The following is a 124,647-nucleotide window of genomic DNA, read 5'->3' as shown; positions in this document are numbered from 1 at the left end:
GCATCTGTAAAGGTTGGTGAGAGTTGTAACAGACATGCCAAATTTCCTTAGTCTTCTGAGAAAGTAGCGGCATTGATGGGCTTTTTCTACTGTAGCATCGGCTGGAGGAAGCCAAGACAGGTTGATGATCCAGATGCCTAGAAACCTGAAGCTCTTGACCATTTCTGCTTCATCCCCATATTCTCCACTACGCTTCCTGAAGTCAATGACTATTTCCTTCAATTTTGATTTGATTTATTATTGTCACATATATTAGCATAGAGTGAAAAGTATTGTTTCTTGCGTGCTATGCAGACAAAACATATCGTTCATAGAGAAGGAACCAATAGAGTGCAGAATGTAGTGTTACAGTCAATGCTAGGGTGTAAAGAAGGATCAACTTAATGCAAGGTAAGTCCATTCAAAAGTCTAATGGCAGCAGGGAAGAAGCTGTTCTTCAGTCAGTTAGTACGTGATTCACCGCACATTAATAAATCTCAGAGGCTGTTCCAGTCCGAACCACCATTATTTCAACGCATACCACAAAAACAGATTATTGATTTAAAAAAGGATAATTGAAATAGGAAAGGTGTTGTCAGGCTCATGGCGGAGTTGTATTTAACTCTCAGCTGTTTATAGTAACACGGGCAAACTGCTGGTAATAGTCAAGACACAGGCTGCTGATTCATAAGAACATAAGAACATAAGAAATAGGAGCAGGAGTAGGCCATCTGGCCCTTCGAGCCTGCCCCGCCATTCAATAAGATCATGGCTGATCTGTCGTGGCTCAGTTCCACTTTCCCGCCCTCTCCCCATAACCCTTAATCCCCTCTCTTATCAAAAATCCATCAACCCGATTCTCACCCTTGTTCTTTAATGAATGTGAAAGGAATGTAGGAACTATATTCATTTTGATCTTTATACTGAGATACCGATATTTCAGCTTTTAGTCCTGAACTTGGACCTTCTAAAATAAAACTTGAGTTAACCCTTGTAAGTATCCCAACTGCAGTTATACATACTCAATTACATAGAACTTGCCACTTATCTTTATATCATTGGGATGTACCTACATTAAAACCTTTGGGGTATTGATAAAATACATAAAAGACCTTTATTAGAACATGATTCATAGTCAATGATCAATTTTCTAGATCTTTTTCTTACAATTTTTATACAATTAATACAACAAAATGTTGGAAACACAGACTAACGTCAGCCTCTTGTCATGATATATGATCTATGTCACAATACTCAAAAAATACATAATGGACAGCAAATCACTGTGATGCCTTGGTCATGAAACCCCCATCAATTTAGGTGGAGAGTGCTGTATATGAAAGTTGGCTGCCATTGTACCATTAGTTTCATAGTGACTACACTTCAAAAATATTCCATGGACAGTCATGTGCTCTGGAGTAATGTGATGTGGTCAAAGCACAGATTAAAAACACATTAAATATATATATATTCTTTAATACAAGTGCAGACAGTGAATGATGGCATATGTTTTAGTAATGGGATATCACAGACAAGTCACGACCTAATATTTTAAAAACCAAAGTCTCCCGTAAGTCATTAGTGATTAGAGGTGCAATCCTGGCCAATTTGCCCCTCCCTTCTTCAAGGTCAGCCAGTTCAATAATAGGGTCTCAAATCTCATTCCAGTTAGATCAGCACACCAACAAAACTGCAAAGCAGCCAGAATGAAAAATGTCAGTTTACACAATCTAGTTTTATAAATAATTACATTACAAGCTTTGAACCACTTTTTTTGGAGAAGAATCCGACTGTTTGGTGATGACTAAGGTCTGGATTTTTGCAACAATGGAGCGAGGCATCTGCCTATAGAAATCACCAGCTGTCTCCACTTGTATATAATTTTGGTGACCCAGATGTGGGAAATATGATATGCACAGGTTTGACATTTGTGAATTCCTTTGAAGAGGTAGCTATGGTCCTGGGTCACTTCTAGGGGAGGTCAGGCTCCCTTTGGGATTGTTAAAAATAGGTACAAATGTGCGTAAAAGCACATTAAATGTCCATTGGAATTCAAAAAGTGTCAATTTTACCTGATAAAGGCAAATGTGAAGCTGTAAAGGCATTTAAAAAAGTTTCTGAAAAACTTTGGAGTTTTGAGATTATGCACTTGAATGAAATGTCTGTGTCTACAAGGATGTGGTTGAAGGAATGTAATTACAATGAATGGATTTTTACAAATTGTGAATGATTTAAAAAAAAATTAAAGTTTGCAATAGACACTAAGAACTTTATTTGATTTCAGCCCTGGGTTCTGAGGTCTGTTGACGCTGAATATTTTATGTATTGGCATGGTAGGTGTAAGGGCAAATGATAATGGACGGGAGGGCATGTGATAATTGGCATATTTGGTATGAAAGACATGGTGGTGAGTAGAGGGGCATAGATAAGCATGAACCATTGAAAAGTTATGATGCAGGTAGAGGCCATTCAGCCCACTTAAGTCTGTGTCAGCCAATAATGAGACACGAAAGAAACTAGCCGCTCATTTTATTTCCAGTTTCCAATACCTGGTCTGTGGCCTTGCAAGTTCCAACACTTCAGATCCAGGTACCTTTAATATGAGCTGAGTGTTCCAGCCTCAACTACTAACTTAGGGAATGAATTCGACACAACACCCTCTGGGTGAAAATGTTTTTTAACACCCCCTCTAATCCTTCTATCAATCGCCTTAAATCTGTGCCCTCTGGTAAATGACCTCTCAGCTATGGGAAAGAAGTATTTCCCGTCTACCTTATCCAGCCCCCATTTGTTCCAAGGAAAATAACTGTGGCCTATCCAATTTCTCCGCTTGACTGCAAGTCCTGGCAACGTGACAGGCAATGAAGGAGTAAAGGGACATAGGTTGGCATAGAGGGTATAAAGGAACATAGGAGGTAGGTTGAGGGCACATTGTGTGATAGGGAGTGTGCAAGGTGGTGAGGGTTTTGGCAATACAACACTAGAGCCTTCTGCCTCTGCACATGGCAGATTCCGCACTTGTACCAGGGTACATGGCAGGCCTGACATCCAGAGAATCCCAACACCCTGGAACAAAGATTCCAATTACCAGAGCACTTTCTCCTGGGTTGAGTTAGCAAAATCGGGAAATGTCCCAACTCTCCATTCCCGATCTGGGAATGAAAGACCAGGCCTCAGCATTATACGAGGAAACAGTATTCGCTCATGTAGCTCTTCAAGACTTCTCCCCAGTTCTGTTAGATCATGACTGACCGTGTATCTCAGCCTCATTAACTTACCGTGGTTTCTTATCCATTAATACTCTAATTGAACAAAAATCAATCAATATCAGTTTTGAAATTTTGACCCCCAGTCTCAACAGCTTTATTTTTGTGGGGGCGGGGGGGGGGGGGGGGGGGGGATGCGGGAGAGGGCGCATTCCATTTTCCCCAACCAGATTGATTCTGGAAATGAAAAGGCTGGCATATGTGGAGCAATTAAAATGTTTGGGCTTATACTCACTGAAGTTCAGAAGGATGAGAGGAGATCTGTCTGACCGAGGTATATAAAATTGTAAGAGGAATTAATGATGTAAATGTAGACCTAATGTTTCCCCTTATGGGGCAATCTAGAACAAGAGGTCACAGGTTTAGTTTGAGAGGCGGTAGATTTAAAACTGAGACAAGGAGGAACTGCTTCTCAGAGGGTGGCAAATTTGTGGAACTCACTGCTCCATAGCGCGGTGGAGTCTGAATCATTAAATAGCTTCAAGAAGGCGATAGACATATGTCTAATATAAAAGGATAAAGGGATATGGGGAACATATGGGAGGTGGATTTAAGACCAGGGAGGGATCAGCCATGACCTGATTGAATGGTGGAATAGGCTCAAAGGGCTGAATTTACCTGCTTCTGCTCCTAGTTCCAAAGTTCTCAACCTCACACATGAAGCAATGCTTTCCTACATTGCTCTTGTGCAGCCTTGCTCTCATTTTAAGGTTATGCTCCCTTGTTCTGGACTCCATCATTGGAAGAAATAGATTCCAACTACCCTATCAAGTTCTGAACACCTGGTCACTGAAGCCTTACTGTTGGAAAAAAAATTGCTTTTTATTATTTGAACTTTATTTTCCCTGTGGTTCATCTGGACTAAACTCCCCACTGAAAACATGCCGAAACGTCTGCTTGAAAAGGACAAACTTAAGTAGATGGAACAAAGCCAGATCTTACCAGAGCTGAGTGACTAGATAGAAGTCACTGACACTAAAGCCAGCATAATCAGAGATTTCAAAATTCTCAATAAAGTGTTCATAAGGTTTGTTTATAGTGTTACTGGACCTGGCCTGAAGCAGTCCATGTATATGTAGATAACATTTTCAAATGTTAAATCCTTTTCCAGATGGCCCAAGAACACCAGTGCGCTTTTCAAAAATAGAAAGCACATTGAGTTTGTCAAAGGGATACTGCTGCAGGAAATGCAACATTACCCAGACTATCTGGACTTGGTTATTAATGATATTCTTGCCAAACTAAATATTCTGCTTAACATCAATAAACTTTTCCTGAAAAACCATAACAACATAAAACTGAGGACATGGCCACTTAGCACTCAAGTACCTTTTCCTTTACAACATTTTTGTAAAGCTGGGAATGGGGAACTTTCCATTTTGGGTACCCAGCATCAGTGTCGAGTGTTCCAATCAGTTGCAAGACAGTTCCCCTCTACCTTACCAATCATATATCACTTCCCCAACATCAATAACATAACTTCACTCCTTCAGCACAAGATTATTTTTTCCATTTATTAGGGGGTGGCACAGTGGTTAGCACTGCTGCCCCACAGCGTCAAGGACCTGGATTCCAATTCCTAGCTTGGAGTCACTGTTTATGTGGAGTTTGCACATTCTCCCCATGTCTGCATGGGTTTCCTTTGGGTAGTCTGGTTTCCTCCTGCAGTCCAAAGATGTGTGTATTAGGTGAATTGGTCATTCTAAATTGCCCCTTTACATCAGACAGACTAGCTAGAGTAAATACTACTTCAATCATTCTGTGATTTGAAATTGATAGTCACAGCTGAATGAAATATAATCAATTATTGCCATTGTTTTCAGGCAGCACATTATGGTAATGGTTGTTATTGCCATCTGCTGCATTTCTAGACCCACCATTTGTTTCTTTATCTGTTCTAAACCCCACCCCCTTTTTGCCTTGCATCATTGTCTGACATTTAATCTGTTACATCCTAGACAGAGCTTTCCTTTTGTTCTCTTCTTCCCCTGCCTCAGCACATGCTGAAAAACTGGTAACGCTCTCTAACCTTTTCCAGTTGTGATGAAAGTTCATTGCTTTAACATGAGCTGGCATGGACTCAATGGGTCAAATGGCCTCCTTCTGAGCTGCAATGACTCTGTGGCCTGAACTGTTGTGGTTTCTCTCTGCATGGACACTAAACATTTCTAGCATTTTTCTTAACTTACAGATTTACACAATGATCGAAAGTCCTCTAGAAATTGAACTCTAATGATCCAAAGTTGTTTCATGAGGTACCTTTCACTGGCAGAAAAGAAAATGTCTGTCTTCAAAATTTTCCTTAATATATTTTAACTGAAGAAGAGTCCTGTGTGAAGTCTACCAAGGAAAACAACATGCTATATTTTAGAAAAACTGCATACAAAATGTTTTTTTAAAAGAAGGGCCTAGTTTAATAATTCATTTTTAACAATGGAATGTAGACTAGTACACATTTGATCCAACTATAGCACTCCCATTCAGTAACTCCCAATTGGACAATCAAATATTCAGGAAAGTCTGTAGTACAGGAATAAAATGTCACAGCCACTGAAGCAGCAGAGATCTTTCAAGTTTTTTCCCCTGGAATTTGGTTTTGAATTGTTGCTGAATGCAGAGAGGCTAGTTTGACAAAGCAGTGACAAAAGAACAGAGTCGGCACACACCCAAATGGCTGAACTCTTATTATTCCCTCTCAGATACTCAACACTTTTGTGAAGTACATTTCAGATGACTGTGGACATCTGGCACCAAGATTTTAAAAAGAAGCTCTTGCATTAATTGCTGTAATCAGGAATTGTTCTGCACATAATTGATGCTGCACTTAGTACTGTGATCTGTAAGGAGAACATTAAAGGTACTGCGGAAAATAAAGATTCACTGGAATGACACAAGTATCAGAAAAGGACGAACAACTACAACTCTCTTCTCTAGAAGAGCGGAGGCTATAAGAAGTGACCTAACGGAGGTCTCTAAAATGATGAAAGTGTCTAATAGGGTCAATGTAGAGAAGACAATTCTACTCGCAAAAAGACCAAAACCAGGGGCAATTAAGGTAACATAGCCATCAATAAAAATTTAATGGGGAATTCAGAAGAAACTTCTTTATCCAGAGAGTGGTGATCATTTGGAACATTCTACCACAGGAATAGCTAATACAAAGAACATAGCTGCATTTAATGGAAAACTGGATAAACACCTGTCTAGGTCACCAGGGTACTTTTTAAAATTAAAAATGGGGACTGCAGTACATGAGTCTCAGCTGTGGCTCAGTTGGCAGCACCCCTGCCTCTGAGCCAGAAGGTCATGTGTTCAAGTCCTGCTCCAGAAACAACAGCAGAAAAATCTAGGCTGTCACTCCAGCTAACCATAGTATTGATGCGTGTGGTACAATGGTAAAGATGTTGTATGTTCAGATCATGTGATGGACACAATCCCATTGCACTATTTTGGAGCAGACGAGGGGTATTATTAATATTTGAATTGATATTTATCCCACAAATTAATATTTATCCCACAATCAACATTGTTACAAAAGATCCCGATTATCTGGCCATTGTCACATTACTTGTATTCACTGGAATGACACAAGTATCAGGAAAGGATGAACAGACTACAACTCTCTTCTCTAGAAAAGCGAAGGCTAAGGGGTGACCTAACGGAGGTATCTAAAATGATGAAAGTGTTTAATTGGGTCAATGTAGAGAAGATGTTTCTACTTGCAAAAAGACCAAGTTGCAAAACATTTCTTGTGCACAAATTGGTTGTTGCATTTCCTACATCTCAACAATGACTACACTTCAAAAAGTACTTTGGAACATCCTGACAGTAAACGATGCAATACAAATGTAAGTTTTTTCTTTGAGGTATACAAGATGATAAAAGGTATGGATAAAGTAGACGTGGAGCGGATGGTTTCGCTGGTGGGGCATTCTAGGATTAAAGGTCATAGCCTTAGGATAAAGGCTAGCAAATTTAAAGCAGAGTTGAGGAGAAACTACTTCTCCCAAAGGGTTGTGAACCTGTGAAATTTGCTACCCCAAAGTGTGGTGGATGCTGGGACAGTCAATAAGTTTAAGGAGGCATTAAGACAGATTTTTAATTGGTAATGGATTGAAAGGATATGGGGAGAAGGCAGGAAAATGGGGGTGAGGAGCAAATCAGCCATGATCAAATGACGGAGCGGTCTTGATGATCCGAATGGCCTAATTCTGCTCCTACATCTTATGAATTTATGAAGGAAGTAGATAAAATAGAAGCAGGGAGGTTGTTTCCACTGGCGGGTGAAACTAGAACTGGGAACATAGCCTCAAAACAAAGGGGAGCAGATTTAGGACCGAATTGAGGAGGAACTCCTTTAGCCAAAGGGTTGTGAATCTGTGGAATTTCCTGCCCAGTGAAGCTGTTGAGGCTTCTTCATTGAATGTTTTTAAAGCAAAGATAGATACATTTTTAACAGTAAAGGAATTAGGAGTGAGTGGGTGGGTAAGTAGAGCTGAGTCCACAAAAAGATCAGCCATGATGTTACTGAATGGCAGAACTGGAAATGAGAAAATGGCTGAGACATTGAACAGGTATTTTGTGTCGGTCTTCACAGTGGAAGGTACAAATAACATGCCAAAAATTAATGACAGGAAGGCTATGACAGGTGAGAACTTAGAAACTATCATTATCATGAAAGAGGTAGTGTTGGGCAAGTTAATGGGGCTAAAGGTAGACAAGTCTCCTGGTCCTAATGGAATGCAACCCAGGTTACTAAGAGAGATAATGGGAGAAATAGCAAATGCACTAGTGATAATTTACCAAAATTTGCTGGATTCTGGGTGGTTTCCGCAGATTGGAAAACAGCAAAAGTGACGCCACTGTTTAAAAAAGGAGGTAGACAAAAGGCAGTTAACTATAGGCCGGTTACTTAACTTCTGTAGTAGGGAAAATGCTTGAATCTATCGTCAAGGAAGAAATAACGAGACATCTGGATATAAATTGTTCCATTGGTAAGACGCAGCATGGGTTCATGAAGGGCAGGTCATGTTTGACTAATTTGATGGAATTCTTTGAGAACATTACATGTGCAGTGGACAATAGGGAATCTGTGGATGTGGTGTATCTGGATTTCCAGAAGGCATTTGACAAGGTGCCGCACTAAAGACTGCTACATAAGATAAAGGTGCACAGCATTACGGGTAATGTATTAGTATGGGTAGAGGATTGGTTAACTAATAGGAAGCAAAGAGTGGGGGTAAATGGGTGTTTTTCTGCTGGGCGATCAGTGACTAGTGGTGTGCCTCAGGGATCAGAGTTGGGACCGCAATTGTTTACGATTTACATAGATGATTTGGAGTTGGGGACCAAGTGTAGTGTGTCAAAATTCGGCGATGACGCTAAGATAGGTGGAAGAGCAAAGTGTGCAGAGGACACTGAAAGTCTGCAAAGGGATACAGATAGTCTAAGTGAGTGGGCGAGGGTCTGGCAGATGGAGTACAATGCTGGTAAATGTGAGGTCATCCATTTTGGTAGGAATAACAGCAAAATGGACTACTATTTAAATGGTAAAAAATTGCAGCATGCTGCTGTGCAGAGACCTGGGTGTTCTTGTGCAGGAATCTCAAGGAGTGGTTTGCAGGTGCAGCAAGTAATTAAGAACGCAAATGGAATTTTGTCTTTCGTTGCTAGAGGGATGGAGTTTAAAAACAGTAAGGTTATGTTGCAGCTGTATAAGGTACTGGTGAGGCCACACCTGGGGTACTGTGTACAGTTTTGGTCTCTTTACTTGAGAAAGGATATACTGGCACTGGAGGGGATGCAGAGGAGATTCACTAGATTGATTCCAGAGTTGAGAGGGTTGGCTTATGAGGATAGACTGAGCAGACTAGGGCTATATTCATTAGAATTCTGAAGAATGAGGGGAAATCTTATAGAAACATATAAGGTTATGAAGGGAATAGATAAGGCAGAAGCAGGGAAGTTGTTTCTACTGGTGGGTGAAACTAGAACTAGGGGGCATAGCCTCAAAATAAGAGGAAGCAGATTTAGGACAGAATTGAAGAGAAATTTCTTCACACAAAGGGTTGTGAATCTGTGGAATTCCCTGCCCAGTGAAGCAGTTGAGGCTACAACATTGAATGTTTTCAAGGCAAGGATAGACAAATTTTTGAAAGGTAAAGGAATTAAGGGTTATGGTGAGTGGGCGGTAAGTGGAGCTGAGTCCACAAAAAGGTCAGCCATGATCTTATTGAATGGCAGAGCAGGCTCGAGGGGCCAGATGGCCTACTCCTGCTCCTAGTTCTTATCTCCCTTTCATGCCCCAGCTACACTTGACTTCCGTCATTTGGTTTCAGTCTGAGAGACATTTTCAGGTGGTTATCTCAGCATATGTAGGTAAAGTTCAAACTCTCCCTACAACGATTCAGCATCAGTTTCTCCCCAGTGTGAACAGCTGAGACTACTTTCTGCATTAAAAAGTCGTGCCACTATTTTGCCACATGTTTTGCTCAGTATAAGTTTACAATATTACAGCGTTTAACTTATGTTATATATACTATTAAAATATATTCCAGCATAGTGTTTCCAGCCAATTCGGAACACGAAATGCAAGTCCAATGTGCAACATGTGAAAAGCAACTGGTAGAATTTTGCTCTACAAACAAGATCTATAAAAATTTCAGATCCTAGATGGGGTTGGCCTACCCCTAGAAATCACACTGTCAGCTTGAAAAAGAAACATTTATGAAAAATATGCAGACTGGATGTTGCCAGGACTCAAGGGACTGAGTTATAGGGAGAGATTGGACAGGCTAAGACATTTTTCTTTGGAGTGTACGAGACTGAGGGGTGATCTTATAGAGGTGTATAAGATCACGAGGCATGGGATAGGGTGAATATGAGCTGGGGAATTGAGAACTAGAGGGCATAGGTTTAAGTTAAGGGGCAAAAGAATTAATGGGAACCTGAGGAGCAACTTTTTTTTAAACACAGAGGGCGGTATGTATGTGGAATGAGCTGCTGGAGGAAGTCGTTGAGGGACATTGATAACATTTAAAAGGCGTTGGATACATACATGGATTGGAAAAGTTTAGACGGATATGAGCCAAATGGTGTTAGCTTAGATGGGCCTTTTGGTCAACACGAACTAGTTTGGGTCGAAGAGCCTGTCTCTATGCTGTAGATTCTATGGTCAGGTAATCCTAACAGGAATGAGCAATAATTTGAGGCGGAGTCAACCTGAGGGGATTTTGCATTTTTCCCAGCAACTGGCCTTAGAGTTGCTTTAGCTGATAGCTGAAAGCAGAGCTCAGGGAGTCATGAGACACGCAGGCAGAAAGGAAGAAATCAGATATCCCCTGAAACATTAATTCTGGATCATTAAAGCAGCTGCCCTAAAAGACCTGATTCCAGCCTTGTTATAATTTAATCGATAAAATAGGATTTAAGATATCACATCCTCAAAACTTTCAAGACTGCTATTTACATTGTTGGTGGTTGAGTTGTTAGACACTAGTTCTGCCAAAAATAAATCCAAATCAGTTCCTACTTTTAATTCAACACCATTATTATAAATGCAGCTTCCATGAGGAAATGAGCCAAAGTCAGGAGCTTCTGCAAATCTGGTGAACTGCAGGAGATATTTTCAAGAATACCAATAAAGGGAGGAAAAAACATTTACTCAAGATTACTCAGAAAAAAACAACTCACCTTTCTGAAAGTAAGCAAAGCCGTTACAACTATCATATGGTTAGCTGTAACCTTCTCACTCCAGGATTCCTCTTTATTTAATTGGTGAGTCATTTCTCCTCTTGCGGGTGAACTGGGTGAGTCACACTAAACCTTCAGAAATTCATTAGTATTCTGGCAAATTTACAATGCGTCGCTTGTTAAGTGTTTGAAACAGGATTTAGGAAACTCCCGGTCCCACCCCTCCATTTTCCCGATACGTTCTAACATCAAAATGTAGAAATTAGGAAAAATGGTAAATTTATTCATGATTTAAAAGCAAATACACTCATTGCACATCTGGATGTTTAATACCAGAAAATAAAACTTCACATGAGCACCACCCGTTCATTCACATATAGCCTATATTAAAAATGTGGCACCTTATGTCACATCATTTTGAACTACTTAAAAATTTGCCATGTTCTTCTCCTCTTGGTAGTAGCAGCTCTCCACCTATTTTTGGACCCTTCTTCTCCTGCAGACAAAAAGAGAGAATCGGAAATATCAGCAACTGTATAACCAGTGAGCAGACAGTAAATCTATTTAAGCATCTCTGCAGCAATTTGATACATCATTGGGGCAGCACAGTGGTTAACACTGCTGCCTCACAGCGCTAGAGACCTGGATTTGATTCCTGGCTTGGGTTACTGTCTGTGTGGAGCTTGCACGTTCTCCCCCGTGTCTACATGGGTTTCCTCCGGGTGCTCCAGTTTCCTCTCACAATCCAAAAATGGTGGATAAATGGAAATAGTGGGTTAAGTGGATTGGCGTGGAACAACCAAGGAAGCCCTGCAACCAAGGTGAGTGGGGAGGCCTCATTGGGGCCACTCAGGCAGACCCCAGCAAGATGGCTTGGTGTGGAGGGCACCAGAACATCTTCTCACAGGGGCACAGGAACCCTGAACAGGAGGCCCCAATTCATTTGCAGGCCTGCTAGGGTACACCTGGTGACCTTCTACATGGTAAGCCTCTTTCCCCTCACCGCTGGCAGAACACTGGTGGCAAAATGTGGCTCTTTTTTGGCCGATTAAGCACCTCATTCAACTGGGCTGGGAAGGTTTCCCCACCCATCTTAACCTGATTAAATGCCTCTATCCTGTCTTAGAATCATGGAATCCCTACTGTGCAGAAGGAAGCCATTTGGCCCATCAAGTCTGCACTGACCACAATCCCACCCAGCCCCTATCCCCGTTAACCCACAGATTTACCCTGGTAGGCCCCCTGGCACTAAGTGGCAATTTAGCATGGCCAATCAACCTGACCTGCACATCTTTGGATTGTGGGAGGAAACTCATGCAGACACGGGAGAATGTGCAAACTCCACACAGACAGTCAGCCAAAGCTGGGATCAAACTTGGGTCCCTGGCACTGTGAGGCAGCAGTGTTAACCATTGTGCCACCTTGTCACCCATAAGCAAACGTTTTCTCAAAAGTCAACCCGGAGTTTGAAATTAACAGCTTTGCAGTGTCCCTCTCAGCCCATGAACAAATGAACAGGAATTTTGGTTACAATGCTTTTTGAGCTAGATATAAGATATTTTTGCACAGGATTTCATGGGTTTTCCTTCCCTGCTGAAGATAAATTATCATTTTGCAACACAGGTAGATCCCCATCAAAGCGTGAAATACACTCTACAAGCAGAGTTAAGTGAAAAATACACACACCTGGAGCTTCATATGGGTCAGATTTCAAAAAAGAGAGACTTGTGCTCAGGAATACTAAGTTAATAGATAGAGATTGGAGACCTGGTGGTTGCTTCTGGACAAACAAATGGTTTAAGATTCCAGACACTATTCATGAAACCGCCTACCACTGGACATTCCCTCAGAATTTCCTACCAAAGGCATATCAGTCCTGAATAAACTGTGTAATGGACTTTGAAAGACCAGCACTTGTAAATAAACAACTATAACCAGGTTTCAAAACCTGATGTCATACCAAACCACAAATGGGTCACAGATTTTTCCACTGGAGGAAAAAGACTAATGTCCCCAGCAGGACATGGTGCACAGAAAATTATGTCCAGTAACGTCTACTGGGAAGTGCAATCTTTTCTTCTGTCAGACTTATCTGTCTGTTTCACTTATAACTGTTTGTATACTATTAAATCATTATCAAATGAGTAGCTTGGCACCTCTCACTCTGCAGAATGGTATTTGTTAAAGATTACATGAAGTGAAGTCAATTTGCACAAATGAATATTGGTCTTCACTTCCAAAACTCAGCATCACTTCTGTATCCTGTGAGTCTCAGCTGATTAACTTATTTTGTTACCACAGCACTGAGACTTTGTAACTTATGACAGTTCCTTTAAATGTAAATCCAACAGGTTAGGTAGATTGGCCATGGAAAATTGCCCCTTCGTGTCAGGGGGACTAACAGCATAGGTATGTGGAGTTACGGGATTGGGTCTGGGTGGGATTAACCATAGAAACCCTACAGTGCAGAAGGAGGCCATTCAATCTATCAAGTCTGCACCGATCACAATCCCACCCCAGGCCCTATCCCCATATCCCTACATATTAACCTGCTAATCCCTCTAATCTCAGGACACTAAGGGGCAATTTTAGCATGGCTAATCACCTAACTCACACACCTTTGGACTGTGGGAGGAAAGCCACCCGGACACGAGAAGAATGTATGAACGCCACACATGGATCGTGCAGACTCGATGGGCCAAATGGTCTCCTTCTGCATTGTCGGGATTCTATGATCCAAATTAAGTTCATTCAACTCGCTGCTTGAACCTTGGGAACAATGTCAGATCAAATGTAGCTAATATTACCCAACTTGGATCTCAACTGGTACTTGACACCAGGAAAGAGGTTTGGTCGCTTAGCCTGTTTTTGTCCGTCACTTATTAGTGGCCAAAATTAGACTTCACCTTCCCCCGCCCTCCAACCTGCTCCCTCCAGTTCTGCAACAAATATATAAACCTATCTAAAATCATATGCAAAATCAAATTTTATTCCTTTCTTTTAAATGCTTAGCTCCATTTAACACCTGACAGAAAAAAACTCGCTGCCTTTATTCAAACGCTATAATTAAGAAAGTCCACCAACTTTCTCTGGAGGCTAAGAAAATTTGGCATGTTTATTACGACTCTCACCATTTTTAACAGATGTACCACAGAAAGCAACCTTTCCAGATGTATCACAGCTCTTGCACTGACCAAGACCACAAGAAACCAGCCTCCCATCCATTGACTTTGTCTACACTTCCCACTGCCTCAGAAAAGCAGCCAGCATAATCAAGGATCCAACAGACCCCGGGCATACTCTCTTCCACCTTCTTCCATTTGGAAAGTAGTACAAAAATCTGAAGTCACATACCAACCAACTCAAGAATAGCTTCTTCCCTGCTGCCATCATACTTTGAATGGACCTACCTTATATTAAGCTAATCTTTTTCTACACTCTAGCTGTGACTGTAACACTACATTCTGCACCCTATCCTTTCCTTCTCCCCTATGTACACTACGAATGGTATGTTTTGTTGGTATAGCACACAAGAGACAAGACTTTTCACTGTATCCCAATACATGTAACAGTAATAAAAAAGTTAAAAAGTTTATTAGTCACAAGTAAGGTTTACACTAACACCGCAATGAAGTTACTGTGAAATTCCCCTAGTCGCCACAGCCCAGCACCTAACCAGGTCTTTCAGAATGTGGGAGGAAACTGGAGCACTGGAGAAAAGCCACGCAGACATGGGGAGAACATGCACACTTCACACAGACTGTGACCCAAAGAAATCAAACCCAGGTCCCTGGCGCTGTGAAGTAGCAGGGCTAATCATTGTGCTACCGTGCCGACCAATAATAAATCAAATCTAATCACAAAAAAGAAATTTGCTTTGAAAATAATTGCTCAGAATTTGCTTTAATTTGATCTGCAAAGGATGAATTATCTACTCCATTGTTATACTAGTAACAGTTCAGTTGATACAGTAGGTGTAACATATATAACTCAATCCCCAGCAGCAAGCTATTCAGAACACAAAACCTTAGATGAACCCACCTTCAACATTCCATCTCGCTCCCACTTAAACAGGCCACAGTTGCTGGAAAGAAACAGAAGAGATTATAATTTAGTTAGTCTGGTAAATCATCATTTCCTCGGTCACTCCAATGGTTTGAAATACATTAATTCTTGCAATTCAAAACGAAGATCTGAGTTCTCAGAATCCCATCAAGTTATTACAATATCGTGACCAGTTCAGATGAAGATGCAAAAACAGAGATCAACATCATTTCGAAAGAAACCCACTTGTGCTTAAGAGCATAGAATGTTGTGTGTGACTATTGAGATTAACAGACTGTGGTGGCATTTATTCATGACATTTAAATAAATACCAAACCTGACATTGCGCGTGTAGTACAAGTGCATTAATGTCTCCTGTGGCCTGCTACTCATTACTGCAGTCTGGAAACGGTGGTAAAAACCAAAATAAAACTCTGACACAGCACAAAGTGTTTACCTAGTCTTTTTGAAATCACAAATTGGAAAAAGGCAGATGACCGTTGACAAGTCAAGCTCTTTATTCTCCTGCAACATTTACTATCAATTTCTGCCTCTATTTGCTGAAACCATTAACTCCCTGTGAAAGCGTTGTTCTGTAGGAACTGCTTAACCCCAAATATACCCCACTGTGTCCACTCCTCCTGGGTTAGGCGAAATGAGTCAGATCTTATCTACATACCCATATACGGGACTCCCAGCATCCGGATGGCTGTAAACCATTACCTGTCCCCCACTCCTTAATTCAAGATCATTCTGGCCTATAGATCTTAGGAGGAGCTCCGAATACTAAGTTAATAATTAAAGCTTGAATAAGTGTTTGGCCTAAAGGAGTCCAAGTTGAGAGGCCAAAAGAAACAGGTTTCGCCCCAGCGTTGAAATCAAGAAAACAGTGGAACTATTTATGCTGCCAAAGTTTTGATATCTTGATCTGGAAAATCTTTCATTTAATAATTATTTTTACATGACTTTTCTTTCTCAATGATTTCCCGCTGTTACCAATCATGAGGATGAACCCCCCTCCTCCTCATGTCATTCATTTGCAGCTATGTTACAATTCAAACTGTGGTACCTCTTAAAAATAAAGATATTGTAATGGACTGCCTTTAAATGAGTCAGCTGCACACTAACGATAAACATTTGACCAGCAGCTAGAAACTGGTAATCAGAATTTTGATTTTTCCAAATTCAGTACTGTTGCCAGAGAGGAATATAACATATTGGTTTCTAATGTACTAAATATTGTACCAGTATGTTCACTCCATTTTACTTCAGAATCAGGTTGAGCTTTAACTCAAGTTTTAGGCTTGTATTTACATTATAATTCATTCTCTTTGGAACATCTGGATACAGATGGAGCCTCAGCTGAATACAAGATAATAGTTAGACCTCAGCTGGAGTACTGGATACAGTTCTGAGTGCCACACCATTGGAAGGATGACTGAATTGGAGAGATTGCAGAAGAGGTTTACAAGAATGGTTCCAGGGATGATAAACTTCAGTTATGAGGATAGATTGGAGAGGTTGTGACTGTTCTCCTTCGAGAGAAGGCGGCTAACAGGGGATCTGATAAAGATGTTCAAAATCACGAGGGGGCTGGACAGATAGAAAGGGAGAAACTGTTTCTGCCTGGAAAAAGATCAGCAGATTTAAAGTGATCTGCAAGAGAAGCAAATGAGATGTAAGAAAAACCTTTTTCACACAATGCATGGATTGAATCTGGAATGCACTGCCTGGAACTGTGGTGGAGACAGGTACAATCAAGGCATCCAAGAGGGCATTTGGTGATTATTTGATTAGAACAATGTGCAGGGGAAAATTATTCCTTTAAGATCATGTAAACAATATGTTACACAATTGAGGTGAAGTTGTTTCGATGAATAAATCAGCCAGCATAATTAAGGACCCCATGCATCCTGGACATTCTCTCTTCCACCTTCTGTCGGGAAAAAGATACAAATGTCTGAGGTCATGTATCAAACCAACTCAAGAACAGCTTGTTCCCTGCTGCTGTCAGACGTTTGAATGGACCTACCTTGCACTAAATTGATCTTTCTCTACTCCCTAACTATGACTGCAACATTACATTCTGCACTCTCTCCTTTCCTTCTCTATGAATGGTATGCTTTGTCTGTGTAGCATGCAAGAAACAATACTTTTCACTGTCTGTTAATACATGTGACAATAACAAATCAAACCAAATCAAAAAAATATAATGTTTACATGCAGAAAAGTATAGTTAGGAATAAGTATTGAGAAAAACCTTCTCAGTCAAAGGCTGATAAGTCTTTGGAATGATTTGAGGGGCACGTCAGAAAAGAGGCAATGAGAATGTCCAAAATGGATGTGGGGCTGGTAGAGTAAAGATACTGAAGGACTGAGTATCAGTGGGCAAATTACATTTTCTTGTTGATTGCTCTAATGTTATGATAAGTGTGCAGGGTAGCTATCAGATGTAGCATAGAAAAACTGGATTACATTTGGAGATTTTGAATATTTCAGGACAAATATTGGAATCATATTATTTTTGTTATTAATGGTATATTACGCAACTACTTGATTAAAGTTTCCATTGAACTACCTCTGGTTAGAGTGAAATGAGGCCGTGAGTCAATAGTTCCAGAATCCATTTAATCTTTTCTTGTTCCACATGCACTTACATACCTGCAGCTTTTCTTTGGTAGTCTTGTTAAAGCTATTGCTCTATTACCACATGGGCACTTAAAGAAGCGTTTGACTGCATCATGCCAATGATAATCATGATTTTCACTCACGCAAGTCTCCAGTGGCTTGAAATATGAATACCTGCACTGTAAGAAAAATGAGGAAAACATTAATTTTTTATATTTGCATAACTAACTGGAGAAGACGTTGGCCTTCACAGCTAGGGGGATTGAATATAAAAGTAGGGAGGTCTTGCTGCGGCTGTATAGAGCATTGGTGAGGCCGCAGCTGGAGTACTGTGTGCAGTTTTGGTCGCCGCACTTACGCAAGGATATTTTGGCCTTGGAGGGAGTGCAGAGGAGGTTTACTAGGCTGATACCGGAGTTGAGGGGGTTGAGCTATGAGGAGAGGCTGAATAAACTAGGCTTGTACTCGTTAGAGTTTAGAAGAATGAGGGGAGATCTCATTGAGACGTATAAGATGATGAATGGGATGGATAGGATAGAGGTGGAGAGACTCTTCCCGCTCAGAAAGGACAGTAGGACTAGGGGGCACAGCCTCAAGATAAAGGGGGGGGCGGTTTAGAACGGAGTTGAGGAGGAACTTCTTCACTCAAAGGGTGGTGAATCTCTGGAATTCTCTGCCTGTTGAGGTGGTGGAGGCTGCCTCGCTAAATATTTTTAAGACGCGGGTTGATGGGTTTTTGATAAGCGAGGGGATTAAGGGTTATGGGGAGAGGGCGGGAATGTGGAACTGAGGCACGACAGATCAGCCATGATCTTATTGAATGGCGGAGCAGGCTCGAAGGGCTAGATGGCCTACTCCTGCTCCTATTTCTTACGTTCTTACAGAATTCACTAATATAGTGATTACAGAATTCATTAATATAGTGATTACAGAATTCATTAATCGGCAGCAAGCAAACCGTCCAATTTAGTTTTGATGAGATTACATATTTTATCATGATAACATTGCCAAAATAAAATACTGAAGGAAGACTCTTCATTTAAAAGTTTATTTATTAATCACAAGGCTTACTTTAACACTGCAATGAAGTTACTGTGAAATTCCCTTAGTCGCCACAGTCTGGTGCCTGTTTAGGTCAAAGCACCTAACCAGCACATCTTTCAGACTGTGGGAGGAAACCGGAGCTCCCGAACGAAACCCACGCAGACACAGGGAGAATGTGTAAACTCCACACAGACAGTGACACAAACCAGGAATTGAACCCGGGTCCCTGGTGCTGTGAGGCAGCAGTGCTAACCGCTGTGCCACTGTGCTGCCCCCGTGTAAACAATTAGGTAATTCCTTCTCAAGGCAAGTTTGAATCAATATTCATAGAATCATGGAATCCCTACAGTATAGGAGGAGACCATTCAGCCCATTGAGCCTGCACCAACAACAATCCTAGCCAGGCCTTATCCCCGTAACCTCACGCATTTACCCTGATAATCCTCCTGACACAAAGGGGCAATTTACCATGGCCAATCCATCTAACCTGCACATCTTTGGATTGTGAGAGGAAATAGGCACACCCGAAGGAAACACATGCAGACATGGGAACAATGCGAAAACTCCACATAATCACCCAATGCCAGAATTAAATCCAGGTCCCCTGGCGCTGTGAGGCAACAGTGCTAACCACTTAGCCATCGTGCCGCCTAAATTTAAATAAAAAAAACCTGTCAATGTCAAGGCCAGTGTTTATTGCTTGACTTTATTTGCCCTGAGCTGGTGAATGCAGTCTGTGCTCTGAAGATACTCCCTTGGTGCTGCTGGGCAGGGAATTCCATCATTTTCCTTCTTGCATCTTGACACAATGTAATGGTTGATCAGGATATGTGCTGTTACATCAAACACATTGATGTGGGATAGGAGTTACTCAAATGGGTATGATGGGTTTTCTTCCTTAGCGACAAAAAAAGCCCTGCTTTTCTGACAATCTAGTAAGAAGTCTCACGACATCAGGTTAAAGTCCAACAGGTTTATTTGGTTGTAAACACCACTAGCTTTTGGAGCGCTGCTCCTTCCTTTGGAGCGGCGCTCCGCAAGCTAGTGGCATGTACTACCAAATAAACCTGTTGGACTTCAATCTGGTGTTGTGAGACTTCTTACTGTGTTTAGCCCAGTCCAACGCCGGCATCTCCACATCATTTCTAACAATCTGACAATGTTGTAGGCACTTCTGCTGAAGTCTGGATGGAATTTGAATATTTCCTGTATTATTAATCCAGTAATATAACGATGCCCCACTGAGTATGCTTGTACAAAGTAAACATATCCACTAAACAGACCATATGTTGGCATGAGCTTTTGAATTTAACCACAGTGTCATGTTCCTTCAATAATAGATTGCTCCAAACTCATTGTTTGGATTTTGCGATCAGCAGTAAAATAAGGGCAGTGCTAAAATAAAAAAGCTATCTAGAAAGATCTAGCCATCTCTGTGGCATGAATTTCCCCTTTCTCACTGTCTCAACTTAAACAAAGAAAATAACAGCACAGGAACAGGCCCTCCAAGCTTGCATCGCCATGCTGCCCAACTGAATTAAAACCCCCGACGCTTTTGGGGACCATATCCCATCGGATTCATGTATTTGTCAAGCCGTCCCTTGAAAGTCACTACTGCATCTGCTTCCACCACCTCCCATGGCAGCGAGTTCTAGGCACACGCCATTCACTGTATAAAAAACTTGCCTCATACACCTCCTTTAAACATTGCCCCTTGTACCTTAAACCTATGCCCCCTAGTAATTGACTTTTGCATCGTGGGAAAAAGCTTCTGACTATCCACTCTGTCCATGCCTCTCATAATCTTGTAGACTTCTGTCAGGTTGCCCCTCAACCTCCATCATTCCAGTGAGAACAAACCAAGTTTCTCCAAACTCTCCTCATAGCTAATGCCTTCCATAGCAAGCAACATCCTGGTAACTCTTTACTGTATCCTCTCCAAAGCCTCCATCCTTCTCCATCTCCAAACCACATCCTTCTGGTAGTGTGGCAACCAGAATTGAACACTATATTCCAAATGTGGCCTAACTAAGGTTCTATAAAGCTGCAACAGGACTTGCCAATTTTTAATCTCAATGCCCTGGCTAATCAAGGCAAGCATGCTGTCTGCCTCCTTGACTACCCTCTCCACCACCTTCTCCACCTCCATTGCCACTTTCAGTCACCTGTGTACCTGTACACCCAGATCCCTCTGCCTATCAATGCTCTTAAGGGTTCTGCCATTAGCTGTATATTTCTGAACTGTATTAGGCTTTCCAAAATGCATTATCTCACATTTGTCTGGATTAAACTCTAACTGCCATCTCTCCGCCCAAGCCTCCAACTGATCTATATCCTGCTGTATCCTCTGATGGTCCTCACAGCTATCTGCAAATCCATCAACCTTTGTGTTGTCTGCAAACTTGCTGATCAAACCAGTTACATCTTCCTCCAAATCATTTATATATATATACTACAAACAGCAAAGATCTGTGAGGAACACAGCTCTCCATTCAGAAACGCACCCTTTCACTGCTACCCTCTGTCTTCTATAACCGAGCCAGTTCTGTATCCACCTTGCCAGCTCACATCTAATCCCATGCGACTTCACCTTCTGCACCAGTCTGCCAAGAGGGACCTTGTCAAAGGCCTTACTGAAGTCCATGTAGATCAACACCCACTGCCCTACCCTCATCAATCATCTTTGTCACTTCCTCGAAAAACTCAATCAAGTTAGGGAGGCACGACCTCCCCTTCATAAAACCATGTTGCTTCTCGCTAATATGTCCACTTATTTCCAAGTGGGAGTAAATCCTGTCTCGAAGAATCCCTCTCCAATAATTTTCCTACCACTGACATAAGGCTCATGGGCCTATAACTACCTGGATTATTCTTGCTACCGTTCTTAAACAAAGGAACAACATTAGCTATTCTCCAATCCTTTGGGACCTTTCCTGCAGCCAGTGAGGATACAAAGATTTCTCTCAAGGCTCCAGCAATTTCCTCCTTTGCCTCTCTCAGTATTCTGCGGTATATCCCATCAGGCCCTGGAGACTTGTCTACCTTAATGTTTCTCAAGAATCCCAATATTTCCTCCTTTTTGGTCCCAACATGAATCAAAGTATCTACACATCCTTTCCCAGACTCATCATCCAACAAGTCCTTCTCTTTGGTGAATACTGAAGCAAAGTATTCATTTCCTCTGGCCCCATGCATAGATTCCCCTCCCTGTCCTTGAGAGGGCCAACCCTCTCCCTGGCTACTCTCCTGTTCTTTATACATGTATAAAAAGCCTTGGGATTTTCCTTAATTCTGCTGGCCAATGACTTTTCATGACCCCTTTTGAATATGGTGTCACATCCAGTGAACTTCTAAATGTCTTGCAGTAGCTATATCATCAAGCTGTGTATGCAGCCAATCACACTGAAGTATTCTCACAGACAGCAAGCCAGGAAGTAAGGATCTATGGGTCCTTCCCTTTTAGTTTTTAAATTTTACAGGTAGTGAAATAAGTGCTTGGGCGACATGCATAGTTTAAGAAGCTAAGAACCGTAAGCAAACCGTAAAGCAGCAAGTGTGAACTTATGCTGTCAAAAAACAGTTCATTCAATACCTGTACATTTCTTCAGGGATTTTATAGTGAGACAAACAGCAGTCAACTATAAATCCTCATCAATCTAATGATTCTCCACTGATTACAGTCTTCAGGGACTTCAATAGCACACCCAGTGTGGAAGAGTATAAACACCAACAGCATTATTCTCATCACCAGCATAAAATCTGGGCCGATATTTAAATATAGGCTTCTACTTCATAGAATCATAGAAAGCTTACAGTGCAGAAAGAGGCCATCTGGCCCATTGAATCTGCACTGACCACAATCCCACCCAGGCCCTACCCCTCTATCCCTACACATTTACCCACTAATCTCTCTAACCTACACATCTCAGGACACTAAGGGGCAATTTTTTTTAGCATGGCCAATCAACCTAACCCGCGCATCTTTGGACTGTGGGAGGAAACTGGAGCACCCAGAGGAAACCCACGCAAACTCGGAAAGAATGTGCAAACTCCACACAGACAGTGACCCAAGCTGGGAATCGAACTCGGGTCGCTGGAGCTGTGAAGCAGCAGTGCTAACCACTGTACTGCTGTGCTGTTCTTCATTTATCATGATCAAATGTTAGGATTCAAAAACTGGTAATACGCCCACTTGCTCACCCAGAATTCAAAGATCTTGCACAACTTTGTTTTCCTCTGAAAAACTCTGGATTTAACGTGTTATCAGATTTTTATGGCTTCAAAAATGTCTGGTTTAACATGAAAAGGCACAAAAAATGCTTTAAAAAACCCACAGGAAGTTGGAATTTCTTAATGAACACGATTTCCTAATGAAATCAGGTTTGTGACTGTAACCATCTGGAGTAAGACAACGGCTACTTTAAAACAGACATTGGGTGTTTTCAGGAAAGCTCTGGAATACTATTTCCTCAGCTCATAGCAATGTCCTTGTAAAGTCTTAAGGAATTTATCTGAACTCTATTAAGCATCATTCATTGCAATAACATGGGATTAAGTTGAACACTTTCTTTAATATATATAACATATATATACATATCTCGTATCAAAAGATTCCACAGTGATTTTAATGATTATTCCTGCACATGGAACACAGGATTTTCCTGAAACTAGTCTCTGATGATTTGACTTTCTAGAAAAATTATGAAAATTTTATGGCACACTTTTTAGGCAAGAACAGTGCAGCTTCAACAACACTACAAAAGCTCGACACCAGTCAGGGCAAAGCAGCCTGCTTGTTTGTCATTCCATCTACCACCAATATGGTGGCAGCAACAGTGTGTACCGTCCACAGGATGCACTGCAGCAACTCAACATGGCTCCTTTGATAGCAGGTTCCAAAGCTATGACTTCTACCACCTAGGGCAAAGCAGCAGACACATAGGAACACCATCACTTGCAAGCTCCCACCAAGGTACACACCATTCAGACTTGAAATATATCGCCATTCCTCCACTGGGTCAAAATCCAGGCACTTCTTCCTTACCACACTGTGGGTGTACCTACATCACATGGACTGCAGCGATTCAAGATGGCAGCTCACCACCACCTACTCAAAGGCAATTAAGGATAGGCAATATGTTCTAGTCAGCAACGCTCACATCACATGAACAAAGAGAAAACAAACTGCGCAGATGAAAATTATTTTTGTTTAATTTCAAATGCTGTAAGAAGCAGTTGCATTCCTTTCTTCTTCCATCTGTTCAAACTCCTCAATCTGCCACGGCTCCTCCAATTCTGGTCTCTTGTGCATCCCCAATTTCCTTAAATCACTCCGTTGCCCTTTCCTCCTTTATGTTGGTCCTTAAAACCTCTTTCTTTGACCATGCTTTTAGACAGCTGTGCAAGTTTGTGGCTTGAAAGTGATGCTTGCTTTGAGATTTGGCCAGCACAGAAACCCCATAATTCAATTAAATAATAGCAGCAAGATGGAAATGAACAAGAGATTGAAGGGCAGAATGAACCAACCCAGGTGAGCTTAAGACAAAGATAAAAGAGACAGAAAAAATGTTTCTGATTTCCACCTTTTATTTTACACGTACAGGGGACTGATTTAACTCAATCATTTCCTTACTACCATTTAAATTCCAAAAGATGTCATGTACCTATCTGCCTGCCCAAGCCAGGTCAGAATCTCAGGAGCTCTGACTTTGCACAAACTCTTATTAAGACTTTGTAAACAGTCCAATGCTAAGTTTGACTAAAGCAAGAAAAAGATGGTGGGCCTTCTTATTCCGCTATCTTTTCTTGTTCTACTTACATCTGGGCTTCCGAGATTTTACCAGGATCTTTATCTTTTAGTTCCTATACAGCAGGCCGCCTGTTTTCACATTCTGTGCGATTTCTTTAACATCTCCAAGGTCAACAGAGCACTTGGTCAATGAAGGTTTGAATCAGAGTTTCCCATCAAGTGACCTTTTGGTCGTTTTTGCCAGGGGATATCACAAGCAGGTTTAAAAATATAGTTCAGTCTGAGTAATATCTTTAATCTAATCAGTCAAAGTACTTTAGTTAGTTCCCTGTAATTAGCAAGAAAACTGGACATAGGGATTTCCCAGGATTCTTAAACACGTGGTTGCTGTCAGTTTATTTCTGATTACAGTCAGCACTAATAGCTTCACCATTAATCCTACTTCTGAGTCTGACCCTATGTTTTATAAAGGCTGAGAAAGCTCTATAAAGGGTCCTCTATTTGAAACTGTAGAGCTATAGATTTTAAAATCAAGCCATCTTTACATAGGTCACCTTGCGAACAACATTGATCATTATGCAGTGCCTGGATGGTTGCCTTTCACTGCAACGACTGAACTGTACACAATATTCCAAATCTGATATAATCGCAGCTGTACAGAAATAGTATGATTTCCACCAACTTGGCAGTAGAACAAAGTAGTCTCTGTTTTTTTATAAACTTCTTGCTATGTTATACAGGACACTGCCAGCAATGTTCCTTGTCACTTTCAATTTGCACTTCGAGAAAATCATTCCCCCACAGAATAAATGATCCATCTCTCAGAAATTATTAAACAAATCTGAAGTTATTGAAGAAAAAAATCGCCCATCACTGAGACTGCTGTGACAGTTAGAGATAATTTTGGAAAAAATGTTTTCTTCCTTTCTCTTAGCTCTGCACCCTGCCTGACCTGATCTTGGGGGAATTCTCCCTCAGTTGATCTGAGTTTGTGAACTCCAGCGATAAGGGAATGACTTATGAATGGACTGACCTAAGTCTTTATACAGCACACTGGGACTCAGAAATCAAGATACAGCAAGTCCTCGCTTTAAGTCACTCCACTTAACGTTATGCTGTTTTCAATTGTTTTATTCTTTAGGGCTTGTTTTTCCGGTATGCGTTGAAGGTTGAGGTGCGCATCGTCGCTGCCGTCAACAGAGCAAAGCAAGGGTGCTGTTGGGAGGTTGGTGTGCAGGAATTGCATTAGAGATTCCCAGTTCAGCCCAACTTGCTCACTGCCTCACTCCCTGACCCTCCCCTCACCTCCTTTGTGGTTTGCTTGCTTCCTCACTCCAAATGCCCAAAAGTACTAAGTATTGCTTCTCACCCAGATAAAAGAGACCCGTGAGAGACTCACTGGGGATTAAGGGAGAAACTCATATGGAACCGTACTCCATTATACATTAACTATTATGGGAAAATCTGACTTGCTTAACATCATCTGGCTCAATGTCACATTCTTAAAGAACACAATTAGGGCATTAAATGAGGAATTACTGTACCAAAAATCACAAAAAAAAATTATGTCAACAACAGCTTATATTTAAATAGCACCTAAAATGTAGTAAACCATTTGAAGGTCAGACAAAATGGGGACATAGAATCATAGAAACTCTACAGTGCAGAAAGAGGCCACCTGACCCATCAAATCTGCACCGGCCACAATCCCACCCAGGCCCCACCCCATATCCCTATATATTTACCCGCTAATCCCTCTAACCTATGCATCTCAGGACACTAAGGGGCAATTTTATCATGGCCAATCAACCTAACCCGCACATCTTTGGACTATGGGAGGAAACCAGAGCACTCGGACAAAACCCACGCAGACACGAGGAGAACATGCAAACTCCACACAGACAGCAACCCAAGCCGGGAATCAAACCCAGATCCCTAAAGCTGTGAAGCAGCAATGCTAACAACTGTGCTACCGTGCTGAAAAAACACGAGAAGTTTTTTCACCCAGGTGGTTGTGGGAGTCTGGAATGTGCTGTCTGAAAGGGCAGTAGAGGCAGAAACCCTCAGTTCATTTAAAAGGTGTCTGCATATGCATCTCATATGCCGTAACCTGCAGGGCTATGAACCAAATGCTGGAAATTGGGATTAGGCTGGGAGGCTCATTTTTTGGCCAGTGCGGACCACGATGGCCCAACGGTCTCATTTTGTACTGTCAACTGTACTGTCAACACTCTGTGTTGCTAAAAACTGACTTTGAGCTAAACAAAAAGGCACGAGGATAGGTCACCAAAAGCATGGTCAGAGACAAGTCTCAAGGGGTACATGGAAGCAAAAATTAAAATTGGAGAGATTTAGGCAATTTCAGAGCTTCATATCTAGGCAGGTGAAAGTATAGTCATCAATGATATTGCAAAGGCATGCATTAGAAGCCAGTACTGGACAAACAAACAGCATGAAAGATCTAGGTCTGGAGGAGGCTACAGAGGTAGGCTGGGGCCAGACTATGGAGGGATTTGAATACAAGGACGAAATTTTAAATTTGGTAGGCCACTAGCCAAAATTACACAGCTGGCACAACAACACTAGGTGAACGGGACTTGGTAAGGCTTGTCCTACAGACTTATGCTGAAAGTTTGTTCTTTAAATTCCAGTAGAGATTAATTCCACAAGGCAAGAAGAGGTGAGGAAAATCAAAAGAGAAACTGAAATGTCATTTAAAAAAAAATCTGCTTTAGCCTTAATATATTGTCTTCTGTAGGTTTTTGTGTCACAAATCTTAGGTGTCAGTGCTGGTGATTGCAAAGCACATGAATGAAGTAGAAATTTCTCCTGGTATAAGTACTACAGATAAGATTAAGCTCTGCAATTAGAGACGGAGCTGGGTGAATTGGCTAAAGCTGCTCGTGCACACACCTCGTAGATACCAAGCTATAGGGAAAGAGAGAGAGAGAGATGAGTCTGAATGACTTCAGAGTGAGTCAAGAGTGTTGGATAATACCTTCAGTCAGGGTAGATGGGATGACAATATCGAAGATAAGAGATTAATTTTCTTTATGAATAATGAGGGGCATATACAAGATACAGTCAGAATCTTTTCCCAAAGGTCTTAAACAAAAGGGCATAGGTTTAAGGTGAGAGGGGAGACATACAAAAGGGTCCAGAGGATAATTTTTTTAACTCAGAGGATGGGGAGTATCTGGGACGAGCTGCCAGAGGTAGTAGTAGAGACTGATATAATTTTGTCCTTTAAAAAGCATTTAGACAGATACATGGTAAGATCGGTAGAGAGAGATATGGGCCAAACGTGGGTGATTGGGATTAACTTAAAGGTTAAAAACTGGGTGGCATGGTCAAGTTGGGCTGAAGGGCCTGTTTCCATGCTGTAAACCTCTATGACTCTATTTTTCCTGTTTAAGGAAAGTCAGTTGTTTCTCATTAATCCAAAACATTGCTGCATTATTGTAAAACATGACTGTAATGGAAAGTTACATCAGGTTCTCAAAATGTCTTGTTTTTCAGAGTTGTAAAACCATAAACTCTTGAATTTATCACAAATTATTGCCACATTTAATTTGCAGCACAGGATACAAATGAGTTCTTTGATTATGAGCAGTTCAGTAGAGGATGGTTGTACACACTGGTTCACTGATCCCATAAATTCACTCACCGTTTTACAGCTCACCACTCTGCACTTCAACTCACGGATGTTTTTCATTTTTTCTTCCATTTGCTCTTTCTTCACCAGTGGTTCAAAGTATTGCTCTTGAAGCTCTGCCTCTACCTGTTGAAACATAAGACAGTTCTCAATCCTGTTACCAGATCACAGTTAGTATTTCTGAATGGAATATATACCTTTAAGCAAAATTAAAGCTAAAATACAAACATTAACAAATATTTTTCATGTATTTACAGCTTATTGGTCAGTACACACACATACATTATGTATATGCCAATGCTCATTAGAACTAGGGGACGCAGCTTAAAAATAAGGGATCTCCCATTTAAGGCGGGGATGAGAAGAAAGGTCTTCTCTCGGGGGTCATGAGTCTTTGAAACCCTCCTTCCCAGGGAGTGGTAGCATCATTGAATATTTTTAAGGTAGAGATAGGTAGATTTTTAAGATCCCTTAACAAGGGAGTCAAACTTATTGAGGGTAGGGGGAAGGTGGAGTTGAGTTCACAATCAGATCAGCTGAACTGAGGAACAGGTTCGAGGGGCAAATGGCCTACTCCTAACTCGTATGTTAAACGGGCCACAATTAGTAAAGACTAGGAAAATTCTAAGCGATTAATCATTATTGCCCTGATGTTTTAAAATTCAACTTCTCCTTTCAATTACAGAAAGAATGAACTTGTATTAACATAGCACTTTTCATGGCCAAAGGATATCCCAAAATACTTCACAGACAATAAACTTTGGAGTGATGAAGTGTTGTAATGTGGAGATTGGAGGTGGGAGTAACAGATTGGATTGGCTGACTGACAGAAAACAGAGGGTCGGGAAAAACGGGTCCTTCTCCGGCTGACGAAATGTAACTGCCAGAGTGCCGCAGCGGTCAGTCCTCGAGGACTGTTTACAATCTATATAAATGATCTGCAAGCAAGGACATTGTAACATAGCAAAATTTGCCAATGATACTAATAGGTGGTAAGCAGGCAGTGAAGAAGATACAAAGATTCTACAGGCTGCTATAAATAGGCTAGGAGAATGGGACAAAATTCGGCAGATGGAGCTTAATGTGGATAAGTGTAAGGTTATCCATTTTGGTAGAAAAAATAGAAAGGTAAATGGAAAGCAATTTCAAAATTCATCCAGGCAGAGGGATCTGAGTGTGTGTTCATGAATCACAGAAAGCAGGTATGCAGGTGCAGCATGTAATAAAAAAGGTAAACGGGATATTGGCATTTATTGCAAAGGGACTGGAGTGCAAAAGTAGAGAAATACTGTTGCAATTATATAGGGTGTTCGTGAGACCACATCTGGAGTATTGTGTCCAGCTTTGGTCTCCTTATTTGAGGAAGGATGTAGTAGCATTGAAGGCAGTTCAGAGGAGGTTCACCAGATTGATTCCGGGGTTGAAGGGGTCGATGTCTGAGGAGAGAGTAAATAGTTTGGGCTTGTAGGATGAGAGGGATCTGATACAAAATTTTAAAAGAGATTGATAATATAACTGTGGACTAAATGTTTCCTCTTATGGGGCAATCTCGAACAAAAGGTCACAGGTATAGAGGTCAGAGATCTCCAAAATTATGAGAGGCATAGACAAGATGAATAGTCAGAGGTTTTTTCCAAGGGTGGAAGTACCAATTACAAAGGGGAGAGTTTAAGGGAAGTTTTTCACATAGAACGGTGGGTGACTAGAATGCGCTGCCAGAGGTGGTGGAAGCAGGTACATTAACAACATTTAAGAGGTATCTGGATGGGGAGCTAATAGAGGGATATGGTTTGAGGAAGGGCAGAAGATTTCTTCTTTAGTTTAGTTAAGGCATCATGATCGGCACAGGCTTGGAGGGCTTAAGGGCCTGTTCCTGTGTCGTACTTTTCTTCGTTCTTTGTACAGGTTGAGAACTGATAGATTTAAAACTGGGGTGAAGAGGGATTACTTCTCACAGAGGGTAGTGAATCTGTGAAACTCACTGTCCACAGCATGATTTTGAATGGTTTCAAGAGGGAGACAAACATATTTTTAGTTTAAAAAAGGCAAAGAGGGATATAGAGGACAGGTTGGGAGGTGGATTCGAGATCAAGGAGAGATCAGCTGTGATCTGATTGAATGGTGGAGCAGGCTCGAAGAGCTGAATTTGCCTAATCTGCTTTTAATTCCTATGTTCCTATGAGATACACAGCTGCACTCTGTTGCACCACAGTCAATATTTTTTCTTTCACAGGAGGTGGGTGTTGCTTGTTAGGTCAGCATTTAATGGCCATCCCTAATTGCCCTTTAGAAGGTGGTGGTGGGCTGCCTTCTTGAAATGCTGTAGTCCACGTGGTGCAGGAACACCACACCAACTGTGCAGTTAGGAGTGGAATTCCAGAATTTTGACCCAGCAACAGTGAATGAGTAGATCCAAGTCAGGATGGTGAGTGACTTGGAGGGGAACTCACATCTGGCAGTGTTCTCACTAAGATTAAAAGATGAGGTAGCATATTTAAATTGAGGCTGTCTACCCTCTCAAGTGGGAGTAAAATATCCCATGGCGGTTATTTCGAAGGAGAGCAGACAAGTTTTCGCCAGGGGCCTGGCCAATATTTATCCCTCAACTTACATCACAAAACAATCTGGCCATTATAAGTGTTGCTTGTGGCAGTGATATTTCCTACATTACAAGTGACTACACTACAGAAAGTACTTCACAGGCTCTAAAGTACTTTGGGGTGTCCTGTGTAGAAGCTGCTACATAAATACAAGTCTCACTATCTTTGAGATGTTAGATTAGGTGCTCAAGTCTCTGGGCGCTTGATAGACCCATGACCTTATCAATCAGGAGAGGGCACTACCATTTTCAATGGACATTTAAAAAAAATTGGGACTCAGAATTGGGGATGATATATCATAGAGTCCCTACAGTGCAGAAGAAGTAATTTGGCCCACCGAGTGTGTCCTGACTATATGAGCATTCCACCTCGGCCCTTTGCCCTGCACTACCTTCGCAACTCCACACATTTCCCATGGCTCATCCACCTAACCTACACATCTTGGGGTAATTTACCATGGCCAATCCATCTAATCTGCACAATTTTGGACTGAGAGGGGAAACTGCAGCACCTGGAGGAAACCTATGCAGGCACATGGAGAATGGGCAAACTCCACAGACAGGCCAGAATTGAACCCGGGTCCCTGGAGCTGTGAGGCAGTGGTGCTAACACTACGGCACGCTGCTGCTCTGGCATGGATAGAGGATTGGTTAGTGTACATGAAGCAAAAGGGAACTTCTTAGTTGGCAGCCTGCAACAAGTAGAGTGCTGCAAGTTTCAGTGCTGGATCTCAACTTATTAAAAATTATTTTAATAACTTTGATGATGAGACCAAGAGTAATATACCCAAGTTTGCTAACTATATAAAGCTAGATGGGACATAAGCTGGGAGGAGAACACAGATGTAAAAACAGAAAATTCATGATAAGTCTGGCAGCATCTGTGGAGAGAGAAACAGAGTTAACATTTTGAGTTTGTATGGCTCTTCTCCAAAACCAGTTACGAAAAGAGAGGAAAGACAGCTTGAGTAGACAACAAGGTGGCAGATGGGTTATAATATGGGCAGGTGTGAGGTCATTCAAGTGTGAGGTAAGAAAGGCAGAAAATGTTTTAAAAGATGTGAAACTTCTAAAGCTAATATTCAGAGAAACCTGGGTGTACTTTTACAAGGAACACAAAATTAATGTGCAGGACTTGCAAGCAATTAGGAAGGCAAATAACATGTTGTCCTTTATTGCAAGGAGATTGGGGTACAAAAATAAGGATATCTTGCTCGAATTGTAAGGACTTTGGCGAGTGCTGGAGTCCTCTGTGCAGTTTTAGTCGCCATATTTAACGGAAGAATGGAGGTGGTATAGTGACAGTTCACTAGACTGATTCCTAGGATTGGATAGTTATCCTATGATAAGAAACCGACTAAATTGGGCCCATGCTCTCTGGAGATTAGGAGAATTTCATTGAAACATGAAAGATTCTCAAAGGACATGACAGGTTTGACATTGAGAGTCTGTTTCCCCTGGTTGGGCAATCTGGAATATGGGGAATAGCCTTCTGGCCTAAACTCTGGAATTTAACAAAGCTTTTGGTCATCTGTCCTGACATCTCCTGATTAGGCTTGCGCCAAATTTTATTTGGTAGTTCTCCCGTGTAGTAAGTAGGATTGTTGTTAAAGGCATACATAAATACAAGTTGCTGTACTTCTTTTCATCAGGAAACAGAAATTCTTTCAACCCTCAAGCAATTTCAATTGTTCTGTCACCAGGGATTTTTAAGGTGTTAATCTAAATATCACTGTGATACAGTTTATAAACATTTTGAGTAGAAGTAAGCATAATGCATCCATTGTGGTTATAACCATGGTCCTTCACACAAACTGTGTGCGAGATAATGTCAACTACACAAATTAAAAGCAATATCTTAAAATATGGCATTTACCTTTCCAAACTTGTACAAATACTACCGCTAAATTCTAAAGGGTTGATTTGAATTTTTGGATTGAGAACAGAGTGCAACACTGTTGACTGACCAACAGTAGGTGTGCATACTGGCAAAATGAGACAGGGAGGAAAAAAATTGCTCTATGCGCACATTTTATAGCCTGCAAGAAGTCTGAGTTAGGCAGTGCTTCCATGCCAGATTATAAATGTCTCGTAGCAAAAGCAAATATGATTAAGTCCCCTGGACCTGCCGAGTGGAACACAGACTGCCATTATATGATTAGTCAGTGGAGTTTCAACAGGAAAAACAGGGCCTGAATGTAAACCACAACTGGCCTTGTTCTGTACTGTGCAGTATTGCAGTTAGACAGGAGAGACAGAGACAGACTGGTCGTACTTCTTGCATTGCGCCAACATGTCTCGACCTTGCGTTCAGTATTTTCTGAAACTCTTCGGAGTCCAGGTACTCCAGCTGTGAACGGTGCTTCTTTAAAGTTGGTTCATCATTTCCTTCATCTGAGGAAACAGAATTTAAAAACAGGTTTGGGGGTTAAAAAATCTTCATGCGTAAATGTTGAATAATTTTCTGCTTTAAAGTACTGTATTATTTGTTCACCACATATACCAAAGTTTACATTATATGACCAACATACACTGAACTAGCCTGCCAATAAAACCCCCAAAGGTTTCAAGTTGATGCTGTGATGCTAGGCTGCCAAGCCCAGAGTGTCAGAGGCATGAACAGCTTTCAATTTCTCTTCAAATATCTGTCCTCTTTCCCAATGCTTTCATGATTTGCCACTAGATACACAGACTTGGGCAGATAATATTTGTGGCACCTGACCTTCCCCTCCCCATGACATTCAATTGCATTATCAACATTCTGGAGTTTACTATCAGCCAGAAACGTAACTGGATAGTCAGATAAATAGGGAGCTACAACAGCAAGTCTGCAGCAAATAACTCATCTCATTCTGCAGTGAGTAATTTACCCCTGATCCTCCCAAGTCTATCGACAATCTACAAGGTAAACAGCAGGAATGCAATGAAATACTCTTCAATTGCTTGAGCAGTGCAACTCCAACAATACTCAAGTCTGATATCACCCAAGACAAAGTAGCCTTCTTGATTGGTGCCACATCCAGCATCTTAAATACTGACCATCTCCACACCACCAGCACACAGTGGCGGTAGTGTGTACCATCTACAAGGTGCACCACAGTAACTTGCCGAAGTTCCTTTGATAGCACCTTCCAAACTGATGAGCATTTCCAACTAGAAAACTAAAGCAGGAGATGCATAAGAACACATGGAAGCCCCCCTCCAAGCCACACACAAGTCTGACTCAGACCATATCGCCGTTCCTTCACTGTCGCTAGGTCCAAGATCTGGAACTCATTTCCTAAGTGTTCTGGGTGTACTTGCAGCACATGGACTACAGCAGTTCAAGGCAGCTCAGCACCAGCTCCTCAAGCGCAATTCAGGATGAGCACTGAATGTCAGTAATCGTCACATCCGAAATACGAATAAAAATTATATCCTCGCAGCTGGAATGTTTTGATTGTTCTTTGCAGCAAGCGTCTTTTATTAAATGGGACAAAGGTTTGTGATGAAATAGACGGTTTTACTGCCTGATATTTCACTTGCCCTTATAATCTCACACTTATCTCGAACTACCTGTCTATCAGCACCTTTAACTCCCCTGCAGCAGATGCAGCTGATCTGTATTATAATCATATGATTTGGAGGCCAGTTAAATTATGCATTGTAGAAAATTTCTACAGATAAACAGCTTGGGGAAGTACTTCCAACAACACAGTAGCACAAATAATTGTGATGTGAAAACGCCATGCTGCACTTTAATAAAAGCCCAGAACTTGCTGTCGGGGGAGGTAGTGGAAGCAGATACGATAGCTTTTAAGGGGCATCTTGACAAATACATGAATAGAATGGGAATAGAAGGATATGGTCCCCAGAAGAGTAGGGGTTTTAGTTCAGTCAGACAGTATGGTCAGTGCAGGCTTGGAGGGCCGAAGGGCCTGTTCCTGTGCTGTAATTTTCTTTGCTCTTTGTTCAAATAAGGAGGATCTGAAATATTAGTGTGAAGCAAATAGGAAACCCATATTACTAGATATAATATAGATATTACTAGAGATAATATCCATCACATGTCAGGAAGATGTTCCTCTTTTCAATTCAAAAACTAAATGAGAGTTTCTTGAAGCATTAGGAGCATATCAGTAAGAAGACTCAGATAAATAGCTGAGATAGCAACTTCTGGGCTAGCAGTGAAAATATACACTAGCTTACAGTCATTAAATTGTACAAAGGTAAATATTGTTTTTTTTTAAAAACATTGCTTTAGCATATGTTCGAATGCTCAGCCCTTGTTTGGAGTAGAAGTGTGATCTTTCAATACAGCTGCCTACAAGATGATGAATGGATAACTGGGCGTAAATGGCAATTCCAGTCAGGGTACTATTCTATTCATCTGTGAATATTATACCACTGGGTTTTTAATGAAAGACAGAGCAGGCAAGAATTGTGATTAGTTGCTTTTATAAACACTTGCCTGTCGCTGCATCAGTACCTTAAGACAATAAACAAACCCTGATAATCCCTGTAACTAGCAAGATTCCAGCAGCCTCGGAGCAAGCAATTGTTATTGTGAAGACCCCGGGGCACTGGAATTAAAACTGAAACTGACCTGGTGGCAGAGATAGGAAATGGGAAAGTTCAATGACCCCTTAGTTAGAGGGAATCCTTAAGTAATATTTACTTCAGTGGTTTCTCCCTTCAGTATGAGTATAGTGGTATTGATGTGGCTCTGTATTTGAGGTTAGCAATGTTATACATGCGGCATGCCACCACAGCTTCTCACAAAACTGGTGTGGTATGGATATGGCCAATGAAAACTAGGAGTCTTATTTTCTTCACTTTCTCTCTACACCCTCCCCAGGTGCTGCATTATGTGAAAATAAAAATCTATATTTCTCTCTTACTTGTTATTATCTTTTTGTATTTCAATATTTACCACTTTCCAACTTATTTTACGATTACTCAACAGACCACGATATTTAGATGCAGATCCCTACTGTATAAAAATATAAACCTGGTTTTTAAATCTAGTTGATGTTTATTAAGATAGCAGCTAGATCTTTGGTGGTTATTTAAATCATGAGAAGAATACACGACATTATCTAGTTTACACAATCTTTTTCACTCTACGAATGTAAAGCATTCTCCACATGCGGAACAGGCAAATTTGCAATAGGTAGAATCAAGACAGTGCCAGGAATTGATATATGACATTATCCTAAATCTCTGTTATCTCCTCCAAACCCAAACCCTCTGAAATATTGGTGTTCTTCTAATTCTGGTTTCTTGTCCATTCCCAATTATAATCAAGTCACCATTGGTGGCCGTGCCTTCAGCTGCCTGGGCCCTGAGCTCTGGAATTCCCTCCCAACACCTCCCAGCCTCATTTTTCTCCTCTTAAGCCTCTTAAAAATCCATGGCTTTGACCAAGCTTTTTGTCATCTCACCCAATACCATTTGTGACTCAGTGTTATTGCCTTGTTATATAATGCTCCTTTGTAACCCTCCCTAATGTTCTGTAACAGCATCTTGGAACATTTTTCATTATGTTAAATGTGTAACATAAAAAGACATTGGTTTGTATTTTTGCAAATGATAGAGACTCTCCCTGTTGTTGACAAAACAGCCAACAAGCCTGAAAATCGAAATTCCGTATACAAACTCCATTTTCATGGGAGTGGGAAAGGGGTCAAGTTGCGTTTTGCGCATGTATTTTTCACTGAGGCAGTGGCCCACAGAATATGGTGGCTGCTTCCATTCACGTGTGAATTTGCTATAAGTGCTGAGTAGAACTGGAAGAGGCAGGTCTGAAAATTTATGGAATTTTTTTGGATAACCAGGCAAATAATCCTTTGGATATGGTCCCAGGATACCTATAGGAACATTAACTGTCCTTTTGGGGGAGGTCAGGTTCCTTTTGTGATTGTTAAAATTAGGAATGAGTGTGTGTGAAAAGTGTACAAACTCCTTGGAGTCGGTGAAACTCAGAACTGTCAAAAACTATCAAAAGTGTCAAATTGAACTGTCAAAAGTGTTAATGGTGGAATCCTGTTACAACGACCTGCATGCTTTAGTTTGCAAATGAGAGCAGCAGTTACTAATTGAGGACATCTTTTTGTGAAGATTAGCAAATTATTTTTAAGTATACAAGAACTGGTTTACATTGATGTCAACGGAAATAAAGGGGAGACTGCGGCTATACTCTGTGGTGTTCAGTATAAATCAATGTCAAGGAAAAGACTGGCTCTAGGTTTGTCCTTTACTCAAAGTATGAGAAATAACTTGTCAAGGGTGTTGGCATTTAAAGCACCTGGTCCTTGATGCTTCAAAAAAATTGTCTGGAGTGTTAAAAAAAAATGCTTGCTATTTCATTGTCTGTTGACATAAGCCTTAGGGCTACCATTACTGGATTAGCGCTGCATGATTGTTTTCACAAACATTCATTATCAGTTTTGTTGGCACCTTTAAATGGTTATGAACTCTTTGAAGTGGACGATGAAATTCAATACTTGAGGTTATAAGAGATTATGCAAACGAATGCAACATTTTTCTTATAAGGGATAATGCAGTTGTAAATGGGTTTATAATGAACGAGAGTATGCTTTTAAAACTAAGCCTGCAATAGATACTTGGAACTTTAATGTCAGCATTGGTCCTGAGGTCTTCTCATGGTGTATACTAGGTGTTGGGTGAGAAACATAGAGGGGCCAAGGGGGTGTATGAGCGGCCTGGGGAGAGTGTTGTGGGTGAGGGCTACTCTTAATTTTCTGCTTTTGCAATAACTTTGATAGAATGCCAGTGCTTGAGGCAGTCTCTTGCCTCCATCCTGCCTTTGCGACCCTTGGGGCCACTTTCGCCTGGGTCAGATTTGCAGAGCCAGGAAATGTCTTGACTCTGTGCTTCCGACCTGCTCGTGAAAATCCAGGCTGCTGTGTCCTTGTTGAGCAATGAGGCAGCTATTTACAGTGATGCAATAGTAACATTTCAGAGATTTTCAGCAGGGTTTTCCAGCCACACTTGCCGCAAAAGTAGAAAATCCCACCTGAGGTCAACAAACCTTAGCATGGTCCGCCCGCTGCCAGCTAAGATTCCCATAATGGGTGGGACGGGAAAATTCTCCCCTTTGTTTCTAAAAGCAGATACAAAATCTACAGCATGGGTTGGACGAGTTGAGATGATTCTAACATGGCCAAGTGAACCATACTAATCAGGACTTTGAATGAGTGGCAGGAACATGGATCTAACAGGCTGCAATCAACACAATAATGGTTAGGAAAAACGATTTGACAAGGATCGCAAGACAGCACTAGGGGAATAATTTATTATAGCAGGAGTTGTGAGGATACCTTTTCTTGTAATCCTAAATCAGTTTTCCCTTCTAGTTGCACTTTAATTTGCTTTAGAGTTGCAGTGTTTGCTCTGTCTCAATCTTTTTAGTACACAAGAAAGATGATAATCTGCTTGTTCAGGAACAGCTTATTGGTCCCCGATTACCAGACAATTGCTTCTTTAACTATTCTTCTCCATTGCTGTTGCTAGTTACCGATGTGTCGGAACGATACAGCTCAAAATCGCGTCTGCCTGTTGCTCACTGTAACCAATCATTCACTGGCCCATGTACTGTAGCAAGAAACTTCACAAGATCAATTCTGGGTTGGAAGAAAATCACTTTAAAATTAATGGACAACATAAACTGAATATAAATTTGGAGGAAAGGGGTCAATTTTTTCTTCCTATTTACTAGAGAGAGATGTCATATAACCAGGCTGCATATATAAAATGTCTCACAGCACTAGGTTAAAGTCCAATACGTTTATTTGGAATCACAAACTTTCGGAGTGCTGCCCCTTCCTCAGCTGACTCAACTGACAAAGGAGCCAGCTTTTCTTGCTCGTCTATAATTGTCCTTGAACTGAACGGTTTGGAGGAAATTTTAGAAGGCAGTGTAAGTGTCAACCATGTTGCTGTGGAACTGGAATCACATGTAGGCCAGAGCAGGTAAGGACGGCAGATTTCCTTTCACTAATGGACATTAGTGAACCAGATGGTTGGCACAGTGGTAGTGGTTAGCACTGCTGTCTCACAGTGCCTGGGACCCAGGTTTGACTCCCGGCTTGGGTCACTGCCCATGTGGAGTTTGTACGTTCTCCTCGTGTCTACATGGGTTTCCTCCTGGGTGCTCCAGTTTCCTCCCACAGTCCAAAGGTGTGTGGGTTAGGTGGGCTGGCCATGCTGAATTACCGCTTAGTGTCAGGGAAACTAGCTAGGGTAAACGCATCGGGTTATGGGGATAGGGCCCGGGTGGGACTGTGATTGGTGCAGACTCGATGGGCCAAATGGTCTCCTTCTGCACTGTAGGGATTCTATGAGATGGGTTTTTAAGAATAACCAAGAATAATTGTCAAAGGCATCACTAAAGCTAGCTTTATATTCCAGACTTACTCAATTGAAACTCAGCCAGCTGCTATAGTGAGAATTGAACCTGTGTCCCCTGAGTGAGATTATGATGTCATCATCACCTCCCTTTTGGGGCCCATCACACTTGTGCCAGATTTTTCTAAGACCTGTTGTATTAGTTCCACTCTTTCCCCAGGACACTGAAAATGCTTCCTTTTCAAATATACATTCAATTTCCTTTGCAAGCCAGTTCCCTCAACAACACTTGGTAATTACAAGAATGCTTTCTTGTTAAAAAAAAGCCGGTTAAAAATAAATCAGTTAAAAGTTGTGAAGTTAGAGTGAAAATCATAAATGTTGGACAATTCTCAGGAGCTCATAGAAACAAAAGAACTTTCGTGTTATATTGCTCTTCTTGAATTGGTGACTGTTTCAAAATGAAATCAACGAGTGGTTCACATCAGGATAGAGGACACCAGTCCCTGGATGTCTCTCAGCTGCAACTCACCATGTGTAGAAGAATGATTTTTCTCGATACGCTCCAGTATCTTTGCAGGCATCTCCTCCATGTCAGGAAGTTTCCTCTTCACACTGTTGGGGTCTTCCTTTGGCAGAATTGCACCTTTTTTACGTAGCTTGATAATAGCAGCCATCTGGAAAATTCCACAGATCAGAAAACATATTCCCTGCTTGTTATAGCAACTATAATGTAATTTAAAACAGGAAATTTAAAACAGGATTTGTAGGCAGCGCTCACATTGAAAGGTCAATAAACAGATAACATTGATGTAAGATAATCGAGCAAAGAATAAGAGATGGGTCAATTATTTTATCTTTTTTTTAGCTAAGTGTGTTATGCTCTGGGATGTACTGCTTGAAAGGGTGGTGTGGACAAATTCATCAGTATCTTTCAATAAGGAATTAAATATAATTTGAAAAGCAAAACTGGAGCCCAAGACAATAAGGGTGAAACTCTCCACGGGCTGGAGTCATAACCAGCTTAAAAATCATTGTGCTTGTTGGAAGTCAATTATCTCAATCTCAGGACATCTCTGCAGGAGTTCCTCAGGGGAGTGTTCTAATCATCTTCAGCTGCTTCACCTTCCATCACAAGGTCAGAAGTAGGCTTTTTTTTGCTAATGACTGCACTGTGTTTAATGCCATTCACAACTCAAAGCAGCCCATGTCCAAATGCAGCCAGACCTGGACAATACCCAGACTTGGGCTGACAAGTGGCAAATGACATTCATGCCACTCAAGTGACAGGCAATGACCATCTCCAACAAGGCTGGGTGGTTTGCATTTCACCAGCACAGAGTCGATGGGCCAAAGGGCCTTTTTCTGTGCTGTAGATCTCTATGACTCTGAGAATCTAACCATCCCCCCATGAGATTCAGTGGCATTACCAACGCTGAGCCACTCACTATCAACATCCTGGGGGTTATCACTGGCCAGAAGCTGAACTGGATAGGCCATATAAATACTATGGCTGCAAGAGCAGATCACAGACTGGGAATTCTGCGATGAGTAATTCATGTCCTTACTCCCCAAAGCTGGTCCACCATCTGCAAGGCACAAGTCAGGAATGTCTCCACTTCCTTGGATGAGACACAGCAAGATTGAAGCAGTTCAATATTCACAAGGGCAATTAGGGATGGGCAACGAAGTGTCCATGTCTTGTGAAAGAATATAAAAAGAAATCAATTAAAGAGCTATATGGCAAGAGTAGGACTAATCAGATAGTTCTTTGAAAAAGCTGACACAAGCATAGTGGACCCAATGGACCCGGAAAGGGAGACGGTAGTGCAGTGATAATCTCACTCTGGGGACATAGGTTTCAAATCCTAATACGATGTGGAGATACTGAGGTGGACAAGATGACAGGTCACACAACACCAGGTTATGATCCAATAGGTTTACTGAAATCACAAGTTTTCGGAGCACTGCTGCTTCATCAGGTGAAGTGGTCAGAACTCACTGTCATTTCACCTGATGAAGGAGCACCACTCCAAAAGCTTGTGATTTCAAATCAATCCTACCACAGCAGCCGTGGAATTTAAATTCAATTAATAAATCTGGAATATAAAGCCAGTTTCAGTCATAGTAACCATGACATCTGTCATTGATTGTTGCAAAAACCCATTTGGTTCATCTACAGAAGGAAATCAGCTGTCCTTACCTGGTCTGGCCTACATGGGACACCAGACCCACAGCAACGTGGTTGACTTCTAAATGGCCTACTCAGTTCAAGGGGTGGGGAACAAATGCTAGCGTAGCCAGCGACACCCACATCCCTTGAAAGGCTGAAGAATATTTTTAAATGGCCCCTTTCTATGTTGTATGATTCTAAACTAATTTCAAGGGCATGGATAGCGGAGAGGATAAGAGCTACTGTTGTTTGCTCAGGTGGACAATGAATCACAATCAAACGCAAACTCAGTGGCTTAAATTGAGGAATTGGTCTTCAATTTGCCTTACACATGGTTTCTTGTTCAAACGGCCTCACTTCATGTGTCATTAGCCTTTGTAGAGATTGGGGAGTGTCACTGTTAACCTCTATTTTATTCCTCTCTGTCGTCCACACTCTATCTCAAAAGAGTCACTGGAACAGGCTTCTCGACTAAATTTTTCCATCCAGGTCCAATTACATCCAGGCTGAGATCAGCTAATTTAGAACAGGGATTAAACAGAGACCCACCATAGTCTGTCTCTGTTTCAAATAACCAAATACTTCAACTGGGGAGCCTCCAATGTTTGCACATTTTAGTTTGATTCATGGTTAAAGAAAGTCAGAGGAAGTGATCTTACCATTTTGCCTGACCAGCCGATGGGTGGGGCGAGCCGGTAAGGTCGCGAGAAAGCTGAGAAATTAGATTCACACCCAATTTGTCACTTTTCACGAGCTTACTGGCACTGGATATCTGGCAAGTGAGCACAAGGTGGAGGTGTGCTCTCTTTGACCAGGAACACACGTGGAGGTGACATCAGCCAGAGGGCCAGCTATAGCTGGGTGAGGTAGCATGCGGCTATCAGGCGATTTGGGCCTCGCCTACTCCCCCTGCTGGCGGGTTCCAGGTTTGGCAAAAATTTTTGACGAAGACAGATCAGATTCAATTTTTAAGTCGCCCAAAAAAAAGCACAGGTTTCTCTTGTTTTCATGCTACTGCAGGACATAGAACTTTTTTGATAAGATTGCCCCCAGAGAAATTAGTCAGGTGAAGGAAAGAGAGAAGAGGAAGTATGGTGTGCCTTAACTTCCAGTCCACCAGTCATATGTTTACAATGATGATGGCACAAAGGAGTTGGTAATGCAAATTTATTTGAGGGAAAAATCTCCTATCAAAATAGCAAACGTAACTAATTTGATCTTTACTGCCCAAAAAACTTGCAAATTTTATTTATGTAAGTTCAACATGAGATATGCTCAGAATTTCAAATATGAGGGTTTTGTCAAATAACAGACCTTGAATTGCCAATTTATAAATGAACCTAGATTTAAGGCTACCATTTCAAATAAAAAAGTACATTTTTGAAAAGTGACTATAACAACAATTTTCAGCAACATTTGCTTATTTCAACATGACAGTACAAAGAAAATTACAGCACAGGAACAGGCCCTTCGGCCCTCCAAGCCTCCAGCAACTATGCTGCCTGACTGAACTAAAACCCCCTACGCTTCCAGGGACTATATCCCTCTATTCCCATCTTATTCATGTATTTGTCAAGACATCCCTTAAAAGTCACTACCGTATCCGCGTCCACTACCTCCCCTGGCAACGAGTTCCAGGCACCCACCACTCTGTGCAAAAAATCTGCCTCATACATCTCTTTTAAAACTTGCCCCTCACACCTTAAACCTATGCCCCCTAGTAGTTGACTCTTTCACCCTGGGAAAAAGCTTCTGACTATGCACACTGTCCATGCCTCTCACAATCCTGTAGACTATCAGGTCTCCCTTCAATCTTTGTCGCTCCGGTGAGAACAATATTAGTATATATTAGTCACGTGGTACTTCGGAATTTAAGTATTGCTGAAAAATAGAGACATGCTATTTCTTCTGCACTCATCAGGAAGATGCAAGAATACCAAATTTCAAAGGGAACAAAAGATTGCTGATTGGTTAGCAAGTCCACTCTTGGTAGAAGCATTTCTGTGGAGAATGTACCAGGCAATAATTAACTGCCAAGTTTTTATTTAAATTCAAATCTGGCATGTCAACTCTGGTCAAGACACTGCCATGGGGAATGTTAACTGTTAATGTTACATTAAATGTTAAGCAGTTAACTGTTTCCTGGTGCATTCTCCACAGGAAATCCTTTATGCGTGTTGTGTAAATTGTTGCTCCCTTTGAGATCTGATTCTCTTGTCTCTGTCTTGAGTGCAAGACAAGAAGCTTGAAGAGCATTTCTCGTTTTCTCAGCAATCTATGTGAATGCACAAGAATGGCAGAATTTACCTTTTTGGAATCTGCATTAGGAGTCAGTTTTGGTGCTAACGGTGGTGATGTATCAAAAAACAGGATATCCTCCCCTTCAGAAAAGCCTCTGCCCAGTTTAGGTGACTGTGGTGTCGCTACTAATTTTTGCTCCTTGGGAAATTCTGCTCCAATCCTGGGTGATGAGTTAGAGGACAATCCTCCAGCCCCAGATGTGTGACTGCAGCTTCCACTTGCACTCTGCATAAACCTGCAGGAAGAAGTTTTGTTATCACAGTAAAAGTTGTTATACTTCTGATAGCCAGTCGGTGAAGGAAAAATCCAAAGCCAGTTTTTACTTGGGATGGATTTATTCAGAGTGAAACATTACAGGTATACATCTTCTGACACTACTTCATATGCGCTCAAGTAATGTTCTCCACCCGTATGTACTTAACTTCAACTGATAATTAGCAAAACTAACAGCTAGCTGTGTTTGGCATAGTACAGAATTAGCCAATGCAATAATGTATTACAATCACACATAAGCAATAAAATATTACTGAAAGTAGCTGCTTTGCACCTAAAATCACTGCACTTCACCTTCACTTGCTGAAATTCTTGAATTTACCATAAATTTATCATAAAGCTTTATTTCAATTTGAATGGTTAACAACAATCTAATTAAAAAAAGACATGTATAATTTATGTTCCCAATCTGACCTCGCAACATTACCTGTTTTGTATCTCTTCTGCTCTCTTCTTACGTGATTCCAACATTTTACGTTTTTGCTGCTTTAATAGTTCAGAAGCAGATATTGACAGGATTGAAGGTCCTGGCTGTGCAATGTTATTTGATCCACCTGAAAAATCAGGCAACAATGAATGACAATTTGCTCAATGAGTCTGTACTGGTTGTTTAAAATCTTCTGAATCAGTGCAACAGTGCAAATTATCTTCTATTGGTATAAACACATTAAAGTACATATCTGGATAAAATTCAGATTTTACCATTCCAAATGTCTACTGTCTGTATCATAACTCACATCAAGACTAGTTTACCCACCAGCCCTATTTTTTGACTTACACTGTCTCCCGAATGAACAATGCTTTTATTTTAAAATCCTCATATAAGTACAGTAATTAAATGTTTTTAGGTCAGAAATTCCAGAGTGCATGTATGAAGTGCACAAAACATTGCTTTCACTGATTTATGGTGAGACTAAAAATAAAGCTATACCAAAGGAACAAGTTTGTCTGAGAATTAGACCCATCCACACACATGTATGGAAATTTGGATATAAAAAAATCAGAGCATGAAAACAGAGGAAAGTCCAGTATTTTTTTCTGCCCTTTCACAATTGGAAATTCAATGGCACTAGGAATGAAATGCAATTTTAAATAGTGTCTTTATATCATTATTTTTCTAGAGGATTATTGATAGCTGAACCTGTGAGACAAAATCAGTTTGATTAAAAGAATAGTGCAAGTGACAAGCTGACCTTTCATAGGTGCCTTGTTTAAGTGTCGCTTGAGGTTGAGAGCTCCAACTGTAGGCATTTCCATTAAATCCTTAAAATCTTCTGAACAGCCCATGAGCACCTTCCCATTTGCTAACGCTGCAATTTCACACAAAATCTATTAGCAATGGTGACAATTCAGATATATTACTTTGCATCTGGAATTTTACTAAACCTTTCATGTTCAGTTATTTTAAGATGCTAAAAAAAAAACCAATTCCCCAAACTCTTGCATGTTTTCCAATCCCAGTTTTTAAATGCCTAAACACCCCCTCCTCCCCCCAGCCCTCTAACCTACTGGCACCCTCTTCTGGACTTTGAAAATTGAGTTGATTATAAAGTATATTCTAAGCCTCAGCTTAGAATATACTTTCACTACGATTGTAATGTTGGTACAAAGCACTGCGGCTTCATTTGATGTTAGGTGCTGTAGTAGAAATGTAGCTTACATCGAGAGGTTACAGTGTCAAAGGATACTGAATCAAAGGGGAATGAAAGAAGATGGAACCCACTTTGCCCAAAGGTGATTGCAGTCTCAGTCTCATTCCTGGTTTCACCTATCATTTTATTATAATCACCTGCTTTTATTAAATTTGGATTCTGCTATTTTTGACTAGGGTGGGTCATCTGGGGCAAGGACCTTGCATAATTATTTCTCCTTCCACACCACCATCTTTCTCAATTGGCTCCAAAGAGAAAATGCTGGAAAATCTCAGTAGGTCAGTCAGTATATGTAAAGAGAAAACAGCTGACATTTCAAGCCCAAATGACCCTTTGACAAAGAGTTATCTTGGAACATCTGCTCTTTTCTCTCCTTACAGATGCTGCCAGATCTCTCTTTTGGTTTGATTACAGCATCTGCAGTAATTTGCTTTTATTTCTCAATTGATTTTGGAGAACAGGAATTGTAGATAACTCGCCCAATGTTCTTAAGGAACCTGAGCACTGATGCACAATACAAACTATGATCAGTGTATATTACATTTTTAAAAATCTGACATCGCCAGTAAACAGAATTTTTTCTGGCCAGAGTGAATTTTTGAAAAACAAACTATTTGTTCTCAATACGTAGGTGACTTTGGCCAAGCTCCATTTGCACACAGCAAGCTCTCACCAACAGCACTGGGATAATAACCAGTTAATCTTTGTTTTCGTGTGATGCTGATGGAGGGATAAATATTAGGATACTGGGGAGAATGCCCTTGCTCTTCTTCCAAATAGTACCATGGATCTTTTACGTTCATCTAAGAGGGCTGGCAAGGGCTTTGTTTAATATCTCGTCTGAAAAACAGCACCTCAATTGGTTTGTAGTAGTAGCGGGCATTGTCAATGAACTGACACACTCCTCATAATGATTATGATGATCCTATGATAGAGTTATGGGGCTTCCAGAGGACTGGCTTTGTTACGCAAAAGGAAATTTATCTTCTCTTGGACAGGAAACACATTTTGCAACTTATGCTTGTTCTCTATTTCTGGAAAATGTACATTAGGTTCCCCAGTTCCAAGGGTACTACGCTCCTTTATATTCCCTTTTTGTACCACAAAAAGCAATTCTAGCTCACATTACCGATCTTCTTCTTAGTTTCTCTAACAATATCATCTGCGCCTTTCACCACCATGTGCGTCAGGGTCGTCTGAACACTCTTGTGGGGACCTGCTGCCCGACTGTGAAACAAAAACAAAAATCAACTGTAAAATTGCCATTATTAACTTCAGAACAAAACCATAAAGAACACTTACAACCTTAAAAGGTATTTAACTCTGCACTCATTGCTAGCTATAGATTTTCTTTTCGTCATCCATTTGTCTACAGACAAACCAAAAAAAAACAATACAGTGGGAACTCTATTGGTTTCAGTTCTTTCAGCTCCAAACATTGACCAAAGATTTAATGAATTGCCAGTGACAGCTCCCAAAATGACCCAGTGGTAAATACACCGCCTGAAAAATATAGGCCAATAAGGCCAAAAGGATCTGTTTTAATTCTTGTGCCATGCTGAGATAGCTGCTCACAGCTTGAGAAGCATTTGGGATGTGACAATTAACCTCTGCATCCCTTGGCTGCAAAGAGTTTTCCCCCTTGATCACTGTTTGGCGACATTTTGTGGACAGCAATCTCACCGATGTTCAGCTAAGCAACAACGGCTTCCCGATGCTGAACAGCCTACACTCACCATCAGGGTTCACACTCTAACATGCATCACAGTCTTCAGCTCAGTAAGAAGTCTCACAACACCAGGTTTATTTGGAATCACGAGATTTTGGAGTGTTGCTCCTTTGTCAGGTAAGGGCTCACCTGAGGTCACTGACATGATTAAGTGATGGGTCTGGATAATTCACAGTCCTTCGAAATATAACTTTCTCACTTTCTAATTGAAGAAGATATTTTTAATTACAAAGAGCGAGCTGTCAGTTACTAATAATTGAAGATTTAACGGGGATTCAGTGGTTTTTGGCATACTTTCCAATTGTCTTAGGAAGTCACAAAAGCATTTCCCAGTTGTTCCTGATGTGGCTGCAACAAGATCTGGCACTTACGTAACATAGTAAACCAGTCCAACGCACTTCATTGGCACATTATCCGACTGAATTTGACACCAAACCACATTATGAGGTATTGCATGCCATTTCTTTCATTTTTTTTAGGAGAATTGGCTAGTTTAGGGCAGATAGCAATTGTGTGACTGGTTGCACCACATCTTGATGGGACAGACTTAATGCTCGTTCTTGCACATATTAGCTGTCCCAATAGCAAACTGAAAACTTTGCAGCACCACACATCAGCTGAATCTCTTAAGGTTAATGTGCAGGTTCAGGTGGCAGTTAGGAAGGCAAATGCAATGTTAGCATTCATGACAGGAGAGCTAGAATACAAGAGCAGGGATGTACTTCTGAGGCTGTAAAAGGCCTCATTTGGAATATTATGAGCAGTTTTGGGCCCCATATCTAAGGAAAGATGTGCTGGCCTTGGAAAAGTCCAGAGGAGTTTCACAAAAATGATCCCTGGAATGAAGAGCTTGTCATATGAGGAACGGTTGAGGGCTTGTTCTCGTTGGTGTTTAGAAGGATGAGGAGACTTACAGGATACTGCAAGGCCTGAATAGAGTGGACGTGGAGAAGATGCTTCCACTTGTAGGAAAAACTAGAACCAGAGGGCACAATCTCAGGCCAAAGGGATGATCCTTTAAAACAGAAATGAGGAGGAATTTCTTCAGCAGACAGTGGTGAATCTGTGGAACCGTTTGCTGCAGAAGACTGTGGAGGTCAGGTCATTGAGTGTCTTTAAGACAGAAATAGGTAGGTTCTTGATTAATAAGGTGATCAGGGGTTATGGGGAAAAGGCAGGAAAATGGGGATGAGGAAAAAAAACAGTCATGATTGAATGGGGGAACAGACCCGATGGGCCGAGTGGCCTAATTCTGCTCCTATGTCTTATGGTATCAACTTGTGTATGTAGAATAGCCCATGCTGCACTAAACATGGTTTAAGAATTTACTGAGGGGGAGATAAATTATAGCTCAAACAAATATTCCATCTAGTAATCAACAGTACTCCAAGTACTTTCTTACACTGAGGCTGCGTATGATGCTGATGACACTCCTCCATAGTGGAATCCTTGCTGGCACAACCTCTCTTTCAGACTGCCACCTTTGCCATGCAGTTTGTTTGGAGCACGGCCAGTGAAACTGGATTGCAAGTCAGCTCGCTTGGCACTAAGTTTTTTGTACTGGGCTTTGACATGGTACTCACAGTATTCACAATCCATCTGAAAGCAAAGGAAGTACATTGAAAGTTAGCATAAAAAAGTGAAGTGCAGGTTAAGCCAATCTCAATACTAGCCAACGTTCCACTTAAAGAAGTAAAGAGGAAATCTGCAACTAGAAATTGAGAAATAACATTGCTTGTTTTTCATAGAATCCCTACGGTATAGAAGGAGGTCATTCGGCCCATCGGGTCTGTACCAACCATAATTCCACGCAAGCCCTATCTCCACACATTTACCCTGGCTAGTCCCCCTGACACTAAGGAGCAATTAAGTTAGCCAATTACGTAACCTGCACATCTTTGTTCTGTGGGAGGAAACCGGAGCACCCGGAGGAAACCTACGCAGACACAGGGAGAACGTACAGACTCCACACAAACAGTGACCCAAGCTGGGAATCGAACCGGGTTCCTGGCGCTGTGAGACAGCAGTGCTAACCACTGTGCCGCCCTGTTTAAATTCCCTCAATCTAAGTCTGCTTCAAAATATGATCCTTGTTAAAATCATTAAATTTTGACAACCACTATGAAATAGCAACTTCAGCTGGCATAAGGTAGAGTCCAAAATACTTCTTCCATCCCTCATCATAGGGAACACTAATGAGTCCATTTACGTCTTACTCACTATTAACTTTCTTCCAGTAAAAGCAAATCCTTTTACCACTGTATACCAGATTTGCAAAAGCTGAACAAATTCACCCAGGAACCAAGAATAAAAACTAACATCTTTACAGATCACATGAACCAATCAAAGCTGTGAAGAATTCCACTTTCAAGGAGTATTTGAATTTGCATAGCAACTTTCAAAACCCTCAGGATATCCCAAGCTTCTGTACGGCAAATGAAAATGTTGTGAAGTAGGAAATATAGCAGCCAATTTGAATACAGAATATTTCCAGAAACAGCATGTAACAATGACCAGATAATCTGTTTTTGTGATGTTGATTGAGAGATTGAAAGTGACTGGGACACTGGTGATAAACTCCCCTGCTCTTTAAAAATAGTGCCATGGATTTTTTACACCCGCCTGATAGGGAAGGCAAGGTCTCAGTTTAATATTGTATCAAGAAGTGCTGAACTTCCAACAGTGCAGTACTTCCTCAGTGATGTATTGGAATGCCAAGTACTGGCTGTTGTACTTAAGTCCTGGAGTGTGGCTTCAATCCACAACCTTCTGACGTGGAGGTAAGAGTGCTCCCAAATGAGCTCTGTGGTGACATTTTAAACAAGGTAGTATTTCATCAAAACATACATTTGGCTCCTACAGCATCAATATAATGTGATTATCGCCAAAATCTTGCTGCTGCTCACTAGCAGGATTTTACAATTCCATTGACAACGCACTCCTGCCACGGGTTTCCCAGCGGAGGGGGTTACATTCAATGGGAAACCCCACTGACAGCAGCAGGACCATAAGATGCTGCCATCTGCGAGCAGTGTGCCACCTCCCGCTGCTGTGAAACATGCTGAGGAGAGGGAGAAAAATCCCACCCACTATGTTTTACAATAGCATACGGTAATAGGTAATTAGTGGAAATGATAAAATTCTACAAAATAGCATTTACTCCTGAATTGCTACATGCCCAGTCTTAAACCTAGCATATTCAATTGTCTTACTATCATGTGGCACACCCCTCCCTATTCGTATAATCTCCTTCAGCCTCACAACCCTGAGATATCTGTGCACATTTAACTCCAGTCTCTTGAGCATCTCAACTTTAACTGCTCCATCATTGGTCATCATGCCTTCAGTTACGTAGGTCCTAAGCTCAACAATTCTTGCCTTCAAACTTTCTCCCTCTCTTTCATCCTTTTAAGGTCCTCCTTAAATCCTACTTTCACCAAGTTTTTATTCTTCTGACCTAATATCTCCTTATGGTGGCTTGGTGTCATATTCTATTTATAACGCATTTGTGAAGTACTTTGGGTCATTTTATTACATTGAAGATACTAAAGAAATATAAATTATTGTTGTCGAGCCAAGCTCTTGTGTACACAAAGTACTGTCATTAACTGTCTGCGCTCTCAAAGACCACAAGGAATGAGATATCAACACAAGTGAAGACCCGATACCACAACACTGAAACAATAACAGTGCAATTCCAATTTATCTAGTTTCTGATCAACTTCTTTTGCACTAGATTTATTAATCCATCACCAAAATTGAGTTTTACTGTGCTGTAACCTTAAAACTTTTCATTTTCAAAATCCTGAATATAACTGTGGATTGACTAGAATAGTCTGGAGTTGAGATAAACAAGTTGTCTTGAAAATAAGAGACTGGCTTGTGCATCAACTCTGTCTCCACCATCAAGTAAATTTGCTCGATGGGACTTGGAGTTGTCTAGCTTTCTTTTTACATTTGCAAACCAAGGAAATACAAACAAACACACATTTAAAAGTTCTCAAAAATATAAAGACATTAATAAAACTCAGGGTGCAATAACACCACCGGAATTCAGATCCTCAGTCTCGCTGAATAATAATTTTGCTGCATCTTACATATGGGTCGGCAATTATGAGACTAACCAAAAACATTATTAGCATCAACAGTTCTCATTGCAGGACAGTTTGTCACAAAAAGCATAACCTCTACCTCTCTGGTTAATCTCAATTCAAACAAAGTGAGTAAACACACCAGTGGAATACTACAAATTTCCCTCCCTCCATCACATTCCTCGGTTTACAAATATAAAAACAAAACTACACAACTCCACATCCCCACCAGACAAACTTATCCGATGACAGAGACCACTTGGTCTATTTGTCTATTCAAATCAAAAGGTATTTTAGCTTATCTCAACTCCAGGTTACATGAACATTGTTAAATTCAAGGGGCAGGATTTTCCAGCCACGCTTGCCTCAAGGGCAGAAATTCCCCCCTGAGGTCAACGGACCTTTGCATGATCCGCCCCTGCCCGCTATGATTCCCATGGCGAGCAAGATGGAAAAACTCCACCCAACAGGTCTATCTAAATGAAAGACATTGATACACGGACTGTAGGAACTATTCCAAATGAAAACTGGTTGTGTATTTAGGCATTAATGTAAGTTATTGATTAATATCATTGAGCAAAAAGGGTCTAACCAAGTTTACTATCTGGGTACAGGGATCTCCATTCTTCTTTCTCGCTCGGCAGGTTCCCATGTCTAAGGCTTCACCCATGATCAGGATCTTCTGCGGGTGGTCGACAGACAGACAAATCTGCGCCAATAAACAGAGAAATGTGAAGCCACGGAAATATATTTGAGTTGCAAAAATGACCAGAACTATGGATCAATTACAATGTTGCTGAGTCTTTTGATGGCATGACCAACCAAAATTCTAGAAACTTATTGCCTGCAATTCACATCAATCCCATTGGTGGCTGGAGTAACTATCAACACTTACGTGTGCCTCTCCAACAAATATCAAAAGATAATTTATTTTTAACAAAAACTTTCCAAATGAGCTTGGATTCTTAATTAAGTGTTTAAAAATCACTTAAAGGCATCAAAACTATAGTAAAAAAGTAAAATTGTTATATATCCCTGAAGTAAGTTCTGTGCTTTTTTATTTTTTCAAGAGATATGGGCATCACTGGCCATTTATTGCCATCCCTAATTGCCCTTGAGCTGAGTTGGCTTGCTAGTCTGAGGGTATTTAAGAGTCAGCCACATTGTTGTGGATCTGTAGGCCGCATTTAGGCCAGACCAGGGAAGGCTGGCAGATTTCCTCCGCTAAAGTGAACCAGATGGATTTTAATGACAATTGACAATGGTTTCATGGCCATCATTTTAATTCCAAATTTCATTGGATTCAAATTTTACCATCTGCCATGGTGGAATTCCGACTCAGGTCTCCAGAGCATTACTCCTGGGGTGGGAGTTTTTGGCTGCATTTGCTCTGAAACTGGAAAATTCTGCCTTACGTCAACGGACCTTTCCATAGTCCATCCCTTGTTCACCACGATTCCCGTCGCTCCCTGTTCTCTGGATCATTATTCCAGCAACAATACCACTATGCCACTGCCTCACCCACCTCATCCGATCCATCCCTGGGTTTCATAGGATTCGCATTTAAGAGTCCAATGACCGTTCCTTTTTCTGTTTTCCAAAGATCTTTGTGAACATTTCCAAAGAGAAAGAGGGACAAATTCAAGTTGCTGCTCCGCAGGTCACTCAAGTGCCAGATACTGAATGTTTTACCCTGTAACGACAACACAAATCCTAATTCAACATTACTTCAAAAATATAACTTCAGATTTATTTAAGATAGTCTCATACGCACAAGAAAATTGTACAGTGGGTGGTACCAGTGATGTAGGTATTGACCTATCATCTCAGAAACTGGTGTATCTTCCAGTGTGAAATACATCTGGACAGCCTCAATTCAGTTTAAAACTTGCGCCAAATAATAATCTTCAGTGCATTAGCTGGAGAAGTTGCATTGTAAGAAACAGGAAAATTCACTTATTTTGCAAGGATGTGATTCTAAATTTGCTGTTAGGACACCCTTGTAGCTGGCAGCAGCACTAAATCTAACCTGGGAGTACTCAATGTTAAAGAAAAAAAAGATTTGCTTGACTTTCATGACCGTAGATCACCTTTTCCGAGGTAGTGAAATAGAATCTATAGAATCCCTATAGTACAGAAGGAGGGCATTTGGCCTATCGAAACTGCACTGATCACAGTCCCACCCAGGCCCTATCCCCATAACCCCATGCATTTATCCTAGCTAGTCCCTCTGACACTAAGGGGCAATTTAGGATGGCCTATCCATCTAACCAGCACATGTTGGGATTGTGGGAGGAAACCAGAGCACTGGCAGAAACCCATGCAGACATAGGAGAATGTGCAAACTCTACACAGACAGCCACCCAAGCCAGGAATTGAACCCGGGTCCCTGGCACTGTGAGGCAGCAATGTTAACCATTGTGCCACTGTACCGCCCAATACTTTAAGTATTGTGGTAATATATGAAATGTGGCAGACAATTTTGCACACAGCTAGCTCCCACAAACAGCAATGTGATAATAATCAGATTATCTGTTTCTGGCGCTGTTCACTGAGGTGAAATGCTGGACAGGACACAGCAGAGAATTCATCCTACACTTCTTCAAAATAGCAATATGCCATCTTTTACATTCATCTGAAGGCAGCTGAAAGATAGCACCTCTGTAGCCTATATTACGTGCTAAATTTCCTGTTGACAATAAATGACAAAAACAGTTTACAGATATATAAAGAAAATGAAGAGAGCTGTGGGAGAAGTGGATAATTTTAGATAGTTTGCTCAGACAAAAACAGCTGACTGGTTTTGCTCTTTGCTTTTTCAAAGTTTATTTATCAGTCACAAGTAAGGCTTACATTAACACTGCAATACAGTTGCTGCGAAATTCCTCTAGTTGCCACGCTCCAGCGCCTGTTCGGGTCAATGCACCTAACCAGCACGTCTTTCAGAACGTGGGAGGAAATCAGAGCACCCGGGGAGAATGTGCAAACTCTGCACAGACAGTGACCCAAGGCCGGAATTGAACCCGGGTCCCTAGCGCTGTGAAGTAGCAGTGCTAACCACTACGCTACCGTGTTTCTCCGGTTTGAAATGAGGAAGAGCTAGCAACTCCTGAGCAAAAAAGTTGTAAGCAAGATGTAAAGACTTTCCTAAGTTGTGGAACAACTAGTGATTATCCTGTTCCATGTTACACCAAATTGAACTATATTCTGCGCCCTCTACTTTCCTTCTCCCTATGATAGGCTGGGACTTTTTCCCCAGGAGCTTAGGAGGATGAGGAGTGATCTTATAGAGATTTATAAAATCATTAGGAACATGGATAAGGTAAATAGCCAAGGTCTTCTCCTCAGGGTAGGGGAGTCCAAAATTAGAGGGCATACGTAGAGAGGACCTGAGGGGCAACTTGCTTACACAGAGTGGTGCATATGGAATGAGCTGCCAGAGGAGGCGGTAGAGACAGGTACAATTACAAGATTTAAAAGACATTTGGAAGGTACATGGATGGAAAAAGTTTAGAGGAATATGGGCCAAACACAGGCAAATGGGACTAGTTTGGTTTAGGAAACCTGGTCAGCATGGACGAGCTGGGCCAAAGGGCCTGTTTCTGCACTGTATAGCTCTATGACTCTACTTACTCTAAGGATAACATGTTCTGTCTGTATAACATGCAAGAATCGATACTTGTTATTGTATCCTGATACGTATGACAATAATAAATTAAATCAAATAGTACATTTTAAAACCAGCAGTGGTTATTTTCCTTCACCAGTTTTCCTCTCTACATGAACTTTAACAAAAGACCAGAGGACATAGGAGCAGAATTAGGCCACTTGACCCATCAAGTCTGCTTCGCCACTCAATCATGTCTGATATTTTATCCCCATTCTCCTGCCATTTCCCCATAACCTCATATCCCCTTATTAATAAAGAACCTTTCTGTGTCTGTCTTAAAGACACTCAATGACCCGGCCTCCACAGTCTTCTGTGGCAAAGAGTTCCATAGGTTCATCATTCTCTGGTTGAAGAAATTCCTTCTCATTTCTCTTTTAAAGAACTGACTCTTTAGCCTGAGGTTGTGCACTCTGGTTCTAGTTTTTCCTACTAGTGGAAACATCCTCTCCACGTCCTCTCTATCCAGGCCTCGCAGAATCCTGTAAGTTTCAATTAGATCCCCCATCCTTCTAACCTCCAAGTACAGACCCAGAGTCCTCAACCGTTCCTCAGACAAGCTCTTCATTCCAGGAATCATTCTTGTGAACCTCCTCTGGACCCTCCAAAATGTGGAGATGCCGGCATTGGACTGGGTAAGCACATTAAGAAGTCTCACAACACCAGGTTAAAGTCCAACAGGTCTATTTGATCACACAAACTACAAGCTTTTGCAGCACTGCCCCTTCATTAGGTGAATGGGAGTTCTGTTCACAAACAGGGCATATAAAAATATACAAACTCAATTTACAAAATAATGATTTACAAAATTTACAAAAAAAATTGAATTTGTATGTCTCTATATGCCGTTTGTGAACAGAACTCCCATTCACCTAATGAAGGGGCAGCGCTCCGAAAGCTTGTGGCTTGTGCTACCAAATAAAGCTGCTGGACTTGAACCTGGAGTTCTGAGACTTCTTACTGCCCTTTCCAAGGCCAGCACATCCTTCCTTAGATACGGGGCCCAGATAGGTAGCCATCACCTAATTTTATCTTACACCAATATCACTATTGCCATTTAATCAAACCTGCCCTCTGCCCTGTCACAGGGCTTACCTTTTGTTCACTTCCTGATACCAGCCCACTCACCTTTTCTCTGGCTATACACTTGCTAAATAGCTGTTCATCTTGTAAGTAACATTAATTCTGCTTCTCCACTCTTGCTGGTTGATATGATCAGCGTTTTCAGCATTTTTGTGTTTTTTCTTGACCATTACTTATGTCAGCCTTCAGCGTGAATAGCTGCCAGCAATTGTAATGTGGGATAATTTGCAACCAAACCCAATCCTGGTTTCAAGAATAGTCCACAACGCATGCAAATCCAGCTGAATTACTGAACAATGATTAAAAGTGATAACTCCAGCTGAATATTTTCTCATACAGGGTGCTGAATCGAACTGTGTACTTGGCAGTAGTTCCAGCTGCTATCAGTGACGTATAAGATAATGAAGGGGATGGATAGGGTAGAGGTACAGAGATTCTTCCCACTCAGAAAGGACAGCAGGACTAGAGGGCACAGCCTCAAGACAAGGGGGGCGCAGTTTAGAACGGAGTTGAGAAGGAACTTCTTCACTCAAATGGCGGTGAATCTCTGGAATTCTCTGCCCGTTGAAGTGGTGGAGGCTACCTCGCTAAATATATTTAAGACACGGGTAGATAGGTTTTTGGTAGGCAAGGGAATTAAGGGTTATGGGGAGAAAGCGGGAAAGTGGAACTGAGCCACTTCACATCAGCCATGATCTTATTGAATGGCGGGGCAGGCTCGAAGGGCTAGATGGCCTACTCCTGCTCCTATTTCTTATGTTCTTATGATAGTACATGGTAATTTGAAATTTCTGTCAATAATTAAGATATGAATAGAAGAATTATGCTTAGTGAAATCAATAACATGTATGCAAATCATGAAAGCTAGAAATATCTCCAAATGTTGATTCATCTTCAGATATTGTACATACATTGTTAGAGCTCTGTGGTGTAATCTTCTTAATGACAACCGCGAATGTAACCCAGTCCGTGTCCTCTAAGTTTTCACTTGCAAGTTTTGAACGCAGCTGGGAGAGCCGGATCAGCTTTCGACCACGCATCCTTCGCTCCATCTCTGTTGATGAAACTATCGGGTTCCTGGTGGGACAGAAACATCTTGCAGTTTAACTTGACGATAATTCTCAATGGCTAGATTTCTTTAAATGAAGCACGTTAATCAAGGTTACTGTGATAATGTTAGCACTCTCTTGGGTATCAGCAATCTAAAGGCACACTCAGTCCACTCTTAACACAAATAGCGCTGGACACCATGCATCCAATGCAAGGTCTTTAATAACTCGTGCACAAGGAGAACTCTCAACAGCCAACACCGGATGACCAGAGCAGTTCCAGGATTACAGAGAAACAGCTCAGCAGTTATAGTCAATCGCAGCAAATCAGGAACAAGAGATTTTTCACGTCTTTCACTGACATACATATCCACCAATCATTGCCCTTTCTTAGCCAATAGAAAACCAATCTTTCCTTAGCGGAATATGTCCCCATGTCTTACTATTTGGTAATCATCACGGGGTAACTTGTTCTTTGTTTTTATCCTGCTGCCCTGGCCAGGAGTGCACTGTTTATGGAACAAGGTTTTATATATACTCGCTTATCCTGCGTACATCAGTGTTGGCCCTACTGAAGGCCTGACTGGAGGCCGCGTTTGGCTAATAATCATTTTCCATTACTTGACAGTTTTTTTTTATAATTATGTAACTTTGCTTTTCACAATTGTAGTAACCTAACTTCCACAATAGCCCCCAAGGGGTCCATGGGGAATCACTGATTGATCTCTGTAGGGCTCGTTGAGTCTGAATTCCCGTGATAACAGGCAGTGAGTGGCCTTCCCAGCTGGAACTTATTCCTTTTCTAAGGTAGGCCGAGGACTGGGCCTGCTGAACTGTCATCGCCGGCAGGGACTAATGTGTGTACACATGGTGGCGGTTATAAGTTTAATAAATGATGTTCTTTCCAATTGTCCTTCCTGAGTCATTACAGTTACAATAATCAAGATATTTTGACCAAAGCCTTTTGGAAATCCTTTTCTCCGTCAGTTGGAATGGCATAGAGCATAGACATCTCAGCAGCTAGCCTCAATTTTGAATTGCAATTGGTGTAATGATGGCGCATTCCTGCTACTTTACAGACTGATCCTGCTGCTATTTTCTTCCACCGTTTCAACTACATGTCAAACTAATCTATTGAATGTGAGGTGCATTGGAATGTTCTGAGGATGCAAGCTCTTTCTTCTAGTGGATAGTGCTCCATCTAGTGACTGCTTAGAGGACTAGCAAAACTAATTTAAAAGAAACAAAACCAAAAATGCAATTTAAACACACAACCTTATAGTTAGCAAAGTAAAACAGAAACTGCTGAAACCACTCAGCAGGTCAGTCAGAGCTTGTGAAGAGAACAGACACTGGCTGATTGACCGCATGTTCCAAGTATTTTTTGTTTTTGTTTCCGACATCCAGTACTTGCTGATTTTTCTTTCCATTGTTTGTTCCACCCAATACCCAAAAAGTGATTGGGTCATTCTACAAGTTTTCTACAATAGAAGTTCCATGGTGTGCATTCTAATTCAGTCTCCTCTGCAGGTTCCCAGCATCACAGCTGCTAGTCTTTAGCCAATTTCATTCGCTTCACGTGACATCAAGAAATGGCTGAAGGCACTTCATAATGCAAAAGGTATGGGCCCAGATAATATTCTGCAATAGTACTGAAGATTTGTGTTTCAGAACTCGCTGCACCCCTAGTCAAGCTGTTTCAGTACAGCTACAACACTGGCATCTACCTGTCAGTGGAAAATTACCCAGCTATGCTCTGTCCACAAAAGAGCAGGACAAATCTAACCTTGCCAATTACCACCCCATCAATTTACACTCAATGATTGGTAATGTAATGGCAGGGTCATCAACAATACTATCAAGTGGCACTTGCTTAGCAAAAACCTGTTCACTGGTGCTCAGATCCCACCAGGGCCACTCAGCTCCTGATGTCATTGAAGCCTTTGTTCAAACATGAACAAGGAGTTGAATTCCAGAGGCACCATTTGACTGAATGTGACATCAAAGAGCCAAAGCAAAATTGGAGTCAGTCAGAATCAGGAAGAAAACACTCTATTGATTGGAGTCATGCTTTTGCCAAAGGAAGATGGTTGCGGTTGTTGGAGGACAATCATCTCAGTTCCAGGACATTACTGCAGGAGCTCCTCAAGGCAGTATCCTATGCCCCAAAAAAACCTACCACATAAGTAATTAATTATGGGTGTAATAGTATTCTGGTAAAGACTTATTAGGTAAACATGATAGGAAATCCATTGTATTGAGGAATGTGATTAGATCTGTACAGGCTTGAATATGCTTGTATGATAATGTCTGTATAAAAGACAGGTGATGTGATTAGATATGAACAGACTTGAATATACTCGTATGATCTTCATAAAAGATGGCTATAACAGAACAAGTTTGAGTAGATCCTTCTGATCACTCCCAATGGCCATTGTAAACGCAAAGTGAAGCAATGTTGTGTGGATTTGCCATGATGTAGGGTGTTCTTTAAAGATTTTTTTCAACACACTCTAAAATTCTATTAGGGATGGCATAGGGGTTAGTCTCACAGCGCCAAGGACCTGGGTTCAATTTTGACCTTGGGTGAGTGTCCACGTGCAGTCTGCTCATTCTCCCCGTGTCTGCGTGCGTTTCTTCCAGATACTCCGGTTTCCTCCCACAGTCCAACGATGTGCAGGTTAGGTGGATTGGCCATGATAAATTGCCCCTTAATATTAAGGGATCAGAAGGGTAAATGTGTGGGGTTACAGAGATAGGGTCTGGGTAGGATTGTGATCTGTGCAGACCTGATGGGCCGAATGGCCTTCTTCTATATTGTAGGGATTCTATGATTAAGTACAAAAAAATGTTTTTAATAGCAAGCAAATATTTCTTTAATAAAATTCCACTGCACTTTTACCCTCAAAAGCATACAAAACAGGTAATAAAAATGCTGGGAAATGCATAAACAATCCATTTGTTTTTTGGTTACCTCAACAGATAACTAGCTAAGAGAATTATCTTTCTGCAGTAGAGAAACCCAATTGGAGAAATAACAACAGCTACTTTTGAAACAAAAGTACTACTTTTGAAACAAAACACTTTTGAAAACAAAACATAGAAATCAATTACTATACCTCAGTCTCAAGCCAGAGAATTTATCCACGGCTATGTTAGAATTTGTAGTCCCCGATGTTCCTGGCCTTTCACGGTCTCCTGCCGTTGCAGGAGGTTTCTGATGTATGGTATTAGGTTTGTTGCTGGTTTTCAGAGGTTCAAGTAGTTGTCTACTTCCAGGTTGTGTGTGGGTGGGACTCTTTCTCTCTGTAACTAAGTAAAAATATTCACAAAAACTTAATCATATTGGTCTCTTGCAATTAAACTGATAAAAACTGTCAACAAATTATGTAATTTTTGAAGTGGATTGCTTCAATTTCAAAAGTTCAGTGTTCCCTCCACAATATTATATTTCATCTTGGAGTTCCCCATTAACCAGTTCATGCATTCTTCTCTCCTCGAGAGGTCCTTTATCTAACATCATCAAGGAAGTCTCTCTCCCTCTCTCCTCCTACCAAAATAAAGCATGTCTCTCTTTCTCTGTTTCCTACAGGGTCTAGCTTTCTCTGCTTCTTTCTCCACCTTTGAGAGGATAGTTTTCTCTCTCCAACCTGCCCTGTCCCCAAAAGCAATAAATATTTTTTGATCTCTATGTCACAGGCTACAGCTTAGCTGAAAGATACGCCCAGATTTTCTAGGGGTTGGGCCCATCAATGGAACAAGGTCTTTAACTACATTATCTGACTGTACTTAAATGACGTATTACAATCTTTTGTTGGATAATCCCAAGTATTATACTCGCATTGCATGAAAATCTGCACAACACATGAATTCGGGCAGGATTATATGGCCTCGCTCGAGCAAGACAGAAAATTCCTGCCAGAGGTCAACAAACATTTCTACTGTCTGCTCCTTGCTCGCTCTGATTCTGTGGGCGGTAGAATTCCTGTGCAAATGTTAAATCTATAGCCATCTATCTATACCGTAGTAAGTATTACATATACCATTTCAAAATTCATATAATCCCAAACTGAACAGATATCTGCCAAGACCTGAATGGTAAGCTACTGAAATGTAAGAGGAAATATTAACTTCTCTAGAATAACTAAAAAGATTAAAAAGGAATAGAAGAGAAAGAACATGCTATGGGGTTACACAGGTATTAGAAATTACCCAGCCTTCCTGTTTGTTGATGTTAATCATCGTAAATGGTTTATCAGATATCTAATATGTGTCCAAGTAGTTCTAAAATGACACATAATTTGCCAATTAATAATAAGAGCAAAAAGTTATTTCTACCCTCAACTAGATAGCAAATTTTGAATAGTTAAATTAGTAACTATTTTGCATTCCAAAAAGATGTATACCACCTGTATTTTGTTCCTTAAAGATAGTTAACAATATTCCATGAGGGACCATAGGTACTTCTCTTTACCGGACAGAGATAAGTGGCTATATAGCTAGGGAAACCACTGCACATCAAGCCTTGAGCAAGGCAGGTCTCCATGAACTACCAATCGGTTGATGTTATTCTGGTCCACACTCTAGCCAATTGACTTAACCAAAACCCTGTCCTTGAAAACAATACAAAAATAATGAACCAAAAATAATTCACTTTGTAAAATTTCCAGAGCCAAGTAAGTGCCCAGGTACCTCTTTGGCCATTTTTACTTTGATGTTATTCCAACTCAGTTTGAGTTGTTGAGCCAGAAGCTAACCTTGATGTTTAACTATATGCAGCAGGGTCTGGTGGACCAGTCTGGCTTTTTCACACATTCATAAATAAATACATTTTTAATAAGCAAAAAGCATTGGATCAATTACCCGCTTTTGGATTTGCAGATTGCTGGGACTTGCAGGTCTTGGTTTTCAGTGGTCCAGTTTTAGGAATGGGAGAAGGCAGACAGAGAGCTTCCTGGAAAGACGGACTTTCCTTTATATTTTGTGAAGTATGTGTAGCTCTACCTGTTGAAAAAATAACAGTTAAAAATCTTAACACTGAGGAAATAAAATATGTCTAGTACTGGAACTGAGATGCTTATTTAGAACTAAAAAAGGCATAAAATAAAAAGTAAAACTGCTTCCTTTCAATTTTAAATATTGTTCAACTGTTAATATTTAGGCCACTTCATTTGTTAGTTATATTTAAATTGTATTATTAAGTAAAGTTTGTTTTACGCAAAAAGATCTTTAATTTTTCAATGGAATCGTCCCTGGAAGGAAGTACCCTTTCCTCACATTTATGCCAAAAAAGAAAAACTGTGGGGTCTAGTCTAACTTCTAAATGCAAATTGAGGTTCTAGTCCAGGACCCTAACAATATTGATATGATGAATTAATTCAGTGATAATTCTTGCTGTTGCATCAACTGGTTCAGATATGAACTGAAACTCCTGCACCATCTAAGCGAACAGGTCTAAGTCCAATTTCAGAAGAATGTTGCTTTTGTTGCAACCTTTAAGTCACTGTATAAATTATGCATGAACTTTATAACGACATCATGAGGGCTAGAGAATTGATTTTCTAAATGTCAAACAATAGAAGGTGACTATGCAAAACAGGCTCAAGATCAAATCAGACCAGTAAGTTTTGTTGGTAGCCACGTAATCCCACATGAAGATTTGCACTCTTCCTATCATGAGTCTATTTACAATCAAGTGGTGCAATGCGGCACATTCTGGCATATAATTTCCAACCTTCAACTTAAAAATAATGCAACACGTTACCAAAAAGGCACATCTCAAAAGATACTACAGCAAAATTAAACCGCATCTATGGGGCAAATACCAACTTCCAAGAGCTGGATTCTGGACAGCTCCTTTGGAATAAAGATACATCAGGCATTTAGAACCTGAAACATTTCAGCACTAGTTCATTCATGAGTCCAGCTTCCTTTGTAGCGACCACTCCTAAATCACAGCGAGTTACCTCAGCATGTACACATATTGATCCATACCTGGTAATTTCAGATTGTTTTCAGGTGAGCTTTTCCCAGAATGGACGATGGATTTTGGGCCATCTGCAACCTTTGCCAACTGCCTCTGTAACTTTTCCATCTGCTTCTTCATTTGCTCCAGTTCCACTTTGGAGGGAAAAAATATACAAGGATGCGTAAGGAGCTTTCAAGTCTCCAAGCACATAAATTTTAAATAGCACTTGGTCTGCAAAGTTGTTTGCATTTATGGATTCATCTTCTCTTGTCTGCTCAAGGCAAAGCAATTCCCATAAAGAAAGGCAGAAGTTCTTCTAACCAATAGAAACGCTTTCCCATGCCAATTCCTTACTGGTATCAGAAAATAAATGTAACTTCATAAATCTTACACACAATGCAGGCTTGAAATAACTCATGTAATGTTAGATATTTCTTTGCACATATTCAAGTTTTCACAAAGTGCATTTTTGCTCCTGCTGCTTGTTCCCTCATGGCATATTCCACAGGTTCAGCATGTGCACATTTCCACATCAATATCCAAAACATTCAATGTGTAAGCAGAAAGTTCACTAGTCTTTTTTCACATAAATAAATTGGTGTACACTATATAGGGCAGCACAGTGGTCAGCACTGCTGCATCATAGCGCCAGGGACCTGGGTTCAACTCCGGCCTCACTGTGTGTTTGCACATTCTCCTGGTGTCTGCATGGGTTTCCTCCCACAGTCCAAAGATGTGCAGGTCAGGTTGACTGACCATGCTAAATTGACCCTAATGTCAGGGGGACTAGCAGGATAAATACATGGGATTACGGGAAAAGAACCTGGGTGGGATTATCATTGCTGCACACACGATGGGCCAAATGGCCTCCTTCTGCACTGTAAGAATTCTATTTTATATTCCACAGGTTCTGCAGATGCATATTTCTTTCACAGCAATCTCCAAAACATTTAGTGTATAAACAAAAAATTCATTTAAGAAATAAATCGGTGTGTTCTATTATTTTTAGCAGGTTACAAAATATTGCTCAATTTCAAGTGTGACAGATAAATAAAATATTTATCTCTCAGTCAACATCAGATTATCTGGTCATTATCACACTGCTGTTTGTTGACCTTGTTGGGCACAAATTGGCTGTTGTGTTTTCTACATTGCAACAGTGACTACATTTCAAAAGCATTGACCTTGGATGACTTGAAGTTGAGAAATGTGCTACAGAAATGGAAGTTTTTAGGAATTCTCCAAATTATCAATCGCAACCAACAGGTCATAGAATCATAGAATTCTTCCAGTACCAAATCTGCACCGACAACAATCCCACCCAGGCCCTATTCCCGCAACACCATGCATTTATCCTAGCTAGTCCCCCTGACACTAAGGGGCAATTTAGCGTGGTTAATCAACATAACCCACACACTTCGAGTCACTGTCTGTGGGGGGTCTGCATGTTCTCCCCATGTCTGTATGGGTTTCCTTCAGGTGCTCCGGTTTCCTCCCACAGAACAAAGATGTGCAGGTTAGGTAGATTGGCCATGCTAAATTGCCCCTAAGTGTCAGGGGGATCTAGCTATGGTAAATCCATGGGGTTATAGGGATAGGGCCTGGGGGGGGACTGTGGTCAGTGCTGACTCGATGGACCAAATGTAAGATTCTATGGAATGTTGCAAGCTCAACAATCACTCTTTTCAAAACCTATGGTTAAAGGCAAGGTCAGCAAAGAAGCAGTTTCTGTATGAACCACGTGCAGGCAAAACATAAAAACCGCTGACTGGTGATGAAGTTATCAAGTAGGTTATGACAGTTGCTGCTGATCCCTTGTTCAAAGACTTCATTTGATTTGATTTATTATTGTCACATGTATTAATATACAGTGAAAAGTATTGTTTCTGGCACACTTTACAGATAAAGCACACCTACATAGAGAAGGAAATGAGAGTGCAGAATGAGTTTAAAAGAGTTAGAGTGACGTTTTAGAACAAGATAAAAGATAGAATTAGAAGGTATGCTGGTCACAGCTTGTAAGAAGTCGCCACGCTCTGGTACCATCTTAGAAATCCCAATGACAACCATCAAGAGCTGCTTGGCGTTTTAACAGTCGCCAGAAAGGTGGAATGGTTGTCTGAAGGTATGGTGAGATTTATGCATGAATACATTTTTTGCGGGGGGGGGGTGGTTTTTAGTAAAGACAATTTTTTAAGAGTAGATCTTATGTTGCATTTTAAAGCTAAAAATGATTTTGTGCTTAAAAGGGTTGGAAACCACTGCCTTAAACAGTCTCCGGCACTATGTGTGGACACTTTGTTCCCAATATACACTCTTGTCTCTGTGTCAGTTCCTCTATCTAACCACCTAATATCAGTAGGCATTGCCCATTTGCCTACGTGATGATCAACAGCCTGACATTATGTGGAATTATTAGCTTGTCAGTGGACTAATGACGACCAACCAGTAGAGAAAGTGCTCGTATTTTGCTAATTTTTCAGCTTATGGAGTCCATTCAAATGCCTTTTCTCAGCAGCAGTATCTGACTCAGTAATGCAGTCATCTCCGTGATAAACTGTAGATGGAAAACAGATGCAGCAGCGCATTAATTATGAAATACCTTCTAAATCAACTTTGGATTTTTCTGGCTTCTTCTGATCAGAAACAATCTGCGGCTGATCAGGTTTCTGACCACTTGCTTTGCTCTCCTCCTCTTCTTCCTCCATCAAGTCATCCACATCCCCAAAGAGAGCACTGATTTCCGTCGCCTGGACATCATTGTCTTCATCTCCATCAAACAGCTTATCCCATTCATCATCCTCGCTAAGTGATCTCCGCTCCACACTGTGATCGCCCTGAGAATATGCCGATGTCGCCAGAATGTCTTCCACTTCATTCTCATCCAAAAGAGATGCCAGTAGATCCATGTCCTCAGTACCTGCCATGAAGAAACATATTACGTGAATCAGGGTTCATTCTAGTCTCTGGCTTTAAAAACAACCCTTTTTAAGGGTGGCACAGTGGTTAGCAGTGCTGCCTCACAGCTCTAGGGACCTGGGTTCAATTCCCGGCTTGGGTCACTGTGTGGAGTTTGCACGTTCGCTCAGTGTTTGTGTGGCATTTCCTCCAGGCGCTCCGGTTTCCTCCCACAGTCCAAAATGTGCAGGTTAGGTGGACTGGTTACGTCCTTAGTGTCAGGGGCACTGGCTAGGCTAAATGTATGAGGTTACAGGGATAGGGACTGGGTGGGATTGTGGTCAGTGCAGAATCAATGGGCTGAATGGCCTCCTTCTACACTGTATAATTCTATAAATTCTATGATATTTGTTAGTGAGGTTTTAGGAATGCACTTTATTTTAAAGGAACACAAAATCATTGCAATGCTAGAATACAATAAACTGAGATGCTCTTACCTTCCATGGTATAAGAATATGATGATCAAGGTTTCAGAAAATGGTGTCACACTGAAAATTAAAATAAGATTGTTTCATTAACAATTAAAACAAGTTACACTGAACAAACCAGACTATTCTATAGCCACAACTCGCACATGGAGAGGGATATTTTGTGCATCTGTACACTCAGTACAGAAATTGTCCTCAGTGCAAACACTGGTCTGATGAGTGGGTGAAGGGGGTTCACCCCAGACTCAGCTGAGTGAGAGCAGGGTTTAAAGCACTAACCTGCCCAGCCTGTGTGTGTGTTTTCTCTCTGGGGGTTTGGGTGATTTCATCATGTTCAATATCCTGATTCAGGGATTGTAGAACCTGAGACCCCCTCCCTCAGACACTCTCTCTCCCCTCCCCCCCTCAGACAGAGCCCCCCTCCCCCAGACAGACTCTCTCCCCTCCCCCCCACTCCCCCAGACTCTCTCCCCCACCCACCCCCAGACTCTCTATCCCTAACCCCCCCAGACTCTCTCTCCCCCACCCACCCCCAGACTCTCTCTCCCCCACCCACCCCCAGACTCTCTCTCCCTAACCCCCCCAGACTCTCTCTCTCCCCCCCAGACAGACAGACTCCCCTCCCTCAGACATCAATCGCTTCCCTCTCTCCTCACTATTCCCTCCCTCTCTCTCTCTCGGTATATTTCATTATTTCTAGACATATTTCTCTATTTATACATTATATATATTTAACTCTCTATATTTATATAATTTATATCTCTAATTCTCTATGTTATTTATATTTCTCTCTCTCCGGGTTCTTCCGGGATATTTAACTGTTATATTATTTCTCTCCCAGCCCGCTCCCTCTCTCTATATTAACTATATATTTCTCTCTCTCTCTCCCCCGGGTATATTAGATTATATCCCCCCCCCCCGCCTCTCTCGGTATTTATTATTTTTTCTCTCACCGGATTCTGGCTTTTTCTGAGTTTTGGCGCCAAAGGTTCGGGACCAACGTCACCAATGACGCAATCACGCTGCTCTCCGTAACCCCGCCTACTGGGAGAGTGGATCACCCAGATTGGATCACACTGGGGTGGATCACCCAGAGTGGATCAGATCGAGTAGATCACCAGTGTGAATCACTCGGAGTCAATCACACTGGGATGGATCACCCAGATCGGATCACACTGGGGTGGATCACCCAGAGTGGATCAGACCGAGTAGATCACCAGTGTGAATCACTCGGAGTCAATCACACCGGGATGGATCACCCAGATCGGATCACACTGGGGTGGATCACCCAGAGTGGATCAGACCGAGTAGATCACCAGTGTGAATCACTCGGAGTCAATCACACTGGGATGGATCACCCAGATTGGTTCACACTGGGGTTGTGAGCAATAGGTAAAGATGCTGTTAACACATGCATCTGTAGAGCATAGAGAAATAGCTTAAAGTTAAATAGATTGGGTATAGTCAGGCACATTGATAACCCACTTTATGGAAACAACTGTGAGTTTAGTCACAAACATAGGACATAAGGTTCGATGCTGCTAACACAGCAATAATTAGGGATAATAAAAAGACTGCCTGTAATGTAGAGATAACATCAGAGATGTGATGTGCAGTGAAGCATACACCACATCCTGCAGGAATGTAAGAGGCCAAGTTACAAAAAGCAAATGGTCTGCAAGATGTGTTGTTTTTACAACTAGGCATAGAAGGGGGAAAAGGTCACTGAGATGGTTGGGACAGCAGTGATTAAGTTGGCAAAGGATTGATTACCGCCAATCTGAACTGGACATGTAACAGTGTTGGATAAGATGGATGAGTTTGCTAATGCACTCTTGTGATAACAGGAGACCTGGTTAGATGGAGAGTAGAGGGGATGGGAACTTGGGGCACCTTGAGCCAATAGGGGAATGACAACACATAGATGGGACAGGGACCACCAATTAGGGGAGAACAACACATTGCAAAGCCATTACAATGCTTGTAAAAAAAGTATAAAATGTGCTGCAAATCTGTGCAAGGTGTGCCTATTTTGTTGGACACCCGGTCTTGCAAGAACGTCAAATAAAATCTTGCTCCTTCAGAACTTGACTTGACTAAATTGTTTAACTGTGAGCTGTGTTTCTCACAGGGTGGATCACGCTGGAATGGATCACTTGGAGTGAATGAATCACCCCAGCGTGCGTCTCAAGAGAGTGGATCACATTGGACCACACAGCTCACTGATCACAGAGTGGATTGCACTAGGTCAGATAGTGGATCACATTTGATCGCCAACAGTTGGTCATGTTGCTTCATTGAGATTGGATCACATTGGATCGTCAAGACGGAATCTAATTGGATCACTGAGAGGGTGTCACGTTGGATCACATAGTGGACCACATTGGAGCCTCGGCCACGATTCTCCCAATTGCTGAATTTGCGGGAAAACTGGTGTAAATCACAATTGCTTTTTCAGTGGGAATTCAGACTGGAATCTCCCACACTCCGTGAGATGCAGAGCTCACAATTGGGAAAGCTCGGGGAGATGGAGCCTATTCATGCAGGAGTCCGAGAGTTCCAGAACTCTGCGCACGCTCAGTGGCCCTCAGCAGACTGCAGTTTGCTGGTCAGCTCAATCACTGGCCAGCCCAGGATCCCCACAGTGCGACCCCTTCAACTCCCCCCACAACCTAATTACAGATCCCCCATCCATTCACAGGCCAGCCCCCACCCCTCCCTGAAGCAGACCACCACCCCCCCCACCAGTCTGACCAACCCTCATGCAGAATGGCAGCAGGACCCCCACCCCCACTGATCACCCACTAGGCCCTTTGGCACTGTCCCTGGGCATAGGCACTTTGCCCCTTGGGCAGTGCTGGGGGCACAGGCTGGCATTGCTAGGCTGCCCATGGCCAGGGGGCACAACCCCAATGCCATCCAAACCCGTGGTGGGCCCTGATTGCCCCCCCCTTCACTCCAGCAGGATCATCTCGCTAGTTCCCTGAAAGTGGGGGGGGGGAGGGAAGCTAGACTGAACCCCGCTGGAGTGAAATACCCCTGGTAGGGTGGGAGGTGTGAGTGGGCCCAAAAAATTCAGTCTCACGCCTGCTAATAGCATTTAAATTGTATGTTAAACATTATTTAAATATTAGCCCCCACCTCCCAGCCGATTACTGGTGATGTGCAGACACTGCCGGAAATCTGGGCCTGGGAAGTGTAACCACAGCGTGGATACTTAAAGGATCCCATGAATCAGCAACACGCGATTCTCCTGGGAGAATGTCCCCCCTTCCCCAAATCTGGATCATGTACAGCTAATCATATTTTTACATAGAGTTGATCACACACAATCAGAGTGGATCACACTAAATATTAAAATGTGGGGGATATTGGATCACATATACTGGATCACATTTGATCTAAAGGGTGCATCCTATTGGACAATCTTGAATCAGAGTTTGATATGTGGGATCATAGAGTGGATCACATACGCTTGTATAAAGTGGAACACAGTTGATCACATTTGCTTTGATAGGGAGTGGATCACATTAGAGAACAAAGGTGACCTCATTTTTAGAGCAACGATAACACATGATCACATTGGATCACAAAGAGTCGATCGGATCATAGAGTTGAATGAATCATCATACTGGTCAGTCAATTACATTGAATCATGAATGAAGGATCAGACTGGAACACAGTCTGTCACAGTGGATCACATAAGGTGGGTGGCAGACAGTTGATCGCAGTATTACAGGAGGTGCATCATATTAGATACACAAGTGGATGACATTGGATTTGCACCATGTCAATCACATCAGAACACACAGTGCCTCATACATAATGGATCATGCTAAATCACAGGAAGTGGATTACTGTGGAATCATAGGTAGGCCACATCCTACCATGGTAGGATTTGAACCATCTCTCCACAACATTAGCTTTCATCTCCAGTTTACTAGTCTGGTGACATTATCACTATGCCACCACCTCCTCCTGCTAAACCTGAGAGCCTATCAGCTGCTGGATGGGCACTTCATAATCATAACCTCAAGAACGCAGGCTCTGGAAAAGAACATTCCATTGCACAAAAGTTCTTGTGGATAATCAAGTTTCTGTTGTATGTTAGTATATAGAATGAACAAGCATGGGTCAAAGTTATGGAGTGTTCTAACACTCCATAACTCTGGACAATTGGAACAGAACTTGCTGAGAAATGGAAAATTATTCAAAAATGTGGGAGGAGAGATGATGAGTGGGATTTAGAAGTTCAGGAACACAATGGTGTCAGAGAAAGAATGATGGTTTACAGCACAGAAAAGGCTCTTCAGTCCATTATGTCTGCACCAGTCAAGGACCAACTACCTATTCAAATCCTATTTTCCAACACTTGGACCACAGCCTGTAGGCCTTGGCATCCCAAGTGCATATCTGAATATTTCTTAGATATTATGAGGGTCTCTGCCTCTACGGCTCCTTCAGGCAGAGTTTCAGACTCCCGCCTCTGGATGAAAAAGTCTTTCCTCACACACCCTCTAATCCTCCTGCCCCTTCCCTTAAATCTACATCTCTTGGTCACTGATCCCTCCACCAGGGTCAAAAGCTTTTTTTTCATCGATACCCCTCATAATTTGATACATCTCAATCACGTCCCCCCTCAATCTCCTCTGCTCCAAGAAAGACAGTCCCAGTCTATCCAATCTCTCTTCGTAACAAATTCTTCAGACCAGGCAATATCCTGTTCCATCTACTCTGCACCCTTTCCAGTATTATCATATTCAGAATTGCAGACAATACTCTAAGGCCAATACACCTCATTTTCTCTCCCCCCTTTTTAAAAATCTCATTTGTGTATGCCCCGCATCACAATTTCTTGGGCCATCTGTTCAAATAGTCAGTGAAGCTTTACATTTGAACTGTATGAAGATAATGTTTTTTTAAATTGGTATGGGAGTTGCATGTTGTATAAATCCATGCTCATCGCAATTTTCTTTAAAAATGTTTCATAAAATTAGTCAAGTATGCTAAATTTTTTTTTAAATCCTTAGTAACAGTGCCTGACTGGATCATGCTTTCCAAATGCTTCATAAACATTTAAAAAAAAATGCTCTCCCTACTCTAATGGCTGACTGCAGTAGTATAGATGGAGAGATGCCGGCGTTGACTGGGGTAAACACAGTAAGAAACCTCACAACACCAGGTTTAAGTCCAACCAGTTTATTTGGTAGTAATCCCACAAACTTTCGGAAACGGTGTTCCTTCTTCAGGTGTGTGGAAGGTTCTGTGTGGAACCTTCGTCAGGTGTGTGGAACTTTCCACACACCTGACGAAGGAATACTGTTTCCGAAAGCTTGTGGGATTACTATCAAATAAATTGGTTGGACTTAAACCTGGTGTTATGAGACTTCTTACTGTGCAGTAGTATAAGAAGAGTACCTTTGTACAGTTTCCATCAATCTTCCTGGGTGACAGGATAGCTACTAGAAAATCACCCGTATGCATCTGGGAACCATTTCTATCATTGATCATGCTTGTATAATATATTGGAAAACACATTTATAATATTTATAAATAAAGCACACCACAATTTAAAGTCAAAATAAGTATTTATTTCAATTCTCAAACAATACTTCAACACATACCATTATGTTTTGCATTTATTAGCAGATTTTAACAAAGTAAATAAAGTGCCTAATTTATCATGTTGCATTTTATTAATGATTTTCAGTAGCTTAATACAATACCTGAATTAGCCAAAGGATGTTAGCTTTACTAAAATTTAATTTCTGCAAACAAAAAAATCCTCATATCACATTTTATCAGCTATAGTCTTTAAAACAAGCATTAACTTTGTACAACTGCCAATTGCAATTTTCAGAAATATTATTTTGGAGTTTTCTTTCTATATGATGCACTATATTAAAGCCGCTCCTTTCCCCCCTCAACACTGCTCTAAAAATAGCCACATTGGGGAAGCCCTGCAGCTGCCACAGGCTGACCCCTGCTCCGATCGTTCCTTCCTTCCTCTCTTTGTCAAGAATCTTTGCTCAGCTTTAACTGTGCTTAGATGTTCGAGAAAGAAAACTCAAAAAGCATGGAATTTGCTGGTACAAACTCTCACCCTATTCTTGTGTAATTTGACATCTCTTGGTGTCCATTTCTGCCTTTTGTTGGTGCCTGAAGTGACTGCCTTCCCCCAATAAAGATGGTTAACAACACCCTTAATTTAACTGCAAATAATTCCAGAAGAGGATAATGGTTTTTAGCTGCACCCGACAGAACATTTGCTAACACCATCCTTCAGACAAGTTCCTTCTTCAATCAGTGTCATTTTTCACATCAGCTATATTTATGGAGAATTTTGAGCTGTGGGGTTGGTTAACTGGAATCTGGATTACAAACGCCTAAATTAATTTTGACCGTAGACAATCCAACATGCTTTCCTGAGAGGAATACTTATCGCTTCATGGTGCCCTAAACTTGTGCCCAGAAATGACAGTCAGCAATATAACTCAGCACAACTCTCAAATGACTGAGATGGTAAGTATTTCAATTGTTAAATTTAGACAAATTAATGTTTCAAATGGGTTTTAAGTAGAATATTTAGCCTTTTTCTTTGGCAAGGATATTAGTCCATCCCTGTAGTCAGGAAACATCTGTACAGACACATTCAAGCCCCTTGACTAATTAAAGTTTACTTATTAATCACAAGTAGGCTTACATTAACACTGCAACGTAGTTAATGCAAAATTCTCCTGGATTGAACCTCAATACAGCAATATTGTCAGATTAAGTATACTTTGTCATAATGAACAAATCTGAGGTTTGGGGGTGTACAATTTTGAGTTCAAATCAGAATCTTCTCTCTGCATAACCTATTCTTACCACAATTATTTTACATATTAACCTAAAGTACTTGTGAAAAATGCAATACACTTATCTAATCAGTAAAGACTAACGAACCTGCAGGAAAATATGGCTTTGTAACGTGCAATTTCTGAGAAGCTATTGTTGAACAAGTTATATCCTTCGGTGTATTTTCCTTAGAATTAAGTTCCTAAAGATTAATGAGCACCAGCACATTCACCTAAGCAAATGATAAAGTACTATTTTCAAAATTCCAAGTTGGAAACTTAATTCAATAAAAATAATCAGCTCTTTCTCTTCCATCTCCAATAAGGCAAAGGTAAATCCAATATGTTTGCATAGCGATAGGAATCACATAAATGGTTTTATATATCATATGCTTATATGATGCAATCCATGACATGTATCTGTAGTGTATCAATGTCAGGCAAGACAGTACCACACTTTGGACATGCATGTTCTGGCAGAACCCCTTGATGCTCCCAACTAAGGTTCTCAGGTCCTGTAAGCAGAATCACTAAATGTTAAGGCATCAGATTATATGTTACACATATGACAACACATCATACTTCATACATCTTTTAAGTGTCAGTGGTTAATATGCACAGTATCAATATCACAGAATTCTTCCAAATTCTACAAATCAGGAACTTCTTAGGATTAAAAACAGAATGGCTATTTGCAGCCTCATCCATAAAACCCCGAAACGTTATCAACCCCCCCAAAAGTGACTGAAGGAGAAACTTTTATAGCCTTAGTCGTATCTGAGAATTGTTGAGCCATAGAAATTGTGATTTCTATGATTTTTTTTCTATGATTCAAAAAAATCTATAAATAAAATATCTAACCATCAAAATTCTTCCTTTGGTATAGGTACATGAAGTAAATACTCAAAAACCTCATCATTTGTAATTTTCCAATAATGTTAACATTTTAAATATTGACATTTTACCCTCCACAGCAATGTGATCTGAATGTTTGCAAAATTGCACATCAAAATTGTTGTTGACTAGACTTTTCCCTCAAACATGTCATTGATAGTATTTCACAGAATAAGCTGTGGCACACAGGTTTATTTAACTAAAAGTACCGAAAACACATCTTTCAATTTGACTTTACTACTTCCAATTTTTCCAAAAGGGTAGCCTTTTCATGCCTCTTTGAAAACTATTAGCTATATCCTCTTGCCTTTGATGATTCCATCTGCAGTCCAATCAGCCTCCTTGGTCTCACTGTTTCCACCATCTTCTGCATTTCTGAAGCTGCCTCCAAGAATCCCAATTTTCTGTTTGATGCCCAGTTTGTTTACTGCTTGACTTTTCACCTCTCTTGAAAGCCAATAATCACTACTATTTTAAGTATCTTGGGGCAGGCAGATTACTGAGTATGAAATCTGATTAACATCCAAATAAATTAAAATACAGTGGAATATTATTTGAATCTGTATCGTATAAGTTTCTCCAAGTCACTCCAAGAAACCGCCTTCCCAATTCCTGACTTTTATCTTCATTTTTTACTACTTTTAAGTGTAATGTCAAGTATAAACTTTAATATTATTCCCTGCACGCCCAAATCAAGATAATGAATATACATCAGAAAGAACACTGGTCCTATTATTGAATCCTGAGGGTCAGCTCTGTAAATTTTCCTGCAGTCTGATAAACAACTGTTTGCCAATACTCTGCTTTGTGATTGTGCCATTTTTGTATCCCCACTGCCACTGCCTCTTCATTCCAATGGTTTCGACTTTGCTAGCAAGTCAGTTAAGTGCCACTTTGTTAAACTCCTTGTGTAAGTTCGAAAAAGCACAACCTCTGAAGAACTCAATCAAGTTAGTCAAACATAAATTGCCTTTAAAAATTCCATGCTGGCTGCTGGTCAGTTAATTTCATCACTAAAAGGTGTCTCATCACTGACCTGGCCTGCAGGTACTGAGTTAATCCCTCTTATGAACAGTGGAATAACTTGTCCAATCCGTTGGTCCTCAGGCATCGTTTCCAGATCCAAAAAGGATTGGAAAGATTGTGGACATGACCTCTGCTATCTCCATCCTTAGGTCACTCAGCAAACTAGGAAGCATGCCATCCAGGCCAGCAACCTTTCTATTTTGAGCACTGTTGATCTTCAAGTACCTCCTCTTTAGCTACTGAAAGGCGAAACAGGAGGACGTCATGGGATTTTCAAACAGTGACCAAGGAAACATCTTGGATAACGCCTCTAATAAGAGTTGACCAGCCCGGGCTCTAACTACAGTCTGAAGGCCCCCAGTCATATGGCAAAAGCCATTATCCTTGTGACTGCTGACATGTAAAGAACATTTCCATGATTAGGTTTGTGGTGCACTAGGACTTGATGAAGCCAGTGCGCTCCTCTATAACTTGATTTGAAGAGCGCAGACCAATCATTCCATCCAGGATCATACATCTACGATGTATTTTATACTGTGTAATTACTTTGAGCTAGTAAAACATTTCGTTATCTGACTTACTATGATATCAAAGACAACAGAATGTTAAAACATAGTGACAAGTACATAGTTCCTTTATAATAGTAACATTGCAGCTTATTTTAGTTAAAATCAGCTTTTACCTCGTGCCGCATGCTGCTGTAATGCTGCGCTATCCTCAGCCAGACTGCCATGGCGACGCTGCAGCTCAATCAAAGACTGCCTGTAAATTCAACGAAACATCTTTGAAGTTCGGCCAATGTTACAAGTGACATAAAGACCATTAGATAGCTTTTAAAATTTATATCTGAAATAGCATGTCCTCTTAAACTACAAGTTCCTGTAACTTTTTTTCATAATTTAAGATGACGTTTCAAACGTTGATTTAAAAAAATTATATTCAAAACTTCAAATCTTGAATTGGTATAACAAAATTAGAACAATTTAAAATAACTGCTATGTTTAGTGGTTAAATTTGGTTAGATGAAACTTGCGGTCTACAATTTTAACTTTTTTTAAACTTAGATCTTGCTGATGAATCTTGAACTGAAAAGGAGCGTTTAAAGCCAGACACATATATGTTATAAGATAGAATAGAATCATAGAATCTCTAGTGTGTAGAAGGAGACCATTTGGCCCATTCAGCCTCCACAATCGCACCCAGAATATGTAACCCCACATACTTACCCTGCTAATCCCGACAACAGGGTCAATTTATCATGGCCAATCAACCTAACCCGCACATTTCTGGACTGAGAAAGGAAATTGGAGCACCCAGAGGAAACCCACACAGACACGGGGAGAAAGTGCACACTCCATGCTGCCCCAAAGTTTATTTCAATTATTGTCACAAGTCGGGAGCAGCATGGTAGTATAGTGATTAGCACTGCTGCCTCACAGTGCCAGGACCGACTCTGGGTGCTCCAGTTTCCTCCCACTTCTGAAAGACGTGCTGGTGTTAACCAAGTGTCCCTAAATTAGGCGTCCCTCAATCTGGTTATAATTTTCTAAATTTGCACACCTTTATGGTGGAGTCCAATAGGCGTAGACAAAGGTCATAGGTAGAAGAGGGCACTCACTGAATGTTAAAATGGCGGCATGGGCTTGTTGGGCCGAAGAGCCTGTTTCCTGTGCTGTGTTGTTCTTTGTTTAGGTGCACTGGCCATGCTAAATTCTCCCTCAGTGTACCCAAACAGGTGCTGGAGTGTGGCTCCACACTCCACTGACCTAATTGTGGAGGGGAATTTCACAGTAACTTCTTTGCAGTGTTAATGTAAGCCTTACTTGTCACTAAGTAGGCTTACATTCCTGTGAAAATCCCCTAGTGTTTGGGACCACTAAGGGAAAATTTAGCACGGCCAAAGCACCTTACCAGCACGTCTTTCAGACTGTGGTAGGAAACCAGAGTACCTGGAGGAAACCCACATGGACATGGGGAGAACGTGCAGACTCCACACAGACAGTGACCCATGCCGACAATCAAACATGGGTCCCTGGCGCTGAGGCAGCAGTGCTAACCACTTTGCCACTGAGGAGCTGTTGGAAAGTTTTATGTTCCCCATTTGTTAATGGAAGCTCTTTCATGTCTTCAGCATGGATAAATACTTTTGATTTGTTCTTCAACATTGGTTTCTATGAAGTTACAAGTATGAGCAAACAGAATTCTAACAAGTTAGCATCTGAAATTAATTATTTATAAAGATGCAATTAGGTCGGTGGTTCTCAAACTTTTTCATCCGCAGACCACTTAGTGAGGTAAAACAACCCACAGATCACCTACTGGTCCTACTCCACCCACTTTCACTGGTCACCGTAAAATAAAACCCATCAGAACTAAAGTAACTTATGGAAATGATACTTTGCAGCTTTTCTGCCACTAAAAGTACATGCATTAAATTATTGATTCATGCCAGAAACAAAAGTGTAGACATTTTTAAATTATAAAATAATCATAAGAGAACGTTTATTTGAAACATTCTAACACGTTATAAAATCATCACAATCACCTTCTGAGAAATGAATGATTAACATTTATGTCATTTAAACAAAATCAACAATACCATAAATCTTGCACACAAGCTACATAGTTGTTGCTTGCACCTCTGTGGTGCGCATGGGAGCTGGTCTGGATGTGTGATATCACATGACAGGTGGAGACCAGGGTTCTGCCCGTTGTCTTGTTTGGCCTCAGCTGTGACGCTGTGCGTTGGTGATTTGTATTTTGGACTGTCTTGTAGACTGCCTGGAGACCCTCACCAACCCACATGGAGAATCACTTATTTGGATCATCCATTGATTACAAATAGTCAGAAAGTCTGGCCAACAGGGAATGTGGAAGTAACATGCTATATGAACTCTGTCCAAGACCTACATTAAAGGTAAAATCTTCTCTGGTTGTGACACTGAAAAGTTCACATTTTAGATGATTTCTAGAGATAACAAACCAATGAGCAACAGATCAACATGATCTTGATCAATTTTCAAGAGGACGTTGAGGGGCAAATTTAGCTCCTAAATAATTAAAAGCAGAGTTATGTGTAACAGAAGGGAGGGGTCAACAAGAAGAGCACAGTCAGGGAAGGATAATCGAGGCACAGAAAATGTAATGAATGGGTTTTTCTGTCCGCACTCACCCCAAGACCAGAAAATCCCACCCAAGGGCAATGGTCCTTTACATGGATTGTATCACACCAGCGATGATTCCTGTGGTGGGTGGCATGGTAAAAGTCTGCCCAATGGGTGTGGATAAAAAGTAAGGCAACCATCAAGGCGAGTCCTGGGGAATTATCCCATTCATTACTGAATCTAATCATTCAAGTCACACTTCTCTTGTCTTTTGTTCCCAATTATTCTCGCTTGCGGATGGGGTATTGTGGTATTTGCCAGAAACAATTTTTAACTTTGGTATGTTGGTTTCACAACAGTACTGGGATTATTTCTAAATTAAACTGAAATTTAGAAAGGTGCTTCGATTACAAGATGCAACAAGTCAAGATAGTGGCTCACCACTACCTCCTCAAAGGCAATTAGGGATGGGCAATAAAGACTGGCCTGCTCAGTGACACCCACATCCCATAGATGAAACAAACTAAAAGGAGCAAACCCACAATCTGCTTTTGACTCACGCTTCTTTAGAACATGCCGCTAATTACCTGCTAAGTGCATCCAGTTCTTCCTTCATTTTGGTGTTTTCTTTCACTACCAAGTCCAACTTTTCAGCCAGCGACTCCCTCTCAGCATGAATCGCCTCTCGAGCTGCTCTTTCAGCATGGAAATCCGCACTATAAACCTCAGCCTACAAGAAAATTACATTAACATCAATACTTACATTGCGAACAGCAATTATTGTCAACTACCACAAAGAGTTTGTAACCAACTGGTACTTAAATCTAAAGCTGCATTATCTAGTTTTATAAAAATAATTTCCGAATTATTTCTTACAAGACGAAAGTTAGGTAATAAGTTATCAAATTACAATCCTGAATGATCTTAAGATGTGATGCTTGAATTTTTTGCCTCAATAATAAAGGATTTCCTAGTTCGTCCCTCTAAAAATGCTAATCTTGAATATTAATGATCCTCTCTGGTGTTTTGCTTCAGTCACATAGCTTTAACTCTGGCTTATTTACAAAAATTAGCAAAATGAGTAAACAATGCTTGTACACTTATGTGGCGGCAGTTACAGGTGGCACTGTAGCACAGTGGTTAGCACTGCTGCTTCACAGCACCAGGGACCCGAGTTCTATTCCCAACTTGGGTCACTTTGTATGTGGAGTCTGCACAGTCTCCCTGTGTCTGCATGGTTTTCCTCCAGGTGCTCTGGTTTCTTTCCACATTCTGAAAGGCGGGCTGATGAGGCGCATTGACCCGAACAGGTGCCAGACTGTGGCAACTAGAGGGATTTCACAGTAACTTCATTGCCGTGTTAATGTAAGCCTTTCTTGTGACTAATAAATAAACTTTAAACTTCACTCTGAAGAGTTGAACATTTGTCATGTGCAGAATTTCTCCTTTTTTTGAACTGAAGTTAGTATTCACTGTTGATATCTAACCTCAATTGACATGAAGCACTGAAGGGCTGAACATGAGAAACAATATTGTCTGATTAACTGTTTCTAATGATCAAGCTCTGGACAGAGTTACATAGGCAATGCTCTCCTTTCTTTCAAATATTTGGACTATTATCTATTTAACAACAGCACATTTTCTTCTTTATAAACAGCATATACCTTTTCTATCCAAACTCGCTACCGTTTCAATAACTTCACTTTGTTAGTGTCTGCTGTTTTCTTTTAAGGTACACTCAGAGGTGGGATTTCCTGCACAAATCACTTCAATGGAGGCAGCCCATCAGTGGCGGGATCTTCTGGTCCTATCATTGTCAACAGGGCTGCCTGTTGAACACATCCCTCGCTGCCAGAAACCTGCAACAGAGGAGCACCATTGGCAGGACTGGAAAATCCCATTGGCATGAACAGCCAGAAAATTCCGGTCAGATGTTTACTTTCCTTTGAAACAGAACACTACCTTACGTGTACACAACACTGGTATGCATCTGTTGATATTCCAACTCAAAAGGAAGTTACAGAATACAACACTGCAGTAAGTACAAACCTGTAATTTGTACATTAACTGTATATTCCATGAATCTATTGGCTTGAGGGGTTGTAACATGGTTTCAATTATTATCGCAATACAAAATCGTGTGACATTCCCAATAAGAAAACTACAGCAACAGTTTGACCCTGGATAATGGTTCATTGCCAGATATTTTGCATTCAAGGCTACATTTTGTTTATTGAGAGCAAGAATTTATTTGGAGGGCAGAGCAGGTCTTTGGCACCAAGCACAAAGGAATTATTTTTATTTGTTCAAGACGTGAACATCACTGGTAAGGCCAGCATTTACTCCTAATTGCCTTTGGGAAGGTGATGGTGAGCTGTCTTCTTGAACCGCTGCAGTCCATGTTGTGCAGGTACACTCTCAGTGATGTTAGGAAGGGAGTTTCAGAATTTTGATCCAGTGACTGCAAAGGAACGGTGGTATACTTCCAAGTCAGAATTGAGAGAGACTCGGACAGGAACTTTTAAGTGGTAGTGCACCAATGAATCTGCTGCCCTTATTCTTCAAGATGGTAGAGACCACAGGTTTGGAAGCTGATGTTGAAGAACCTTGTTGCTGCAGTGCATCTTATAGATGGTACATACTGCTGCCACTGTACATTGATGGCAAAGGGAGTGAATGTTTAAGGTGGTGGATGGGGTGCTACTCAAATGGGCTGCTTTGCCCTGGGGAGGCACCAATCAGACACCCGGCTTGTGGACAGACTTGGGAAGTTAGAAGGCGAGTTACTTGCTGCAGAATTTTCAGCTTCTGATCTGCTCTTATGTGAACATATGAAATTAGGTGAAGTAGGCCACTTGGCCCCTCGAGCCTGCTTTTTCATTTAATAAGATCATGGCTGATCTGCTTGTAACTTCAACCCCACAATCCTGCCTACCCCATAACCATTCACCTCCTTGTAAATCACAAATCTACCAAGCTCTGCCTTAAACATATTCAATACTCTGCTTCCACTGCCTTCTGAGGAAGAGTTCCAGAAACACTCAACCCTCAACAGGAAAAAATTCATCTCATCCCTGTCTTAAATGAGCGACCGCCTATTTTTAAAAAGGGAAACCTACGTCAAGATCCTCCAAGAGGAAACATCCTCTTCACACCCAGTCCATCAATATCTCTCAGGATTGTAAAGGTTTTGATCAAGTTGCATCTCATTCTTCTAAACTCTAGTGGATACAGACCTAACAACTTCAACCTTTCTTTATTAATCAGCCCTCCTATTCCTGGTATTAGCTTAGTAAACCTAACCTCAGCATTCGTGCGGGTGATTGAGTGTAATCAATGATAATGATCAATGGTAACCCCCAGGATATCGATGATAGGGGATTCAGCGATGGCAATGCTGTTTGAATATCAATCTGGTGCAGCACCAGAAGAATCCTGACTGTTTCTAATGCAAGCAGAAGATCACTTTACCTGAGCTCGGAACACAGCCACAGTTTCTATTTCTTCTTCCTGTTTTATAATTGTCTGCTTCATTGCATCAATCTTCTGCTGCTTTTCCACCAGTGCTTTCTCAGCCATTTCTAACTGACTGGAGATGTCAATTAAATCAGCATTGTGCACATTCTGAATAAAGAAAGCAAGACAAAAATAATACACAACACCAAAGCAGATTTCTGGTAATAACTGATTTAAACCTTCAAAGCAATTCAATCAGTTAATAACAAACTAAAATTGGGAGCAAAAATTGAAACTGCTTTCCCTCATCCATTACTAAATAAGGTTAACTGCTACAACAGTTCATCACTTTTAATGACCTTTAGTTTATCCCACCTCTTTAGACTCCCCTTTTAGTAATCCCTCATTCAGCTGGTAAGGAAGTGAGCCGCTCCTGGATTGCGGGCGACACCGAATAAGGACAAAATGCAAATTGTATTTTAATTAACTAGCCAAGATCAGAAACAAACACAAAGTGGTTTAACAAAACATTCTGCAGAGGCAAAAGTTACCATCACGTACATCCTAATTGCAGGTTTGAAAAAACTAACCTGTGATTTCAGTTCAGCTGTTTGCTGGTCAATAGTCCTGGTCAATTCAGCAATTGCTTGCTGATTTGCTTCCATTGTTTTTTTAGCCACATCCAGCTCCACAGTAAGTTCACTGATTTTCTCCATCTGTTTGTTCTGTCAAATTAACATGTCACAATGAAATTCAAATTCAACAAATTTATTGCTACAGCATGATCTTGTCTTTTTTTGTGGAAATGTTAATAATACATTTTTTAAAAAAATCCACAACACCATTCACAAACTACTTCCTTCTGTTTAACTTCTGGAATTGCAATCTTGCAGGATGTTTGTAGAAAATGACCTTGTATTGAATATCAATCTTCAGCTAAAGATTGTTTAAATCTTTTTATAATTATGCTCTCCTATGTGTCCACATCATAAGACACCCTGTCGCCACATTGTTATCTCCTATTTATGAGATGACTACATAGGAAGAATTATCATCTATTTCTAACCTTGCACAAAGTGTAGGAGGCATATGTGCTGGAGACAATGAAATTGATTGATGAATGGCTCAAAACTGGCTCAAGATTTTGCAAGAACTGATAACACAGAGAAACAGACATCAGGATGATATGTATTCTTGGAGTGAGGGTGGACAACTCAGGTGGCAGCACAGTCAGTCAAGTCTGATCACCGCAAGGCCATGTCAGTGTAAGGTTGTAACAAAACATGTTGCTAAGAATGTTTTAACTGTTGTTTATGTAGTTTACTAATGCTTTTATACATTTGGAAAAAAATCTTTGATACAAAGTAGAAGATATAGATGGAATGGTCAAATGGGCAGATAAACGGCAGATGGAATTTAACCCTAAAAGTGAGAGGTGACAACATTTTGGAAGGAGTAATTTGCAGAGGAGATTCACCAGATGCTACCTGCTTTCTTCAAGTTATGGACAGAGACTGGGTAGGCTTGGGTTGTTTTTGTTGGAGGAGAGAAGATGGGGAAGGCAACCTGATCGAAGTGTACGAGATTACGAGGGACATGGACAGAGTGGATAAGGAGCAGCCATTCCCCTTAATTTCAGGTCAGTCATGAGGGGACATTGGTTTAAGGTGAGGGGCAGGAGGCTGAGGGAGGAAGTGAGGTAAAGCTTTTTTGCCCAGAGGCTGGTGATTGTCTAGAATGGACTGCCTGGGAGGGTGGTAGAGACCGCTTGCCTCACATCCTTTAACAAGTGCCTGGATGAGTACTTTGCACGTCATAACATTCAGGGCTATGGGCAGATGGAATTAGATGGGAGTTCAGGTGTTTTTAATGCGTCGGTGTGGACTTCATGGGCTAAAGGGCCTCTTCTGCACTGTATGATTTTAAGATACTCAACTATAAACAGTTACTTACATAACCACTGAAGGGAGCAAACAAACTCAACTAAGAGTGATTTGCTAAAATTCAAAATGAAACATTGGGAAGGAAGGAGGGTGAAGTCTGTCCACATCAACAGGCTTGCTGTGAATTGGCAGCTGATTTTTTACCAAACACTATTTTCTTGGTCTTGAAGCTCACAGAGTTACTTTTGGAGATTTGCTTTCCTCACTGTTACTTTCATTTGGTTTGAAACTGTTGTGAAATATTGGCTGCCAATTCGCTGAGGCCATTTCCCACTGCTAATATAGTCCAATTTTAGCCCTTTGATCTCCCACACTGTATTTTGTACAAGGTTGTAGACATCATGGCAAAAAGCAGTGCAAAATCAAACTTTGCTCTTCAAATATGGGTTAAATAACCCACAACACTTTTGAGGTTGTACGTCATTTAAATCTCTTCAAACTGAATTACAGTCAGAAGATAGTCAGATTATTACTATGCTCCTATGGTTCTCAGGCTTTAGATACAGCTCACAAATCTATCTCCTTAATCCCAGCATATTTTTTAATCCCTTATCTTGAGTGCAGTCAGATCAACATTATGGGCATATTGATTTGTTCACGTATAATTCACTGGCCAAAGAACACATTTTCAGGAGTGAAAAATATAACTAAACCCCTGCCTGATTTGGAACGAATGGAAAAATAGATATCAGTTCCACTCCATTGCACAGAAGTAGTAATTATGAAGAGGAGCTTTAAGCGGCAGCTTACAACATAACTGACACTAACTGGCAGTGTTGCTTAAAATCCAACTAAAACACTGACTCTATTAAAGGGAAACGCCTGAAACAACTAGCTGGATCTTACTGGAACACAAGCAGCTGAATGCGGCACACCCTCTTATCTGCATCATTTACACTGCCCATGCTCTTAAACTTTTGAGTTGTAACTTGCTGCGAGTGAGAGTTCATTAACGGTATGAAGAGGGCAACAGGGCACTTGGCAACTTAATGAATGGTGGCACCAACAAGCAGGGCTTTTTTTTAACAAATGGAATTTCAGGATTGAGAGAAACTGAGTCATCTGTGAGGATGGTGAATCAGAGAGGGTAAAACCTGGTACAGAAAGAGGGTAAAAAATGGAGAGAGGAGAGAAAAAAATGCACAATTTGACTTTTAAAATCTCCAAGAACAGCTTAACATCTGAACAATTGAAATTCCAGTTTATTGTTTTCAATTTCTGGGCCAGGATGATCAATTTGACACTGTGTTCACAATTTTATTAGGCCATCAAAAAGGTACTTAAGCTGATAATTATCAACAGGGCAAGATATTGGACAATGAATGTGCAAAACCAGCAAATTCTTAAGAAGAAAGTGTGAGCTGCCAATTGTGCAAAGCAAACAATGGAGCAGGGTAAATGGACCAGCAACGTATGGAGATTTCCAACACACATTGCACTTCTATATCCACTGAATTTGTTGGCCAATCTGCATTAAAACTGCATGCATTGCTCATACACAGTTATTTATCCAGCAGGGTCTGGCTCATTATTTTGTCTATTCATTTTAGAGGTGCTGTGTTTGATACACTGTGTTTTCAGCATTTTTTGATTTATAATTTTTTGTACCTTTCAGTAGTTAAGAGTTAACTCAGATTTATATAGTTCGCTCCAACAAAATATACGCAACGACACGTGCTGTCCTATGGTACACACACTATATTGTTCTTGTCCCATTTTGTTTGATAATGCAGACAGACACACTAATAACAAGCGATAGTATCTATGGAACATTATCGCCAGGTAATCATGCTGGTGCCATTTAGACTGGCATGATTCTGGGTTGTCATAACCTTCATGGTTGAGCAATCAAAGTGAGATCGTTGAAGGTCTACTACACAATCTCTTTTTTTTGGCATTTGGAATGCAACTTAAAACAATGCACTATTCAATAAGTCAGAGCTTAACATACTGCAAGCTCAGCAAGTGTGCCGTTAATTCAACAACCCATCAGAAAGCAGTATTATCTGCACCATACTTCAGCAGCTAGATTACCAGATACTACTGAGTAAAGCAAATGAGAAAATAACCTTTCAGACGTAAAAAGTGCTAATTTAGTACTGGACACATATTAACCATTGGTTAGCATTTCTGTAATTGCCAAGTTAGAACAGGAATGATGCACATCATTTTTTGCTTTATATAGCAGAGTTCTGGGGAATAAATAACCCTCAAACAAAACTGACTTCTATTCAAGGACTAACCAGTATTCATTAAAAATTAGCAACCCACCATCATCCTATGGAATAGATGACTTCAAGCATCAAATATTACACCACAACAAATCTATACAATGGGCTTGATTGCATACATCTAGATGAAAATTTCCATTTAAAATAAAACACAGAATTTATTGATGTGACATGTTTATGGTTCTAAACAGGGAACCATATTTTTCATTTGTGGGATATAGGCATTGCTGGCTGGCCAACTTCTATTGCCCATTCCTAGCTTCCCAAGGGTAGCTGACAGTCAACCACATTGCTGTGGCTCTAGAGTCACAGGTAGGCTAAACCAGTAAGGATGACAGATTTCCTTTCCTACCGATTATAATTAATGAGCAAACAAATCAAGGACTGAAATATAACATGACAGCATTGGCTTATCTACAATACCGAAGTCTCATTGTCTTCACTGGTCACTGCCAACTGCATTCAAAGAACCCATACCTTACACCACAACGTGATGCTCACTCCTTTGAAATCAATGTGCTGGAAAAATCCAGCAGGTTGGGCAGCACGTGAAGAGAGAAATCCCATTAACGTTTTGGGTCCCGTACAATTTCTTCAGACCCAGGAACTTTGGGTTACACAGAGTCATACTGGACTCAAAATGTTAACTACTCATTCTCCACAAATGCTGCCAGACCGGCTGAGATTTTCCAGCACTTTGATCTTATTTCAGATCTCCAGCATCCACAGTATTTTGTGTTTACTTTAGTGAGAAAGAAAACAAGACAGATGTTTCTATGGACTTACTCCAGTGCAAGTCAAAACCCCCAGCAATTTGTATACAGCCTTTGTATTGACTGCAAAGGGAAACAAGATCAATGGCTATTAATTAGTGATGATGAATGTTATGCAGTTGAGGCCAAAACATTGTCTACTTTCAACACGGATTTAATTTGATTTATTGTCACATGTATTAGTATGCAGTGAAAAGTACTGTTTCTTGCGTGCTGTACAAACAAATCATACTGCTCATAGAGAAGGAAAGGAGAGGGTGCAGAATGTAGTGTTACAGTCATAACTAGGGTGTAGAAAAAGATCAATTTAACAAAAAAACATAAGAAATAGGAGGAGTAGGTCATCTAACCCTTCGAGCCCACTCCGCCATTCAATAAGATCATGGCCGATCTGAAGTGGCTCAGTTCCACTCTCCCGCTTTCTCCCCATAACCCTTAATTCCCTTGTCTGTCAAAAACCTATCTACCCATGACTTTAATATATTTAGCGAGGTAGCCTCCACCACTTCAACGGGCAGAGAATTCCAGAGATTCACCACCCTTTGAGTGAAGAAGTTCCTCCTCAACTCTGAAGGTAGGTCATAAGGTAGGTCCATTCAAAAATCTGATGGCAACAGCAAAGATGATGTTCTTGAGTCAGCTGGTACATGTCCTCAGACCTTTGTATCTTCTACCTGTTATATACAGCTCTTGGGGAAAAGTGGGAACAGGCTACTGAATTGGATGACCAGGCATGATCATAATGAATAGTGGAGCAGGCTCAAGGGGCCAAAAAGCTGATTCCTGCTCTTATTTTCTACGTTTATATATAGCTGTCCTTAAGAGTTCAGTTGACAAATGTTCGAGATTGAAATTTTTAGCAGCAGTTTCCTTACACACTTTCTCCCAGTGTCAACAACATGATGCCTACACCTGAGAAAATGAGACTGACACTTCTCTCCCAGACTATGGCTATGATTCCTTCCCAGGTTATGCATTTCCCAATTCAGTGTAGTCAGTGCTGTTCATAGCCAGCAACAGAAACATACATTCAAGGGCATCTGGACAGGAGCCCCCTCCACTCACCCAATCTCTAAATGTCCTTTTTTCTGTGGAGATGCAAAGTGAAGATCAGAAACTTGAGCAGATTTGGTGAAAACAAAGTGTATGCCAATATTTTGAGACATCATGCATTGTTGTTCCCATACACCACCTAAAATGGAGTTTCATGCTACACTATTTTACCCATACTACTGTTGACCTGAACAGACTTAAGACTGATGCTAAGTGCAAAAAAATTCAAAATTGCTATTTAGAACTGACGAGCATAAATCATATGATTAAAAGTATATCAGACCAAAGACATTTCACCACTACTTTGCAGAGCATTGGAACAGGAAAACTATGAAAGGTCATAAGCAACACAAGTTAGTTTCCATGTTGAATCAATTATATAACATCAAATTAATCTAAATCATAGAATCCCTACAGTGCAGAAGAGACCAAGGAGTCTGCATCGACACTCTGACAGAGTAACTTACCCAGGCCCTCACTCCCACTCTATTCCTGTAACCCCACACATTTATCATGGCTAATCCAACTGACCTACACATTTTGGGACACTAAAGGGGCAATTTAACATGGCCAACCCACCTAACTTGCACATCTTTGAATTGTGGAAGGAAACCGGGGCACCCAGAGGAAACTCACACAGACATGGGGAGAACGTGAAAACGCCACATGGACAGACAGTTACCCAAGGCTGGAATTGAATCCAGGTCCCTGGAGCTGTGAGGCAGTAGTGCTAACCTCTTTGATTAGATTTCAGCACTACTAAGCAATCTCACAGTTTATACAGGAATTTCAACAGGAGACATGTAGACTGGCAACACATTCTGGGAAGATGCATTCATGTCATGACTTAAAAATTAGATGTTTCCAGCCTATGTACAGTTGCAAATTTGTCTGAGTGAAAGTTGTGGAAAACAGGAAGATAAAAATACTGATTTAAAAAAATGCACAGCACTAAATATTCTCCCAACTCATATTCTCCAAACAATGAACATACCTCTTTAACATTCATTTCTTCCTTAATCTTCGTAAGATTACTGTACTCTTGAAACAAATGATCATAGGCTGCTTGGATCTGCGTGAGCTTTCTTCTGTTTAGAAAGATTCAAAACAAGGAATTATTAAACACTGCATAATTTAGTTAGTTATATTTTTACTGTTTAAACATCTGTTCTAATTAATTAAAAAAAATTGAAAGGGAACAAACTTAGAAAATAATCTATAATATCCTGCTCTCTCACCTTGTTGCTTCCCTTTGATTTGTTATATCTCCTTTCACATGATCCCTTCTCCCCACTAGTCTACCACCCTAGGGGTGGCATGGTGGCACAATGGTTAGCACTGCTGCCTCACAGCGTCAGGGACCCAGGTTCAATTCCCAACTTGGGTGACTCTGTGGAGTTTGCACGTCCTCCCGTTGTCTGCATGGGTTTCCTCCCACAGTCCGAAGATGTGCAGGTTAGGTTGATTAGCCACGATAGATTACCAGTTACTGTCAGGGGGTTAGCAAGGTAAATAAGTGGGATTATAGGGATGGAGTCTGGGCAGCATTGTGATTGCTACAGACTCGATGGGCCAAATGGCTTCTTTTTGCACTGTATGGATTCTATGATTCTAGTTAAAGGATTCGTCAGAACACTGGTCCAAGCATGGTTCAGTGAAACCCATCCCAACTGTACAATTTCCAGTTTCCACAGTACTGATGCCAGTGCCCATTATTATAAACCATTTCCCTAACATGAGTCTTTGAGCCACGCATTCATCTTATTTACCCTGTGGCAATTTGCTCATGACTCAGAAAATGATTCTGAGATTATTACCTTTAAGGTAATGCTTTTTAATTTAAAAAGTAGAACCTCTGAGTCCTATCTATGTTGTTGGCACCCATATAGTCCCTCCTCCTGCAAGTTCTTCTCCAGTGTACAGCAGATGACTTGAACCATGCCATTGGGCAGGCAACACAGAATTCAGGACTCACGCTCTCAGCTTCGCCCTCACTTTACTGTCTTGTACTATCACTACATTCCTATTTACTCCCTCAACTTCAATGGCTTCCTGTACCATAGTGTCATGGCCAGTTCACTCATTCATCTTGCAGCCCACTCTCATCCACATAAGCTGCAAACCTGTTGGACAATTGCAAGGGTTGAGGCTCCTTTATTTCTACCTTCTCCGTCACCTTACCTGCGTCACTTACAGTCACACCCTCCTGTATCTGATTGCTGATGACATCAGACAGCCTTATCCATTGGGTGTCACTGAACTCAAGGGGATTTAGACAGGCTAAGAGAGTGGCATGAACATGCTAGTTGGACTATAATGTGGAAAAAACATGAAGTTATCCATTTTGGTAGGAAAAACAGAAACATATAACATCTCTTAAATGGTGAGAGATTAGGACATTTTGATGTCCAGAGGGACCTGGATGTCCTTATTGATGAGTCACTGAAAGCTAATGTGCGGCTGCAGCATGCAATTAAGACAAATGATATGTTGACCTTTAATGCAAGAGGATTTGAGTACACAAGCAAGATGTCTTGATATAATTGAATGGAGCTTTGGTGAGACTGCATCTGGAATACAATGTACAGTTTTGGTCTCTTTACCCAAGGAAGGATATACTTACTATACAGGGAATTCAACAAATGTTCACCAGAATGATTCCTGGGATGGTGGGAATATCATATGAAGAGGGATTTGGGAGACTGAGTTTTATTCTCTAGAGTTTAGAAGAATGAAATTTCAGTGAAACATACAAGATAAATGCAGGAAGATTGCTTCCTTTACTGAGAAGGGGGTTGTAGAATTAGGGGACATGGTTTCAAAATAAGGGATAAGCCATTTAGGACTGAGATGAGGGAAACTTTCTTCATTCAGAGGCTGGTGAATCTTTAGAATTCTATATCCTGGAGGCTCAGTCATTGAGGTTACTTTTGAACATGTTCAATGCAGAGATTGATAGATTTTGAGATATCAAAGTGATCAAAGAGTATGGGGATAATGCAGGAAAATGGTGTTGAGGTATAAGATCAGCCATAATCTAATTGAATGGCAGAGCAAGCTCGAGGTTACTCTTGCTATTTCCCACATTCCTATTTTCAAAGCTGTTCTAACATTAATGTCCTTCCATTCATTAGATCACCCAAAAAAATTATGTAGCTTTTTAAAATCCATTTGCTTCGTTGTTCTATTCTGAAGGTGCCAATTTATACTGAAGTTTGGTTCTAGCGGTGTCTATAACTCCGGCATCTCATTCTGAGCAACCATTCTTCACAATTCAGATTGCCTCCGTGTCAGATTTCTTACTAATGGGACAGAAGGTGGAGAGTTCAAACCAGGGTTTGAACTCATCACAGACTAATATCCTAGTAAGACTTTAAAGTCAATTCATATGAAAATCAAAGATCTCATGGCAATATATAGAATGAATGGATTTTCCCATTGACCATCCAGCATGATTTTTCAACCCATCCCACCAAAAAGAAATAGAAAAATTAGTTGTTTAGCTCATTGCACCTATGTGGAACATGGTTGCAATAACATGCCTGCTGCTTGCGTTACAACTTAATTCATTGCTTCAAGCACTTTGCTATATTTTTGAGAGATAAAATAGTACTATATGTTCAACTAAAGGTGAGACTGTATCTTGACATGACAGCACAGCCAGATGCTAACTGAAAGTTAAGAAAGCATTCCACGATGTTAACCAAAGGTTCACTATCAGCTACATCTGTAAAAAGTGTAAACCTACAATTGAAAAAAAAACTTACTTTTCCTCTGCTAGTTTCAGTTTTTCATCTGTTAATTTAATCTGATCAATTTGCTGTTCTGACTGCAAGCTCTCCACTTGCAGCTTCAGCTTTTCATTGGTAAACTTCAGTTGCCTTGTCTCCTCCACACACACCTGGCTGCCAGCCAGCTTTTGTTCCAAATCCAGACATCTGAAGGAGATGAACTGAGTTAATAATTTTGTTACACTACAGATAATGCTTTTTCTATACCAACCACAAAAATCAGGCACATTGAATTGGAAACGAAAAGGAAACTATTCAAATTCTTAAATGGTTAAAATTTCCATTTTAGATTAAATCTTGGGTTGGGCCAAAATTTTAAATTCTGCAAAGCAGTTTAATGGCAGATATTTTTGCTCTCTGAAAAGTTACGGTGACATTAAAAGCACATGCATAATTTCTTAAATGTCTTGTTTAAAATTATCCAGTTCTCTACTACAGGTGCTGGGCATTAACGGTGCGGAACGATAACTCTAGTAAAATCAGTTTTGACACTTACATCCTCCCTGCTCCCCATAAAATTCACAAACATTTTAAAATGCAACTTTGGCCCACCATGTCTGCGCCAGTCAAAGACAGACAACCTATTATTCCAATCCCATTTTCCAGCACTTGGCCCATAGTCTTTATGACTTGGCATTGCAAGTGCATATCTAAATAAATATTATGAGAGTCTGTGCCTCCACCACCCTTTTAGACAGTGAGTTCCAGGCTCTCACCACCCTTTAGGTGAAAGAGTTTTTCCTCTCACACCCTTTTAAAATCCCTGCTCCTGACCTTAAATCTATGCCCCCTAGTTACTGATTCCTTCACCAAAGGGAAAATTTTCTTCCTGTCTACTCCATTTACGTCCCTTGATACGTTTTATACATCTCAATCATGTCGCCCCTCAGGCTCTGGGCGGCACGGCAGCACAGTGGTTAGCACTGCTGCTTCACAGCTCTGGGACCTGGGGTCGATTCCCGGCTTGGGTCGCTATCTGTGTGCAGTTTGCAGATTCTCATGTCTGCATGGGTTTCCTCTGGGTGCTCCGGTTTCATAGAATCACAGAAAAACTACAGCACAAACAGGCCCTTCAGCCCACAAGTTGCGCCGATCATATCTCTACCTACTAGTCTTAGCTACAACTCCCAATCCTGTTAAGTCCCATGTACTTATCCAGAAGTCTCTTAAAAGACCCTATCAAATTTGCCTCCACCACCACCGACGGCAGCCGATTCCACTCACCCACCACACTCTGAGTGAAAAACTTACCCCTGACTTCCTCCTACGGTCCAAAGATGTGCGGGTTAGGTTGACTGGCCATGCTAAAATTGCCCCTTAGTGTCCTGAGATGTGTAGGTTAGAGGGATTAGCGGGTAAATATGTAGGGATAAGGTGGTAGGGCCTGGGTGGGATCGTGGTTGGTGCAGACTCGATGGGCCAAATGGCCTCTTTCTGCACTGGAGGATTTCTATGATTCTTCTGCTCCAAGGAAAACAATGCCAGTGTATCCAATCTCTGTTCATAACTAACTCTCCAGATCAGGCAACATCCTGGTAAACCCACCCCCAGGCATCTACAAATGTTGCTGTATAACCAAATACTAAGATGTCTGTGAAATGCAGGTGGCTGCAGAAATAGAAGGTTAGTTACTGGCTAACCCATATTCACAGTACGAGGGGCCATGGGCTTAAGGTGAGGGGGGAGGGGTATAACACAGATATTAGAGAGAGATTTTTCACACAGAGGGTAGTGGGGGTATGGAATGCTTTGCCAAGTAAGGTGGTGGAGGCAAGCACACTAGAGTTGTTTAAGAGTAACTTAGACAAGCACATGAGTGGGTTGGAGATTGTCTTAAATAAGGTTCATTAGCATTGGGGCGTCCCTGGTAAGGTAAATGGATATGGTGTGATAATAATGTTTTTTCTCTCTTCATTCACAGGTTTTAAGTCGGTCCGCCTTGTTGTCCAACGAGGAGCATACACGCAATGGGTCGTACTTGGGCTGCTCTTGATTGTTCGAGATTGGCTAGTGCTTCATGTCGTTAGTGTGTGCTTAAACTGGACCAGATGCTGGGCAAGATGACAACTCAGTGACTATCACTGTTTGCTGTGCAGACACATGGATTTGGGCCAGTGTCTGTGGGAGTTTGCGCATTCTCCCCGTGCTTGCGTGGGTTTTCTCTGGGTGTTCCGGTTTCCTCCCACGCCCTAAAGATGTGCTATTAGGCTGACTGGAAGTAATAAATTGTCCCTAAATTAGTTTCCCTCAATGTGGATTGCCATAAAACGATAGATAAGGGTCATGGGTGGAGGGGGGGACTGGTAGTGTTAAAATGGCGGCACGGGCTCGTTGGGCCGAAGGGCCTGTTTCCCAGGCTGTTTTTGTCCTTTGTTCTAATTTACCCTTGTTCCTCATGAGAGAAGTACAGAATAAGAATGTTCCGTTAATAACAAACTGTACATGGTTTTAGGCTGTATGGATAAGGAAGTTAGAAATCAATTAATGTTGTAGAAAAAAGCTATTTGTGTCTTTAATAGTGTAAAAACTATAGGAGAATAAGAAAACAGGAGAAAAAGATTAAAGGCACAGCAAGGAAAAAAAAATCACAAAGCATCAAAAGGAATATGTTACAAGTTCAGCTTTCTCCTCAGACTGCATTCCCAACTCTTTTACTTGGTTCCCATTTACTGTGGATGCTGCTTGTTCTGTTCAGCATGTTTCAGATTTTTTTGTTTAAATTTTACAATGGTGTCAGTTGCAAGTCCCCGTGATCTAAAAATTGGTATTTGCTAAGTGCTTCACATCAGTCTTTAGTAATGAAGAAGAAATCGAGAGTGGAGATGAATACTGATGCACTGGAGGGAAACGTCAGTGGTATGACAATGGACAAACACAACATTTACTATAGATAGAAAATAAACTTGATAGATAGTTTTATCAGTTACTTAGTTAAAGGAAAAAATATCAGGGTCTGATAAAACCGCTGCATCACAGAGACTGACAGAGGTGAGGGAGGAAATTGCCGAGGGCCCAGAACTTTTATTTCATCTACTGAGTGCAGATGTGCACCAGAAGGCTGAGGAATGGCCAACATAGTTTATGATATATTAAAAAAAGGAAGTGAATATAGGTCATTCAACATCTGTGATCAGGAAAATTCTGCAGCCTCTGACTAAAAGTAAAATGAACATTTATCCGGATAAAATGGAAACAGAAACATCCCACACAGATTTCAAAAGGGATAAATATGACTGTCAAAACTCAGAACTCTGAGATAGCAAACAGGTGAGGAAAATAAAGCGGAATTAGTGCAACTAGACTTGAGGAAAATCTTTGTCTAGAACACCATATGGAATTACAGGAGATTAAAGGAGTAAGGAATTAAAGAGAGAATAGGAACCCAGATTAAAAGTTGCCTTGAATGATATAGATGATGTTGGATGCGGGAAGAAACTGACAGCGTCCATTAGTTGCTGAGTCCAGAACAAGGGCTATAAGTGTAAAATTACATGTAAGAGAAGCTTCTTTACATATAGCTTTCAGGCTGAGATTCATTTCCATGATTGTTCTGGCAGGAGAACCACAGCTGGACATCTATGTTCTTTGTTAGCAACCCATGCAGACTTAATACTAATCCTTTCAATATGATACTTTAATGACAAATTGTTAGTTATTCAATGAAGCCAATGGACACTTTCCCTCCTGTCCTGGAAGAAAGGATGTTCTCCACTCTTGCAGAGCATCAAAGGTTATTAAGTCATTACATACAGAGTTAGTGTATCAATGACATCTGTATATACTTTTACAAGGCCAAGCGATTGATGTTCCGTTTAAAATGTAGTTCTTCTCAATTCAACTTTGATAATCTGAAATATATCTTAAGCATTAAAAACAAAATCTATTTCTTAGAACCAATATAGGTTCTCCAGATTTAATCTATTTATCCATTTTTAGGCACATTTCTTACCTCTCCTGAAGAGACTTCTTCATGTTTTCAGCTTCTTCCAGCTTTTCCTGGGCTTCCTGCAAGTCTTTTACCAACGACATCACTTGCAACTTCAATGTATCAACTTCATTTGGAGGCTAGTAAAATAAGAACATAAGAAATAGGAGCATGAGTAGGCCATCTAGCCCTTCGAGCCTGCCCCGCCATTCAATAAGATCATGGCTGATCTGTTGTGGCTCAGTTCCACTTTCCCGCCCTCTCCCCATAACCCTTAATCCCCTCTCTTATCAAAAACCCATCAACCCGCTTCTTAAAAATATTTAGCGAGGCAGCCTCCACCACTTCAACGGGCAGAGAATTCCAGAGATTCACCACCCTTTGAGTGAAGAAGTTCCTCCTCAACTCCGTTCTAAACCGCCTCCCCTTTATCTTGAGGCTGTGCCCCCTAGTCCTACTGTCTTTTTTGAGCAGGAAGAGTCTCTCCACCTCTATCCTATCCATCCCATTCATCATCTTATACGTCTCAATGAGATCTCCCCTCATTCTTCTAAACTCTAGCGAGTACAAGCCTAGTTTATTCAGCCTCTCCTCATAGCTCAACCCCCTCAACTCCGGTATCAGCCTAGTAAACCTCCTCTGCACTCCCTCCAGGGCCAAAATATCCTTGCGCAGGTGCGGCGCCCAAAACTGCACACAGTACTCCAGCTGCGGCCTCACCAATGCCCTATACAGCTGCAGCAAGACCTCCCTACTTTTATATTCAATCCCCCTCGCTATGAAGGCCAGCATCCCATTCGCCTTCCTGACCACCTGCTGCACCTGCAAGCTGGGTTTTTGCGACTCATGCACAAGGACCCCGAGGTCCCTCTGCACCGTCGCCTGCTGCAGTTTTTCGCCACGTAAGTAATAGTCCTTCCTACCATTCTTCCTACCAAAGTGGACCACCTCACACTTGCCAACATTAAATTCCATTTGCCATTTCCTGGCCCATTCGCCCAGCCTATCTAGATCCTTCTGCAGACTCTCCACGCCCTCCGCACAATTTGCCTTTCCCCCAATCTTGGTGTCATCAGCAAATTTCGACACCCTGCACTCGGTTCCCTCCTCCAGATCATCTATATAAATGGTAAATAGCTGAGGCCCCAGCACCGACCCCTGGGGCACCCCACTAGTCACCAACCGCCAATCCGAATAGCACCCATTGACCCCCACTCTCTGCCTCCTATTTGACAACCAATCCTCTATCCACGCTAACACCCTACCCCCAACTCCATGTCCCCTGACCTTCTGCAATAGCATTTCATTAATTTGGCTGATAACTTTATATAGTAATGGAGTTAAATAATACCACTGATATTTTATTCTAAGGAGATCATTCTATAACCATTATTAAGTATAGGGAGGCGACAGCCTGTGGTATTATCACTAGATGGTTAATCCAGAAACTCAGCTAATGTTCTGTGGACCCAGGTTCGAGTCCCACCATGGCAGTTGATGGAATTTGAATTCAATAAAAAATATCTGGAATTAAGAATTTACTGATGACCATGAAGCCATTGTCAACTGTCGGAAAAATCCATTTGGTTCACTAGTGCCCTTTTGGGAAGGAAATCTGCTGCCCTTTTCTGGCCTGGCCTACACATATCTCCAGAGCCACAGCAACATAGTTAACTCTCAAGTGCCCTCAAAGGGTAACTAGAGATGGGCAATAAATGCTGGCCAGCCAGCGATACTCCTGTCCCACAAATCAATTAAAAAAGGCCACAATGCTAATTACCTAGTGCATGAACAATCACAATTTAGATGACCAATACTGTTACCGAATACCTCTGTACTGTAAAATAACAACTGTTTTCATTTCTCTGGCGCGAAACCTGTGTTAGTGCCAGTTACAAAGACTGTGCATTAGTTCATATTTTAGCGAATACCCTCAAAGTTGGCAATAATCATCTTCTGTTGGCGAGGAAAGTTTTCTTTTTTCTTAAAAAAAAGCAACTGATTATTTTGACAATGCATAATTGAGGGAAATAATACACACAAGACTGGATAATGAAAAGCTAGATTTAGATATTGGAATGGGCAAAACAATGGATCTTACTTAGTGTCTTACGTAGCAGTCATGAAAGTAGATATGGCCATATCCCAAATTATAAAACTGGACATGGAGCAATAACTGAAACAACATCTGATTTGCATGAATGTTCAATAAGGTTTTTTTGTTTGACTAAATTTGAAAGTGGCATAAATTCAAACTTAACTACACACACAGTGGTCCAATGTGTGTGGTAAATCAATGGAGCATATACCATTAATTGCATTTGAATTAAATTAGATCATTTAAAGATTTCTTACAGAAAAAATAATTTTGGAACACAGTGGATTAGTGAGGAGAGGTATCACACCTGGGTAAGCGCAGCACCTGGGGGAAGCATCTGAAAAACCACAACTCTGTAGCCTCAGTTCTTCCCGGCATTGCTTCGCTCACCTTCCAACACTTGCCTCTGGCTGCGAAAATTGAAATGATGGAACACTCCAGAATTCACCACTTAGTTTTTGTGGTGAATTTGGAGTTGATTGGGATCTATAATGTTTTGCAAAGCTTCCTTGAACATTCCAATCCTGGGTTGTATTCCTTGGTTGCATCTTTATTTCAGATTATTCTAAGAACCTCCAAAACATACTAATCTCCAGTGGTTAGCACAGCTGCCTCCGTGCCAGGGACACAGGTTCGATTCCGGCCTAGGATGACTGTATGGAGTTTGCACGTTATCCCCATGTCTGCGTGGGTTCCCTCTGGGTGCTTCAGTTTCCTCTCACACTCCAAAGAAGTGCAGGTTAGGTTGATTGGCCATGTAAAATTGCTGCTTAGTGTCAGGGAGATTAGTTGGGTAAATACATGGGGTTATGGGGATAGGGGCAAAGTGGGATTGTTGTTGGAGTGGACTTGATGGGCCGAATGGCCTCCTTCATAGAACATACATTACAGCACAGTAATGTTGCGCCAACCAGTGGAACCAATCTAATGACCCTCTAACCTAAACTATTCCAATGTTATCCACATGCCTATCCACTGACCATTTGAACGCCCTTAAAGTTGGCGAGTCCACAACTGCTGCAGGCGGGGCATTCCACGACCTTACTACCCTCAGAGTAAAGAACGTACCTCTGACATCCGTCCTATAATTACCACCCCTTAATTTAAAGCTATGTCCCCCTTGTGTTAGCCATCACCATCCAAGGTAAAAGGCTCTCACTGTCCACCCTATCCAATCCTCTGATCGCCTTGTATGCCTCAATCAGGTCACCTCGTAACCTTCTTCTCTCCAATGAAAATAACCTCAAGTCCCTCAGCCTTCCCTCATAAGACCTTCCCACCATACCAGGCAACATCCTGGTAAACCTTCTCTGCACCCTTTCCAATGCCTCCACATCCTTCTTATAATGCGGCGACCAGAACTGTACGCAATACTCCAACTGCGGCCGCACCAGAGTTTTGTACAGTTGTAACATGACCTCACGGCTTCGAAATTCAATCCCTCTACCAATAAAAGCTAACACACCGTACGCCTTCTTAACAACCTTATCAACCTGGGTGCCAACTTTCAGGGAGCTATGCACACGTACACCGAGATCTCTCTGCTCGTCAACACTACTAAGAGTCCTTCCATTAGCCCTATATTCTGTACTCCTGTTACTCTTACCAAAGTGAATCACCTCACACATTTCCGTATTAAACTCCATCTGCCACCTCTCGGCCCAGCTCTGCAGCTTATCTATATCCCTCTGCAAACTGTAACATCCATCCTCACTGTCTACAACTCCTCCAACTTTGGTGTCATCAGCAAATTTACTAGTCCATCCTTCTACACCCTCATCTAGGTCATTTATAAAAATGACAAACAGCAGTGGCCCCAAAACAGATCCTTGAGGTACACCACTTGTAACTGAACTCCAGGTTGAATATTTCCCATCAACCAGCACCCTCTGTTTTCTATCAGCTAGCCAATTCCTGATCCAAACTGCTAAATCACCCTCAATCCCATGCATCTGCACTGTCTGCAATAGCCTACCATGGGGAACCTTATCAAACGCTTTGCTAAAGTCCATATACACCACGTCAACTGCCTTACCCTTATTTACCTCTGGTCACCTTTTCAAAAAACTCGATAAGGTTTGTGAGGCACGACCTACCCTTCACAAAACCGTGTTGACTATCCCTAATCAATTTATTTCCCTCTAGGTGATTATAAATCCTATCCCTTATAATTCTTTCCAAAACTTTGCCCACAACAGAAGTAAGGCTCACTGGTCTAAAATTCCCAGGATGGTCTCTACTCCCCTTCTTGAACAAGGGGACAACATTTGCTATCCTCCAGTCTTCCGGCACTATGCCTGAAGCCAATGACGACATGAAGATCAAAGCCAAAGGCTCTGCAATCTCCTCCCTAGCCTCCCAGAGAATCCTAGGGTAAATCCCATCTGGCCCAGGGGACTTATCTATTTTCACACTCTCAAGAATTGCCAACACCTCCTCCTTATGTACCTCAATCCCGTCTAGTCTACTACCTGGTATCGCAGTATTCTCCTTGACTACACTGACTTTTTCCTGCGTGAATACTGACGAAAAATACTCATTCAGTGCCTCTCCTCTCTCTTCAGGCTCCACGCACAACTTCCCACTGCTGTCTCTGACTGGCCCTAATCTTACCCTAACCAATCTTTTATTCTTGACATACCTGTAGAAAGCTTTGGGATTTTCCTTGATCCTATCCGCCAAAGTCTTCTCATGTCCTCTTCTAGCTCTTCTTAACTCTCTCTTTAGCTCCTTCCTGGCTAATTTATAACTCTCCAGTGCCCTAACTGAGCCTTCACGTCTCATCTTAACATAAGCCTCCTTCTTCCTCTTCACCAGAGATTCAACTTCCTTAGTACACCATGGGACACCTCACTTGACCACTTCCTCCCTGCCTGAAAGGTACATATTTATCAAGGACTCGCAGTAGCTGCTCCCTGAATAAGTTCCACATTTCAGATGTTCCCAGCCCCTGTAATTTCCGACTCCACCCTATGTATCCTAAATCTCACCTAATAGCCTCATAATTACCTTTCCCCCAGCTATAACTTCTGCCCTTCAGTATATGCCTATCCCTTTCCATCACTAAGGTAAACGTAACCGAATTGTGGTCACTGTCACCAAAGTGCTCACCTACCTTCAAGTCTAACACCTGGTCTGGTTCATTACCCAGTACCAAATCCAATGTAGTCTCACCTCTTGTTGGCCTATCTACATACTGTGTCATGAAACCTTCCAGCACACATTGGACAAAAACTGACCCTTCTAATGTGCTTGAACTATAGCTTTTCCAATCGATATTTGTAAAGTTAAAGTCCCCCATAACAACTACCTTGTTACTTTCGCACCTATCCAGGATCATCTGTGCAATCCTTTCCTCTACATCTCTGGAACTTTTTGGAGGCCTATAAAAAAACTCCCAACAGTGTGATCTCTCCTTTCCTGTTTCTAATCTCAGCCCATACTACCTCAATAGACAGGTCCACATCAAACGTCCTTTCTGCCACTGTAATACTGTCCTTGACTAACAATGCCACGCCTCCCCCTCTTCTACCACCTTCTCTGCTCTGACTGAAACATCTGAACCCTGGAACCTGCAACAACCATTCCTGTCCCTGCTCTATCCATGTCTCTGTAATGGCCACAACATCGAAGTCCCAGGCACCAATCCAGGCTGCAAGTTCGTCTACCTTATTGCGTATGCTCCTCGCATTAAAGTATACGCGCTTCAAACCACCCTCCCGCCTGCCAATACATTGCTGTGACCTAGAAACTTTATCCATGACCTCCCTATTCTCATCCTCCTGTACACTGGAGCTACAGTTCAAGTTCCCATCCCCCCCCCCGAATAGCATTGGCAAATTTCCCCCCAAAGATATTAGTTCCCCTCTGGTTCAGGTGCAGACCATCCTTCTGCACTGTAAGAATTCTCTGATCCTGATTCTATAGCTTCCAAGGCAAGTACCCATCAGCCTTGGCTCAACAGTAGCACTCTTGACTCTGAGCCAGATGTGTATAGATTCAAGTCTCACTTTGGAGAATCTGGCATATAATTGAGGCTAGCAATTCACTACAATATTGAAAGAGCGCCACACTATTGGATAGTTTGACTTTCAGACAGGATGTTGAACTGCAGCACAGCCTGTCCTCTCAGGGGGGCATAAAAGATCTCACAGTACTACTGAAATAAGAGCACAGTTCTCCCAACATCCTGTGGGCGTCTCAGCGGTTAACAGCTGCCTCACAGCGCCAGGGACCAGGGTTCAATTCCCAGTTTGGGTCGGCGTTGGTGTGGAGTTTGCACGTTCACCCCGTGTCTGCATGGATTTCCACCAGGTATTCCAGTTTCCTCCCAGTCTAAAAGATGTGCTGGTTAGGTACACTGACCATGCTAAATTCTCCCTCAGTGTCCCCAAACAGTCGGCGGAGCGTGGTGACTAGGGGATTTTCACAGTAACTTCATTGCAGGGTTAATGTAAGCCTACTTGTGACAATAATAAATGAACTTCAACCAACGGTGAACTAGATCAGCTGGTTACATATTTCCTTTTCATTTGTGGGAGGTTGCTATGTGCAAATTGGCTACCATTTTTCCAGCATTACAGCAGTGATTATGCTGCTGAAGGTACTTATGAATGCCATAAGGTTATGAAAGGTGATAAAGCAGTTATGTAAAGGCAAGTCTTTCTTTCTTTGATAATCAACAGCTTCATTCTCACATAATGTAACGACCACGATGGTTAAAAGTTTGACCTTGGTCTTTGTTCATCAAGCAGTGCCAATGTTTCTGAAACAAACAAATAACTCCTCATTATCACAAACAGGGGATCCTTTCCAATTTTACAAATTTTGTCCACTTACTTGCTTGTTTGGACTATTCATCCCTTCTACTGGAGCAGCTACAGTTTCAATATTCTGTTGTTCTACGCTGACATTAGTCACCGGAGTCTCGGATGCCAATTCCTGCTTAGTATCGGACAAAGGCTGCTTTGCTGCATTCTCCTCGGTCTGTGTTGCAACGTCAGTTGTTTCACTAGATTTCTTCAGCTCTGAAATCCTGAAAAATATTGTCAAGTTGTGTGACTACTTCCCACAAAGGAGCACAACGAAAGCTCGCCTCAAATGATAAAAGAATCCTAATAATAATTTTCTTTTTCCAAGTACAAGACCAAGAATCGTAATTATAGTTAAATTTACAAAAAAGTGATTAATGGTTCCAAACTTAACTCTTTAGTGTCCTTCAAGTTCAGTCAGAATTTGACTCTAATTTATAATCTAACCAATAATAAATGGCATGATCTTTTCAGAGATTATCCAATGCACACAAAATGCAATTTCACATTTCACACAATTGTGACATCATGTTAGAAGGTTAAATCAAATTCAAGAATAACACTGAAGTTTGCACATTTCAGCTAATTGTGTATCCACAATTCACAAAAATACTCAGTATATTAAATTGTGAATTAAAATGCCAAGTACTTAAAGGCTCCTAATAAAGGCATCTACACAGCCATCAAAATCCTTTACCTTTGCTTTGATAATTCAAGCTCATGTTCAAGTTTTTCCAAACTCAAAGTCTTGTCCCTCAGCATATGAAGGAGTTGGCTGACTGTTAATTCTTCTGACAGTAGACGTTTCCTAGAATCATCAACTTTTGACCTGTCTCCAAAAATGATTGATCAAAATATAATTCAAATACACAAATATTAATTATTTCAAATTATTGCTGATAAATTCCGAAAAATACATTTTTAATTCTTGAAAATTGTCCTTTAACAGATCAAATATAATTACGAATTTCATTTATTGATTCTTCCAAACAGGATAAATTTCAATTAAGTACAACTTCTGAAAAGATAAAGCTTCATCAAATTTGTCAGAAGCATTTGAACGAATCTAGCAAAGCAGCAAGATATCAAAGAATTCAAAATTCCAGAGGTGACAATTTCATGATTCTGGAAGCCTAAAAGAAAATTTGCTCAGCTAAAACATATGATAACCTATCTTCATCTGTATTTTACATTGAAAGCCACTTGCTGTAATCGCTTCTGCAGAGACTCTTACACAAATCTATTGGATCTTTTTCTAATTCCCCATAATATGCAGCATTTTATTCCACCTTATGGATGTCATCCTTTTAAGTTGTTCATGTTTCTACTCGGTCTTCCAAAGAAAATATGTTGATCAGCTCTAGTTCTATTCTTGTTAATACACAGTTTCACATATCAATTTATTTCATTTAATTTGAAGTCAATTCCTGCTTATATTTTTATCTCTCACTGCAAAACACCAAAACACAAGAACACAAAAGACAATCAAAGCGATTATTAAAGAGTCACGATTGAAACTTCACCATTGTACAAATTGCGCAATGCAAAGTTCAAACATAATCACAAAATGGTCACAGTGGTGCACTGTCAACGGCAGATTCATTCTGCATACAAGAATGTTGTCAGGGCTTTAAACTGCAGCCAAGATGTGATATTGGATAGACTAGGGTTGCTTTAACCTTGTGTTCTGAGACTCCTTACTGTGTTTTCCTTGGACCAGAGGAGATTGAGAGGTGATCTATTGAGGTGTACAAAATTATGAGGGGCTTAGACCGAGGAGACAGGAAAAAACTGGTTTCCCCTAGCTGAGGGACCAATTACCAAGGGGCATGGATTTAAGGTAACTGGTAGAAGGAATTTTCACCCAGAGAGTGGTGGGCATGTGGAATTCAGTGCCTGAGCTAGTGGTTGAGGCTGAAATGCTGAAGTAATTTAAAAGGTACTTGAATCTGCATCTGAAGTGATTGGGCGGGGCGGGGGGGGCGGGGAGCGCAGTTTAGAACAAAGCTGAGGAGGAACTCCTTCACTCAAAGGGTGGTGAATCTCTGGAATTCTCTGCCCATTGAAGTGGTGGAGGCTGCCTCGCTAAATTTATTTAAGACGCGGGTAGATAGGTTTTTGGTAGGCAAGGGGATTAAGGGTTACGGGGAGAAAGCGGGAAAGTGGAACTGAGCCACTCCAGATCAGCCATGATCTTATTGAACGGCGGGGCAGGCTCGAAGGGCTAGATGGCCTATTCCTGCTCCTATTTCTTATGTTATGTTTTCTTACGTTCTTATGTTCAATCTGCAAAGCTCTGGACCAGATGCTGGAAAATGATCAGCTGGTTTCCTTTGTCTCTTTTTTGGCTGCCATGAAGGTCAGAATGGCCTCTTTCTGCATCGTAACTTTTCTAAAGTCCTAAAACTGTCCGATCTATTTATTGCAGACAAAATCAAGGAGGATGTCTTAGCTTGTTGTCAGCAATTTCTCCAGCAACAGCATTCTATGGAGTTGCATGGTTTGTGCTACTGTATTTCTGTCAACCATTCTGAAACCACTGCCAACTTCCTCCATTCAACAAGGTATTCTATGCATTTGATGTTGATCATGGTATTCAAATGAAACTAAGGGGTGCATTTTGCTAAATTGAGGTAGCAATTGGATTCTGAGAAAAGCAGCACATGAGGAACATCTTTTTTCAGTGAATTCTTCAATAGATATTGTTTGCACAAGAGTTTACTGCCATGTAAAATTTATGCAAGATGATTTCAAATTAAGTCATTTTTACAACTCATACGAAATGTGCAACAATAGAAGTTTGAATAGCATAATCGAACACACAAACGAAATTACTTACGTATAGACTGTCTGGCTGTCTGTATCCTGGCACTGCAACTCTTTTGCTGCTTTTAGTTCACCATCATCAACATCCTCCTGCAGAATGGGAGAGCATCAATGCCTGCAAATTGCATTCTTTGCTGCTCTGGTATAATCGCTCAATGTTAAAAACACCTTTAACTGCATAAAAATACAGTATGCCCCAAAATCATCAAATCTCAACAAGCTAACATCTAAACTTTTCAGAAAAATTCCAACCACTTAATATTTTACAAACTTTATCAACCTTTTTGCTTTTATCATTACTTTTAGATCCTTCGTATATGTTCATGTACATGGGTGGCACAGTGGTTAGCACTTCTGTTTCACAGCGCCAGGGACCTGGGTTCGATTCCCAGCTTGAGTCCTGTCTTGTGTGGAGTCTGCACTTTCTCCCCATATTTGTGTGCGTTTCCTCCGGGTTGCTCCGGTTTCCTCCCAGAGTCCAAAAGATGTGCTGGGTTAGGTGCATTGACCATGCCAAGTTCTCCCTCAGTGTACCTGAGCAGGCGCCGGAGTGTGGCGTCTCAGGAATTTTCACAGTAACTTCATTGCAGTTTTAATGTAAGCCTACTTGTGACACTAATAAATAAACTTTAAAATTTGTACTTCCCAACCAAGATTCCAATCAGCATGTCCCTAAGCCTCTGTCCCTACTGCTCTTGAACTGATCAGAACTTGAGTGAATACCATAGATGGATCTGCTTTCTTATGTCTCCACCACTGACCTCCTTCCTCCCTCCAATCCGACCCAGAACCTTTTGTGTTTGCTGCCTTTTGGAAGCCACATTCTCAAGAGCAGTAGAGTCACAGCAATTGGATCCGGGAATGTAATTTTACGATGCAGTTGAGTTCCTTCATTTTATAAACGTGGTGTGTTGGCATTTTGCAACTTTCACACATTTGGTCCATAGCGCAAGCTTGGCTCAGCTCATAAATGGAGCAGGATCCAAACTATTAATTTGTACTACATTCTTTGACCTGGTTTTAGTGTAATAATGTATACTCATACACTAACAATGACAAAGTTCGGGCACTAATATGAACTGCAATTCCATTGTTTTAAGATTTACTTTTCCTACATACCACCATTCGAATTTCAACAAATGAATCATCAGATGCTGTGGCACCCAACTTCAGCAGAAGCTCTGAATTCATGGCAACCAAATCAGCCTTTTCTGTCTGCAGCCTGCTGACAAGTGCTTTGAGTTGCTGAATATCTTGTTCCACCAGATTAGAGCATGCATCTTTGGGTACTCCCTGTCAGAAAATAAAAATGAGTTTAAAAAAACTATCCAACAGATTATTTACCAACACAAGAAAGCATGGAACATGAGGAAACTTGTGCAGATAAAGCTCATTCCATTCCAATGGATCAAGTATAGTTTGTGGTGTCATAGGGCCAGATGTTATGGCCTCACTCAGGCGAAATCGTAAAATCCCTCCCGAGGCCAATGAAGATTGCTGTTCTAGGAACTTTGCTCGCCCCAGAAGCAGTGGCAGAGCTTCAGTCATAGATACTTTCCATCTAAATGAGGTAAATAACCTCTCAAAATTCAGTGATGTTTCCATTTTCATAGTTAATTGCGGCATGATGGCACAGTGGTTAGCACTGCTGCCTCAGCGCCAGGCACCTAGGTTCGATTCCCAGCTTCAGCCACTGTATGGAGTCTGCACATTCTCTCCATGTCTGTGTGGGTTTCCTCCAGGTGCTCCTTCCACAGTTTGAAAGACATGCTGGTTAGATGTATTAGCAATGCTAAGTTCTCCCTCAGTGTACCCGAACAGCTGCTGGAGTGCGGCAAGTAGAGGACTTTCACAATAATTTTACTGCACTGTTAATGTAAGTCTACTTGTGGCACTTATAAGTAAATTTAATTGAGCAAGTACTTCAAATGCCAATCTAAAATTACAATTTATTCAAGTCTTTACCTTTGTTTTACCTGGTGCCATGAGACTTCATAGGGTCCAAAATTGATTTTGAGGATTCCCAGGGCAAGTCCTTCCTGACTGTATACCTTTGTACCAGTGAGACAGAACATACCCAGGAATGGTGATGATGGTGTCTGGGATTTTCTTTTATTATTCATGGGATATGGGCATTGCTGGCTGGCCAGCATTTATTACCCATCCCTAGATGCCCTTGAACTGAGTGGCCATTTCAGAATGCAGTTGAGTCAACCACATTGCTGTGGCTCGAGTCACACGTAGGTCAAACCAGGTAAGAAGGGCAAAGTTCCTTCCCTAAAGGATATTATTAAACATTATCTGTCAGTATGATTCCATGAGCATGACTTTGTCAGGCTGTTGCTTGACTAGTCTGTGAGACAGCTCTTCCAATTTTGGTACAAGCTCCCAGATGTTAGTTAGGAGAGTTTGCAGGGTTGACAGGGTTCGATTTGCAATTGTCCTTTCCGGTGTCTAGGTCAATGCTGGGTGGTCTTTCTGGTTTCATTCCTTTGTGTTACCTTTGTGGCTTGCTAGGTCATTTCAGAGGGCATTTAAGAGTCAGCCACACTGCTGTTTGTCTGGATTCATACATAGACCAGACCAGGTAAGGATAGCTGGCTTCCTTCCCTAAAGGACTCTTTGGTTGTTTTTTCAAATGACAATTGATAATGGTTTCATGGTTGTCAGTGGACTTTTAATTCCAGATGCTTCATTGAGTTTAAATTCCACCATCTGCTATGGTGGGATACGAACCCAGATCTCGAGAGGATTATCCTGGGTCTCTTGATTACAAGCCCAGTGACAATAATGCTGCACTACCACCGCCATATCTACACTGAAAGTGAACTGCATGTACAGATAATTCTGAAAATCTTCAATCTTTATTTTATATACCTGTAAACCACTGCTACTTAATTCTTGTATTTTGATCTTCAAGGTATCATTCTCTGCAACAAGGTCTGTTAGTCGGGTTTTAGCCTCCTCAAACTTTTTTTGAATACACTCCCGTTCTTCCCTCTGTTTCTCCCGCCAAGTCGCAAGCTCTTCGTAACGCTCCTTCATTGCATGATTTGTTTGCTTGATTGCTTCTGTAAGACACAATCAACAATACTTGGTTTACAAAACAAATTAAATAATTTGAAACTTTCCCTGTAAAATTAAGTCTAATCTAAAAGAATATTTTTGTAATTTAGTGAAAGATTTTTTTTAAAAAGCTTCATTACAGACAAATACTCTTTTTTGACACATGACTTCTAATTGGCTTACTAAAATATATCTATAATGCAATAAATTACTGTGGCAACCAGAAAAATACAATTATATTAGGGGCAGGGGAATTCACTCCAATGGTTGCCATTTCTCTCTAATTTTTATAAAATTAAAACAAAACTTTCTAATTTCTTTTTGTAAAATGTCTTTTGTGATTTTATCAAACATGAAATGGTGCTGAATGGGGATCTGAAAACATTCTGTTATGTCGAGCAAAGTTCAAAAAGTTATTTAGTCATTGGCCCTGTGCAAAAGATAATATGGAACTAAGGCTTGGATTCATTATGTGCTATCCAACTAAAGCTTGCTGTGCCAATCACTGCTTTGGCTTTTCTACTTCTAGTTGAGCTGTTGACGAGTTGGGGTCCAAGAATCCGGAATTCCGTTCAGACTGTCCAAAGGGTCCACAACATAATGTTAAAGAGTATGCTGGAACTGGAATGTGGTCGCCATGTATTCGTTGGGCTTGTACTCGTTAGAGTACAAGATGATGAATGGGATGGATAGGATAGAGGTGGAGATACTCTTCCCGCTCAGAAAGGACAGTAGGACTAGGGGGCACAGCCTCAAGATAAAGGGGGGGGGGCGGTTTAGAACGGAGTTGAGGAAGAACTTCTTCACTCGAAGGGTGGTGAATCTCTGGAATTCTCTGCCTGTTGAAGTGGTGGAGGCTACCTCGCTAAATATTTTTAAGATGCGGGTTGATGGGTTTTTGATAAGAGAGGGGATTAAGGGTTATGGGGAGAGGGTGGGAATGTGGAACTGAGCCACGACAGATCAGCCATGATCTTATTGAATGGCGGGGCAGGCTCGAAGGGCTAGATGGCCTACTCCTGCTCCTATTTCTTATGTTCTTATGTGTAGATGTAGAATGAGTCAGCTGCTTCACTCAGGACTGGAGTTCAAATGGAGATCAGTGATAGTAAATACTTATTTTCTTAAAAGCATTGCCAATAGACTGTCGATTTCATATCATAAATGGCATAATTTAGATGGGTTCCTGTTATTATCAATCTATTTGTGATGGAGCCATTGCTGTGCAACTGTTTCAGGCACTAAAGGGCTTTGAGACAGCAAATCTTCAAATGAAGATGAAAAATTAGACCACAATTATGCTTTAAAAATACACATTCTGAACTACCAAAGCAAATCAGAGCAAGCACTCAGCGTTAAAAGAGCTCCAGGCTATGCTTTTTGTTTGTTATTTAATTATTCCTGAAATTATTTCAAGTTTTAAATTTATCAGTATCACAAGTAGGCTTACATTAACACTGCAATTAAGTTATTGTGAAATTCCCCTAATGGCCACGCTCTGATGCCTGTTTGGGTACATGGAGGGAAAATTTAGCATGGCCAATGCACCTAACCAGCACGTCTTTCAGCCTGCAGGAGGAAACCAGAGCACCCAGAGGAAACCCATGCAAACATGGGGAGGACATTTAGACTCTGCATAGACAGTGACCCAAGCTGGGAGTCAAACCCAGGTCCCTGGCACTGTGAAGCAGCAATGCCACCATGCAGCCCTATTTTAAAAAGTTTTGTCGCTGAGACTGCAACAAGAATACAAAGGCACAAAGCCAGCAAGTATTAGAAAACTGGTTTAATTTTATCAAAGTAGAAAGTACTAGATATTATGCATGGAACGACCCTTGCAAAAATACTTTCCAGGGTCATACAAATGTCCTTATAAAAACAATAGTAGCTCATTCTTTCAACACAAGTTGAGTTTTTTTTAGGTCCTAGAATTTAATGGACTTTTGAATATAAAAGTAGGGAGGTCTTGCTGCAGCTGTATAGGGCATTGGTGAGGCCGCAGCTGGAGTACTGTGTGCAGTTTTGGGCGCCGCACCTGCGCAAGGATATTTTGGCCCTGGAGGGAGTGCAGAGGAGGTTTACTAGGCTGATACCGGAGTTGAGGGGATTGAGCTATGAGGAGAGGCTGAATAAACTAGGCTTGTACTCGTTAGAGTTTAGAAGAATGAGGGGAGATCTCATTGAGACGTATAAGATGATGAATGGGATGGATAGGATAGAGGTGGAGAGACTCTTCCCGCTCAAAAAAGACAGTAGGACTAGGGGGCACAGCCTCAAGATAAAGGGGAGGCGGTTTAGAACGGAGTTGAGGAGGAACTTCTTCACTCAAAGGGTGGTGAATCTCTGGAATTCTCTGCCCGTTGAAGTGGTGGAGGCTGCCTCGCTAAATATTTTTAAGAAGCGGGTTGATGGGTTCTTGATAAGAGAGGGGATTAAGGGTTATGGGGAGAGGGCGGGAAAGTGGAACTGAGCCACAACAGATCAGCCATGATCTTACTGAATGGCGGGGCAGGCTCGAAGGGCTAGATGGCCTACTCCTGCTCCTATTTCTTATGTTCTTATGTTCTTAACAAAATTGTTCATGTGCTTAATCAATCTGTAAACACTCCATAATACCCATTTTTACCACGTGAGAGTCAATATCGCTTCTCGATGCAACCAGTAATAATCACGTGGGAATTGCAATCTTTTATGTGCTTATATTCCCAACATACTTTTAAAAACTGATTGGAGAGGTATAATTTATTGACAAAGTCAAACTTCAACCTGCAGTCCCAATTAAACATGAACATTTTACAACAATACAAATGCTCATGAGGGGTGGGGTTGATATAAATTATGCACCAATGTCATCTATTTATTATCCACAACGCAACAACTTCTCAACCTGCACATCTAATATTAAACATCAAGCTCTTACTTTGATGTTAGTAATAAGACCATCAGACATAGGAGCAGAATTTGGCCACTCGCCCCATCGAGTCGGCTCCATCATTCAATCACGGCTGATATTTTTCTCATCCCCATTCTCCTGTCCTTCCCCCATAACCTCTGATCTCCTTATTAATCAAGAACCTAACTATCTCTGTCTTAAAGACACTCAATAACCAACAATGGATAGTGATTCCTCTCTTAAATACAAATACTAAGACGGACCTACAAGTCATTGTGCCTTCTGCAATATTCAATCTGGCCATTGCTATTTTACTGCCTGGTTCCCTGCAGGACTGAAGCCTCTAAAAGTCTGAAGGATGCAGATGATCTTGATTTAGGCAAGCACCTTCAGATTAAAGAATTATCAGGCCATGGTTTTAAATTAATTTGAGAGAATAGCACAAGTTTCCTGCCACATCATGAGGTATATAACAGAATCTGTGGCAAGTAAGTTGACACTGTGTTGAATAAATCCTTCATGAACGAACTAGATATGCATCTGGTTGTTAATGCACTTCAGCGTTACAGAGAAAGAAAATGAGCACAGAAAATCAAACACAAATGGCCTATTGTGTGGAGGTCAGCAGACTGAGGCTAACCAGAGATGTGGAAAGCAAATTTAAGAGTTCTGCTAATCTTTTTATGCAGAATCACCTACAGGAGCTTAAAATAATAAAATCCACAATACTGTAAATTCCAATTGATCTATAAAAAATGCCAGCTAGATGAGAAATGCCCATTTACATAGGGTTTATAATCTTGTTATTTTCTCCCAAGTCTTACCACCTGTGGCTGAATCCAGTTGCATATCTTTTTTTTAAAATAAAAAAATGTGTTTTTCCATCCTTCCTTTCAAAATCCCCAGTGATTTATCATTACCAGCTGACAGGGCCCTTGGTTAACTAAAGCTGACGTTTCGGTTTCCTGGAAGAATGCCAACAGTGCAAGGCAAATTTAATTTCTCTTCAGGCTTTCTGTGCAGAAGTTTATTAAAATATTTTGTAAATGTCATTTTTAACAAATTTATACCCAGAATGGCAAACTCTTAAAACAGAGCTGCCACTTTGAAAAAAAATGCATAAAAGTCCCTAACCATGTCTCAAAAAGGAAAAGATCATTTGGCGTTCATACCGTTCACTAGTTGATCTGTACCTTAACTCCATTTATCGGCCATGTTTTCATATCCCTTAATAGTCTTGCCCAATAAAATCCAGCAATCGCAATTTTGAAATTTTCAATTGAGCCCCCTGCCTCAACAGTTTATGGGGGAAAAAAGTTCCAGATTTCCACTGTTTTTTGAGCGAAGAAGTCCTTCCTGATACTAAACATAAATGGCCAAACTCTCATCTTATTAATATCCCCTCTTTTTTGGATTCTGTATTCATCAAGATCTTCAATTATCTGGAATAATACCATGAGATTCAACTGAACACGCTGCACGTAACACAGAAACTAGCCATTCAGCCCAATTCGGCTGTGCTGGTGATTACTTCTCATTAGAGTCTTCTCCCATTCCATCAATCTCACCTGAATCTTTCAACATGTTTTTCTGCTCCCATTTCTCTCATCCACCAGTCTCTCAAATGCATGCAATCTATCACTGGTGGTCATAATTTCTATTTTCTAATCTTTTTGAGTTATGATATTCCTCTTCATTTCCCTACTGGGTTAGTACTAAGTATCTTGCATTTATGGCCCATAGTTTTGATTCTCCCCAAGTGAAAACATTCTCTCGATCTATGCAATCCAACACCTAAGAAATAATTCCTAGTGCTTGTAGCATTTTAAATTGTTTCTGATCTGAAACTTGCTTTTGATGAATTGCTCTGCCATATTCAGAGATCCCTTTGCTCTTCTAACACTTTCCCTTTTTTTTTAGCTGTTTCTACCCTTCCTATCAAAGTGCATTACCTCAGATTTATATATGTTAAAACTCATTTGCTACTGAATTGTTTAGTCTGCAAGTTTCCCAACATCTTACCTATTATGTTGTGTTCTACTTCACTAGTAGCCATATCACCACAGTTTGGTATCAGCATTATTCCAAAATCCAAACCAATAATTCAAATTATTAACAACAGTTGCCCCAAATGTTCTGCTTTTCAATTGACACATCCTTGTTGGATGAAAAAAAAAATCTAAAACTTCATTCTTCTGCCATTTAAAAAAATTGACTTTCTGCTGAACCAATAAAAATTGGCTGCTACAAATCACAACCACAGGATTGGCCCTTTGTTCTTGAAGCAACCACAGGAGTTAAAGAACAAAAAAAATCCTCTCTCAGCCCATGAAATTTTACACCTCATCATATAGACCCTGTGTAATCAATGAAAGCAGAGGAAGTGTAGACAAACTGGCTTCCCAACTTAAACTATCACAAAAGAGATCAGAACTCATTATTGTGAAAGAGATACTAACAGCTACCTTGTCTATCTCCCAAGGACAAACAATGGAATGCAGGCCAGAAGTACAGAAACTAATTGTTAATTTGCAATCAATCATTAATAGGCCATGTCATATAACCCAAGGCTCTAGGGTCTGAACACAACATCATGGCAGTCTGCTGTCAAACATCCAACCAACGAACATCAAGAAGCAGAACCTCAGCCTGTACAACAGCCTCCTCCTCAATGCCTCGCTTTGGTGGAAGATTCCCTTCCAGTGCCTGTAAAATTGACACAGTTTTCATGTACCAACTTCATCTTGCAGTATTAGCACCACTTATAAAGTGAACTCTACAACTCAGGTCTTCAGCCAGCTGAGGATGAATTCCTATTTGAAAGAACTTCTCATTGGCTTGTGACTCTGGATATTGGCGCATCGGAACTGTCGATCGATGAGTCGAGCGCCACATCCTTATGAGGGCGTCTTTCAGCATCTGTAGGTGTTTGTTGCGATCCTCCTCATCTGAGCAGATGCTGTGTACACGGAAGGCTTGCCCATTGGGAATGGCTTCTTCAACGTGTTTAGGATGGAAGCTGGAGAAGTGGACCATCATGAGGTTATCTGTGGGCTTGCAATATAACAAAGTGCTGTGGTGACCATTCTTAATGGAGATGCGTGTGTCCAAGAATGCAACCAATTCTGGACAGTGTTCCATGGTGAGTCTGAAGGAGGATGGAACTTGCTGATGTCATCATATAATCGTTTCAGTGATTGCAAGCAAAGAAACATGTCCAGGTGCAATTTCCAGGTATTCCATGTGTTTTATATAAAAAAAAGCATAGGGAACAATCGCTCCCTATATATTCGATGCAACATCTCAACCAATCAGCACTCCTATTTTCATGTAGTGAACATTTGGCATTCTTGTGTCTGTTCTGATGAGTGCAAGACAAAAAACTTTGACAGCATGTCAAACTGTGTGGAGTTTGCACATTCTCCTTGTGTCTACGTGGGTTTCCTCCGGGTACTCCTGTTTCCTCCCACAGTCCAAAGATGTGGTTAGGTTGATTGGCCATGTTAAGAAATTGCCCCTTACTGCCCAGGGATGCGTAGGTTAGAGGGATTAGTGGGTATAATATGTAGGAATATGGGGGTAGGGCCTGGGTGGGATTGTGTTTGGTGCAGACTCGATGGGCCTCTTTCTGCACTGTAGAGTTCTATGATTCTATAATGATTCATGTCAGTTTGCTCACCAATATTTTTATATCCCTTGATAATGTGGTTTTTCATTTTCTCTTTGTTTGCCTGATAATTTCCCATGCAAGTTCATCATGTTGCTTAAACCTTTAACGCAGTCTATACATCATGTAAACATTTCAACTCCAGTATAATTCTGATGAAAGGGTATCATTATGCCTCAACAAGGATATATTGGCCTTTGGAGGGCATATGTCTGAAACTAAATGCAATATTCCAGATGCTGGATAGAACTACAGCACAATTTCTATCCCTTTGTATTTCAGAACTCTTAAGATCAAGGTTAAGATTGTTATTTTTTAAATAGATTTTGTCTACAATTTTAAGTGATTTCTGTACATGGACTCTAAATCTATCTGCTCATCTGCTGTCTCCCCATTCAAAAAAATTCAGACCAAGATTTCTTAGTTCCAAAGTGGATAATACCTTCAGTTGAATTCCACCTGCCAGCTTGCCCAATAGTTTTATCCATCAATCTCCCTTTGCAACTTTCATTTACATACTTACTGTACACTACTTCCCTTAGCATCATTGCCAAACCTGGATATATGGCTCTGCACTCCTCCATCAAATCATTTATAAATCTGGTGAAATGTTGAGACTCACGAAGGATACCACAAGTCACAGCTTGCCAATTACAGCATATGGCTATCATTCCTATTGCCTCCTACCTCCTAATTAATTCCCTAGCTATCGCTTTCCAACAGCAATTGAGCGAATTCAAGACAAGAACAGGCAGAGTAATAACCGAAAATCTCTTGCCTACTTTTGAACAAGGTGCCAAGGAAAGGAATTACCTTGGTAAAGCAGTTTAAAACTAGAAAAAAAAACTATACAACTTAATTACATAAAACAGTATATTTTTTAAGCTGCAGCTTCTGATCTGTTGCTATATATCATTTCCATAATGTAAAAGCTATCAACAGCTGTTAAATCGAGATATAATCTTAAATTTCATAGTTTAATTACCACCAATATCAGAATTTAAACAACCTTGTGAATAAATGACACAGCAAATTGCACACTTCCTTGGATATAAATCAGTTATTTTAACCCATGTTCTCCAAGAATAAGTGCACCTTTTAAATCATTGTTCTCCTTAATCAATTCATCCATTTGCTGTAGGGTATCTTCTGGGGTAAAAGACCCCAGCATGTGGGGACCATTGACATTCACGGCAGTACCATTCACAGCATGCAGATTTGGACTCAAATTCTGTGTTGTTGGTCCGAGGGCAGGAGTATCTAACTGGTTTGAACACATCATTGTCTTTTGTCGTTCTGAAAGAAACAAACATTTAAAAATGTAAAAAGGTTGACTGCACAAAACAGTTGTAAACTAATTAGAAACACTAATACCTAAATGGCAACAAATACTATACATTCTATAGTTTTACTGCTCATTTTACAAATGTATTTATACAGCTCTTTTTACAACCACCAGACGTCTCAAAGTGCTTCATAGCCGATGAAGTGTGATGTTAGCCACTGCTATAAATGTATGAAATACGCCAGCCAATATGTATACAGCAAGCTCCCACTAACAACAATGTGATAACCTTTTTTTGTGATTTTGCTGAAGGCATAAATATTAGCAAGGACACTGGGGGATAACTTCCCTGCTCTTACATAGGAATTAGGAGAAGTAGGCAATTCAGCTTTTCAATTCTGCTCCATCATTCAATCAGATCATGGCTGATCTCTCCGTAGTCTCAAATCCATCCCCCCACTTGTTGCTCATATCCCTCTTTCCATTTTTTTTTATTAGAAATATATCTACTGCCTTCTTGAAACCATTCAACGATTCAGACTCCAACCGCTATGGGGCAGTGAGTTCCACAAATTCACCAACCTCTGTGAGAAGTAGCTCCTTCTCGTCTCTGTTTTAAATCTATTGCCTCTCAACGTATACTGTGACCTCTTGTTCTAGACTGCCCCACAAGAGGAAATATTTGGTCTCCATTTGCTTTATCAATACCTTTTAAAATTTTATACACCTTGATCAGTTCCCCCCAATCCTTCTAAACTCCAGCGAGTATAAACTCAAATGGTTGAATCTCTCCTCACACATCAACCACGGAATCAATCTGGTGAACTTTGTCTGAACTGCCTCGAATGCCACCATATCCTTCCTCAAATAAGGAGATCAAAACTGGACACAATACTCCAGATGTGGTCTCACCAACAGCTGATATAATTGCAACAACACTTCTTTACTTTTATACTTCAGTCCCTTTGCCTTTTTTATTACTACATATTATTTCTGCACCCGCATACCACGTGTCTGTGATTCATGAGCATAGATACCCAGATCCCTCTGCCTGAAACAGTATCATGGGATCCCTTATATCCATCAGAGCAGATAGATGGGTCCTTGGTTTAACATCTCTTCCAAAAGACAGCACCTCTTAATGCTGCAGCACTCCCTCAGTATCACACTGGATTGCAGCCTCCATTTTTGTGTTCTCAAGCTCCTGGACTGGATTTTGTGTAGAGGCACCCGGGTGTCCTTGTGCAAGCATCACAAGGAGTTGGTTTGCATGTAACTAAGGCAGCAAATGGAATTTTGTCCTTCATTGCTAGAGGGATGGAGTTTAAAAACAGTGAGGTTATGTTGCAGCTTTATAGGGTGCTGGTGAGGCCACACCTGGAGTACTGTGTACAGTTTTGGTCTCCTTACTTGAGAAAGGATATATTGGCACTGGGGTGGGTGCAGAGGGAATTCACTAGGCTGATTCCAGAGTTGAGAGGGTTGGCTTTTGAGAAGAAACTGAGTAGACTGGGGCTATACTCACTTGAATTCAGAAGAACGAGGGGAAATCTTACAGAAACCAAAAGGTTATGAAAGGAATATATAAGATAGAAGCGGGGAAGTTGTTCCCCCTGGCAGGTGAAACTAGAACTAGGGGGCATAGCCTCAAAATAAGGAGAAGGTGATTTAGGACTGAGTTGAGGAGAAACTTCTTCAAACAAACGGTTATGAATCTGTGGAATTCCCTGCCCAGTAAAGCAGTTGAGGCTACCTCATTGCATGTTAGATAGGCAAGGATAGATACATTTTTGAGCAGTAAAGAAATTAAGGGTTATGGTGAGTGGGCAGGTAAGTTTCGCTTAGTCCATGAAAAGATCAGCCATGATCTTATTGAATGGCAGAGCAGGCTCGAGGGGCCAGATGGCCCACTCTTGCTCCTAGTTCTTATGAACGCCAACTAATTCAGAGGTGAGAGATTACCAACAGAGCCATAATGCACACAATGATGCAAAGCAGTATCCAATCACATTGAAGTAAAAATAAAAATACCTCCAACTAAATACAGCTGGCCTAGTTAAAATCAGTAAAAAGTCTGACAACACCAGGTTTTAATCCAACCGATTTATTTGATAGTAAACACACAAGCTTTCGGGGTTAGTCCCTTCGTCAGGTGAATGGAGAGTTCTGGCCTCAGACAGAGCATATAAAGCACAGACTGTTTAGAGATTACTGATTAGAATGCGAATCCTTACACCTAACCTGCTGTTCAAGACCTGAAGTGGTTGACAATGTGAGTGGAAGGAGCACTGATCACAGGTTAAAGAGATGTGTATTGTCTCCAGACAGTACAGTAAGTGAGGTTTTGCAAACCCAGGCAAGTCACAGGGGTTACAGATAGTGCGACATGACCCAAGATCCCTGCTGAGACCGTCCTCTTGTGTGCGGAACTTGGTTGAGACCGTCCTCATGTGTGCGGAACTTGGCTATCAGTTCCGCATACATGAGGACGGTCTCAACAGGGATCTTGGGTTCATGTCGCACTATCTGTAACCCCCGTGACTTGCCTGGGTTTGCAAAACCTCACTTACTGTACTGTCTGGAGACAATACACATCTCTTTAACCTGTGATCAGTGCTCCTTCCACTCACATTGTCAACCACTTCAGGTCTTGAACAGCAGGTTAGGTGTAAGGATTCGCATTCTAATCAGTAATCTCTAAACAGTCTGTGCTTTATATGCTGTCTGAGATCAGAACTCTCCATTCACCTGACGAAGGGACTAACCCCGAAAGCTTGTGCGTTTACTATCAAATAAATCGGTTGGATTAAAGCCTGGTGTTGTCAGACTTTTTACTGTGTTTACGCCAGTCCAACGGGCTTGTACTCGTTAGAGTTTAGAAGAATGAGGGGAGATCTCATTGAGACGTATAAGATGATGAATGGGATGGATAGGATAGAGGTGGAGAGACTCTTCCCGCTCAAAAAAGACAGTAGGACTAGGGGGCACAGCCTCAAGATAAAGGGGAGGCGGTTTAGAACGGAGTTGAGGAGGAACTTCTTCACTCAAAGGGTGGTGAATCTCTGGAATTCTCTGCCCGTTGAAGTGGTGGAGGCTGCCTCGCTAAATATTTTTAAGAAGCGGGTTGATGGGTTCTTGATAAGAGAGGGGATTAAGGGTTATGGGGAAAGGGCGGGAAAGTGGAACTGAGCCACAACAGATCAGCCATGATCTTATTGAATGGCGGGGCAGGCTCGAAGGGCTAGATGGCCTACTCCTGCTCCTATTTCTTATGTTCTTATGTTCTTATACCCACATCATGACTAGTTAAAATCAGCTGACGCAGTAAGGGAATCAATGAATATGAGTAGCTGGGAAAGTAGAGTTGATGCAGATGGCATTAGTTTGGAAACATTTCCAATATGTATTTTTCCTCAACTAAATGGATTTGCCCTACTGAGATTGAATGGGCCCTCAACTGTGAATATTTATTTCATGTGCTTGCTGCTCTCACTCCTCCCCTCCCATCCAAGGAATCACAATAGGACCCCTACGTCCTCACGTTCCACACATCAGAGAGTCATAGCATCCTACAGTTATAGGAGGCCATTCGGCCCATTGAGTCTTCATCGACCACAGCCCCATACATTTACCCCAATTAGCCCCCATGACACTAAGGAGCAATTTTGCATGGCCAATCCATCTAACCTGCACATCTTTGGACTGTGGAAGGAAACACATACAGACAGGGAGAATGTGCAAACTCCACAGAGATAGTGACTCAAACTGGGAATCAAACCTGGATCCTTGGCGCTGTGAGTGCTAACCACTGTGCCAACCACTCTGCCACCACCCTTAACATGACACTATGATCAAACACTCTTCCCCTTTCCTTTCAGCCTTCTGAAGGGTCCGTGCACTCTTTGGCACCTAAGTTTCTTCTTCTATCACCCCTCCCCTTCTCATGACACCTTTCCACGCAAGCACACGAGATGCGGCACCTACTTTTCTCCCTCTCACTGCCCAAGGTCCCCAAAGTTCTTTCCAAATGATTTAGTATACTGCCCACAACATTGTCAATACATTGCCAAGACCAAAGACAAACTGAGCAATTCCTTTGGCAAATGCTTTGTGGGATACCTCCATTCAACCTGCAATTATAATCCCAAGTTTCTTGGTCATCTTTCATTTCAGTCAATCCCTTACTTTCCAGTCTTCAGTCTGTGACACTGTTCCGATGAAACTCGATTTAAGCTTTATATTCCAGGTTTCTCGACTGAATTTAAATCTCGCAAGCTATGATGTCTGAACCCACGTCCCCAGGTTCGTTACCTTGCATTACCATTACTGCACTGTATCATTGAATCCCCTACAGTACAGGTAGTCATTCAGCCCATCGCGTCTGTACCAACCACAATCCCACCCAGGCCCTATTCCCGTGACCCCACGCATTTACCCTGCTAATCCCACTGACACTAGGATCAATTTTAGCCTGATCAATCAACGTAATCCACACATTTTCGGAGTCTGGGAGGAAACCGGAGCAGCCAGAGGAAACCCAGGCAGGCACAGGGAGAACATACAAACTCAAACAGACAGCGACCCAAGGCTGGAATTGAACCCAGGTCCCTGGCACTGAGGCAGCAGTGCTAACCACCGTGCCACCCACTGAACTCATAAGCTTCTGACTCAGACTGACTTGTGCAGCTGACAGGAACTGGACGCTTACAGAGTGCCGGGGCATCAACCAGAGCAGGCGGTGACCCAGAGGCTGGAAATCTCCCCCCAGCCTCACACAGCACAGGGGAGGCCCTTCAGCCCGTCGAGTCCGTACTGACAGTAAACAAACCGCCCCGCCCACATGTAGGCTCCAGCTTGGCTTTCACTTTCCTTTTCCCCTCACTGGTACCCAATGCGGCTCTCCCATTCAGCCCAACGCCCTGTTCTCGCTCCCCCCCCCCCCCAACCCGCCGGGATCAGACCCTAGGACCCCGGTCCGCCATCACTGCCCCCCGGGGGCGCCCACCCCTTCCCCCCCTCGGAACGGACTTCGGTTTGACGCCCGAATCGTTTAAAATCACCCCAAGTTAAATTCACCCCACGGTGTTTATACTTTTTTAAAAATTATTATTATGGGGATCACAGCGCACGTTCAGTCCAATTCCCCCCCCTCTCTCTCTCTCTCTCTCTCCCCGCCGCCGCCGCTCTTTACCTCAGTCCGTCGCCACTCAAAAACACTCGGCTGCCCCGGCACCGACTGCGCAGCCGCGGCCCGCCTCGCCAGTCACGTGCGATGTTCAGCCTGCGTCACCGCGGACCTGCCCTCACGTGACGGAGGCGGGCCCCGAGCGTCGCCATCTTGGTAAGGTCGGAGGGCTCTGCCTTTCCTGTTGGTTTGGCAGTAGAAGTGAGTTGGCCAGCCTGGAGTGGGTATTTCCCCCCATTCAGAGGTTAAGGGACGTGCACTTTGTGACCAGCTTTCACAACCAGAGCACGTCCCAAACCATTTCCCACTTCATCAGTGGCTCACCTGATGAAGGGGCAGCCCTCTGAAAGCTCATGATTCCAAATAAACCTGTTGGCCTCTAACCTGGTGTTGAGAGACTTCTTGCCATTTTCCACTTCACTGCCAATTTGCGCATTGTGACAATGACCCATATTATGGCAATGACCAGAGAATCGATTTTGTTTTGAGTTATCAATTAGGGAATGAATATTGATGAGGGCAACCCCTCTACCCTTCATCAAAGTGGTGCCCCAGAATTATTTAAATTAACATAAGATAGGGCCTCAGTTTAACATTTCATCCAAAAGACAGCACCTCCAACAGATAGTATCCTCTTAGTAAAAAAGTTTTAAAAGTTTATTTATTAGTGTCACAAGTAGGCTTACGTTAACATGCACTGAAGTCACTCTGAAAATCCCCTAGTTGCCACACTCTGGTGCCTGTTCGCGTACACTGAGGGAGAATTTAGCATGGCCAATCCACCTAACCAGCACGTCTTTCGGACTCTGGGGGGAAACCGATGCACATGGGGAGAATGTGCAGACTCTGCACAGACAGTGACCTAAGCCTGGAGTCGAACCTGAATCCCTGGTACTGTGAGGCAGCAGTGCTGACCGGTACTGGAGCAGAGCCTTGACTTTTGTTATCGAGTCCAGACTTGAACGAACAGTAGTATAACAGTCGACAAAGGTTCACCCAGACTTGAAACATTGCCTCTATTCTGTCTCTACCGATGCTGGCCAAATGGTCTCCTTCTGTACTGAAGGAATTCTATGATTTTACTCTATGATTCTATGCTGTCAGGCCTGCGATGATTTTTCAGCATTTCCTTTTTTGTTGTTGTATGAGGGTGTTTTGCATCGGACTGGGAAACAGTACTTCCCACATTGTGATTTAAAGAGTTACATGACAAAGACCTGTACAGAGTGCAGATAAGGTTAGAAAATGGAGCAGACGTGATTTAGAGACTTGTGTAGAAGTAAGCATGGTGTTAGCTCCTAGTCTGAGCTATGCTTTGTACATAATTACATATTAACAATAGGCAACTCGTGTTCAACCATACAAGACTGTGAACATCTGTTTTAAAACTACTGATACAACATAACGGTTGAACTCAGAAGACCAGAGAAGCTGGTGACTACCCCCAGAGTTTGAAAAACTGAAGTGTAGCATCTGACCTGACTGATGTGCATCTGAACCAAAGAAATCTAGCACCCATGTCAACCATCGTTTTATGCTAACTGATTCTGAAGAGGGATTTACGTATGTGGAGATATTGCTTAAATTAAAACTATAGAGATACAGTTAGCAGTTATACTTTACATTTAAGTATTCCAATTGGTGAAAGCTATGTTAATTCTTTCTGTTATATTTTAACTCTGTTGTTAAAGAAAGTTAGTTTTAATAAAAGCTTCCTAGTGGATCAATGGAATCACACCTGGAGTGGAAGACCTTATGTTCGTACTAAGGCCAAAATCAAAAAACGTTTGAGGTCTACGTTAACTTCACAAGATACTTTGGAGTTTCTGATCTGGTCCCTAACAGCGATTCAGATTTTTGTTTACTGTACTCTTCTCAACTTTCAACCATTCTGTTCCTTTCAAAGCCTCTGTGTATCTTGACACCTCAGCAATATGTTTGTTCAGATCTTGAACAGTTTGGTTCATTGAAAGACTTTAGTTTATCATACATTTGTGCTTCAAGTTTCTTGTGTCTTGTGTTTCAAGTTTTCCAGTTCAGCTTTGATGCAAACATTTTCTGATCTTATTTCTGTCTTCTTTTTTCTTCTCCACCTGGAGCAGAGATTTGTCCTTATCCTTGATTTTGGATTCACAATAAGCCATATCTGTCTCCAGCGAAGTCTTAGCTTGTTTCTGTTCTGTGAATATGCTTCTCATAGCTTAATTATCCATTTACAGCTTGGAATGCCCTGTGACCTTCCATTAAATCACAGCCAACTGTCTCAGCACTTCCACCTGCTACTGTAATTTTGGTAATACATCATCACATTTAAAAAGATCTGTTTCTGAGATATCCAGCTATTTCTCAGCCTCTATTTCCTCCGCTCTAAACTCTTTAGCTTGTGTGTTCATTACTTGTCAAAGTCTTTTGATATCTTGTTAAAGCTGGCTGAGGATTCATCAATGCAAGTTAACCAGATAAGTATAAAAATCTATTCACTTTCAGCAAAGTCCCTAATTCGATGTCTGGTTTGGCCCTTTGATCTGTCCGGATTGAACTGATGGTTGGTTTTTTAGCTCAGGGGAGTACAGCTTAAGTGCTGTGGCACTGCTAAAGATGATGTGTCGGAAACCACTTTTTCACTTCTTTCTCCCATGCTTGTTGGGTTTGGTAGGCTCCTGCAGCGATCACAGACCTGAACTCAAAAGAGATTGATTTCTTGCGGTAAATTTTTGCATTCAAATGTTTGTCCCCATTCAAATGTTTTGGAGTATTTGGGTGATTAAAAAGTGGCCGCTGGCTTTGGCTGAGTTTTTAAAACTTTTTTTTTGTTCTCAGTGGAGCTCAGTCACTGTGTGGTATGGTGCTGACTCTAAACCTGTGCTGATCAACAAAATGGACTACTCCACCTGATTAATGGTCTGAAGATTGTAAAGGCTAATTCAGCTTTGAAGCTGAATTTTTGCTCATCTTTGCTAGCTCCTTTAACTCTGCAATTGACAGGAATTCACAATAGATCTCCACATGTTCTGGCGGAGTCCTTTCATTGCACAGTGAATTTATTTCTCTCTTTCGGCCTCCACATCTGCAATGGAGGAAACCAGGGTGATAATCTTCACCATGTGAAGACAATGCACAAGAAAGGCAAGAAGGGATATGGACGATATCCATTTATCTCAAAAATGTGCAGAAGGAAGTGAAGCACGTTATGCTGTTGCATTATTGAAACTGCATTGGCCCAGATTAAAGCAAACACTCCAGCTAGATTTCCAGCCTTTTAACATTTCTGGACAGAGATACAGAGAGACACCTGTCTTCTAACTGCCATACTGCAGCCTCCAGAGAAAGATTTAACTTCAAACAGCAGAGCTTCAGAGGAAGAGATCTATTTTCTAATAGGTCCTGGATTCCAATCTCCAGAGAGA

The 124,647-nt window shown here is 41.3% G+C and overlaps 2 protein-coding genes across 2 annotated transcripts; both read right to left on the bottom strand.

The window, feature by feature from the left end:
- Nucleotides 1-11,248: 11,248 nt before the first annotated feature.
- On the bottom strand, nucleotides 11,249-67,370 carry mcm10 (minichromosome maintenance 10 replication initiation factor). The gene is made up of 20 exons (XM_080207107.1): nucleotides 67,331-67,370; nucleotides 66,387-66,437; nucleotides 65,594-65,911; nucleotides 63,018-63,143; nucleotides 61,887-62,027; nucleotides 60,143-60,335; nucleotides 56,886-57,051; nucleotides 52,750-52,917; nucleotides 51,817-51,933; nucleotides 48,536-48,732; nucleotides 46,534-46,631; nucleotides 44,946-45,062; nucleotides 44,180-44,306; nucleotides 43,486-43,714; nucleotides 39,538-39,682; nucleotides 32,932-33,050; nucleotides 28,070-28,183; nucleotides 17,643-17,788; nucleotides 14,979-15,021; nucleotides 11,249-11,433 (listed from the first exon to the last, which is right to left on the bottom strand). Exons 2-20 carry the CDS (start codon nucleotides 66,391-66,393, stop codon nucleotides 11,350-11,352), a joined length of 2,655 nt encoding a protein of 884 aa, XP_080063233.1. The 5' UTR covers nucleotides 66,394-66,437; nucleotides 67,331-67,370; the 3' UTR covers nucleotides 11,249-11,349.
- Nucleotides 67,371-71,946: 4,576 nt separating this feature from the next.
- optn (optineurin) lies at nucleotides 71,947-121,315 on the bottom strand. Its single transcript, XM_080207748.1, has 15 exons — nucleotides 121,247-121,315; nucleotides 115,866-116,066; nucleotides 108,022-108,215; nucleotides 106,264-106,437; nucleotides 105,158-105,234; nucleotides 103,016-103,147; nucleotides 102,347-102,542; nucleotides 95,434-95,549; nucleotides 91,461-91,631; nucleotides 88,688-88,781; nucleotides 82,284-82,418; nucleotides 81,709-81,861; nucleotides 78,825-78,967; nucleotides 75,816-75,895; nucleotides 71,947-73,728 (listed from the first exon to the last, which is right to left on the bottom strand). Exons 2-15 carry the CDS (start codon nucleotides 116,050-116,052, stop codon nucleotides 73,607-73,609), a joined length of 1,974 nt encoding a protein of 657 aa, XP_080063874.1. The 5' UTR covers nucleotides 116,053-116,066; nucleotides 121,247-121,315; the 3' UTR covers nucleotides 71,947-73,606.
- Nucleotides 121,316-124,647: the final 3,332 nt, after the last annotated feature.

Source organism: Carcharhinus amblyrhynchos, chromosome 19 (assembly GCF_965287045.1).
Source record: "Carcharhinus amblyrhynchos chromosome 19, sCarAmb.v2.hapA, whole genome shotgun sequence".
Taxonomy (NCBI): Eukaryota; Metazoa; Chordata; class Chondrichthyes; order Carcharhiniformes; family Carcharhinidae; genus Carcharhinus; species Carcharhinus amblyrhynchos.
Note: the sequence above shows the minus strand (reverse complement) of the source record. Positions and strands in the feature narration are given on the sequence as shown.

Bases quoted from the DNA above. Each gene is read 5' to 3' on its own strand.
- optn (XM_080207748.1), bottom strand. From the start codon at position 116,052: ATGATGTGTTCAAACCAGTTAGATACTCCTGCCCTCGGACCAACAACA. The intron at 103,148-105,157 runs GTAAGTAATTTC...TTTTGGAGACAG, and splicing joins GACAGCCAGACAGTCTATAC to GTCAAAAGTTGATGATTCTA. The intron at 73,729-75,815 runs GTAAAAGCTGAT...TTCTGCTTACAG, and splicing joins ACAGCAGCATGCGGCACGAG to GACCTGAGAACCTTAGTTGG.
- mcm10 (XM_080207107.1), bottom strand. The intron at 63,144-65,593 runs GTATTTCATAAT...TTCCCTCCAAAG, and splicing joins ATCCAAAGTTGATTTAGAAG to TGGAACTGGAGCAAATGAAG. The intron at 60,336-61,886 runs GTAATTGATCCA...ATTTTTACTTAG, and splicing joins ATCTGCAAATCCAAAAGCGG to TTACAGAGAGAAAGAGTCCC.